The sequence below is a fragment of the Scomber japonicus genome, chromosome 16 (genome assembly GCF_027409825.1).
Source record: "Scomber japonicus isolate fScoJap1 chromosome 16, fScoJap1.pri, whole genome shotgun sequence".
Classification (NCBI taxonomy): Eukaryota; Metazoa; Chordata; class Actinopteri; order Scombriformes; family Scombridae; genus Scomber; species Scomber japonicus.
In genome coordinates, this window is record NC_070593.1 from 13,132,734 (window position 1) to 13,276,912 (window position 144,179).

Genomic DNA, 144,179 nt, shown 5'->3' on the forward strand with positions numbered 1-144,179 from the left:
TCTTGGCCCAATCTCTTCCAGATCCTGCTGTTTTATGCCTCTTCAGCCAAGCTGCTAGATAGACCACTGAGACGCAGAGAATGAGAGAGAAGGGCAGAACCAGAGAAAGACTGAAGGGTAGGTTCTATCCCTCCAGCAGACCACCAAACAGACTTCCTCCACGCTTCTGTGTTATTTATGTGGAGAGAGCTCTGGCCTGTTTCTGCCCCAGGCAGCATAGTGCTTTTAGTAGGGGATCCTCTCAGCCTCAGGAAGACATCACAGGGTGGAAATAAATAAAAAGTTCCCCTGGAAGAGTCAGAGGAGCCAGTTTAAAAATGTTTTAAAAAAAATGATTTTTAGAGGGCCTGAATGGCAGTCCTGGAGGTGGGGGGCAGCCTCTCTACACAGAGCCGTAGCAGATATGAAGAGATTTCATTTATATTTTTAGGAAGCCGTGCCCACTAATCAGACGTTGTTATTTAAAAACAACAATGGATCATGAGAAAAATGGTCAGGGTGGATTTTAAATGGCAAAGCAGCGTATGCTTGATTGACAGCATGGAGGGCAGATGGTATGTTTGAGGGAAACTGAACAACTATGACACATTAATCCACTCAGAGGGGTGGGGGCAGATGTGGGTTCTAGTTTAGTTTAGTGGCGTGTGAGTCACTCGTAGTGCAGGACAAGCAGAGACACGGCCAAGAGCTTTGAAAAACAAAAAAATTCAGAGCTATGAACACCCTGCAAAAATCACTCTTGGCACTGATATGACATCAGATCACATGCACCCAGGGCCTGACCATTGAAATATCCCCATTTTTGACAGCCCTAAATGAGCAATGTGAGTGCCTTTCTGTTTAAAAGAACATCTTGGCAATGGAACCTCTATATCTTAGATGGTATACTGTGTTAAAGTGAAAGGTGTTGACTGGGCTTCTTGCTAATTGAGGTATTCCATTTAGAGCCAAGTTCACATTTGTAAAAACAGAGGCACTAGCTGTGTAACCCACACCTTCAAATGAATCCAGGAAGCATATTTCAAGTTCCTTCCAGTGAGACCTGATACACCATGCGTCTGTCACCGTCACTGAGGCCTGTGATGGTCCTGAGTTTAGTCGTGATGTCTTACATCAGCCATATTTTACAGCAGCTATTTTTGCTTGTCGCCTTTGATTTGCACACATTGTTTTAACATGTATTGTCATGGATAAAAAAGGAGGAGGGGAATACCACAGAGGAGCATGGTGAGTTTGGAGGGGAAAAAAGGTTTGTCAGTGAAATGGAGGGAGCGTGCATTTGTGGTTGGAACCACAGGGGTGACAGCCTGCATGGGGGCTGCCCGCTCTAGCATCGGCCACTGGAAAGGTCAGCCCCCCTGAGTGGCATTTGGACTGTGACAGAAGTGACCCAGAAAGTGTGTCATCTCCTGCTCACAGTGAGGGTCCAAAGGAGGCCTGCTTACATCCACAGGTACAGGTACAGGCCAGCATGGGGATGGGTGGGGTGAGGAGAACAGCAGGGGTAGAGGAGAAGAAGAGGAGGGAGAGACAACAGAAAGGCAGCAGTAGACGTCAGTGAGAACCAATGACATTCTTAAAGATTAGAGTTGTGTGGCAGGAAAATATGAGTGTGGAGGTAGTCAGGGGGAACGGTTAGTTGCAAGAGGCTGGAGACAGAATTTGATTTAGTCAAAACAAACCCCGGCTCACCATATCCACTGTCTTCTATTTGTGAGCACGATGGCCTGATGAGAGCTGTCGCTAGCTTGTTATTATGAAATAAGTGCACTTAGGAGGAGGTGGAGCTACTTTACATGGGTGGCAGTGGCCATGGAGACGACTGTAGCTATTATGGGATGCATTGACCACAGCACTTTGATTGGTGCTGAGAGCAGTGCTTGAATCCAGGGCGTAATCAGAGCCACTAATCCAATTGATAACAGTGGGTCTGGCCCTGCGCACTGTGCCAGCCCAGCGTTCATTCAGAAGTAGCCTTGCATTTGTCAAAACAAGCCTTATGATCATTTATCACAGCACAATAAATCCTGGCCTGAAATTGCACAGATGAGACGAATCCTCCATTATGTAAAGACTCTGCTTAATTTTGGAAATATTTGAAAGAGCAGATGTGATTGTTTTTTTTATTTTTTGAGCTGTTGCCACTAGCAACATAATATTTTTGTGCTGGGAAATTATGAAGGGCAGAGATGGAAGCAGCCATTTAGCCGGAGGAGTCGAGAAAAGAAAAGCAGAGAGGGAGAAAAGAGGAAGAGGTTGACTGGACTCAACCTTGTGTGTGTGTGTGTGCGTGTGTGTGTGTGCGTGTGTGTGTGCATGTGTGTATGTGTGATGCTTTACGAGTATTTTGTTGGGCCTTCACTGTGCTGAGCAATTAACTGTTTGGCTGAAAGCACGGTGCCAGCTCCAGTGCTCCTCAGCTCAGAGAAATGTGGGCCATTTATCACTTTTACAACTCATTTTCACCCCAAAACACTCCACTATGGGACTGGATACAACATCACTGCTGCCATGCCCTTGAGTTCCTGGTGACAGGTAAATATACACTTCCATCCAAACACATGTCCCACATCATCTAGCCTATATTTGACTTATGGGAGGTCAGCCTGCAAGGGATCGATGTTGCAGTTCATTTTTAGAGACCTGATGATGTCATATCGCAGTGCACTGTGGGTTATTGGCCCAGAAACCTGTTGCAGAAAGCAAGAAAGCAACAGCCACTACAACAGTCTTGACTCAGAGTCACTGACAAGTAGATGAGGCAACACGTGTGTTGCAGTGATTTTTCACGCACACCTGAATGAAAAACTTGAAGGGACTAAGTCTTGCTCTCTCCCTACAGTAACTCCAGCTCCGTCACTCCACTGACAACATCCCAGTCCCACAGGGAACCTCCTCAGGTCACACAAGGGGGGAAGAATGAATGGAGTGATGTGATGTTGTCATTCAAATGCAATGGATCACTTGAACTCCATTGCCCTGTTGTAATGACCCTGTGTAAGGAGCTGTAATGTGGTTTTCCCATTGGGTTTGAGAGAAACCCTACGCCCAGCCATTCAGGTGCGCAATAAAGTGCTTTTCACTTTCTGAGGACTTCCTGTCTCCAGTGGCGTTCTCCATTAACTCCTCACAGACAGACAAGAGCCTTTCTGTTGGCCCAGACACTCTTTATCGCAGCAGTTATTCCCCCCAGGTACGGCGCTACCTGGCCTGCAGATAAGATAGGAAGCCGGCTGCCTGTCATTATTGGCAGATGAAGGCTATCTGAATATTGACAACAGTTTACACTCCTTGTTGAGAAACAAAGTTGGACTTGTGAGACAGTTGTGCACAGGGCCTCTATTGTGTAGAGAAGATATGAAAACCCAGGTTCCCTGTGGTCACATACCCAAACAGCCTTATGTCCCAGCTTTCACCCTCCTCCCCAACCCCCAACCCCTCCCCTCCTCTCTCTCCTCTCCCTCCTCCTCCTCCTCTTCAGTTGGCTACTATTTATTCCCACCAGCTGTAGTGATGTGCTAAAAAAGTTCTTGACACCAGCTATTCCTTTTCATCACTTGCAGCTTCCGACTGCTAACAGGGACCTTGCTAGCTTTTTCTTGCATCTCTAATGTGCTGTTCACTGGTCCAAACACTCACATAGCTATAAAATAGAAACATCGACATCAAAGTGATCTCAGGGATGTTATAAAATATGTCAGATATACTGTAGGATGCGTTTTTCTTTGCAGTCCTCATATTATCAGTCATTGGATCATCTGGCATTAAACACCAGAAATGACAAACTTAAATGGACAGACTAACCAAAAAAAAAAAAAGAGACTCTGATGCTGCAGTTGATGCTGTGGGAACATATTTCCTTAAATAGCAGCGTGGATGCTTTTACATTCTTTGATATAGGCCTAATATATTTTGTAACGTAATCTGAGGAGGAAGTCGGTTTCACAGTTTGCAGATGTTACGCAGCTGGAACGTTTCATCTATTTATTTTGCCTTTATGATAGCCTAACATTATTATGTCTACAAAATGACACGATACCGGTCTCTGGCACAAAAAAAGAGAGGAGAGAAAAGAAAAACAGACTTACAGAAAGAAAAAGAACAACACGAATTCGTTTTAAAGACAGTAGATACAAATGGATAATTCTCCTCCATTGCTTTTCTCTGGAATTGCCCCAAATCATTTGTCACCCTGACTGAAACTTTGCCCGAAAATATTAAAATATTAACAAAGCCGTGTCCTTTTTTTTTAAACACAAAACAAGAAACATCGCATTTTTTTTACTTCTAATTTTAAAACGCATTTAATTTATTTTGAAAACGAAATTGTTGTATTTCGTTATTTTGTATTATTGCTATAATCATCATAATAAAATCATAATAAATGCGTTCTTATTAGGCCTATTATTTTATTATTGTTGTTCAATTTATTCTCATTATCATTACTACTATTTAAATCAATTGCAGTGTATTGCTATGTTTGATTGCAGATGGAATCATTAGTCTGTTATTATTATTATAATAAACGTGATTAAACCAGCGTTGGCCACATAATGAAGTGGGCCACCTCTGTGTCTCCTTCATATTTCCTCCAGAGGAAACGTTAGTCGGTAACTCCATCCCAGTGATACCAGTCTACCACTCCACTCTATCCCGTTTCTTTTTCTTTTTTTCTTTTTTCTTTTTTTCTTGTATAGACCTCTATTACACTGTTTTGAAAAATAAGGAGAGGTTTTAACTGCCATTCGAGACGATAATGGTTACCGATTCTATACTTTCAGTCATAATCTTCAAGTGGGCCGTGATTAATGATGTCAGTGTTAGCCGGGTCCTTCAGGCCCCTGGCTGGATGACTTCAGCCCTGCTGCCCTGCTCTTCAAGTCTCTCTCCTTTTAAACACACACGCATATACATACAGACACACAGCTCCTGCAGAGATGTTGCGGTCGCATTATGAATTGCTCTTCTCTCTCTCTCTCTCTCTCTCTCTCTCTCTCTCTCTCTCTCTCTCTCTCTCTCTCAGGCAACAAGTCCCCATGCAAAGCGTAATATTGACCCAACAATCCATCTTTATTGATTTTACCATCAACGTGGCCGCCTAATACATGCATAAGAAGCTATATACCTGTGAGTAAATATGAGATGAGAGTCTTTGGAGGTCACATTCACTGTAGCATGTCAGGCTCTTATCATCTTAGAGGGTGGAACATGATAGAAATGGTGGGATCTCTTTTGCATGAATTTTTAAGGTAGTGAGAAAAAAAAATCCAAAGTGAATGAAGGCTTCACACGAGCTGATGTCACACCAGACAGATAGACAGGCCTCTTCTTCTCCTTCTTCTTCTTCCTCCTCTTCTTCTCCTTCTTCTTCTCTCTATAAACACATTTACGTTGGCCTCCAGAAGGGGTCGCCATCATGTAATAACAGTGCGCCCAAGGGTGTGGTGGGGAGGGGGTCTTTCTCTGTTTCTTTATCTCTCCCGGCAAAAAAGCATCTATGTCATATGGAGATGATCAATTATTTGATTTGAACCGTACCAATAGGATAACGCTTATTATTCAATAACCATGAGCAATATAATATTTTACAAAATGTTTTCTCTCTGTGTGTGTCTCTCTCTACCTCCCCTCCTCTCTCAGCCCCCTGTTATTTACACTTCTTGTGAAATGTCTCACTTTGCTGCCCTCGGCTACCCGCAAGATATTTCTAACCTTTTTTTTAAGCTCTCAAAATAACTGAAGGAAATTTGGGATAAAAAACAATCAACTTACGACAACAGCAACAACAAGTCATAAATTAAGACAATCGATATTTTCGCCGCTCACTGTTAGGACTTCCTTCTCATAATGGAATAATGTCAGATTTATTTGTGAATCGTATGACTTCTCAAGCCATAAACCGTGATTATTACACTGGAAAAACCGGTCAAATGTTGACAACCTTGGGGCCATTGTAACACAGCGCTGGAGAAGACGACATAATGAGAGAAAAAAAGGAGACACTCGGGCCTGGGGCTTGCCTAATTAAATCTTAACTGATTGAAATAAAGGTTTGAGTACCTCAAGGCTTGACTAAACTCCGGCTATTTCCCTTTTTATTGCGCTTTATTTATTCTGCACTCACACGCCCTCTTTTCTGCTTCCCAACTGGCCACTGCAATTTCCACTTACTGATCATCCACAACCCCTGTAGCTATGTTACTTGACTAATTATAATTTTTTACATCATTAAGATTTATTTTAGTGGTGTATGTGTGTCGGGGAAGGAGGGGGGGGCTGTGGGGGGGTGTGACTGTCACTCATTTTTAGGAAGACAGGCGGCCAAGCGCGCAAAAAGTCCTGAATATCAACCATGAGCCAACACAGAGGAGGCACTTCTTCATTTTCAGCATTTCTCCTAAAAGCAGAGTTTTATGTTCTCCACTCTGTGTGAAATGTAGTCTAACGCACATATTTGTATCTGTTGAATTAATATTCAACGGATAAAAGAACACTGGATTTTATTGTTTGTTTTTTGTTGTGTTTTTGTTTTGTGTGTTTTTTTTTTCAACAAAAAAAAAAAAAAAAGAACAAAACAAATTCTCATCAGGTCTTAATTGCATGTAATTCCAATATGTCAGGGTTTTGTTTTCCAGATAAAATCATAATTTTCTCTTTATCAAAATGCCATCAAATAAATAGCCTTTAAGCGACTCCGCGTTATTTGTAAAAGGGCAGCGAAGAGCCATCAATGGGACTATCTGTGTAGGCACGTTTCCTCCTCTATTGTGTGAGGAAATACTATCATAAATGATAACTAGATAATGGAGCTGTCTCCTGCAGACACGTTCATCAGTGGTAAATGGGAGCTGGCACGGCGCACCACGGAGAATTAAGGCGAAAGAGTTTGCAACATTCCTGCAGGGGATAAGTTGTTGACAATTAAAGAGCACACGCACACGGAGGAGGAGGGGGGGGGGAGACTGAGAGGGAGAAAGGGGTCAGGAAATAATTTACTCGTCGTCTTTATGGAGTATTTTGTTTATGTCGGTGTAGTATTTCTGCTACTTGACCAGCCAAACAAGACGACTTTTTTTGTTTACTTTTAAAGGTTTTCCACACGAAGGCCGATTTGATCCGAGCTATTGCCCACTGCGTCAGCCGTCACTGCCATCAAGATGCACAGAAGACAAATAATAACGAGGATATGTTCATGGTGCCTTCAGGTTCCATGTTACCTCCAGTATTTTGGGGGATTTTTTTTTTTTTTTTGGTCATCAGGTATGATCACACATCACACAAAACATGAATGTATGTTGCATTAGTCAATCAGAGTTTGCCAGCTGGTTGTAAAACTGTATGATTTCCACACCAAGAAGGTCAAGTGTTTTCCTCGTGTCATAAGGATGAATATTGTAGTGTATTTTGAATTCCAGAGCATGATGAAAAAAAATAAACTAGTTTCCCTTCAGGCAGTAAACATCAAAAAAAGGAAGAAAAGATGAGAATACAACAGAATCGTGGGAGGGGGAAAACTAAAGGTTGCACTGAAATCACAACAGAAACTACGTCAAGATGAAGTTTTGCCTCTCACTCGATTATCTTTCCGGAGTTTGGATTGCGCAGATGAACCCTGCCTTTTTTTTTCTTTTCTTTTTTTTTTTTTAAAGCAGCCAGTCTCCCTCTTCCAGAAAGCCTTTTTGGTGGTGCTATAATAAACCATTTTCCCTGGGCTTTATTGATCAGTCACTCTGAGCTAATGTAATTATCCTCATCAATAGGGGGACTGCAGGGAGAATCATTATGCGGTTGACATTGATAAATGATCAGCCAAATGCGGCCCTTTTCTCCCAGGGACCCCCGCCTCTGACCCGCTCACACAGGCCTACATAACGTAGTCATAGAAACACCTTATGGCAAGAGGAACGAAAACTGCTGAAATGTTAAAAAAAAAAAAAAAAAAAAGGAGGGTAGCACGCACACATTCACAAAAAAACTAAAAACTGTCCCCCAGAGCAAGACATTTTGGGGAGAGCCAGCTGCAAAGCGAAAGACACTCAGCCCCCGCGTGTGCGTCCTTTTTTATGACCACTATCCAAATCAGCATTTTAAAAGAAAAACAGACCAAAACTTTTTTTTTTTTTAAACGTGTCTCTCCCTCTCAGCCAGCAGATGCACGCGTGTATCAAAATATACATATTTGCAGCCCTCTCCCAGATCACAAACCCCACTTCACCAGACGCTGTGCAGAGAAAAGAGAGACAATAACATAAGCATTATTAACACGTTGCCTCTGTAGCGCACGCACACGCACGCACACACACACATAAGCACGTGTTTCTAGCGGGTAAACTGTGTGGACTTTTAATATTGTTGCACGGGCAAAGTGAGTGTCTTCCAGAGGACCGGGCTGCATTGTGCAGCAGTGCAGAGGGAATATATTCCTTATTTTATTCCTGCAGCAGCAGCCCGGACTGGCTTTGACAGGGAGGAGATGAAGGGGAGGAGTTGTTTAGCTCGGCTGGATCATCCATCATCCCTGTCACACCGAATCGGCAAAAGGAAAGCAGCAGAGGCAATCTACCTTCTGTCTCATCGGGAAAGGGGGTAGGAGGGGGTAGGAGGAGGTGGAGGAGGGAGGGAGGCAGGGAGGGAGACAGGGAGAGAGGGAGGGGGAAATAGAAGAAAAAAAGAAAACTATTAATATTAAAATCCTCTCCATCCACAGTAATCCTCACGTTTTCTCTCTTTTTCATCTGATAATCTCCGCACAAAACGGAGGGCTTCTTCCTTCCGTTTTATCCGCAGAATAATAGAGCACAAGGAAAACAAAAAAGGACTTTTAGGTTTTAAATACTTGAGAGAGTAAGATGCACCATTAACTAGACTCTAGTGTAAAACCAATAAATATCTACATTTACTTTTTCGACCTGGTTAAGACTTAACTCCCCTCTGTGCGCGTGGAAAAATGTTACATAAAGACGATTTGTTCAGTTATTACGTCCCAAATTTCACAGACTACATGCACTACATTAAAAGCAAATACTAGACCAACATTAAAGGAGGTCGTGCTGTTGAGTGACCATCACTGGGTTAAAAGGAACTTTTTTCCACTGTACAGAAAATAAACTGTTGATATTGTTAAAAAAAAAAAATCAAAGCTTTGCCTGCAGAAAAATATACTGGAAATATTTAGTCTCCAAAGGTGATTTTTAAATCACAAAAAGACGTCATTAAAATTAACATCACATTTTTCTTTTCTTTCTAAACAGAAAAAAACGTTGAATAAATAAATAAATAAACTATTTAAACTGCTGTTTAAACAAATGCGTGTTTGAAAAAATACATTTTGAGAGTTGATGATTTATAATAGCCTAGTTTTGAATAACTTCTAATTAATTAATAGCAAAATAAGAATCAGGTCATTTTTGGGCCAATGCAAATGATTTTAAAAAATCCAGAATAATACAAGTGAAGAGCTGCTTGTTGAAAGAAAAAAAGAATAAAACCTTTCAGCAGGCCACATGAGCTGAGTTTATAAAGACGAGTTTATATAAACGAAAATCCAGGTTAGTTTGTTTTCATGCACTAAATAGAAAAAAATCTCTTACAATATAATAATAATAATAATAATCATAATAATAATAAAAATAAAATAATAATAAAATAATAATTATTATTATAATTGTTATTATTGTTATCATCATTAGTTCGTTGTTGTTGTTTCTTACTTTTTCTGATTTGTTGATTCTGAGAATTATTGAAGTGCTAAACAGTGTTTGCAGTGAAAATTAAAAGACCAACACTTAAGAAGAAAAAAAATAATAAAGCCTTGATCCAACATTGCAAAAGTTTGAAGAATCTATTCGAGGGACAGGAAATATTTTAGCCGAAGTGATGTAGTCATTTGTGGTCCAGGGCTATGAGTTGGATGGCCGCGGGCAAACACAGGCGAGCAGAGAGAGAAGAGATAACCTTTTAAAGCCCATCTGTGGACTTCTGCATGGACGACGGTGCCATGTTAGGCCGACAGGCGGCGCTGCAAAACGGCAGAAACGAGCAGAGCGCTCAGTGCAGGAGAGCCAGCCATGGTTCTCAGTTGGAGCAATTACACTGGGAACAAATGCTTGCTCTATTGTGTGAAAGCCGGGGACAGAGTGAGGGGTGAATGCATCTAAAATAAGTGAACTTTTCCCCTCTTCCAGATTATGGATACTCTGCCTTGTTTAAACTGCCAGAAATATTTAAAATAGGTATTAGTCCGTTTTAAAACATGTTATAAATTCATATTTACCTCTGCATATAACACATTGATTTTGTTGTTGAGAGTTTTAGATTCAGTGTGAAATCAATACTCTTCTGACAATCTAATGTATTTTTGTCTATTCTGCGATTTGTGAACTAAGACCATGTCAACCTCCTTTTTAGTGAGCCTTTATCTTTTGGTCGGGTTGATGGTGAATTCGCTGTGTAATTTATGCCCTTCATTTGCATTTGACAGTTATTAATCATTTGGTGGACATATTTGTGCGCCTAAATAAATTGCCATGGCAAGATACATTTCAATCGTAATTTGTAATTGTCGTTTAAAGACGGTGTTTGATACCACTGGGAACGGACTGCTGGGAAAGTGGGAATTTAACTTTTTTTTTTAAATTTAATAATATATAATTAAAACTTGAGATCATATTGACAAGCGATTACGCAATAAAATGGCAATAATAATAATAATGAACAATTAATCGTATTACTGTTAAAATGGCAACATAGATAAAGACTCTCAGTTCATCACACAAAAATCTAACAAAATCAAAAATGAAATATTTATTACAGCATTTGTGACTGAACACCTTTTAAACATTACGTCACAGTCCTCATACAAGTATTTAATGTATTTTTGACAAAGCTTAAGGGAGACGGCATCTTATCATCTAGTGAGGAACACGTGCTGAAAAAGGAAGGAATTCATGGACATACAATATCAATGCCACAGCAGATCTGAAACTAGCAAAAACATTCTTTTTCAATTGAGGTAAACACATAGAATATCTAACATGAAACAATTAATAGACTGAACTCTGTACGAAGTTTGTTACAATATTCTCTCAGCTTTTTCCCCCCCAAAAGCATTGAGTTCATAATTTAAGATTTTTTTTCTTTCTTTTTTTTTTTTTTTTTTTTTTCTTAGTTTTAGGTTTTTTGGTGCATCAACCATCAAATGCTTCTCCAGTGCCACAGAATCAACGTTTGTGTCAGTATTGTCCTTATGGCAAGAATGTTGATCCGCAGATAAAGAAGCTGTGTAGGATGTTGCTTTTCCACTATTAAGCTTCCTTCAATAGGCTCTTACCAATGAGAGTCCAGGGTACAAAAAAATAAAATAATATTAAAATAAAAATGTATAAAACCAACACAATCCAGTGTTTGGGCAATTCAAACAAAGATTTTTTTTTCCTTTAAAATCTACAGGGCAACATTCATTCATGAGCCAAAAAAGAGAGGGGCATGACAAATGTTCAAACTGAATCTTCTGGAGAGATCCGGTGTCATTTAGCAGCCTTTTCCCATCATGCCCTGTTCTTATGGGGGACAGGACCTGATTGCCCTCTGTGGTTTGGAGCCTTTTTGAGATGTTCCATCTTCTTATTGTTTTTTTTTTTTTTTCCTTTTTTCTTTTATAGTGCTGTGCTGCGAGACAGTTTCTCCTCCAGGAAGGAGCACACACAGTGTGAGAGAGAAAAGGTTAACCTTTAATTCTAAAACTAGCTCAGAAAACATAAACCATGTGATCAACGAAAAATGCACAAGTTTTAACTTATTTATCTATACTTTTTATACTACAGTAGTTATAACTCTTGGAGTCTTTCTGTTGTTTCTTTTTTTAAATCTTCCAGAGTGATTTTTATTTTAGATGCGTGACATGGAAGTGTACTGAACGTGTTTATGAAGGTGTGTGCGAAAAAGTGTGTTTTGGAGTGTGTGCATCTGTCCGTTCTTCACACACATGTATGTCAAAACATCCTCTGTTGATCTTTAACAAAAGCCCAAGACTTTACAAAGTGTTCTTGTCAGCTTGGTCCTCTGTTTGGATGAAAGTAACAAAATTGACAAGTTAAAAAAAAAAAAAAAAGAATTATCACAGTTCATCTGGAATTCTGTTTCTTTAGTGTCAAATTCTGGTCAAAAGGGTTCACTTTTTATTCTTAAAAATAGTCTCAAAATAGGATTTATTGTGGGCTGCTGCTTTCTTTTTTAACTGTTTTCTTGTAGTAGCTGCTGTTGTCGTGGTAGCAAAGTTCCCTTATACTATTGGGCATGGATGTCCAGGCCTTGTCCTCCAGTACTGGGGTCAATAGGAGTGAGCAAGGGGGTTCTCTGTGCAGACATGGTCATTCCTGGGTGCGACGAGGGTCCTCCGTGCATCAGCATGGCGTGGTGAGGGTGGTGAGGATGGCGGGAGTGGTGGTGATCGGGAAGGTACGCGTGGAGAGGGGGTCCGTGTCGGAGATGGGAAGGGTGAGAGGTCATCTGATGAGGGTTGGAGTAAGTGGTTGGGGCCATGCTCATGCCCATAGGACCGCTCTGAGGTACATATTCCCCTGGCATGCCTGGCAGACCTGAGAGGAGGACAGAAAGAGAAAAATGTATTTACACAGTCAATAAAACAAATTTCTCACTGCACTGCTTCTCCATTAACAGGCCTTAATTCAATTTACACATGACTTCAACAACAAAGAGCTTAGCAAAATTTTTACGACACTGCGTCTGCGAATGCTTTTAGCTCCTAAAGTAAAGAGAGACATTATTACGCTGGGCTATTTTAGTCTATGGTGAGGGGTTTACAATGCCCAATAGCGTTGTGGTCAGGTCTCAGGTTGGAAAGTGATCCTCGGTCACCCACAGACACTACAGTCCTGGAGGACGTGAGGAAAACCAACTAGCTGTATTGATGTGGAGTAGTGCTAATACTTGAGAGGAAAAGTCAATTCCCCAGCTGAGTTTAGTGACAAACCGAACAGGCATTCTCTCATGGGAACATGCCTCTGTGAACATATTTGATTTAAAATCCCTTAAAGAAGTTATTCAATAATTTAGGACTCAGTTAGCAGTATCACCAAAACAGTGAACATTAAAGACTTGGTTCCACCCATGAATGAGAGCATTTTAAGCAAAACAAAATAGTGCTCTCACATGTGTAGTGTGTGTGGGTTTTGGAAGTGAAAAAAAAGAGAGAGGAAGGCAGCACCAAGACAGAGCAACAAAGATAAAAGGAAGTAGAAAGAGAAAGGAAAGGAAAGGAATAAGGAGGTGGAGTATAATGCTGTCACTTAAGATGGACACTACTTCATATGTGTAGAGACCTCAGCATGCTGGCATCCCTCATACTGTGACAGGAACCAGAACACAGAGCGCACTCTGCAGTGCCACTGTTTGGCTTTTCAAACGGCTGTTTGTTGTAATGAGAAAGAAAAGAGGAAGATGTGGGGGGGGGTTGTTCCTGGAGCCTGGGACTGGAGTATGGGAACATGGCTGATCTAGAAGCCTGGACCTTGGGGAGAGACAAGTGAGAGCAGGGGGTCCCGCTGGAGCCAGGGGGCCTGGGTTTGGGCCGGCCTGCTTTGTAATGTGAACCCCTGGGGGATTAGGAGCTGTAATAGGAGGGGAGAGGTCACTGCAAGGTCACTAGGCATGCTCACTCTCTGCATTCCTCCACCTTAGTACACTGCAATTAAGAAATTACACTGGAGGGCCCTGGTGAGGGGAAGAGGAGGACGACAGAAAGGAGAGAGGGAAAAAGGGACAGCAAAGGCCAAGATTAATGACCAGTCTCATTGGTTGAAAGCTGTGCCATTTTCCAACACTCCCTTTCCATGTCAGTTCATTTGAAATGCACATGTTTGTCAGAGCAGGTCTCTTAAAACCTCACTACTGGGGTCATAAAATAAATAAATCATTCAGGGTGTTGGGGTATGATGGGTGCCCTCACCTCCATATAACCTAGAGCAGCCCCTGTTAAAAGGCCCAGCAGATGTTTTTGACACTGTAAGCTGGTAATCTCCAGTCTTGTAAGCTGCAGTCATTCCGTTAAGTAGATCTGAGACCCCCCTCCTTTATTAACAAGAGTGGTAAAACCATCTGAAGACAATAACTGAGGACAGACCGGGCCTCTCTCTCCCTCTCTCCATCCCTGCATGCCTGTCTCCCTGGCTGACTGGCTGTGCACTTCTGTTATGGCACAGTAGTCCTGCTCAATGGCTGGCCATAATTAAGTACCAAATATACCATATTGTGTGGCTGTGTAATCAAATCAAGAGAGGATAATATTCCTCTGTATTAAGCTATTAATGTAATTGGTCATGAAGCATAAAGTATGTTACGTAATTAAATAGTCTCAAAATTATATAGCCCTATATTAAGAATTAGCCAACCTGAGCAAATGTTGTCTCTGTGTGGCTGTTTTAGGGAACATTGCTTCCTGATTTTCCTTTTTTTTTCTCCTGCTGCCATTAGCAAAGACAGGAGGGGATGAGAGAAAGCGGGTGAGAGACAGGGAGATACAGAGAGAGAGAGAAAGAGAGAGAGAGAGGAAGCAAGGACCAGAGGGGTGAAATGATCTCTGTCGGCAGAATCGTTGCTGTGACCCTTTGGAAAATCCAGTCTCCATTTACATATAAAGGGTTCTTTTAATCAAGGTAAGTGTTATTATATTTTGCCTCATTGGGCAAGGGAGTTTAGGTGCAAGATCCCTTCTGCCCTGCCGCCTTTAGGATGTGATATGTCTTGATTTTTCAAATGTCAGCACTGTGGCACTAGCGGGAGGCAGAATGGCCAGCTTAATCAGGCTGCCGCCATTTAGCTGTATAAGGATTGTGTGTGTATGGGTGTGTGTGTGTGTGTGTGTGTGTGTGTGTGTGTGTGTTAGAGAGAGATTCAGAAAGACAGTGACACAGAGACACTGTATCTGTATGCATGAAAGAGATTCCCTCCTTTTAGATGCAGCCATGCTTGTTTCTACAACCTTATAAATTTATCTCAATGTCTCCCTGCTCTTGTCTGTGAGTCTCAGGTCAGGCTAGTCAGTGGCCCCCGCCCCCCCTTAAATCGTCTCCCTCCAGTAAAAAATAATCAAAACACACAGCCCCCCCCTCACACTCATTCTTCCCTTTACACAGCTCAAACCAAACCCCCAGTGAAGGATCGGCCATGTCACCCACGGCCCGTATATCTCGCTCAGGGACCGTAATGTACTGCAGTGTTCCCGTCTTTGCATATAAGATAATTTGGGCATCAATCCTTCCCCAGACAGATTTATGTCACTCGGAGGACAGTTTCACTTCTCCTTCTTTATCGCTTCACTGGAGCCTGCTTAATTTCTCCCCGTCAGCCCATTCCCCAGGAGATGTTATTTTTTCCCTAAATGTCCAACATTTGCATTGCTGTCCGGGATGGGGAGAGCGATGGTGCTGTTGTGATAAATAAATTTGTGCATGCCATGCCAGGTTGTTTCTTCCCCTCCTCTTCTTCTGTTGTCGTTCTTGTTGTCTGGCGCCACAAGTCGGGTCCTCTATGTCCCAGGATGGCTCCCCCTTTTTTCCCTGGTCTTCAATTTATCCTTGGCTACTGCCCCCCTTCTACTGCTTGCTAAAAAATCCCTGTGTGCTTGCTGATAATTGTTTATTCTGGGGAGTAGGGGGTTGGAGCTTGCTGCACAATGATGGTCAAGGGTAAGAAAGGGTAGTGCTTGTGAAATGAAAGGGAATTGTGGGTGAAAAAAAACAAAAAGAACCCCACAGCCCCAAGGTGTAAAAAAAAAAGAAAAAGGAAAAGAACCCAGTACTTACTTCCCCCTTTTTCTTTGCGTTTTGCTTTACAAGTTGGAGGTTACATGTAGTGCCATTGCCCATCCATGCCCATATTCATCCCCATTCCACTCATAGGCCCTAGAAAGAAGAGATAAACGCCAGAAAAGGGTCAGCAGGAGTTTGAATCACAGAGAGGCTAGAGGAGACCCACTGATAGAACGGATGAGGTTGGGTAGCATCAGATGGAAAAATGGAAAATGATAAAGGTGTGGGAACAGTAAGTAGGAGAAGAAGAGCTTTTATTTTGCATGGCATTCTGCAAATCCCTTTTTTATGATAATTTGAGAGAGATTTTCCCAGATGTGTTAGATTAGAGAAAAACAAACAAGCAAGACAGGCAGCAGTCTGGGGAATGGTGAAAATACTTTTAAGGAAAAGTGTTATTGTGACTGTACAGCAATTGTTAGTATTGTGTTTGCTGACTTGGGGATATGCTTCGTGCTGAGGTGACTAAATGTCATGCTACACACAAGAGGATTGGTGTTGAACAGCTCTGTGATAACTGAGGGTAACACTAGAGACTGGAATAGCAGGCATGATGGGGGGGAAGAGGGACGAATGAGCGAGATGGGTGGACTTACCAGCTGGTCGGATCCCCATGTGTTGCTGACCATCCAGCACAAAGCTGCCCATTGGCTGGCCCTCTGGACTGTACGCTGCTCCTTGGCTCACTGAAGGATCAAGAAGAAAACCTGATTGTAGTCAAAACGTGGACATGAAAAAGGGAGGGGGAAGAAGAAGAGAAAACACACCAGACAATCAGCAATTGTCCCAGCTCCAGCCCAAACATACTGTAAGACATTGTGCTCATGTTTGTGGACCGCACTAACTGACGCGTGGCATGCAAACACGCATACAGTTGGTCCTCGTGCATGCAAGCTCGCAAACACTCACACGTGCGCACACATACACACAGCCAGTGTCATTCAAAACCACACTCACAGGAGATACATTGTTCTCTTAACTAAGAGAAGAAAGCATGTAGTTTGACAGGATGAGAGGAATTTCTACCATAGCAGGCAATTCACCCACTCATTGCTCAAATCAGTACATATGAGTCTATTCTTAAGCATAACATAACATAGCATATCTGAATATAATCACAAAGATATGTTTCAATATTATGGTTTACCTGATTATCTGTCATGATACAGATAATACAGTAGCAATCAATTTGCTCAGTTATATTTTGTTTTGTCTATTAGAAGCCCTAATGAACTAATGCTCTTTGGAATCTGTAGAAAACAGAGTATTCTAGGACTGTAACAGTATTATCTTGGATAATCTGTAATTCACGAAGATTAGGGGGAGCTGTTAGTCATGCTGTTTTTAGAGAGATTGTTGATTGGCACACATTGGTTGCATGCTGTCAAATATTCCACACAACAGTGCTGTAATTGTAGAAAGAGTCGCCCACATTTGTAAGTGCGTCTCATTTTAATCATGGCTCATGTTCATTTGAACAATCTCCACCCCGGTGTGTAGGGACCTTTTTAAGACGGGGAGCTTGCTAATCAACAAAAACAGCTTTTCCCTCCCTGAGACAAATTACTTGGCTTCTTTTTGGTAATGCCACAGTCAATGAAGCTTAGGGTGACAGAATCATTCCACAGGATCAAGAGAGGCGTGTTTACTATTCATATTTTCTGTGCTCTTTGTAATCTGACCATAGTGTATATAGAAAATAACCGTGTTATCAATTAACAATATCATTTCCATGATCTGTCATCGGTTATAATTCCTCCTTGCATAGTTCTTAAATCAGTACATCAGATCTGATTGATTCAAAGCATCATATATAGACTTAAAATAAATTACTGCATCCTGTTAAAATGAAAATTTGAAGTAGTAGCAATTTAAAATGTGCTGAATAACTCCTGAAGTTTAAAGGACCAGTCTGTAAGATTTAGTGGCATCTAGCGGTGAGGTTTCAAATTCCCCCCGCCCCCCCTTCCAAACGTGTAGGAGAACCTACAGTGGTTGTAAAACATGCAAAACACACAATATGCCCTCTCTAGAGCCAGTCTTTGGTTTGTCCAATCTAGATTACTGTAGGAATATGGCAGTGCAAAATGGCACCCTCCATGGAAGAAAAACCACTCCCTATGTATAAAGGGGTAATTCTAAGGTAACAAAAACACAATGATTGTTATTTTTCACGGGATTATACACTAATTAAAACATACAGTACTTAAAGATGTTATATTCCATTTCTGCCAAGTCTGTTCTGCTAGATGCCGTTAAATTCTACACACATGGTCTTTTAACATTCAGAGCAGCAGTTCTTGTGGGAGTAAAATGAAAAGCAGCAGAAAAAGGGAGAGGAATCCCCCTCACCCTGGATTGGATAAAAATTAAGAATAAAACAGTCTAGAAAAGGAGATAACTCATAAATTGCTGCTAGCCTTTCTGGCACTCTTGTGTCCAATTAGTAATTCACAGAAAGAGTGCTAATATACCTCTCTCTCCACTTAGACTGGGAAATCTCCAATTAGAGTCAATCAACAAACAGCCTGCACCACCGCTGAACACATCACATTGAGAAAATGGAAAAGGGGATGAAGAGGAAGGAGCAGAAGGGGTTTTTCGAGGGGGAGTCGGAGTAGGGCACCCCTTTAAAAATCTGGGCTCCAGGCATGTTGTGCATGGCAGTAAAGGATTTGGAAAGGGTGTCTTCATGCCGGGGAAAAAGAGAGAGAGAGGAGTATTTCTCCACTGTACGTCAGCTGTTCTTTTTTGTTTTTTTTACCTGCTCGATTTGACTGGTCAATCATGGGCTGTACTATTCTTCTCCTGGCGTTAATGAACCTGGTGGAGACAGAGAGGAAAAACAAACATTAAATCACCCTGCATTCACACACAAAAAGATTCATCACAAGCCACCACAAGACAAAACAGTTTTGCATGACTTAATGGCAACATTAGCCACTGAGTCCTTGAAAGAGGAGCTCACAACAAAACAGCAACAAACAAAAGAGCAATTGTGTGCTGACTTGGGAACTCAGTGAGGGATACTTTTAATGTTCCTTATGATCTATTCCCCCCTCTTTTAATAAAGCTTTTGATTACGTTTGGTTGCTATGGGCACCAGGGAGACATTCCTCAAGTATTAAGTGCAGCTTGGGCACAGAAGAACCTTCATCGTGGCACATCCCTTTCTCTCTCTTTCTGTCTTTCTTAGTCACATTTGCAGCCAGTTTCATGCAACAACTTTATATATGTACGGAATATGTTCTGAAGTTCCTTCTCCAAAACTATGTTAGTTCTACAGGGTTATCACCCATTGGAAGTTTAAAACAAGCTTTAAGTTAGCAAAGTGCAGGATACAAATGGTTCCTTTCATTACTCCCCACCACTCCACCCCCAATTCCACCCTTCCCCTCAGTGGGACCCCACTCTGACTGCATTGTAGGGGGTTCTGCTCCCCTTCCAGCTGTCTAGAAATGAGGACCAGGCATGGACCACTCCGTGCTTTCACAAGGTATTGTTATGTCAGCGAGCCCATCAATTAGGCTGTCTGAAGTTTTATCACCACCACAGCAGCGAATAAGCGCAGCTCCACAAAGCCTCCCCAGCCAGCCTTGCTCCTGTGGCTTTTCCAGTATAGAGCCGGAGGTCATCTGGAGGTGACTGCCAGCCAGGGGCAACCTTTTTAACTTCGAATGGGGTGCCTTGGGCTGTGTCAAATACAAGCTGGCCACTCGGGCCAAGCAAGCCCTCCACCTTTCTCCCTTTCTTCTTCCTTTACGCCCTTCCTTCTCTCTGCCTTTATCTCATTCACTTTTGCCTACAAAAAACGAAGGATGGACTTACAGGTACCACCATGTGGTTGATATTAAATAGGGGTTTCAAATCACATTGGAGCTGTCCAGCATGGAGTCCTCTGCTGGTTCCAAAAAAGCAGAGAAGAGGGAAAAAAAGGCTTCACCACCCTCTTCTAACGTACAGGCCATGGCACCATCAGTACTGCTAAAGAACTGGTCATTAGAAGGAAGGGAGAGCTGGAACCAATTTGGGCTCCTAATCCCCCATGAAGCCCTGATACCTGCCCTTACCTTCTCCAATGAACTTAAACGCCTGTAATATGCCTGGCTCAAAGTGACATGGTTAAACGTACAAAATGCACGGTTGGGAAAAGAGAGACGCTGTGCTCATTTGCCAGGGGGCATCCAGAGTGCAGGTACGCAGGGGTGCAGCGGGCCCCCAAGAGAAAAAGATGAAACCCATTCATATGAGAATGAGAGAGGACGACAGAGGAGGAAAGGAGGTGGGGTGCACAAATAAGAGAGTTGGATTGGAAATTATAAGATTGTAATGCACGATTTGTGATTTAAGAGAGGACTGAGGATTAAGTTTTAATAACTGTGGAAGCATTTTTCAATAGAACAAAGGAGACAAAACATTCTTGGATAGCAATGCTGTCAGAAATGCCTGAGGTGCTTAAGAGAGCAAGGCGCTTCCAGCATCAAAACCAGCTGAGCAAGTAAACAGTGAGACATTCCTGGTATCTAACTCCCTCTTTAAACTTACAGTGAAACACAAAATATATGTCCTGCTCTCTCCCTTTCTAGACGCACCAAGGGGCTCGAAATCACAACCATGTGCATTCTTACCTATTCTGGGACATAACCATAAACACATAATATTAGGAATGTTCTTCCCAGGTGCTAAATTTGCCCATACGGTTTCCAGTGACTGTAAAGGGAAATACGTGCTGTACCAGAGAGTATGCTGTATGATCAAAGAGAACATTTTTCCTAAATGTTCCTTTCAAGGCAGTGTTCTTCTTCTTGTGTTTTTCCTTGTTCTTACAGGAAATGTATGACATTAAGTAAACAGGAAAATGTTTAGCTACCAGGGTGTTTGTTCTCTATAAATGATAATTTTTGAGTATGAAAACAGCTCATTGTTTTGTAGATGAACATATGGATATTCAAATAATTTCCCAGCAAGCCGCTTCTGAGATGGACCTGCTTCTTGTCAACATTCCCTATTGGCTAACCACCACCATATCATACACACACATACACATACACACACACACACACACACACACACACACACACACACACACACACACACACACACACAAAGTCTCTGTTTTTGTACGCTAAACAAGTTGCCACAGTAACCGGGAGGCGATGTGGTGCACTGGAAGGAGTGGGGGGTGACCAAGGGCGCCTCTCGTGGCCTTAGAGCACCTTTTATCAGTCTGAGTAAAGCCAATTGAGATTATCTGAGCCAGGCCTGATAACACTGTTTTCCCTCGACCCGTGAGCTGCTAATGGTGTGTGCTTAGAACAACACAACCAGGAATCCTCCAGAGATGAGGGCCAGTCAACTGGGATGGATGGATAGATGGATGGATCTGAGGACCTACGGCCCTGGGAGAGACACAGAGGCTGACCACAGGGGACCCAGAATTCCCAGCCACTCGCTAAAATATATGTGTGTGCTGTAAATCCACACATCAACACCATGGACATGACCACAACCACCGCCAGTGTGTCCGTAGACTAACCAGAACACAGGAGGCTCACAGGGAACACTAGCTGCAAACCTCCAACCAAAAGCCCATGTTTTATTATCTACATCTGGTGGTCTAGCTTATTATGGCCTGCCTCTGCTCAATGTTATAGCACAGAAACATCAACACACACACACATGCACACACCATACACAGAGTACCTCTCAGCATGGGAACTCCATGCTGTCTTCAAACAAATAATTAAAGGCAAGGTTAGGGGGTCGTGTGGAGGTCATTCCTTGGGATACAGCTCAGAATGTGTACATTACTCAAGGAGAGAGCGGGCCAGTGGGGGCAGTGGTCCATTGCTGTTTAATGTGGGCAACTGGCTTCTTCTAGCCATTAAGCCTTAAACACATTTTCAAGTTGCACATCAAAAACTGCAGTTGCAGTGCTAAGTATGCTTTAGAGCGTGCATGTGAATATGTATGCACGTGTCCGTCAATAAGTGTGTATGTGCATGTCAGTGCATTCTTCAAACACTACTGCCAATTGGCCTACAGTAGCACTTCTCACTGACATGCTCTAAAATGGCGTGACCAGCACATGTGTACAAATACATGTGTACGTGCGGATACAGTATGCATCACTGCTGAGACGGGGAACCCTGCTCCATGACGAGATTGTATGAGTGGTAAATTTACTCCTGCTCTGAGTGTTTTGACTGCGCAGGTCACAGAGGAAAATAACAGGCAGACATGAATGATGGAGCCAGGGCAGCAGGAGTCCACTTGACACTGGGTCTCAGCCAGGCTGGATCAACACCGCATCCCTGGCTACTAATATCTGCTCACACACACACAGGAGGGGGGGTGGGGGGAGGCTTCAGAGAGTGCCTGCTTAGGTGTTAAATACCCTGGCTAACATTCAATGTTATGCTATACCCAGTGTGTCTGTGAGTGTGGAGGGATTGAGGCTATGTGGTGGTTAGAGACAGAAGAAGAGACTTAAGTCTAATAGGGAACTTGCATAATCCTATGTACCATATCATGTGCTGTTGTTTTATTTAGCTGAGCCCTTCAAATACATGAGATTTTCCTTATCCTTAAATGCAACATAATGCAATGTATGTTGACAAAATAGCTACTGCAGAGAGGGACTGACAGTCTGAGGATGAAATCACAGCAAACCAGTCTTGTCTGACCGAGTGCTTGTATTTACTCCTTTTTTTCTTGCTTTCTCATCTCAATCTGTCAGAAAGGACTTGTTTCTGGTTAACTGACTTGCAGCCACACCTGGTAACTCGCTCCTGTTGTCAGCATTCCTTCCCTGAGAAATCGTCATGCCAAACCACCCTACCCTGGAGCACAGCCAAGAGAACGAGAGGGAGGGAGATGAGAGAGAAAGACAGACAGAGAGAGAGAGAGTAGGGGAGGGAGAGGGAGAGAGAGGGAGAGAGAAAGAGAGAGACAGAGAGAGACAGAGAGAGAGAGAGAGAGAGAGAGAGAGAGAGAGAGACTCATTGCTTGGCTGGCCAATTGCTGTGGAGATCAGAGGGAACCTAGCCAATCAGGAGTGGGGTCACTCGTTTGACGAGTTTGTGATGAAAGAAAGAAAGTGAGCCAGAGCCAGAGTGAGACAGGAGAGAGGAACAGAGAAATACTAAACATGTCCTCTTTGAGAAATGAGCGCCAGACCGCTTAAAATGTAGCCTTGTAGATTGTGCAAAAAATGGAGCCCATTTTAAAATTGTGATATGGAAATTGTTGACAGTTTATTGCCTTCATGGCTGACCTGCACATGCCCATTTATCGAGCTCATTTGCCAGGGACAGGGGGCAAGTTTATGTTTGTCAGAAAGATTCCCAGGCCCCTGTCTGTCTTGGCAGGAAGATTAGATGCAACACAATCTGAACAAGAACGCACCAAACTCAATCCCCGATCACTGCTTGCAAACATGACTGTCCTCTGGTTCCTATTAAAGCTCATTGCTTCCATACTTCCGCTTCAGAAAGAAATAAAGATTCCAAACCCCCAGCGATTGAGTCACAACTCGCAGGAATCAAAGGAGGAAAGCTTCAGTTTGATCCTCTCCCCTCAGAAAGTAAAAGGAGTAAAAACACTCAATGTCCTTTGACCAGGAAGTGCATGCAAATTAACCCCATGAGGAGGGTGTGTTTAGTATAAGCAAACACTAATTATGGTCCGGTCAGGAAGTGGGGCAGTCTGAGGCTACTGAACCTCCAACACTGATCTACTGTAGTGTCAACAACACTGATTGAATCAGCTCACATGCTCCTAACAGGCCCCCTGTAACAGTTTATACATAGCTTGCCACCAGACTGAACCTACAGTATCTGTGGATTTATCATAAACTATCACAAAGGAGCTTTTCATAGGTCCCACTCCTCCAGGATGAAGATAAAGGACAAAGAGATAGGGTTGGAACGAGGAAGCTTCCTCCTGCTCATCCTATCAGAGACAGAGTTTCTCTTTTTCTATCCCGTCTTCCCTTCCTTAAGTTAAAACAGGAGTCAAGAGACATAAGCCGGGCGAACATTACCTCACCCCAGTGTTTGATTTAGTGCAGATGTGAAGCGGAGCAAGGCAGGATCGTTTTTTAGGAACGTCGGAGAGGGCCCACGTTTAGGGCAGCCACTGTGTTTACATAGTTTATACCTCTGTCTCCCACTCTCCCTCTTTCTCTCATCCACAGTGCCTCTATACCCCCCTCCACACTCTTTTGTCTGCCTCTCAAAGAGGGACTGTTTCACCTCTCCTCCATGGACTTTCACTGACCTGTTTTTCTTTCCCTTTTTATTACTCCACTCATTGCCCTTTTGTGGCATCCCCCCTCAGCCCTATATGAGTAACATTTGCATTGCTCTGTCAGTCTAGCTGTAGAAATCATTCCTCTCTGAAACCCGGGGAGCACAAGTCATTAAGACTAGAGTGGAAAATCAGACAAAGAATTATATATTTGTGTTGCAAACTGACACGATTTAACGAGCAGCTAATTAAAATAAATCAATAGCACTGCAGCATGCTTGCTCTCTGTCTGTCTCTCTTTTCTCACTCTGATTTTCTGTCAGCACCAAAGAGGTACTGCAGTGTGGAGTGCAATACTGTTCTATTGATGGTTTAACCCTTAAAATGTTCAGGTTTCAGCTATTGTCTATGCATTATGATAAATACATGTGGATTCACTGGCTCATCACAGAAGAGTAAACATCTTAAAGTCCTATTCAATCTGGATGAAATATACAGCAATAATCCCAGAAGTAAACTCTCTAAACTACAACAACAAGAAAAACAACAGAAGAAACAAACATAGACATCTCTCCCTCTATTTACCCTCCCATCTAACACCTTCTCCCCTCTTCCCCCTGTCCAGTGAGGGCATGTCACCCCTGGGCCTTGCAGTCCAGCAGCCTGACCCCTACATGGCGGGCTGTGCGGCCCCAGCTGCTGACTGTCTGTCAAACACCTCCAGAGCAGCGTTGGGCCAGGAAGACCACGCTTGTTGCCCCTTTGATCCAGCAAGCAACAGCTGCTGCTCCACACAGCAGCACTTTGTTCCTCTGTCTCCTCACCACACTCTGTCCTACGGCACAAAAACACAGAATCCAGTGCAGAAGTGGAGGGAGAGAAAGGATAGGAGGAAAAAATGTGGGGTTATGGAGGGAGGGGGTTAAAAAAAAAAAAGCTTGCCCGTTTTTTCCTCCGTACAACATCAACAAGCTCTGACAACAGCAGCGGGGGTTTTTCTTGGCCCTGACACAGCTTTCAGGCATCTCCTTTTTGACGCTTCACCCTCCCTTCTCTTTTAAGAGATATGATAGTTATTGTTCAAATCAGCCAGGGTGAATGGAATGGACCGAGACCAAGCCTGCCCCAGGCGTCAACACACCTGTATGAAAGAGACCTTATTGTAGCAACCCAGCATGGCTAACCTGCCTAGCTCTACCAGTTTTTCAGAAGTTCAGTAGGGGGGGGGGGGGGGGGGGGGGGGGGGATAATCTCTTCTTTCTCTTTCTTGCAGACAGTCCCCTAATAATTCCCTTCATTAACCACCCTTTCCTCAGAGGCTGGCACCTCTGCCCTGGAATGTTTTTACTAACAGTGTTATTTTTGAATATCACCACCAGACGGGGGATTAAGGAAAGAGTTGATCCACATCCCCCTTGTTAGCGCGGCCCCTCTTCTCTTACTCTTGCACTCCCCTCCCTTAAGACAACACCTTATTAACGTGCATAGGTGCACAAAAGGTATTCTCTGCCTGCTTAGGAGCTGAGAGACCAACAGCTGTGTTTCCCCTTGTTTGAAGAGTGTCTGAAAACATCCAGCATATGTCAATATTAGCCCCCGTCAAAGGTTCCAGCACATAGCGCATGACAGAGGCCGTCAGTGCTGGAAGGTAACGTTCATTCCTCATAAGCCAGTTTCTCACCTTTTTGGGTGGGTGAGGGCTTCCTGCTTTCATGCAGGGCCAGCAAGAAATAGACCAGAGACATGCTGGCAGGGTGGCACACACACACACACACACACACACACACACACACACACACAGAAGAGAGAGGGGGAGAATAAAAAGACTGAATGAATTCAGCACTATCATTACCCCAGCCTATCCATCAGTCCTCATGAAATGAGTGGGTGTGTTTACAAGATCGCCCCATTTTCTCAGTTGTGAAGAGTGCCACCCCTATCACCCAGATTTCCCATTTTTCCACAATGCCCAGCCCATTGGGACCCTTTGTATGTCTCTGCATCCACTTCTCACTACTATCATACAAATGTGTGACTTATTTTAGCCTCTCTGTCTCTCTCCTGCACTATATCTTTCCATCTCTATTTCGTTCACCCTGTCTTTGTCTCTTGCTCTGTCTTCTTCTGCTCCCTTTCATTCTCAACCCTTTTTTCCCTCTCTGCCTGGTAATCGAGTGAGAGATTCCGCGACTCTGTGACTCCCCCTTATTGTCAGATATCAAACAGGGCGGCTTTGTGGATTACCAGGGGAAGCTGATAATGACATGATAGAGGCGTGATATTTCAAACAAAATTGAGTGTCAATTGCCTGCATCGTCTAGGCAACACAAGTGTCTGCGTTGCAGCAGCCAGGCAGGAAATAAGGCCAATCTATTTCCTTTGCTTCATATCAAACGTCTCTCTTCTCCCTCCTTTATAAGACTATAATGGGTTCAGCTCAAAGAGAAGAAGAGGGGGCCTGCCAAGAGGGGCTTCAGCAGCTCTGTCCTTACACAACACACAGACAGGCTTGGGCACACTTGTGAGCATACATGTGCCATACATGTATACACACTTGCAGACATGAACTTAGACTAAATCTCAAATGCATTAGCAGAAGTCAGAAAGCAGAGCTAGTGGGAGGGTGCACATGGAAGGGTGCCCCCATTTTACTACCCCACCCCCAAACGTATATACACAAGCTATATCTCCTGTTGCCACTTACTCTTTCCCCTTACTATTAGCCATGAATTCAGGGCAGTGAAAATGCACAGCAGTTTGAGCAATTAAAAAGTGACACCTGAACCTGGCAGATAGACTGTCAAGATACTTTAATGCTCAGGATTAGGTGCCACTGCACTTGGAGTATTTAAGAGCCAGACTTACAGGGGAGTACAGGATTCAGTGTGTGTGTTTGTGTGTGTGTATGTGGAAAGGGATTCTCCCTCCTACTGGGATGTCATCATCTTCTCATCTTTGTGTCTGTGGCGTGAGTGTTTCCACCAAGCACATTTTCATGATGTGCCTGAGTGAATGTGTTTGTGTCTAGCACATATTAGTGACCACGAGAGTCATCGGTCAAATGTTGTCAGCTTGCCTCTGACTTCCCTACTGAATAATTAATTAGAGTTTCAATTGCACATAATCGCTTTGACATACATAAGCATGAACACACCGGCACACAAACACACATGTGCAGGCACGGTCAGAGGCAGAGTTTAGGGCTAAAAAGCCCAGCAGCAGGCCAGTGATATAAATAGCTGTTGTTTGTGGAGGAGACTGCTGGCAGAAGCACCACTGACACTGTGAAGCAGACCACAGGGACTCTGATGTGCATGGTGGCCTGAAGCGAGCCCTCTGCCTCTCAGATCAACTCAACCACTGACTGTGTACAGCTTTGACTGGCCTCCTTCATAAGTGACAGCTTGAAACAAATAGTGTCTCACAAAAGCCACATTCAATTCAGCCTATACTGCAGAATATTGTCTTTAAATTTAAGTCTGTGAACTGTCATGACTGATTCTTACTATAAAGGGTCTAGAAATGTAAATCCAAATGACCCCGATACCAAAAAAGCTCTATTTTGTGGGTGAAGATGAAAAAATATCTAAGTTTTACTCTGATATCTGCCATTATTTCAGAAAAATAGTGTAACTTTTTATCAAATGGCAGGTATATCATTTTGGAGACTTGCTATTTCTTCACCTCATACCTTTGAAGAAGGTATAAGGTGAGACCGAAGATAGTCTCCCATACAGTATAACAAGAAGATGATAAAGCAGATATGTCTTGGGGGGCTACAGGCAGACGCCCCCCTACCCCCACTTAGGGAAAAAGCATTCCTGCCACCCTCCCTTCCCCCTGCACATGCTCACAGAAAGTCCCAATTGAAACATCATCGTCGGTAATGGAAGGAATAAATATTCATAAGCCTGGGAAGAGAGAAACTCTAGATTAGGGTAATATAGTACCCTTCATTGTTCCCCCCCTTCCTTTCTCCAGCTATTCCTCTGTATCTCTGCATCTAGTTATGCATGTAATAGTGTGGGCTAATAGTGGCTAATTCCTCCAGCTACCTCTGATAACTTCATCAAAGTGCATGCCAGTGTGTGTTTGTGTGTGCATGGAGAAAAGGTGGCAGCAAGCTACACCGTTTAAGTCTCACCTCTCCCAAATTGCAAATTACCAGGTTTGATAACGGCAAGATTTTAGGCCATGTTCCAATTAAGACTGGATTTGTTTTTCTGGAAAGGCTCTATAACCCCCCCCCCCCCCCCCCCCCTCCCTCTTTCCTTGCTTGGCACAGACTCTACTGATATATCATCCATAACAGGCCTGAACTGGGACAGAGCATGGTTTAAAAAAACAAAGGGTTATATTGATTTATAGGGTCTTCCATGATGGGCTCATTGGCCTGCACCTCAAAGCCACAGAGGGCACAAGGCCATGAATCATGGCTTTAAACAATATGCACAAGCACACATTGGCCACTAGGATCCTAAATGAGGTCACTGCCTAAGACTGCCCCTCCTTCATATACAAATAATTACAATTTTTTTTAATTAATACTAATCATTACCTATTGAGTCTATTTATATTGCAAAGTTTAGAGGAACTGATTGGATAGCATTGCACTGTAGTTGTGCCTGACTGACTGCATGCGACAAATTCAAACTTGACTGATTGGCTGATTGACAAAAAGGTAATAATAGATGAAGTGTTGTCAGGGATATGATTACAACTTTCTCTTCCTTTCATATCCAAAAGCATTCACTGTTGTTGTGTCTTAAAGGAAGGGAGGGAGGTAAATGGATATTATTTTGAATGTGACACCACGCAAACAGCACAAAGATAGAGGAGCATGCTTATTTACATGTGGTTACTGTGTATCCAAACAGAGGGAGAGGAAAGAGGGATAGTGAGAATGCAAAGCGTGAAAGAGCAAGGTAAAGAAAAAACAGAGAGAAAGAGAAAGAGTGAGAGAATGAGCATGCCTGGACAAAGAGAAATACCTAGTAGAGGTTCACAGAGTTTAAAGAGCTCAGCCTAAGAAGGAGCTCCTGTCCTCTGGCTCCAACACACACATACATACACACACAAACACCCTCAAGGCCATTCTGTTACACCTGGTCACCTTTATCCCTTTTAGTCCCCCCCCCATCCCCCCAAAACCCATACCCCTCCTTCCAAACACAAACACACCATGCACAAAAAATCCAATCCACAACATTCAGCCTTCTGCAACACATCACCAACAAGACATACACAGCAGCACCCTGTGGCTACTACACAGCTCCCCTGGCTATCTCCCTCAGCCGATAAAACTAATTATTCCAAATCTACTTTGTCAGATTGTCTGATCCTCTGGGGCCTGAGTTTAAATCTCTCTCCGTCTCACTGTTTCTCTCTCAGTCAAAAGCCACAGACAGACCAAGAATCTGTGCCAACTGACCTCCAGAGTAAAAACATAAACAGAGTGACTAGCCATAAAGACACATATAGCACCATAGCAGCGGAACCACATGAAAATAGACCTTACCAAACATCTACTAGAGTTGAAGTTAGATTTCCCTTTAAATACATGGCTGTAGCACTAAGTAAATGCACCAAATAAGCAGTGATCAAGCCTTGTACTACTTTTTTTTTAAATAAAAAAAATGCATGACATCATCTAGCAAACAGTCCAAAGGACTTATGCACCTATTCAGACACCTACTCCCTCTGTTGGCACTTGCCGTTGGCACCCATGTTAGGCATTAGAGCTAAATAACAGGCCAATATCCCAGGCTTTCCAGCTGCACACCCTGAAAGCCCACGGAGAAACCATTCGTCCCAATGAGCTCTAAAGGCAAATGGAAGCTCATAAACAGAGACTTGACTGTATAGACTTTGCATTTTATCTTTCAGCAGTTTCCCTTTATGAGCCAAGGACCGCTATAACAAGGGGAGGGAGGGGTGAGTAGGATGGGAGGATGGCAGGGTGAAAGTAAGGATGACAGTAAGGATGTTAAGAAAGAAGACGCCGGCAGAAAGAGCAGAAGAATAAGAATGAGGTACAGGTTGGGAGAAGACAGAGGAGACCTAGGGTCACAAATCTTGCTGCTATTCTAGTGCGTGACATCTTCGCTCGTTTGCGGCTGCTCATTAACAAACAATACTGCTGTGAAATTGGTTTAATGACAAAGTAATAAAATTGCTATTCTGCTCACAGATGGCCTCAGGCACAGGGAGATTCTGGCAGGCTTACTGTGGCTGCCCGTGTGCATTAAGCTGCTTGTTCATGAAAACAGCATCTTACACTTTCTTTCTCACTATCACCAACCCTATTTTTTTTCTTTTTAAGTTCTCTCTCTTCCTGCAAATGAAATAAATTAACCTACTTTCCTCCCTTGCATTCTCCTTGAATTCTCCCTCTCCCACACTCTCACCCTCTTGCTCTCCCTCCTCTCTCTCTGGTGTATTCTCTTTCTCGATCTCTCTCTCAATCTCTCTCCAGTTCTCACCCCTAGTACAGAAATTACCATCTTAAAATAAAAAAAAGGAGGCTCGCCCACGCAAACGCAGCTCGACTTCATTTCAAACGCAGAGCCCTTGTTATTAAACGACCCACCAATAAAACCAAGCCGTTGAGGAATAAAAGAGCCAAAAGGAGCAGAGAAGTACAAAGACCTCCCTCCTCCCATCTCTCTCCATCTCTCTCTAATGCTTTCTCTGTAATACCTCTTTCAGCTCTTTGCCTCTCTATCTTGCCTCGTCTGGCTTCGCTCTCCTTGCATGCCGTCTTTGCTGGGAGAATTCCACAGCCTTGGAGAGTCTTGAGCTTGTAATGGGAAAACAAGTAAAAAACCTTCATTTTTTTGCGTGTGATTGCCCGACAGTGCCAGTTATATTAAAGCAACACCTGTTTTTCATAATAGAGGCTGGCACTGGCCTGCTCCGTGGCCATGCTGGGTGTCCATGCCATTCTATGACCCAATATGCCCCCAGTGCCTGATAAAGTGGGAGTGGGCCCTGTTAATCACACTGAACATTTCGACAGACTGAGCGGCATGTGCTCATGTACTCACACACATCACATATACTCTGAGTGCACACATAAACACAGCAGCACACATTAGCATCAGCTGTTTAAGACTCCCATGGCTTACACTGTGAGTACAGCATGTGTCTAGATTGCACCGTGAACAGATATTTGGATCTGTAACAACTGCTGAACAAAATGAAAAACAAAATGAGACCTACTACAACTGGGAGTCTGTTCTATTTTACTCTGCCAATAATGAAAATATGTTTTTTTTTTCCAAATGTGTTTCTCCCTCCAAAACAGATAAAATGGGATTATTATTACAGCATCAAGAAAGCAGCCAGATCAAATGAACTTAGCGGGTAGGGGGTGTTGGTAGGGGGGCTGGCACTTGGGATCTGACAACAGAGTCAATTCTGCTAATTAACTGCCAATTAGCGGTCCCTAAATGAGAGGGATCATGATGCTTGTGTTGGCAGCGCCCTGATAGTCTCTCTCTCTCTCTCTCAGTCAGACGCATATATACACTCATGCTAGAGACACACAAAAACACACACAGCCGCAACCTCTCCACACTCCAGCTGTATATTTAGAAAGCCAGGGGCATAAGATGGCCACTGCCGGGAGTCCCTGGTTGCAGCCAAAAAAAGGCCTGACATTTCCATCTGGGTCAAAGTTAGACAGATAACCACCAACTTGAGTCAACTAGCCCACCAATGTGGCAGAAAGGAAGAGATAGAAAAGTAAGTAATAGGCAGTAATATAGAGGAGAGTAAAGAGAGGGGAAAGAAGGAACTCAAAGGCATGTGTGACATTCATAAGACTTAAATACTTATAATAAAAAAAAGTTGGAAATAACAGAGCCTGAAAGTGGGCCAGTTTCATAGCTTTATATTACATTTGGAAAATATTAGTTATTATTTTGCATTTCATAATGGGCAAGCCCGCCAAACCAGAGGATCATAAAAAATCATAAAAGCCAGTGTTCCTAAGTGTATCATTGGATAGAGAAGGGGGTTGGAAAATGCTTTGCTAAGTGGAGGAACAAATTTGGCTTTGGTTTTTCTCTTTCTTGTTCTCAGATAGTACAAACAAATGTGATTTAGTGTAATAACATTTTGCATGTAAACCTGCAGTACAGCTTATACAGTATGTACCTAATTTGGGTGATTTGAATGCTGAAAAGTCTGAGGGGATCCATGAAAGAGAGGGAGAGAGGGAAAAAAACAAGATTCAAATGAAAATGGGAATCATACTGTGAAGAGAGCTGCAGTGCAGTCGGTTTAGACTATAACCTAGTTCAAGTCAGTTTATCTCCATGCTGCGATACAACAGGATGGGAGGAGAATCTGGATTCTGCTGTATGTAGAGAGGCAAAAGTTGTAAAGACGTGTTAAAAAAAAAAAAAAAGGTTCTCCATCATTGTATCTTTTTGGCCTCTCTTTTTTAATTCTACCTGTGCACCTGCCTTACACAGCCATTGATTGGACAATGGAAATCCTTTTGGGAAACTGTTGCTCTAACACATACAGTTGGTAGCATATACTGTAATGTTGATGGTGTCGTCTTATGAGCTTTTTGTGCTGTTGCTAAAATTCAATTTTAAAAATCAAAATTTCATGTAAGGTGATATGGTAACTGTCTATTATAAGTATTTGTCTTTCTGGTGAAAGGGGATTCTTTAAAAAAGCTAATAATCAGCCAACCAATCCCCTGCCTTGCATGGCTGGAGAGATTGAGCCTATTTCATCTCCTCAGTGGGCACAGGCTGCTTGGCGCCGTCGTCTGGCAGATATACTTCCCTTATCATGTGACCTGTGCTCCAACACGGGGCAAAGGTTGGCTGAGATCCGCCCCTGTGTCTTAATAACTCACTCATTGTATTCCTTTCTGCTGCTAATTAGAGCCTCTCCCCTGTGTGTGTGTGTGTGTGTGTGTGTGTGTGTGTGTGTTTGTGTGTGTGTGTTCATGTGTATGTGTCTATGCATGTATTCCCCTCTGGGCAGTAGAGAGCAGGCAGAGAAGTAAAAATAGAGTGTGGCTTAGTGCCCTCTTTATTGTTATTAGTGCTCCAGTGGCACAGCAGTCAGTCATCATAGATGCCAAGAACTGACATATTCGCTCTCTGACTCGCTCTGCCTCTCTCTGCCTCTCTACTCTCTCTGCCATGGAAATGACCAACTGGCTGCCTGTGAGATGAGGGAATAATGAGGGGACGATTTCCTTCCTTTTTTTAGATGCTGTTTCTCTCAGTCATCTGTCATCAGCGTCATCTCTCAGGCCCATGTAATAGCCTGTGTGCGTGTGTGTGTGTGTGTGTGTGTGTGTACTGCTGCAGTGGTAAATAACAGCAGCATAGCTGGTATGTGTGTGTTTACGGCAGTGAGTGAGGGCACATCGTGCTGGGTCTGACGCTGAGACATGAAAGGATTCGGTCAGGCCCCATTTAGCCCAGACTGATAGCAGGACACCAGGAGCTGCTGAGGCAGGCAAATATACCACTAGATACTGTAAACTGTAAAACGCTTCTCCAGTGTACAGACACCTGAGTCTGCCGTTTCACCTACTTCACTTTCCCACAATTCCATGTGTGACATGGCCCTCACCTTTTCCTGCAATCTTAAACAAATGCAATTACATGTCAGACCACTCCCCGATTCTGTTAGAATGACGCCAGTTGTCTCAAATGTAAGCAAAGTAAACACATGGTCAACTAATGGCCAACTAATGGTGTCCCAACACTGTATGCTCATAACATCTCGGTGCATACAGAGACAGCATAGCGTCCAATCAGAAATAATGTGCGCACACTTGTGCACACAGACGATACCACTAACATGAATATCAAGTCCTCTTCCTAGTCTGCTCAACACCAGTGCAGTGAGATTGTGGACTTTCACCTTTCCTTTGTTCCTTATTAACATCAGAATAATGCTGTGGGCTACAAACAGGTGAGGCTGCTAGCTAATGATATAGCCTAGACGTAGAACCAAGTGTTTCATTTAGTACCAAGACTTTCAGACCAACTGCAAAAGGTCTACTACAGGTTTTGTTTTCTGTCCGTACAGGTGAGCTGCAGGTAAATTTAAAGGGAGGTTGGAGGGTATAGTTTGGGGAGGTTTGGTGGGGCAGGAGGGGAGAGAGCGAGATGCACTGTCTATTGACTATCACACAGAGCACCCTTGTGCCCTCGCTGGGCTGCGATTGTGCCGGCGGACAAAGCCCTGATTCAGCACATCCTTTCCCCGAGGGAGAGCTCTGGAAACCGAAGACGGCGGCCATCCCCTCCCTTTCCCCCACACTCATCCTCTGCCTCTGTCTCTCCCTCGCTCTGTCTCTATCTCTCGCTCCCTCTCTTTAGCCGGTAACGTGGCGGCGGCCAGGCATCAAAGGCAACTACAGAACAATGCAAGGGCCCAGCCAGGAATTTGAAGAGCTTTTAATTTTTAACAGGAATTTCATATGGCAGAGTTCTGTCACATTCTGGATAGAACGTCTCAGCAGCCACTAGAATCAGAAACCACAGGGGGGGAAAGGGGCACGACCCAAACAAAGACAGACATTTAACTCACTCTCTTGCCTGGTTACAGAAGGAAAGAAAACTTCAGCATCTTCTCTCTTTCTCATCTTTCCCTGACTGTAAAATAGCCAATAATATGGAATCCAACAGACAAGTTGTCAATTCCCACAGAATGCATCATAGATAGACTAGCAGAATCTGAGCCTCTCTAATGACTTTATTTGTGAAAATTGATTCCTGGTGTGTTTTTGTTAACACGGCTGGTGTAACATTAATACATAGCTCTATAACCACATACGTGTCAGTATTTATACATGTGCGTGTATGTGTGTGTGAAAACAGGGTTCATGAGGATGTTACCCAGCACAAGATTCTTTCAGACCTCTTTATAAATGGATCTTAGGCATTACAGTGCCAGGCTTGGATTTCATGGCCTCTGAGAAGGCAGGGATTCTTCCTATATCTATCTCTGTCAATGTCTATGTCTCTGTCTATTCCTCTCTCTCACTCCTTCCAGGTTAGCAGACTATTTCTGCATTAATCACCATGACACAAGCAAGGCAACTCAATTTTCTGCTCCTGTAGGTAAGGTGCGTGGCGTCCTGAAATGGTGGCACGAGGCATGAAACAGGCAAGCGGGGGCTAATCTTTGGTTACTGGTGTAATTGAAATGCTATCCACACTGTAGGGTGCATTAAAGTCTGATAACAGCGGTTCCTGTGGCCAATTTAAGTAGCTAGACTTCCCTTGGCTAGAAGGGAATAAAGCAAAGGGTGACAGAGAGAGAGAGATAGAGAAAGAGAGAGAGAGAGAGAGAGTATGTTAGGATGGAGGGGGGAGGACAAGGGAAGGGGGCTGATAGATAAGGCCAACAAACCAGGCTAATTCTCCAGGCATGTTTCTCATTGTGATCCAGGAAAAATGAGGGAAAAATGAATCACAGAACCAAAAAATCAATTGACCCTCGGGTGGCTTGTCAGGCTGCGAGTCTGATAAACCTAAAAGCTTCATTAATGTCGGCCTGCCTGTACCCAACAGATAGAGCACTTTGTAAATGAACTCGCTTTGATAAATATATTAAGGAAAGCTGTGAATAAAAGGCACAGACTTGTCATTTGTAAATAGAACCCCCGCTACATGGAATTAGAATGATAAAATGGGGTTCCATATAATTAAGTTTGTGTAAGACCTGAAATCCGTGCAAATACCTTCCCTGAATTTTGAAAGGAAGCTGTCAGTTCAATTAATCTGAACATCACCCTGAGAATGTACTGAACAAAATTAAGCTGCAGATAAAACCTGGGCTAGTATTTTGATAAGTAATTCCTGTATCATTTCTTTGCTTCTGTGATCATTTTATTTAATCCACCACCCCCAGTTATGTGCTAAGCCATCTACAAAGGCCCTGCTGGCCAGGCCACCAAAACCTTAATCCACCATATAGCTTCTGTAAAACGGGGAGGGGGTGGAAGGCAGTTTTGCCTTTTTGTGGGGGCACCAGTGGTTGAGCTAGGTATGGTTTTGGATGAAGGGGTGGGGTGGGTGTGGGGGCTGTAGGGATAGCTTATGATCTTTGCCTTTCTCCCTTAAATATATCCCACTGAATACATGTGCATCAAACCACAAAGACCACTGACTTAGCCGCGGAACACTTTGCCGATAACACCGGAACATCCTGGTAGCTTACATATAATATTGTTACAAAGGTTGTGTGTGTGTATGTCTACGTGTACACCTCTGTGTGTGTCTATATGCAACGGGGAGGGCTGTACATAAACGGTTTTCACACTTTAGGAGTATTAGCTGTCTTGGCTGGTGGGGAGAGGGAGGCGAAGGCTTTTGAAAATGAAAGGCAGAGCGATGCTGGTGGTTGAGATAGGACGAGCGGAAATCTTGACTCACCAGTTGTTTACTTGTAAGATGGTTAGGCCTGTATCTTGGGCTAGCTGCTTCTTCTGCTCTTCAGAAGGGTATGGGTGCTGCAGGAGCAAACAGACAGAAAAACACACACATGAGCCTCTTTGACATACAGATTAGCATAAATATTCACGCATGTAAGCACTCATAAAGAGAAGCGCTGGAAAGGGAACACATGCTCCGAGTCAAGTTTCTGGCTGTTGCCTATTACTATATGTATTCAATATGTTCCCGTGTTTGTTGTATTGTGTAACCCAAGACTGCACCTTCTCATGACCTCCACCCAACCCTGCCCTTCCCTTGCACAGTATAGACATTCACAGCATACATACGTCCACCCACCCATCAACACACACAGACACACATAAGCACAATTCAGTGCTAAACCTGTCAGAGCTGGCCAAACAACTTTGTCACAACTGTCAACTGTGATAACCCCCTTTCCTATCCCTATTCCCACCCACCCACACACAAACAACATATAGTGTACACACTGAAAACACATACACACATGCATGCATGCACATAAACACACACACTGACAAGACTTTCAAGCAGTCTGAGAATCCTTTTATAATACCAGGCAACAGAATGAGTGGGTGCAGATTTGCAGTGAATACATTTATCTTTTCTTGAATGTCTGACATGTATCCTGGTGGTGGCTCTTTCATAGAGAGCAGCTGAATACAGACCAATGCTAAAAGAACAGAATGCTGTGAAATCTCCTCCATTGCCTGGCCAAGATTTTTACCTGAAAATGTAATTCTGTGACCAGGGCTGCAATGATACTATTTGTGTCAGGTCCAATCTAGAGAACATGGGCTGATATAAATGGCAGACCTTGGGCTGCCTTGCTCCCTCTGGGCCTGCTATGAAGCATGACAAAACAACAGTGATCGCTGGTGACAGATGTCTTTAAGGGCCAGATTAGGAGTCGAGGCGCACGCAAACGAAACAAATGAGACACTATGTGTTTCATTCAGGCGCTGTAGACAGAGAGCATGCATGCACACAGTTACACACACACACGCACACAAGCATGCACAAACTGAAATGCACACAGACACATACAAATATTCATTGACATGACACCTGCAGATCACAACACACAAAAATTCCTTTTAAAAGGTGACACTTAAATCCTCCTCTATTTGCGGGTGGTTTCAAGCTCCATTAACATTCTTCCCCTTCAAGGAAAACACCTTTAGCCCTCACAACTTAGTCTTATAGCCTTTTTCAGTGCTTTTCGCTCCTCTGCACTCACTGAGAGAGTACATTTTATACAGCTAGTAATGTCTGCCTGGCTTGTCTTAATTGAATTCAATTTTAACTTGAAATGATAACAGTTGCTTAAGAACAATTTTCTCATTTACTGCTGAAATAATTGATGTAAGTGCATCAGCAGAGAGGAGAATTTCTCCTCTCTGGTAGTCCTGCCTGTCTAAATGTAGTCTATTTTAATTAAAGGAGAGATGAAAAAATGGTTTGAGGAATGTGCTCAATTAATAACAAACAAGACTGAGATTGGACAAATAATGAATCCCGGCTGTACAGAGGGATTAATCTGATTTGTACTTGTGTACGTAGTCCTTTTTAATATGCTAAAATCATTAACAAAGGAAAGATGATAATGCTTGCATGGAAATACATTTTTTGATTGCCAGGTGTTGACATTTCCTTGGCTTGGGAAGACAGAGCAATTTCTATGAGTTACTGTGTGCGTGTGTGTATGTGTGTGTAAACATACAAGAACATACACAGTATGCACATAGTATGCCCAAAAAACAGATACACATTTCTGCATCCCTGTGTGTGTGTGTGTGTGTATGTGTGTGTTCGTGTTTGACTGTTTTGAACAACATATAATAAGAGTGCAGCCTCTTTCCCTCCCCCTTTCCACTCCTGGGCTTCCTTAGCGATTTCACATTAGCTATGACCTCGGTCACGATCAAAACATGCTGGCAAATATAACAATAGGCTACACATACTTCCTCCCACTTCTTTATATATATACACACACAACACAAACATATACACACATGCAGAGACAAACACACAAATAGAGATGTGCCTAAAGATGATGTGGTGTGGAGTTGTGGGGAGAGGAGCAGCCTAGATTGGAAATGGGAGTGGGTCATTTACATTGTATTAAGGCTTCCTCAGCCTCTCAGGCCTAGACCCGGTCATCAATTGCCTACTGTCAGCCAGAGCGCGCTCTAGCTCGGTGATAAATACACCGGCCAGGGGCACAGCTCGTCCAGCAGCCACCACGTAATGAATGGTTTGAACAAACAAGAAAGATGTCTCATCAAGGAGAGTGGGGACGTTAAAGCCCCCCTCGCACACAAAACCCCTGAGTAAGGAGATTTAGGCTACTCTGACCACATAGACACGACACAAAAAAAAAATCCTATTTCGTTCGGCTCATGCCCCTCCTAGCCCTCGCTCAGTCACCCACTCCTTCCTTCCCTGTGTCAGACTAGCTCTTCCCCCTACAACCCCAAGACTTGCATGCACTTGTACACATGCACAGTGAGTCACGTACACAAGAGAAGCACAAACACACACACATATAAACATATAAAGAATGAATATAACTTTCCTTAATTCTTCTTCATCTGTCCTCAACTCTCTTTCTCGCCTTTCTGCTAACCACCCCCCCGACACACACACACACACACACACACACACACACACACACACACTTTTTATGGCTGTGACTGCAGGCCACCCACACTTTACGTTGCAGCAGCTTTCCTTAAAGCATGAAGCTCTGAAATCTCAGCACCAGAAAATAGTGTGTAGTGGCACACACATGCACACACAGGCGGCCATGAGGAGTACGCCGGCATGGTGGGCCTAGCGGTTACAAGGCTGCAGCAGCCGTGAAATTGGAGAACGACTATTTAGACCTCTGAGTAACCTCTTAACGTTAATTGCCTCAGTAAAAAAAAAAAAAAAAGAAGTCAGTAAATCACCCAATGAGCACAAACAAACTCTGATATGAAAAGCATACACATGACATGAGTGGGTGGATAAATGTTAAGCAAAATATACAAAGTCAGAGTCCTAAATCTGTTCTAATGTGTTTCTTCCTGGTGATGTCCTTCTTTACCCTCAGGAGACAGTATGACATGGTTATTTAATGGATGAAACACAAACACACAGAAAGATCAAAGCTGGTATTGATAATCTCCCCACTAGGTTTGCAGCGGCTCAATATATTCAGTTACAAACACCAAGGCCAATATCCTTAAAAGAGGATTGACCGCAAAACGTAAAATAGCCAGTCTATAAATAATTAGAGCCAGAAATGAGCAGCTTCAATTTGTTGTCTGGGTAGCGCTGCTTTTCGATCGAAACAGTTCTGTTAATTATGCTTAAGCCTGTTAATGGCGCAAGAGTGCACTATCCTGATGCACATGTCTCATTTCCACAATCTGACCTGAAAATGCACAGACAAACATCAACACAAACACATAAACACAGGTGCAGGTGGATCGCATTCTGCCAGTCACTGAGAATCGAGCTATGGGTGTGTGTGTGTGTATGTGTGTGTGTGTGTGTGTGAGTGTGACAGACTGCTGGCTAAATTACAGGGTGTGATGTGCTCTGTGCTCTCTGATAGTGCTGGATGTAATAGCTCCTGTGGTTGCTGAACATTACAAGCCGAGGTAGCTCCATCATCCACTGTGTTCGGTCCTTAAGCCCCCCCTGAGCCCAGCTTGGCATTTCACCATAACCACATCTACTGTACTGTCGGACCATTCTTACATCACACCACACCTTTTGCTCGCAGTGACTTCTATCTACTTATTCAACATCTCGCTTTCTATATATCAAATTCATACTCTCCTGACACATATTTGCTGCCTTTGTCAAATCCCACAGTGTGATCATTATGCCGGCCGTCCTATTCAACCCCCACCACTTTTTATGGCTCTGCCTCTTCCTCTTCATCCACTGAACCTGTAGCCCCTTGCCCGAGCCGCTGGTGGACCCCATTGATGAATGACATCATCAGTGTGTGACATGAGTTATAGAGCTAGGTCACAAGGTTGCAGTGGCTTGCAAGCCTATTCCATGCTAATGACTCCCAGGAAATCGCAAGCCATTGGCTGTTAACCCCACCACCATGGCAACACAAAGGATCTGCTGATGATTGGTATGATTTAACCCAACTTATTTTGTCTCTTGGATATGGTTATCTGCAAAAGTTTTATACATTTAAAGTACAAAGATCAAATGCTAAACAGCTATAATTCTATATGATGATTTTTTTTCATTATAATTTTTTTATTGTAATGCCTTTATGTGTTGTCGGCATTTGATGGGCTTTATTTTGAGTTTGTTTCTAGTTTTACAGCATTATTGTATCCCTGTATTTCCTTTCATATATGCCTTCCTCACATTGATTGGAATCTTATTTGTTTTTAATCAAAGTGACTGGAGGATGATGATAATATTCACTGTCAGAAATAAATGCAATCAAATATAGGAATGACATTTTAATATGGATTCTGCATTGAGCCAGGGGTAAGATTGGCACATTTTAAATATCAAGTTGCCATTGTTAATAATATTACAATTGGCTTCAGTGACAAATGACAATGAGATTGAATGCATATCAGCGTTACTGTGAGATCAAACAGATATGACAAATGAATGCAGTTGGAATTTTTGAATCCATCATGATTGTTTACTATGCACAGTGCAATATCTGGCTTTTTAGCAGCAGTTTTCTGACAGATTTTTCGGTTTAAACCGAAGAGTACAGTTAATTAATTCTGTCTATAAACATCAGATAGACTGGCAATTGTCAATTAAAAAAAAGTAGAGCCCCAGATTTCCATGACAATGAATACAATTTCCCAAAATGTATGAAAATAAACTGCAAAAATATTTGCACCAAGTTAGAAATAATCATGAATTAAAATACAAGTAATACAAGTAAACCAGCTTATGATTTCAAAGATCAGTTTGATTCATCCCATCAGTTATCTGAGCCCAAACTAAGGATTGCAAATATAGTAAACTGGAGTTCTTTTGTGTATGTGTGTGGTAACTACTGTTGCGTAAAGTACATGTTGTTCTTTTTCCATTACCATCTTCATATACATCCCTTTTTTTTCTTTAGACTCAACTTTACATCCATCTCTTTCTCTCACTGCCTCTCTTTGTGTGTTTTGGGTGAGTGGAAGTGGGAGGGAGTAGAAGGTTTTTGGGTGTTTGTTTTATTTTACTGGGAACTACACTGCTTCCTGACAACAGTCTGAAAACAGGCAAGAATGCCACATGACTCAATGACTTAACCCTGCTGCTCTCCCTCCCTCTCTTTCTCCCTCTCTCACTCACACACACACACACACACACACACACACACAGATACAGTATGCCAACTTATAAACAGAACTCACATGATGCCAGCCTACAAACTGCACGCACTGCATGCTAACCTTTGATAACAGCAATTGAAAGTACGCTCATATCTACACCTCACACGATCACGATGCATTCAGAACATACACTTTTGTCTTTCTCACTCCAGACTCCAGAGCTTCCACAATGAGTATAAGCGCTCTCAACAGACTGCCCTCTGACAGTAAAACAGTGATGATTGCAAATACAAGGCGGACTGGCGAGGCCTGGGGCATCTATTATAGAGCAAAAGGACCCCCAGTCTGTCTGTCTGCCTCTCTGACTGGCTGGCTGGCTGGCTGGTTGGTTGGCAGTGCATCAGTACTACTACTGCTGTTGCTGCCACGGCCCCCCACAACAATCGCTGGCTGGGCTCCTGAAGCCAACTCCTGGACCTCAGCCAGCAGCCTGTTTGCTCTACACCATTAATTTATGTTCACTGGAGATGGTGCAAGGTTGTAGAGAAGCTCTACGGCATAACTGCTCTGCTTGCCTGCCAAGCTACAGTAACAGTAAAGTGGGTATGGGGAGTCAGAAGGAGGGAGGAATGAATAGAGGGAGAGGGTGAGGAAGGAGCCCTGGAGGATATGTAAGATATAGGCATCTGATTGTACCAAGCTCCGTGAGGCTAAATAGCAATCACTCCCACACAATCCCAATGCACCTCCAGACTTAACAGATCGACCAAGGGAAAGAAAGAGTTGTTTTGGGTAACATTTTCAAATTCTATCATGCATAATGAAATTATAAGATATCACTTCTATATCAATAAAGAAACTGGAAAAACTGTATTCATTATGTAGAAATACGCATAACACTCCCAAACAAGGAACAACTGAGCTCAACCCATAGATCTGTTGGAGTTTGCCAACAGTTGTTCACAAACTGTGTGTGTGCCATATTGTGGATGTGGACCTGGTCTTGTTTTGTGGCCTGCAGCTATAGAGATGCGCCTATTTAATCATCAGATCGAGTTCATGGCTTCTTTTTCCACCACATTGCTGCCCCTTTGCTTTCAGTGGGAGGTATATGATCCTTCCATCCTTACAGAGGGGGCCTGGTCTCCTCTCACAGCCTCTACTCATTTCTGTCGATCTCTCCTTCTCCTGCCATACTCCACAGGCCCCAGCAGCTATCCCTTTCTTGCTACGCGCTAACCCGTCTGGCCTCGTCTTGTATCCTCTTCACTCCACCTCTTCTCTTCTACTCTCCTCTCCTCTCATCTCGTCCCCCTCTTTCAAAGTTTCCGCTCAAGCTTTAAGCCAGGTCCTAGAGGGTAGGAATTTGGCCTGGTTTTTCAGACCAGTCTGTTGGCTTTGTTGTGGTAACTGCCTGCTCAGGGGCACCCAGCTCTGTTCTGCTCTGCTCTCCAGCTCGCCTGATGTCAACACACAGCCACGCTCTCTACTTGGTCTCAAGAACTCTTTAAAATATCTTATTGCAGGGCCAAAGAATCATCCTCCAATAAAGAGTTTTGTTCCTATTAAATTTCATTTAGTTCTCATTTTAAGCCTCTGCTAGATTTTTAAAAATAATAAATAAATAATAAAAATGAACCTCGATTTTTTTCTAATTCACTATACTCCTATGATGTTGCTTGTTGGCTTGCCTTTGCGCGGAACTTTTAGGACCTATAATCAGATCATTAGAGGCCTGTTGGGCCTGTCAAAGCAGAGGACCCACCCACTTTGCCTGCACGGGACAACCTCATATCCACACCACTTGTCACTGTTGCCAGTCATAAAGTCATTGGGAGCACATGCTATAGCTACACCCTAGTGAACGAACTAAGCCTCTGAATAAACATCAGCACTGTTTAATGACGTATGTACACATTGTAAAAAAGCAATGATTTTCTAAACAGGCCAACAGGGTACGAGGAAGGCTTGGCCTAAGGAAACCTCTTGGGTTCTGAAGAAGAAATACAAAAAAGCTACTTTTTACACAGACATGGTTTTCATAACCGTTCTTAGTTCTTTGAAATGTAATTTGCAATGGATACAAAACGTTTATGTCTGTGTTTGCATTTCTCATGACACATGTGGCATCCTTGCTAAATAGATACTTTTTAATTAGATACTATGTACTGTATGAAACAGTTCTGTATTATAAAACAATATCCAGGCACAGTGACGCTTATCCACTAAGGAAATGCTAGGAAAACACAGGAGACCACTGCCAAGCACTTACAACCTAGAGCCTGTTGATAAAGTCTGTTGGGAAAAGGACTTAATATTAACATACAGGGTCTCTTTAAGTTTATCCTCTTTCTCTATTGTGTTCTTTAGACTTTGTTTAACTTCCTAAGTCAAAGTAAAGTGGGGCTGATCTTCAATTGAAATAGAAACAGATTAATGTGTGGAGAGATAGACAGACAGAGCAAGAGAAAAAGGGGGTTTGTTCACTCTTCAAATAGAAGCTTCTGAGAGTTTCCACTTGACGGGTCTCCCTTTCATTGTGCATTAACTTAATGAGCATAAATTCAAATACACAACCAGGACCTCTTTTAGCTCTCTCCCTCTCTCTCCTTCTGTCTCTTTAAGAGTCCACATTCTCAAGAGAAAGGCCAGTACATTCTAATAGCGAGCCTCGGGACACAACAACAAGAGCACAACCACTTACAGAGGACAAACAAGAAACCCCTGGGGCCAGCTATGGAATGTCAAGCCAATTTGGAAGATATCATAGGACATTTGTAATGTCAATTTTTGTTTTCAGGTCAAAAATCAAAGGAAAACATGGTGGGTAACATTTGTCCATTACAGTGCAGGCAGGAACACCCCCGCCCCCGCCAAAAAACAGCTGCAGGGGACACTTCCTGTTTGCTAATGATGCTAAATGTGTTCAAGTCAACCATGTCAAATTTTCTCTCCCTCTGAATGGACAGCTGGAGTGGAAAGAAAGATTTTTTTCTCCTCTTTTCTCCACTGTTCTTTTTTCTATCCTGTGCTCATGAGAGAAGCTCTTAGCCCCATGACAGACAGACATTTCAGATCATGTCCCGGTCAGCAAGACGGAGGAGCATAGCTGATGGTAACCATAGGTGCATTCATCTGAGATCACAAGTACTTCCATGGAACAAAGCCAGCCAAGCCCTGATCAGTCACCACCCCGTCCCTACCTGTTGTGTCTGTTCTCTTTTACTGAATACCATTTTTGCCTTTCAGAAATGCACGTCTTCCAAGCCCTCCTTTCATCTTGGGGTATATGAGTCAACGAGATATCTCCTGCCATTGCTCAACACCCAGGGGCGGCTGTCTGCATGAGGCTGTGCGGACTGACAAATGCCCTCAGGATCTTTCACTTTCTTAATGTTCCTCAAAGGAGAGTCGACATATGAGTGGAGTTAAAATGCCTTCATGACGTGCTGCCAAGAGAAGAGAAGAGCAGAAGAAGAGAAGAGAAGAGAAGAGAAGAGAAGAGAAGAGAAGAGAAAGCGAAAGAGAAGAGAAATAAATATAGCTTTTAGGCCTGGTTAATAGCAGCCAATCTTTAAGTGCATTCTTCCATCCTCTCCCTCTCTCTCCTTGTAGTGCTCTTAGGCTCAATCCTGCCCGGGGGCCGAGGTGACCTTTGACCTGGCTGGCCTGCCTAGCTACAGCCCTCTCGTTTGTTAGGGGCTTTATCCACTGACAAAGCAGGCAGGAAGTTGGCAGCCACCCAGCAGCCCCATGGGAGGATGACCATCAGCTAGCTCAGCTTACCGCTTATTACAGGATGGTGGGGAGCATGTGTGTTTGTGTGTGTGTGTGTCTGTCTGTGCACTGGCGTGTGTGTGTCCTTGTGCTTGCATGTGTGCTAGCTTGCATCTTTGTACATGCATATACTGTATGTCTCCATGCATGCGTGCTTATAAAAATGTTTGTGCATGTGCAACTCCTGGCATATTCGACTATGTTTGCATGCATGCAGAAATGAGGCTGACCATTTTTTTTCGGGCTGGCAATTTTTACTATGTTATTTAATGACACGCAAAGAATAAGCCTGGAAGCTACAAACATCCCTGTCTCCAAGCTAACCCGATCAGCTACGCATGTTAGTGACAATCAGGCAACCTTCCAGCCGCTGGACTCAGGGGACCCCAGCACACTTCAGTCTCTCTCTCTCTCCACTCTTTCCCTCCCTCCTCTCCGCAGCCTGCTCATCAGAGCGCTCAGAACAGCTCACTAAAACATTATATCATAAGACACTCCAGTTTCACTCTCGCTACTCCATAAAAGTCAGGTAATTCATACTTCATTTATATACCTTCCCATTAATAAAGCTGATGAACTTTTACTCCTTAAATCTAATGGGCCATTTTGCCATGACTGCCAGCGCTTGCCGTTTTCCCAGTCTGCCTTTCCTCTACCTTCTACCCCACTTATGCTTTGGAGGAAGCTAATCCACAGTCACTCAGCCACTGCTCACATACAGTGTTTTATGGGTGACGAGAGAAAGAGGAGGATTTGGAGGTTTTTAGGCTTTTGACTGACCTCTGCTACAGACAAGCAGTGACACGTACCATATGGTGGATTTGTTGTAGCTTTTGGTGTTGTTCTCTCTTTCTCTTTCTGTTTAACGCTACCTTTCTCTATCTGGATGCAACAGAGGGTCATTGACCTCCGGGCCTAAAGCAAGGCAAGATGGCTCCCTGGCTCGGAGACTGTTGACAAGCGTCTGTGTTCTTTTCAACAACTCGTTGAACTACCCCCCTACCCCTTCCCTTCTCAGGAATGTAACACAACCACTCACTGAGGTAACCCAAGCCCCTCCCCTCCCATCCGTCATTTACAGAAAGAGAAAGAGGCGGAGAGAAAAAGAGAGTTAGAGCAAGACCAACTGGGGGTGTTACACAGCTGTCCCCCATCTCCCCATCTAACTCTTGCTCCCTCTCCATTTCTCTTCCTCTCTTTAGATTTGCTCCTAGCCCACTGAATGTGGAATAATTAATGATGCAATTGAGCTGAGGAGAGGACTCTGACCAGCAGGGGCCGTTCCTGAATGCCTGGGTAGCTGTTTTATGGTGGACCGGAAAATAGAAAGAGAGAAAGACACGGAGAGACAGACAGGCAGAGGAAGAGAAAGACATAAAACAGTCAGACAGTGAGCGAAAGAGATTGTTAATAGTCTGTTTCCCAACAAACCTTAACCAAACTTTCCCTTCTGTTTTGTCCCCTCAAGTCTAATCCTCAATCCCCATCCCCCTCTCTTCTCCTCTCCATCCTGATGGAGGGATTGGGGGGCCTGACCTGTCTGGTGATTGATGGTAATGTCTCAGGAAGTCATTTTCTCCGACAGCACCCCGCCGCCTTTCACCAGGCCTGGTGCAGAGGTGAGCCAATCACATGGATCCTTTTAACTCTTTGCTCGCTCGCCGCCCAGGTCTGTCTGACTCATCTATCTCACACACTCTCATCCACACATCACCTTGTCCCTTTACACTGCACCTTATGCCAACCACAATACCTGAATCCCCTACTTTCAACACTAAGGCAAGGTTGAGATTCTACACTCTGACAAACAAAGAAAATGTTTAAAAGTTTGCAGAACAGTGAAAACAAGGGTATCTTGACAAAATAACACTGGCCATCTTGAAGTAGATCTACCAAGTGGCCCCTAATTCAGGTTGCTGGGGATGGATCCCCACGACTCCATTACTGTCAGCGCTTACCACCTCCATTATGGCAATTAGGACGTGGTTCCAACACAAGGAATGCTTTGCTATGCTCATGAATTGCTAACATCTGCCGTGTCTCTGCTCCATGTGTCAGGGTAGAGTTGTCTTTTCTTAAACACACACCTTTTTAAAGTCGCGCTCTCTCTCCTCTTTTTTCCTCCTGTTTCTTCAACACTTCACTCCACATTTATTTTCTTAATTCGACTCAAACTGTGCCTTAAAGAGATCCCTCTCTGTTTGAGTCCAAATAACCTAAAATGATCCGTGAAGAGCCTTGCGGTTCCCGTTTTCAATAGGCTTCATTAGTTTTTAATATCTAGCCAAGGAAAGAGGGAAAATGGCATGAAGATAATCAATGGAAAGGGGCTGGTAGGCTATTAATAACCCCCAAAGGATTGTGGGTTAATACACGCTCTTGCATAGGCAAACATGGCTGTGTGTGGTGAACACATCTGTCTGCCTGGATGGGCAACTTAATGAAACAACCAGCGTTTGGCTGCTGAGATGGATGTCGTTCCCTCAGTGAAAAATGAGTTCTCTCTCCCACTCTGCTGAGGCAGAGTCACACATGATAGGGCTCCCTTCAATTCACTGGAGACCTGACTGTGTCCCCTTGTGAGAGCAGATTAAACAATGAGGGTGCAGGGCAGGACAGGCAACGCATGGCCACTAGAGCAAGCCTTCATGGAGATCATATCAGGGAATCCTAATGTGAACAAGAGTCTGACTGATCTGGGAATGAGAGAAGACAGAGAAAGACTAGATGAGAAGTAGTACAGTAGACAGATAAAGACGAACAAGGGAGGAGAGAGATGAAGGCTGAGCCACCTGGGATAGATAAGCAGGCTCAATGTGTTTGAGTGACAGTGTTTGTTAGAGTGTTTGTGTGTGAAAACTAGGTTGTATACTAGGTTGTGTATATATGATTGTGTATATGCTTGCATATCTGCCAAGATATGTGTGCATATGTCCGTGTGTTTTTGTGTGTGTGTGTGTGTGTGTGTGTATTCTGACAGTTTCTGAGGTGACCCCTGGTCAGGCAGTCCTGTAACAGGAGCTCACCTCCGGTTCTGCAAGCTCTCCTCTCACTGTGCTAAACATCCACCTGAAGACAGGATTAGCTATTGTGACCCGGCCCCAGAGGTAACCGAGATACACCACCGGGGACAAACGTGAAACACACACTGTCACATGTTGCAGAGACACAGCCAGGTGGGAAGAGATAGACACAGAGGAAGATAGAGGTTTTAAAAAAAGCTGTAAAATGAAGACAGGATGGGACAGGTGGCGGAGAGGATTGTAAGTGCAAACAGGACACCTATAAGAGGATGAATGCAAGCAGGATACTGTATAATGTCAAGGAAGCTAAGGTGAAGGTGTCACTGGTGTTTGTCGTTGTCTAGTGAAAAACAAAGCATCAGAGCATAAGAGGATTGGGGACCTAACCCAGTGCCTTGGGGTAGCTGAGATTTGTGCCTGTATGGAAATTGATGCCTGTCAGCCTGTTTATGACTCGACCCTGACAGTATGCACGTATGTGTGCTTCTGTGTGTACACACAAGTGTGCGTGCTGTGCTGTGACAAATGAGCAGTGCTTAATTTGTGGCTGATTATGCGGGCTGCGGGTGCCCTAAACCCCTTTGAACTTGTAATTGCCCCCGGTTTCAGTAATGAACATTAAGGAGGATTCAGAAATGTGTGGCTAATTACACATTTTCCCCCATTTTTCATTTCTTCATCTTCATGCTAGATGAGAAAGAGGAAAAGGAGGAGCAGGAGTAGTAGTAGGAGGATGTGAGCCAAAGAGGAGGTTCTGGGTTTGGAGGCATACACTGCTGTTGTTGCCCTCTTTATCTAAATAATTGTACAAGCTGGTTTATGGGCTTTAGAGAGGTGCTTTGTGTGCGAGTCACTGCAGCCCTGGGGATATGGGGGACTAGCTTTCCCCATGATCAATATTCAGAGAGATTCACATCTGGAGCCAAGGCCTGTTCTGCTTAGATTTGGATTTATATATTTATTTTTTATTTGATTTTTTTTCTTTCTTTGGTTCTCTTCCTCCTCTATCCATCTGCTTTTTTTCTTATCAGCGTGTGGTACAGCTACTCTTTGATACAGAGGTTGCTGTCTATCATACACACTCATCTGTATGGCCTTACATGTTAGGGTAGTGTGAGAAATTCAGAGCTCTGAAGTGAATTAGGTCCACTATATGTGGAGAGCAGACACAGACACTAATAACACATGGCTCGATATAGTGTATATGCTAGGCAGAACTGCTTGAGCAATAGAGCATTCTGGGTAAATGGTTGTGGTGCAGGGAGGGTCCACTGAGGTTAGTGGAGGGGGAAGAGTTGGGGAAAGGAGTAACAAATTGACCCGCTCAGCCTCAGTCTTTGATGTGGACTGGGATCTCTCTTAAAAACCAGTCCATATGTTCAGAGAGGGAAAGAGAGTGGATATCAGTTGAGGGGAAAAAATGAAGAGGTGAGGAAGTGGGGGGAAGAGGTGAGAACAAGAGACATGGCTCCCAGTTATAAGGACCCCACTGTGCAGGAATCCCATTGCTTGCCCCTGGACTGAGCACTGGGCAAAACAAAAGTGTGCATTTGGGAGGAGTACGCAGGGAGGGGAGAAAAATCACACAAAATGGCAGGAGTGGGATTTGGTGCAGCCAGGGTCCCATGACAAACCAAACAGTGAAACACAAGGTCTGTTTTTGATTTCTACTCAATGCCTCCATCCCTCAACCCTTTCCTCTTTCCTTGCCTCCCTCACTTCTTTAGCCTGGTGTGCTGTTTCTACGATGGTGCTGCTCCTTTCCCCCTTTTGCATTTTCCTCACTTGGTGTGAGATGAATATCAAAGTGATACTGGGGCAGCATAGAGGCCTGCAGCAAAATCTCATTGGCCTCCATGGTCCCCAGCATGCAGCAGCCACTGTATAGCAGCTCTTGCCATAACCCTGCAATCAGCCATAGGGGGATGAGGCTAGCCTGCAGGGCGGTACCCCTGGAAGGGTAAGGGGTAATTTAAGGAAACTCGCTCTAAGATGTGAAACCAAAATCCTCTTATACATTTTGTTATGAGTAAGATAACCCCAAAAGTGTAGAAAAGGGAAACCGACACAGAATCAGTTACCACCATCTTAATAACCCTGGCTTTCCACCAGGGGCATGTATGCTATCACAGACTACCTCGCAGGGTCCGTTAGTGTAGATGACGTCATTTGATTCCTATTTCCCATAGAGTCAGCTCAGCCAGGTCTTAGCCAATGGATCAGTGTTATGACTACAGCAGCAGTGGATTGCACCGCTGTGCTAAAGGCAGGGAAATGTTCCCTGGCTGGGCCCTATTCTCAGTGGAGCGTAGGGCCTTAAAGAACTCTCTTCAGCTGTGTGCATGTGTGTTCTTGGAGGAGTCTCTCACTGTTCAGAGCTGTGAGTTTATAAATCTGACTGCCCTCCACAGACCTAGCTCTGTTTGTATTCTGCTGCGGTCAGGGCATGTGCAGTCACCTCTGCAGGGGCCGGTCAAACTCACGCTGTGCTCCTGGTATTCCATGAGGACACTCCGGCTGTAAAACCTAATTTAAAGAAATGCATATTGCACCACAGTTCAGGGAACACCATCCTCCTCAGTTTTTTCCTTTATTGTAGTCTCACTAGAGGATATATCATATATCTTTTTTTTCCCTTTTTTTCAAACACTGGAGCATAATCACTTTCATGCACTGGGAAAGTGTCGTAAACAGTCCTTTCACGAAAGCATTCATTTCTGCTACTTCATTAAACAACCTGCATTAAGATGCAAACAGAAAGAATGAAAATTAACAGGGAAGAGAGAAAATAGAGGAAATGTGAGGTAGAGGGGTTATGAGTGGTGCTGGTAACACATGCATTTCCACATCTACAATAACATGGTGCTCATCTTAAAGATAAGCAAGCTTATGGGAATGAAACGTTTTTTAAACACAGCAAACATTCTCGCTATTTTCACAAGCACATGCACCCCATAGTGTATGTAAGGTTAATATGCCATGCTCTATATGTCAGTGGATTCCACGTGGACTTAGTTGGCTTTGAAGTGGAACTATGACAGATCTGGATTAGGGGGCAAAGTGTAAAGGTCTGGTGTCAGAGCATGAAACGAATTCAAGCTTATTATATTCTAATGCACAGCTAAACCTCTGGAACAGCAACCGACTATGCAAATCATCCTGTAAACAAGGCTTTTGTCAGTCACAGAGCTGTGACACACTAAACTTGCAAATTGTTGCAAAGCCTCTCTGAGATAAGATAGTAAACTTAATGTGACCTGTTATATAATTATACAGCCTGTGAAAATGGGAAGTCACTGGATCCCCCTTCTAAACTTTCATCCTGGTTTCGGCCCTCTCCTTCTATTAAAAGCATCTTGTTAGACATGTAATGGTAAATTTTTTAATGAGCTCTGACAAGGAAGGTGAGATTCTTGTGTGAAATGTGTGAATTTCTTGAGTGTCTGTGTGTCAGTGTCATTCTCCGCAAGGTCTGTCCATGGTGTGGTTGCCCCTCTGTGATAACCAAGCTGGGGTAGAACAGATGGCAGACTGAGGTGGCTTATGTCTCTGTTTTCCAGGGTCGCTGAGCAGCCAACATTAGAACACAGTGACTAGACAATAGCTAGGCATCAAACCTCAACCCCCCCCTTCCCTCCCAAAAAAGGGATCTCCTCCTCAGTCATTATCAAAGACTTTCAATGACTCCTATGCTAAACATCACCAAACTCTCCTGTCATGTTGTCACTAATGTCTGTTTTGTAAACACACACACAAAAGCAATGTGATGACTCATTTTCCTACATCTCCCACCAATAGTCACACATTTGGGTGGCGGCAGTGAACCAAACTGTCGCCTGGGTTGCTATGGGTGACTGGAGAGCTGACTTTTGGGCTCTGAGGCAAACAAGCACATGACAGATTAGTGTGTGGGCCTCCTCCAGGCTTCCACCTCTTTGACCCTTAGGAGCCCCCTCTTTACCCCCTCCTCACCCCTAAACCTACTCCCTACTTCTCCTTTGTCTGCAGCCTCTCTACATCCAAACTCACACAACAACCTACAGAGGTGAAAAGTAAACAGATTTCCAAATGCATTACTGAAAAGAAGCCAAAAGTTATTACTTTATAAACATTTCTGGCTTTTAAAAGTTGTTTTGTTTTTATTTGTTTTTTTGGTTACACAAGTGCAACTAAAATCCAAACAAATTAATTATGTAATTAGAGAAGTTTGAATCAAATAAAAACGTATTGTGTCGTGTACAGTATGTTGGAAAGATAAAGTAGGCAGCAGGAAATATGGAATGGACAGCTTTTAGCAGTTGAATGTAAAAGGAGGAAGGGCTTGGGTATTTCAAACTGTTTGCAGATGTGTGTCTCCACCAGTTAAATGCTGCTTGTACTGGAACAACACACACGGATTAGAAGGACTAGAGGAGCTTAAACAAAACTGGGGAATACAACAGGGCTGACTGTTTAGTCTACTCAAACAACATGCCCTCTCTTTTCGAGGGATGGACTTGTACACTTGTTTATCGTATGGGACAAACATCCGTTGCCAGGGTTTGGCCTTGCCTGCGCCCATGTCTTGTGAATGACCCTAGCTGGCTCTTTTATGTGCGTCTATAAAGGGTGGTCGAGAGAGCAGCTCCCATAGGAGGGCTCGACCTGACGATGACACCCTGTTGTCATGGAGACTAATGCTATGTTGGGCTGGGATTGGGAGTGAAGCGGGGGTGGGGGGTAGCCACTGTCACTAGTGTATCTAATGATGTTTGCAGCACAATGCACTCATCTCCTCACATAGTGTGACGTGTCCTCACTTTGGTTAAAGTGGCCCTGTTGGCATCTTTTTGAGCTCTGCTTTTAGTGTTCTTCCCAGTATATAAGAAAACACTTTTTATTTTATAAATATAGTCACAGAACAGTTAATGAGTCAGTAGACACTGGTTTAACATGTGGGTAGATAACAGAAGATTATGTGCTGTACTAGTAACAACACAATATTCAAATACCATACAAAAGCAATTCAAATTTGGACACACTGTTCAAATGCTCACAGTTCCAAGGACTTTCCAAATGACCAGGGGATGTATCATTTCCCTTTCAGGGAGCCCAGGGGACCAATACACCTGGCTTAGCAGCTTAACAGCATTTCCCCAAACACCCAGGCCAAAGGGTGGCCTAGCACAAAACCTGAGACGCTTGATGCTTGAGAGGGCTACCTACTCATCTGACTGACCAATCTCCCTCTCTCACTTATTCCCTCCCTCCTCCTAGCTCACACATGCACACGTGCACGTACTATCAACTGGCCTGGTTTGCTCCTGAGGTCCCCTATTTATTTTCATAGGTGTTTGAGGGTTTACACTAGTCAAAAGACAAGGCCAGGGCCTAGAGTAGTATCTTTGTATCTGAGTGCTTCCTGTTTTCATTGCAAGGCCGACCCTTGTCTTTACAGGGGTGAGTAAGGGCTAGCAGGGGGCTAACAGAGAGTGAGAGGGAAGGAAGGCCAGGGGCGCCGAGGGGCTAATTGTAGATTTTAGAGTTTTCTTTTGCCAAACAAAAGGGCATCACCTTTTGCAACAATAAGAAAAAACATCCATTAATGCCTCTTCATGTCTCTCTCTGCCCCCCCTCTCATCATTTTTCCTCTTCTATCTTACATTCCCTGTATATACCTAACCTTCTACATAACTCTCTCTTACTCTCCTGAATTCTGTAGTCCAGGCTTTTGAAGTTCAGTAGAACATTTTACCCCTAACAGTGAAGTTTACCTTTCTGATAACATAATCTCCCTGTAGTATTGAAAAGCTTACACCAACAGTCTGGGATTTCCCTTCCCCTAATGTGGCTGGAAGACATCCAGAAACTCATGGGGAGGGAGGAGGGGGGGTATTAGAGAGAGAAAGAGTGGGAGGGAGGATAGAAGGAGGGAGTGGAGAGACGGTCTGACCCTCTTCTGCCAGCTAACACCAGCTGATCTGTCCAGCCGTTTGCCAATTAAATATGGGGCATTTAAGGTTGCCAGCGCACGTGCTCTCTACTGCATGTGCATATGGGCTCAACATAAGAGGTCAGAGTTATCACAGCTTCTTCACAGAATCTTTGCATATTTTGTGAAATCTAATTTTCCCCTCAGCTGGAATATTGGCTGCAGTTTCAGACTTTTGCATGGTAGAATCAATGGTAAATATGAGACTACTTTTTATATGTCAATGTCATGAAGAAAACAATCTTATGATTTCTCCCAAGAGAGTGTGAGGTCAGAGTAAAGCGAGGGAGAGAGGGAGGGGAGAGGGCAATTTTGTTATACTGAATCCAAAAGCCAACAGTTGTTACTATTGGCCTGTGTTGTTTTTCTGTGTGTGAAGGGGGTCCTGTCCTTTTGAGCTTTTCAGAAGATATGACAATGGCTGGATGTTGAGAACATATGTAGAGAGACCCCTGTGGCTCATGGAAGAGGAGATTCATGCTGGCCCTGCCGTTTGAGAAAATACAAGGCCGCTCCTTTCACTCCTCACCCCTCAGTTAATGAATGCGTGAATGACAGAATGCTGCTATAGGCCATTCAGGGGCCAAAGTCCCCAAGAATTCACCCTTGCACAAACGCATCCAGCAATGGCAAATACATTTGTTTAACAAATTAAAAGGAAGGAGAAAGGCTAATGGTAGCGTGTGTGTGTGTGTGTGTGTGTGTATGAGAGAGAGAGGGAGAGAGAGAGATTGAGAGAGTTTATGGGTGGGAGAATTGGATGGTGAGAAGAGAAGGGGGATAATTCAATTAGTCCTCTTCCTTAGTAGAGAAATGAAGGCAGGTTAAAAGGGAGGGATTATTATTTGTACAAGACTGGCCAGGGCTTTACACAAAAGAAACAAATAAAGATTGGAGAGAACATCTACAAGCAGGGGATGTGATAAAGGAGAGAGGGACAGAGAAAAAGAGGGCATTGAAAGCTCTGCTCTGTCTGAATTGACCAGCTCTCTGAAAACTGTGCCTGTGACTAACATCGGGCTTTCCCCCCTCCTCTTCTTTCCACTCTTTCAATTGAATTTTAAAACAATTCTAAAGAAAATTGTCAGATACTCTTCCAAAAGCTCTGTATATGTCAAGCTATGTGAGGCTTTCACCAGGAAAGATGCCAAATAAAGTCTAAACTGACGAGGTGTGTTTATGTGTTTTGTGCATGCATATATGAACATACAATAAATTACACTTCAATAAAAGTTTTTTGTTTGTCCCCGTTATGCACAAACAACAATAAGAAATATCTTTAAAAAATAAGTTTTGCCTTCCTTCTGTCCTCAATCTCTGAGTGAAGCCTAGTCTGCTGTTTGGTGAGAGGTCTCCAGTCAGGGAGCGATGGAGCTGTGAACAGCTGTGAAGTCATTTTGATAATGATGAGAATAATAAGCATGCAGACTGGCGTGGTGGAGCCGCTAAGGCCTGTGAGGCTCAGGGCTTTGCTGTTGCAGCTTCACTGCTCCTGAATAGATAAAAGTGATTAAAGCACTCCTGATTATCCCTGACCAATATGTAATGGATTTACAGCCCTTTCAATTAGTCCGTATTTGCTGGCCACTCATTATTTGGGCTTTTGGTTAGGTAATCAGGGTCTGAGGGCTTTGGGTAGGGAGTGGGCATTGGTGGGGGAGGGTGGGCCGGGGGGCTCGGGGTGCAGGGTGCACAGGGGGCACCCAACCCTCTTAAATGTGTGGATGAGCCATTAGACTGAAGCTCTAAACTTAGTCTCCTCTACTTTTTCTCTTTCTCTTTTCACTACTCTGTTCCCACTACATTGTCTCTCCATCTCTGGGACAGAGAGCCACATGCTCAGAGAGCAGCTTATGTGTCCTGGTGTGGCCACCTCCTCCTGAAATCTGACCTGTGTAGCAAAATCAATACAGCCTGATGTTCTGATAATGTCCTGACATTAGCGAGGGTGGGGGGACATGTGGTCGATCACTTTATACTTGATAAACACAAAGACAGACAGAAAGACTGACACATAAAAAAACTGTTGACTAATGAATAATATAATGTTCCATTATTTTGAATTACTGTGGCATTTGAATATTTACTCAAAATCATGTGGCATCTTAGTGAAGTGAATGAAAAAATAAGATATTATCATTCACCATCTCAAACATGTCTAAATATCACACATGAAAATGTGATTTCAAAAATGCACACTGTCCAAAACTTTACACCTTTACACACACAATCATTCTGTAGTAACTAGCACTCCTCTTATTCTGCCCCAGAAAAACATTCTTCTCCAGGCCAAACAAACAGCACATCTCATATTGGAGTAAATGTCATAGATTGTTTGGCCATCTCTCTATTACTCAGAGTGTGCTGAGCAGGGTAAACAGTCCAAACTGATTAGATTGACCTGGTCACTTTGTCCCTCTGACAGGTGGCTGACAGGTGAGCATCACAGCGCTGCCGTCACTCATCTCCCTCAGTGACGACTATGTGACAGGTGTGTGTGTGTGTGTGTTTGTGTGTGCCTCTGCATGTTTTTTGGATTTTTTTTGTCACTGATGTGTGTGTGTGTGTGTGTGTGTGTGTGTGTGTTTCCACCTGTGTTGTTTTCAAACATTCATATCATTCAGGTGTATTTCCAAAACGTTACGGCTGTGCTTACCGTGAGATGCTGGAACAGCCACGCCCTCATGATGTTAGTGGCCACCTTGGGGAAAATGCCACGCTTTTTCTGCCTCTTCTTATCCTTGTCTGGATCATCATCATCCCCTGTGCCAGGCGATGCAACGCTGTTGTCTAAGCCATCTCCTGGACGGAAACCAAACCCAGGGTTAAATAACATCCCAGACCACACCACTGACTCAGAGTACAATATAAAAAATTCCTACTCAAAGCAGAAACAGACTGTATAGACTGTCAAAGCTGAATTTAAGGCTTATGAAAGATGGATAATCTGACAAATACTACAGATACCTAAGACAGAATTCAAAAGCACTGCACTGAGGCATAATAAATTGCCAGAGCAAAGTCTTTGTTGTGTAGTGAAGATATGGAGGTAAGGGGATTTAGATGGCCTTAGACGAAGGCCTGTACAGAGAGTGAGGGGTTTACACAGAGGCCTAGCAGAGTTGTTCAATACCCCAGAGCACAGGAGAGGGGAATGGGGGTTAATGACTCTAATGTTATGGTTGGACACTGAAACACAAGGTTCCTCATTCCAGTTCTACAGTAGGAAGTGAAGGAGAGAAAAAATGGAGCGAGATGACAATGAAGTACAAGGAGTCTTTAAGTACAGTAGAGGCTTGGACTCATGTCATTAACTCAATTAGATTTGCATGCTTGACATATGTAGAGCATTTTTTTTTCATCTTTTGAAGAGAGCCAAAGGGGACAAGAAAGAGTTATGCAGACTTGTACAGTACACACATACATACACACACACACACACACACACACACACACAGACACACACACACACACACAACCACGCACAACCACGCACACAGACACACACACACACACACACACACATACACACACATACACACACACACACACACACACACACAAACTCACTCACTCACTCACATACACACAAAACTCACATGATAATTCAGGGCATCTAGTTGAAAAGCATGCGTATTGTAGTAAGGATGTGATTTGGGGTGGTTCATTGTTGCACTTCGATGCACATAATGGACTCGTATGCCTCCCCCACCTCAACCCCTGACTCTCCTAGTCCTCCTCTCACACTCCCTTCCCTCACAGCAACCCCTCCCCATTCTGCCACAAGATTAGCATGACAGGCCAGTGGCAGCTTCGCCTGCATTAATGTCCGTCAGTGTTTGATTTCAAGGGGAAAACATGCACATACCCAGGCACGATTTCTCCTTTAAATTGAAGTTTCCAGCTTTGTCCCTTGCCCTTTTCTTGTTCCTCCTTCCCGGCATTAATTGTGCATTAGCAAAAATGATTTACTTTTAACAGTCATAGTTATTTTTTCTTGCCCCCGGGCACAAATGCCTTGAAAGCCTTCCTTGAGGGCATCTAAATTATGTATCTGAAAAACTCCTCCACTAAGGCAGAGAAGGACCCTGACATTCTCAAAATCCAGACTCACATGTCCTCCTGTTTTTGGGGAGGCATCAATCACAACCACCTATACAAGCCCTAATCTCGCATAAATATTTGAACTAATAACATTAAAAAGGGGGAAAGAAAAAGGATCCGACTGGTAGCGTAATCAAATGCAAAATAAATGAAGAATACAAGGACAGCAGGGGCCCTCACTTCTAACTACTTTCCTCATTTTCTTTTTCTTTTTTCTTTCCCTTGTTTTCCCTCTCTTTTTTCTTCTCTCTGTCTATCTTTTCTGTCTGTGCACAGTGTTTTCCTTCCACATCATTAGTGTAGAGCCACACGAAAGGAGAAAACAGAGTGCCGACTTTACGCTCCCTGTGTGAAGTTAAAGAAGCAACAGCCCCTCTGAAGGACATATGGGAATGGGGACACAGACTAGGGGTGTTGTAATTGTAGAATAGGCATTCATTAGTGGCAAATGCCATAAATCCCAGGCTAAGTACGAATCCTTGTTCAGGAAAGCCTAAAACAATAAACGTTGGTCTGGCCATAGCCCTACCCTGGCTGCGAGGGGCTTCCTGAGAAATGTGACCCAGACGGAAGTCAAGTCTAACTCCCCCAGTTTGCTTCTTAACTTCAATAACAACAAAACTAGTGAGCTGTGAATTTTAACCACCCTCCTCTTGTTTCTCTGCTTTTGAGCTTTGCTGAATAATGTTGATACACAGCTTGTTTGTTTGTGTGCCGCTAGGTTTTGTGTTGATTTTCGAGCAAGTCTCCAAATCCCTCTCCTGCTGTGAGCAGTCAGGCTCATCCAATGGAACCACACAGTGGCCAAAAGGTTGGCAGATTAATTTTATTGACGTTTCCATTTTCACTGCAATGCGATAGCCTCCCCCCTGGCCAGGGCCAGAGCGACCCGTGCGTATTTACAGACTGACCTGTCACTTCATTACCCAGCATGCTTGCTGCCTCCTGCCCTAGCCCGCAAGGGTGAAACCAGACTCCAAGGCTCTCAGCTCCTCTGTCCCTCTGTCTTTCTCTCACATGTACATGGATACTGTCATGTGTGCATAGACAAGGCTAGTGGCATTCAAGCATGAATTTTGAGTACACTAATAGTTGCTATTGACTTTACATATACTACATAGACATACGCACACAGTATATAACAAAGAAATAACAAAGAAAGAAATTAGAGGAAGATGAAGCAAGAGGAGGAGTTGAAAAAGAATAAAGAAGGCCCAACTTGCACAACCTCATTACATCTAAAGGAGAGCTGGTGCTTTGCATCCACCCCCACTCCTTTCTTATGAGCAAGAGAAGGAACGCTGCAGGGCAAATTGTCCCAAACGCTAATGGCTTCTGACTGTTCCCTGGCAACTCTGCCATTCTAACCTGTGTGGATGTGCACTCTAAAAAAAATGGGGAAAGGAAAAAAAGCACAGGGCAGAGCAGGGGGAAGCGTCCCATCATCTGGCCATGTGACACAGATGGGGGTTGGCTATTAGGAGGCAGCCGAAAGGCCTAGGGGAGCCGAGGTGCTGGAGTGTAGCCCCAGGCACTTTTGGAAAAGCAGCGCCCTTGGAGACAGAAAAAAGACAGCCCCCCCTTACTCTCCCCACTCTCTCTCTGTCTTTCCTCACTCTTTCCTTCTCTCTCCATCTCCCTTGAATACTATCAATATTTTGACTTAAAGTGCTTGCAATGAAAGTTCTGTGCATACTTCTGTATGCAGAAACTGAGGAGGTGTAATCAGGCAAGATGGAAGACAATGACCAAACGCAATAAGGGTGAGAGACGGAATGAACAAACAAACAAACAAGTCCAAGAGCACATTAAGCTCACATACATTCCCTCTCTCATCACCAGTTGGTGGTTATTAAAAATGCATTCAGATATATCTCCCCGTGAGTAAATTGGTCTCAGGGCTGAGCTCATTAACGGGTTGGGAAAGGACTGTAAACACACTGCAACTCTGCTTATCTAATGTTGGCACATTCAGGGTCGCTTCAGGATTTCTTGCACAAAGAATTGGTTTAGCACAAAGTGTCCTACAGTCTCTGCTGAGATTAAGTGGGATTCAGGGGAGTTCTAATGACTCCAGAGATCATGCCTCATGTCTAGGAGGCACCCTGTCCCCCTAGGGAACCACTAAGGTCTAGTCAGCCCTAGAAGCATCATGTATCTGACTGTAAGTAACACATATCGCGACTCTTTCACTACACCAAGAATGTCCTCCTTCTGGGGTGCCACCATTGTGATATACCCATGCATGAATGCATAATGACTTCTGAATAGTTGGAAAACACATTCAAACCCAGTCATGGTTAGTTATCACATAACACGTCAGATTTATAGGTCCCTATACTATTTATATACCTACTGAAGAGCTTCTGTACAAGCTGTAGCTGTTGTGTGTGTATTATTCTAAAGGCTGTGCAATGATTTTGCACTGGGAGGCCCCAGCGTTTGTTTCAGGGTAATGAACCAAGAGTGTTGAGGCAGTGGCTTATGGAAGCTGTGGTTAAAGTGACTAATTACAACAGAGCCCCCACACAACCACCATCACCCCCCACGCCCCCTGTCAGCCCAAACTAGTCAGGCATGTTCACCCAAGCTCACCCAAATGAGGAGAAGAGAAAAACTCATGAGTAGAGTTAGATGGAAAGAGAAGAAGGTGGAGGACAGAGGCTAAGAGTTTTGTTACAGCAAGAGCTCCTTTGGCCTTCTTTACCTTAGCACACCATAGTGACCAGGCCCTCCGACCCTCCCTCCAGCACCCTCCTAATACACCACATCTAGCCCTGCAGGCTTGGCCGAAGAGAATGAAGAGAAAAGAAGAGGGGGATTTAGAGCCTCCCTTTTCCCTCTTTTTCTCCTCAACTTTTCAGCCAACATAAGCAGCGTTTAGCACATTCAGTCCCCCAAATGGCAGCGAATGAGAGAAGCAGTGGGGGCTCCTCTTTTGTCCGTCTGGTTACCCCTTTTATTTACTCTGGATTTACGAAGGGGTCTTTGCTGGCTCTGGGACCACATGCTCTTGACGCACACACAATCTCTCTCTCTCACACACACACACACATACAAAAACATGTAGAGACTCTATTCACACTAGGGGAATGGCGGGCCCTCTGTTGCTCTGTGCCGACTGGGGATTACAGGTCTTCTGACTATAACCGCATGCTAGCAATATGCTTTGCACTGACGTAACATACAGTGCAGACAAGTGCTAATGAGTAGAACATAATCCCTTTAATAATAAAAAACACACACTAGAGCAAAAGTAAGTAACCCATCATTGTATTTGTGTGTCTTTGTATGACCACACACCATATGGTTTACTGCGTTCATTCAGATCCATACAGTAGATGAGGGCGTTTAAATGGAACTGTTTTAGTGTGGCTGCACCACTGCAGCCAGTGTTTTACGCTGATTATTTCCTGATCTGTGCTTAAACAAGCAGCAGCCCCTTGCACTGGACCATAAAACAACAGCTTAGTAAACAGCAAGCATGCTGACAAATTGGTAGCGCTCAGGCCGGAGTCATTAACAGCCCTAAAACCTGTCAGAGCAATTACAACAAACTCTCTCCTTCAGCAAGTCTCCCTGCCAAACTCCGATGTCACTACCCGCCTCCTCTTTACCGCCCCCTCTTACCACCATGACACTGGTTAAAGGTGAAAGAGAGAAGACTACCAGTTTTTCCTCTCTTCTCCAATAGCCATGACACCCCAGAGATATGGGAACAAACCCTCATTTCAAACACAGCTGTATCTGCATCCTGGGTGCTATACGACTGAGTGGTTCCTTTTGCATGAGAAGTAATGTGTAGTTGTCTACCCCCAAAAACACATCATTAAGTGTTCCCTTAAATGAAGTGGAATAAGAGCTTCTAATTAGATGGGTTTTTTCTATGTGTGGGGAAGCGAGGCAGTCAGGCAGTAAGAAAGGCAGGGAGGGAAGGAAGGAGGGAGGTGGGGGGTAGTTGCTCAACAACTCCTGTACCTCCTCTCCTCCCTCCCTTCTCCGCCCCTTCTCTAAGCCCCCTAACCCTGCCATCAGGCAGATATCTCTCTGTCATCTCTGGAATGCTGGAGATAACTATCGCCTCCACACCGATACAAGGCCTCTCTCCTCTCACAAGCCCAGTGTTGACCCCACTGTGCACATCCCTACCAAAGAGGGTGAGGTTGAAGTGGAGGGAGCAGAGAGAAAGAGAGGGGAGGGGTGAGGGTTGGAGGTAAAACATGTTTTTAACAGCCAGTTAGGCTATTTTACCTTTTAACCCAAAATATGGGCTGGAGCAAAGCCACCCTCCCATTTCAGCTTCACCCCTGGAGCCAAAGACAAGTGGTTCGTCCAGAAGGGAGCAGGATGAAGGGGGGCAGGCTGTCTAGTTACTCCTTTCACTGCCTAGAATTCTTTGGATCTTCTTATAACATTATCATATGCCAAGAACCTAACATTTTCAACTGGGCGCACCAAGATTTTCAAAGGATTTGGCCTGATCTAATCAACAACAATTAACTTATTACATCATAAATTGGCCACATGATGACTGTTCATGCTTCCTGGGATGATTTTTCGAAATACTTTCTTCCAATTCTATACCTATAAATATGTATTTAGACACACAGAAAAGTGTATGCATAAAAGAATGTATGTCAGCTGAGATAAGAGTCTGTCATTTAAATGGGGCATTATTTGTAGAGGAAAAAAGATTGAAAGAAAAGAGATGGAATAAAGATGTATAAAAGAAAGGAGGCAGGCTGTTGCAGATGTCAGGACCCAATTTGCATGAATGGCAAAGGGCTAAATTGCAGGGGATGGGGGAGCAACCCTCCACCCCCTCACCCCACTCTTTTTGGGGAACTAAAAGGGAGCTGTGATGCCCATGACTGCCCCTCACTCAGCAGACAGGGATCAGTGGCTAATGAAGGGCTTTGGGTCTCCACCAGACATTTCACACTCTCTGCCTCCCTGACAACTCCACCCCACTCCCCCTACACTCCAGTACTGCAGAAGAAACTGCCACTGCTCCTCCCTTACTCTCCAAATCAAACAGGACTAATTGGTCTCACAGGTAATATCAGTTCATCCCTTGTTTCTTAATAAACAAATTTACGAACCGGCTGATGACCTGTCCAAACCTTGCTAACTTCTTTCTTTCATTACCAAAAATAGCACAATGGAATAATTCTTTATGTTGGCATTTAAAATTGCATGTATTGATAATAATAGCTCTATAATTCATAAATGTTTTGATATAAAAACAGGGCTTGGTGCCCACAGTGAAGCATTCTTAAAACCCAAGGTTTGAAGTGGCATTAAATATTAAAGAATAGGTAATTCCCAAAAGCAAGTGGGGCTATGTTGAATTGAAACAAGCATGATCATTAGTAAAACAAGCTGCTTCCATACTTTTAACTTCCTAAAACTGACTAAGTTGCTGTACTTTGGAATACACTTTAGAATGATAATAAATAAAAAATTACAGCGATGATACAGAGCAAACCAAAACAAAGAGATGGAGAGCACACAAATGCATCATATGGATCCATCTGCTAGTGAAGAAATAGCTTCATAATCCCCAGTAGGAACTATTGTATATCAAAGTCCTCTACCTAAACCACAAGAAAGAGCGAGTTGCCAGTTTTAACAAAGTGTGGTTTCGTAATTCGGAACAACGTACACTGTTTAAGTTGTATGAATGATAACATCAGCAGTGATTCTCTACCCCCAATTACAATTTAAAACCAAACAAACAGAGAGAGAAGGACGACTTGGATCTATTACAGATATTGTTGCCACACCTGATGGACAGTGGCATGAAAGCAGAGTTGGAGTTTTTACATAGAGCTGGGGGGTTGGTAGAGTAAATGGATTAAAAGGTTTATAAATCAACAAGTCAACCATCAGATTGTAGCCTCTGCTCAGCAGCCCTCTCATCAACCAAATGCCATGAAGTTTTTTTTCTCCTCGCTCTCTTTTTTTCACATGAATGTCCTGGAGGCAGGGAACAAAGCGAGCAGAACTGATTACTGCGCTGTTGCCCCGCTCCGCCAGTCTAAACTCTGTTTGGCTTCCTAATGAGCTCACTAAAAACCCAATTCATCACCCATAACCCCTTCTCAACCTGCCTTGAAATCCCCCATTATGGCAAGTCAAGGACAGTCCGTTTACAGGCTTTGGGCTCGGGTCAAGGGCTGTGAGGGGTGGAGGGCAGTGGTCATAGTAACAGTGCAGTCAAGGGTTTTTTTTGGACAGGGGATAATATCCATGTGGTTTGTCTGTCCCCCAGAATCTAAATTTGTTCACAAACTCCATTGATTTTATATATGAAAAATATTTCGTTTTTTACTATTTCACAAGGATGTGTTGTCCTTCACTGCCTAAACCAGCCTCCCCCAATCCCTTATACCCCCCTTCTTTCGCAACACCGGTGGTGTCCCAGCCTAAGCGGAGGAATGTCCGGCTTGATGGCTGCAGCAGCGGGAATGTCCCGTTCTAGTCAGCCTTCGCACCAGAGATTTCAGTTTTAATACCCCTTCGTCCCATCCCCGCAAAGACAGGAATTTGGTCGGAAGGGAATGTGGAGGGATGGGGGGCTGAGAGGGTCAAATACAGTTGGTCTATTAAGGATTAGGCAGGGAGAAACCAAAAAATTTAAAAAGAAAAGAGAGAGAAAATATGAGAATATTGCAGGTAGATGACAAACAGTCAGGAAGGTAGGCAATGGGAGGAAATAGAAAAATAAGGGAAGGAAAATATCTTGAGGGGGTGTAGGATAAGAGCTGGGTGTTGGTTGGGAAGGGGGGTCAGAAATTGAGAGGTGGAGGAGGAGGACAGCAGAGGGTTGGGGTAAACTCCCACAGTTCCTCATTACATGGAGTTGAAATGATCCTCCTGACACCTGAGCTGTAACCAAGAGATTACAGAATTGATGAATCCTTGGTTTAAAATGCAGCTGTTTTATTCTGCTTTAGTAATTAATTCTTTTTCCGATAGTGTATTGATTAAGCGTAGCCCCTGATAAAGTTCAAACTCAGAGAGATCCCTCCGGGGCTTTGGCTTGGCCTGCTCTGGAGAGTCAATGAAAACTTCCTCCCTCCACCTGCATCTCTCTCTCTGTCAGCACAGTTTACCCTCATAAATTAGTCAGATCTGTGAGGAGTGAGGATCTTGCTTAGTTGATACTTGCTTTGTCTGCCCTCTTGCTGATACACTTCCGTTATTTTTATGCCATTACACCTACACACATTCAGATGTCCATATTGATAAGTTCATATTACACAGCTCACCAAAACATTAATGTTAGAAGGATTTTTCTGGCATACTACATGTACTCATAGATACAGGTCGTTCACCTAGCAGCTGATTCATTTGCTCTCTTCTCCCACCTCCCTTCCTCTCATTCTCACCCTAACAGGGAATCATGGCATATAGAATGAGAGTGTCCTCTTTCACAAAACTACTCTTTCATTCTTTTTATTGCCACGTTTTTCCATACGGCTGTGAGTGAGAGTCTGATCAACAGAGTGTAGAGCGGGTCCCTCTGGGGAGCCAACTAGCAGAGAAATCAGATACAGCTTTACAAGAGAGTCAGCCGCTCATGTCTTGTCAAGACCCCTCACCTACCAGCTCCTTTACAAGTCAATAACCCAGGCCCAGTGTCCTCCACTGGGCCTTGGCACACATTCAACACTTTCTATAGGTAGTAGTGGTAGGCAGGTGGGGTGGAGCCTACAGTTCCATGGTGTAATGCTCCATTATTCTGTATCATTTTACGGAAATAACATATGTTTATTTCCAAAATACTCCTTACACAGAATGAAATATATAACCACAGTCCTAGCTGTGGTGTGACACTATATTCAATTCCAAAATACAAACAGACTCCTCTGACATTCCTGTTATACATAGTGATAAAAAATTGGTGACCCCATGAAGACAGAAGAGCCTGTTAAAAGCCGTTTTCAATATTAAGAACTAATGAAAGAGTGAATGAATTATGAAGGGAGAAGGGAAAATATAATTAGAGGGTGGAAGCAGTGCTTAATACATTTACTTGAGACTATTTCCTTTCATTAATGGGACTGCAGCATGAAGAGAGAGGGTTTTGACGAGGCTAGTATTGACCGTCCGCCTTGCTCCTTAAGGTAAATCCAGCAGGTCATTTCATTAAGGCCCAATTCCATGGCACTAATTTTGATTTTAGGGGCTTGACAGCTGTTGGCAGTGGAAATTGCTGTGGCAGGAACAGTGAGAGAGAAGCCTATTACTGATGTGAAAAAAATACAAATTGCAAAGCTTTGGTTCAAATTACTGCCACTCTGCCTCATTGACCCACCGAAGTTCGTATTTCGCTACGTTCCTGGAACTTACCTTTTGATTAGTAGCATGAAAAAGGGGAGTGAAAGCACACAATAAAGGTAGAAGTTAACATCTCAAATTTGAGATGAAGAGAAACAAATGCATGTGAATATACACACATGCTGTTAACAATGTAATTCTACACTGAGCGATCAAAAAAGGAACACTTGTATCATGTAGTGAAATGTTATACAATAGCCTTACAATAAATTCTACATTCCTTAAAAAGTTCAGTTGACTGCCAGTTTAGTTATTGTGGGTTATATCATATTAAGAATATTAACAAAAACTAGAATAATGCAAACTACAGCCTCAACTGACCACATCATTGAATCAACACCACTCTGACATATATATATATATATATATATATATATATATATATATATATATATATATATATATATATATATATCGGGTTGTTTGTTTTTCATGTTCTAAATAAGACATTACTGATCTGTTCTCATACAACATGATTACTGCAGGTTGGTCTGGCGGTGTGATGGACCTGACTCTCAATGTGAGCTCTTAATCGCCTTGCCTTGCAAGTTAATATGCAGCAATAAAGTTCCAAAAGGGAGAAAAAAAGCTCCTCCTCTGATGCTATTAATTAGCAGTGTACTAAGCTTTTTGAAGCTCTCCATCTCCTTTTGTTTCATCCTCTCTTTTCTTTTCTTACTTTCTTTCTTTTTTTCCCTTTTTTTATTGCACGGCCTTCGTTATTGACTTTTCAATTTTTCCCCCCTCCATCCACCCCCTATACTAGCAGTAGCGCCAGTGCTTCTGCAGCAGGGCCCAGCCCAACAATACCCCCAAGCCCGCTCTCTGAGACACTGGCTGGGGAGCCCTGAAAGCTGGGCCAGCCCTACAGCTCCCACCAGCCCAACACCAACTCCCCACGAGACCAAAATCAAAGAGAGAGGCCCTTAAAATATAACCATGGGTATAATGAGGGTGCTCCAAAGAACAATAAGCATATACACCAAAGGAGAAACAAGAGTAGGAGTACAAAAGAAAGAGGGAGAAAACTACAGGACTGTTGGCCTGAAAGTGTTCTTGAGAAGTGAACAACTGTGAGTATATGAGAAAAAGCTGAACGATACTGTGCTGAGAGAGGGCAAAGGGCCACAGCCAGTGGTGATGGTAGCCTGGGCCACGCATATATCCAACCACGTATCTAAACCAAAACAACAAGGGTGTCTGCCGCATGCCTCTGGAGCCGAAGGGAGCCAAAGGGAGCACGACTAATTTCTGCACAACAATAGGCCTGGATGAGCGCCCACACAATGGCAGGTGCTTTGAATAGCAGCAGGGCCCTTGCAGCGGGGCTCTTCTCCTCTCTCACTCTAAGGTCTTGGGCTCTGGCTTGTGTAACCTTTCATTTTCAACCGGGCTTCCTTTTGACTCATAAAGGATGAAAATGATCTCATGGGGGGCCAAAGGAGTAAGAGACAGCCAAGCCTGTGAGGCACAATTCAGACCAATCATCTTTTCATACTTCTGTACTATCTGCCTCCCACATGTTTCTTTCTCTCTGTTTCTATTGCTTTTTATTCATGTGTTTTCTCTCTTTTAAATTATTTCTGTCTTTACATTTGCAGAATATCTTCCTCTCTTTAATTCTTCTTCTTCTTCAATTTTGTTTCTTCTTTTCTTTTGTTTTACCCCATTCTCATTTTTTTTCATTGACGGTTGTGTTATTATTTTCTGTAGCAGTTGTGTTTGTTGTGCTGCTGTTGGGCTGTCCTGTAGGCCATGATGCAGTGGTAAAGGCAGTTTTCCCCCCACCTTAAGAGCATTCTTTCCGGGGTCACAAGGTCGGGCTTCACAGATGTCTCCTGCAGACACTCAGTTGTCTAAACACTGCATCCCTGGGAGTAAGCATTCGTACTAAACAATGCAGCTTTTCCCCCTGACTCTGGAAAATGTTAAATGTTTTTTTCTTTTTTTTTTTGTTTCTCCTTTTCTTCCTCTCTGTTTCATTGTTTTATTTTTTGAATGAAGCTATACAGTGAGTGAAATTTTTCCAAGGTGGAGGTTTTTGTGTTTAGATAATGAAAGAAAGCACTGGTTATCACAAGATAGCGGTGTTTTCTGGCTGCTTTCATTCTTTTGAACACTCCCCGTCTCCCTAAGTTTCCTCCAATTGTTCTAATGGGGCCTTAGTCATCCTTGCCTGGTGGCAGAGGGAAAGATGCTTTTAAAGGTCTTTTTCTTCTCTCTGTATGTGTTGCCAGGAGAGAAAAATGAAAACATGTAGTAACTGTCCTGAAATCCACACTGAGAGACAGATACAAGAAACCCTTGAGTAAGCAGGGCAGAAGCCAAACAAAGAGCGACCCTGGATGAACAGAAAGACAATATTTGAAGTAGAACATCTCTGTGTAGCCTCAATCTCAACAAAAATGGTAGAGAAGAGAATTCCTGAGCCAAACGGCTTTCATTAAAGGGAAATCAGCTCCTGCTTTTTTAGGGGGCGGAGCGTGACACTGGTAAAAGAGACGAGATTGCAGCATTTAACATGCAAGTTCTGCCTCAGAACATGGAAAAGTGTGTAATTGGAACAACATTTTAAAAATCCAGGCACTGAGCTATCCTTGAATATCTTACTCCTTTTCATCTTGCCTTCCCTTGTTCCTTTTTCTCTTCCTTCGTTTGATATGGTGTTCTTGCTTCCCCCTCCAAACATCTTCTCTGTATTCTGCAAATTGATAACCCCTCTAAATGAATTATGGTAAATGCATAATGAAGGTTTTCTCAGCTTCCGCCCTGCAGCCAGCCAGGATGGAGCATCTCGTTTGGCATGTTTGATTTGTTTTGTTGCGCATTTAGCCCCAGTGTTCCTTCAGAGTGTTCACTGCTTGGGGCATGTAAATAAGAAATTATCCTTGCTGACTAACATGGCTAATACCTCCTCTGGGGTAATCAAAAATTATTAGACGCTTGCTTCCAATAAACATTAGGGCTCATGGCACTAACCACTGTCAAATTGCTCACCTCCGCCTGCTCCCCAATAGCCATAAAATGGGTGAACAAAAGTGATCAGGTGTGGAAAAAGCACTCTGGCTTCGTGGAAACTGAGAGATCACGGGACTGCTATTATGCCTAAAAAAGCAGCCCTTGGCTTTAAGAGTCATTAAAGCATGTACTAGAGTGGGAATCAGACTAGAAAATGAGCTTATCTTGCATAATGCCCTCAAAAGCTTTGCATAAACGTGAAAGATGTGTGCGTGAAAATCAGCAGCAGAGGGGAAGAACTCGAATTGTAACACACTTCCTTTATCATCCTCCCACTCTCTTGGACGGTGGCAGCATGGTTAAAGCACTACCTGTAGGGTACAGCTGCTCTGCTAGGTTCCAAACATGCTTCATGTGTGTGTAAACCCTCATTTACACAAGAGCAAACCACACAGCAAGTGAACGAGCTATAGCCGGCCTTATTAAGCCACTCTACTCAACTGTGTGCTGTCTTTTGCGAGAGACCTTCGCTGAGATGTGGGGTTTGGACATTAGTGGGAGGAGAATAGGAAGGGTGGGGGTGGTGGAAGAGATTAAAGAGCCAAGGGAGGCAGAAGAAAGGAAAGAAAGTAAAAGAGCACAAGGCCCATTGGTCAAACACAAAGGGGGAGAGAGGGAAAGGACATCTGAAGTCAGGGTTAAACTCCAAATAAGCACACCTTAAACGGGCCCGTGTAAGCTGGCAGTCAGGCTTTTTGGAGTTTCCCTGCAGGTGTGCCTTTGACAGACTTGGCCTCCGTAACCTCTCTCTGATCTAGAATGGGGCCCAGAGTTGGACACAGAAGAAACCGGTGGCATCTTGCTGCCTCTGCCTCTCATTTTCTGTCTTTTGCATTCACACATGCATGCTTACATTCTCTGTAAACACACACACAGGCATACACACAAGCACACACACACACGCACAGGCACACAGGCACACGCACAGGCACACAGGCACGCACGCACACATACACACACACACACACACACACTGCCAGACAAGGGGAAAACAAATCTGGTGAGGACTAGAGCAATTGGATTATCACCTCTTAAGGGTGACTTCTTGGCTGACCCCCTTCAGGCAAGCCTGCTGAAACAAGACAGAAAATTTCCTGGGAAAACACTCTCCCTTTAAAGAACCGAAGCACTGTCATCCCTGTGAAAACACAGAGGCAGCAGCATTAATGGCCATGGAAATGCCCTTTGGGGCACGTGCTCAAATCCCTTTTAGCCATATTACATCACACCCCTTGCGCACACCTCATCATCACTACCACCACATGCACTGTAGTAATCAGCAGTGGAACATGGGTGTGTAAACCCACTGTATAATGAACTGATACTACAGCACTGCACTGTCTTTGTTTTTGGCCCAAGCCTTGAGGTATGAAAGAAAAAGTCACTCCCCTCCTTTTACTGTGGTTCAATCATGATTACGTCCCTGCAACACTGTTTCCTTTCTGCTTTTTAATTATGCTCAACTCACCCCCAGATAAGCTGTTCTTCATCTAAGTCTCAGAGAAAGACAGAAAGAGAAGAAAAGAAAGAAAGAAAAAAAAACATCTCCCCCAAGCTTTCCCTTAATGGCGCAAAACAGACATTCTCCTCAGCTGCTGTCAGAATAATCTGGGTAATTTTTTCCCTATGTTCTCCAAACATTAGTTTGCACATTAGGCTGACCCAGTTAATGCGCCTTTCCTGCTGTGGAGGACCCAGTTCCTGGCCAAGCTAGGCCAGGCTGGGTTGGGCCCGGGTCGCACTGGGGGCCTGTTCATGATTATGGACCAGAGGGACCAGGCCCCAGCCAGAGCTGAGGCAGAGGGAAGGAAGAGAAAGATTGAAGAAGAGGAGAGAGGGAGAGAGAGAGGGATGATAAGAGGGAGAGTGGGATGAAAGCTTTAGCTGTAGTGTGGATGGAAGGGCATAGATTGGTGGTGATGTTGTGGGTAGAGTACAGTGTTACTGGAAGTGAAGCTGATTCTACTTGCAGTCTTCAACCTTTTAACAGTTCCCTCTCTTTCACTGTTTTCGTGTATTTTTTTTTTCTCTCATGATCTATAGACTCTCGGAACATAAGACAGGGTCAGGAGAAAGACAGAAAGATAGAAAAAAGAGAGAGAGAGCGGAAGGGAGGAAGGAAGGAGGGAGCTGAGGGAGCTGATCATTCTCTTTAATCACATTTTGGATGAGGGCCAGGTAGTCTGCGGTACTGAGAGCGAGACAGAGAGGGGTGAGTGAGGAGAGGAGTGTGAGGGAGACAGTAAGAGAAGGAGGGGGTGAGAGAAAGAGAGGTAAAGAGAGATGAGAAAGGGACTTATGGAGAGAGGGAGAGAGGGAATGAGCCTGAGAGCAGAGCCCCTTGAAAAAGCTTGAAGTGCCGCAGCGCTTAAGCAACTGTGCACATATGCCCACACGTACTATGTCTATGTGTATGCAAGGGAGAGTGACAGCCGTTCCCGTAAATGCCCGCGTATGCTGAATCCAGCAAGAATCTGGTGTTAGAGCAGAGGCAGAGAGAGATCCATTTTAAAACTATGTGCATTAACTATACTTTTCCCCATAGATTAAGCACTCCACATGAATAATTTAGCCTCTCTTATGCTAATGGGATCATGAAAGTATCCCCTCCGTACCGTGTTTTCTCCCCCTCCACAGAAACTCTTCTCAGCTTTCAACAATAGCCCTGCCCCTTCCCAACAAACCATCAGACAGACATACTGTGCTGTTTTCACAACAGATACCTGACTAACATGGGGCTGACATGTAGTGACAAGGCTAAAATTGCACACAGTAGCTTATTGAGAAATGCCGTAGCATTGTTATCCTCATTAAACAGGTATATCTTTAGCTTGTTTTCCATTTAGGTGCAGTTCACTTCCACTGGCTGTCACTGACTGTGAGATATTGCGAGTTATTGGTTGAATGCACATCATGGCTACACTTGGTTTAATGTTCATGTGTATTGAGCTGGTTTTGTAAGTGACTACTGAGGCAGACTACTCCTCTTACACTTTCTGATTGCTTCATAGTGACTCGTTGTGCTTTCTTTTTAGAGGGGAAGTGCACATATCCTGTGTGTTTATGTGTTTTTTTGGCCTTTTTTGTTCAGTCTCTGCCATCATGCACTAAAATATACCCATGCACACATTTACAACTCACACACACCCTTCTTGCTCCAGCATTGTGTTGTGGTGAGGTAGTGGCACTGTGTAAAAATTATCAGTGCTCCAACAGCTTGGAGTGAGAGCCATGAAACAGCAGGGCTTGGGTCTGCTTTATTGTTTATCTGTTGTTTATAGGCCAGTGTTCAGCTTTAATTACTACACTAAATTAAACTCTAACAGGCACTTAGAGGGAAACAGCTAACACACACATGCACATGCATGCCCACAGACACACACACACTGTATATTTTATGTACACAGACACACCTCGCTGATCACTCCAGAGCTAGAGTATTGGCCACTAAAACGCAACAAGACTTCCATCTTGCGTTTAGCAGAGACTCTGGTGTTCCTTCCATTGTGATTAATTTTTTCATTATTTTTTGGTCTTGCTTTCTCTCTCTTTCCTTATTTTCTGGGTCTTCTTGAGCACTAAGAGTTGCTATAAAAAAGCAAAGCCAAAGGTCCGGAAAATTCAACAGGCCTTGTTCATGCCGGGACTCTGTGTAGACACAGGGAGTTGTGTCCCCACTAGGAATGACCCCCCTCTAGTGATCTCAACCACAAAGACCTTGCTGAGTGGGGCCCCTAGCCAAGGCCAAATGTACCACAACACCATCAAGCGCAGCATGCTCCCTTGGAGCCAAACACTCAATCTCTCCCTCTCTTGCTCCCCTTCTCTCCATCTCTGCCTCTCTCAGTCTCTCTGGGGAGCCTGTCTATCCACAGAGCGTGGGGATTGTTCAATTGCTGAGAAAATGTACAAAATGCTTTCTCCTCTGTTCTGTTGAGCCTTTTCCATCTACAGTAGAATCGGGGAACTGTACAGAAAACCCCTTTGCTCACCACTCAAGATGTCAACGTGGATTTGGTCTTCATGCATAGCTAATAATTACAAGAGTGGACTGGAGCTGAGGCATGCATACACACACACACACACACACACACACACACACACATACAGACACAGACACACAGATACAGCAAGAGGGGAAACTGTTACCTACCGTTCAGAATCAGTGTTGGGGATTTACTGTTCATGACTGAGTGCATTTGACTCTACTGTGTTTGGTGTGGGCAAATGTGCAGAGTATTTCATCACACTGCTCCATCACACTTTGGATGTTTAACATATTATGGACACCTGCTTGGAAACAAGTGCTGTCTTAAGGCATGCACATTCATCAAGTTTAACTCCCTGCAACTGATGTCTCTGATGTTCCTAGATAAGCTTGGGAGAGCTCCAAAGGACTGTTAATCAAAATGATGTGCAAGCAGAGTCAATGAAGTTATTATCTGTTACCTTCTGAACCATCTCCCCTTAACTGCTCATATTTGTTTATCTAGCTAGAACATAGGGAGTCACTCTCTTACAGTCAGTAAGTGAGAGTGCAGAATTTGCCCTGAGGATGATAATACATATTTTCGGATGGAAATTCTAAGAAAAAGGAAAAACATGTCTGTTAAGAACAGGTTGGGGAGAGGATGCAGATCTGAGCACTGTACTGAAACACTTTGTGTCAGAATCTTAACTAGCAATCTTTACTGACAGCTATGAGCATGCTTCACCTTGGTTTACTGCTTGACAATAAATTATTCCACAAGAGGGGCAATACATATTTGCGCACTTGTTAAATTGTTTTTTGGCACTGGTTCAGAACAACGTTCAATGCTGAGATACAAGACTGTGGAAGTGAATTCTGCTCAGAGCGACCATCCTGAGACCTGTATACACAGTACATACAGTGTACTTTTTTAAGAAGAGCTATGTGAGTAAAACTGAACTTTATTCGTCTGCACATCGCCTAACATCAGCCAAAGAGAAAGGGAAAGGAAGAAAGAAGTAAAAAGTTTTTAGTCTTTAAGACATTAAGTGTCAGAAATGTTTCACCATATTTAGGAGAATTTTTGGAAGATTCAACATATTGATTGTTCCATTTTGGGGGCAAATGTTTTTCAAGCCACATGTACACATAAAATGCACCTTTCAAGATGGAAGCTGGCAGAAGAAATGATTGATGTTTTTCTTGGCAGTTGAAACCAAAAAGCACCATGGGTCTCACGCACTCTTTCTCTTTCCTCTTCTCTCTCACTCTCTCCCATCTATTCTGTCTTCCTCAACTGATCCACATCGTCACCCCTTTTAACAGGGGCCAAGCTGTTAAAGACCCCATTACCGAAGTGAAGCACACATTTCACATTTTCTCTGTGGACTTGAGAGTGTGGACTACAAATTTTATGTGGAAATGTATTGAGATAGGAGGCGAGTTCATGTGTGGAGTGGAGTGGAGAGAAAGGTGGTGAGGTTGGGGAGGGAAGGCTCTGTCAGAATGGAAGGGCCAAAGTCGGGAGTCAGCGAGCGCTTCAAGCGTTAACGTAATTGCAAGAATGTGAAAAATGAGGCGGCGGGGCTCCCGAGCGGAGCGAAAGGTCAGAGCATGCCTCACACAAAACAACTGGCTGGAGGACGGCCTCATTAGACCATTAAATCAGCTGCCCTCTCTCTTTCTCTTTTGTTTTTTCTCTTTCTCGTTTTTCTCACTCTCCTTACTTTTTCACCTTTTCTACTTTCACCAGCATACTTCGATGGCTCTTCATGATTTCTTTTTAATCTGTTTCTTTTCTCTATGCTACTTTTTTTTAAAGCATGAAAGGCTTTGAGCTGATGGATCTAGTATTTATCACTTTTCAGTGTAAGCCAGGCTCTGGCCCTGGTCTAAACCAGGTCTATCTTGGCCCAGTGCACGGTGCTGTACCGTAACTGTCTTTGGGCCGTATTGATCTGCTGTTACTGGATATGGTGGGGAGAGGAGTCGATAAGTGCTCTGTGGATTACAGGTCACTTGTACTTATGTGTGTAAGGTAATCAATAGGCAGTGCATTTCTTTCTCTCATCCCCCCTCCTCTCTCTTGTTCCTGCAGTCCTCATCTCCCATGCTACTTGTAGTTGCAAAGATGAGTGCAAAAACACTACTGATCTCTGTCTTCTGACCTGCCATCATAAAGTGCTTTTAATCAAAATTATTACTTCTGTACCAGAGAATCAAACATCTCATTAACTGCAAATTTAATGCAGTTTCTCACATTTTTTTAGAAAGTATAAAATGCTTGTTCACACTAAATACAAAAATGTATTATCAAAAATGCACTAGAGCAAGCATAGTGTCAGTGAATATCTTCCCCACTAACATTACCTTGAGCAAGCGACTGTTCTGTAGCTGTTTCTGAGCTCTACGCAGCCTGGAAGGGGCAAGCAAAATTAGAATTTTCTCGATCGGGATCAATTAAGTGTCACATTATTCTTAGCCATTCCTTCATTATACCCCTACTGTCAGACAGGCACATCCTGTTGCTAGCCAAGGTCTAGCTATCATCGTCTTTCCCTCTCCAACAAGCCTGACAGGAGCCTGTGATCCAACAAGTCTTGACACAGCCAACCACAGAGGTCTGTTACGGCCCTCAGTCTGTGGTCAGTAATGTTTCAAAAGCAGCAACTGCTGCCTCTGTCAGAAGAGGAGAAGATGACTTAAACAGCCCCACCACAAAGCACACAGCCCATCGATACATTTGATCACCTATTGGCAAAACGATCCCCTTGAACAGACTGAACAAGCGGCTCCATTCAGTCAGCTGGTATAAGTATGTATCTAAGTGTTTGAGTGTGTTTGTGTGTGTAGATGGTGTGATGAAATTTCATGCAAAACCCTGGACACTGCCAGAGGGCACACGCTGATACAGAAAGAGACCCACAAATACACACACACACACACACACACACACACACACACACACACACACACACACACACACACACACACACACACACAAACACACACACAGATACAAACTCTCTGCCGCCAGTGAAAAGAGATCATGGTGCATTCAAAACAACGGGGAGACAAGAAAGGAAAGGCCAGGAGCTCATCATCTGTTCTCTTAGTTTAGGCAGCAGTTGCATTTAATAAACAATTTGAACCTTGCAATGTGTTGACGCTTGGCCTCACCTGTAAATTCAACTAATCGCATATGCTTTTCATAATTTACATGTCAAAATTGATACAGACCGTGACAAAAATACAAGGCAGATAGCTGTGACTTGCACACACTATCTGTAATAAATTCAAATACGTTTGTTTTGAAATGCATTATTGCAGTTTGGCAGGTTGCGTACCGGATAACACAAGGCTCACTGAGACATAATTAGGGGCTGTTGTGCCTGCAAAGTTAATATGGTTTAAATGCATGCAAGAACTGGCAGAAATATAGTATTAATCACCAGCTTTTGTTCAGCTCTCTAAATAGCAACATTTTGGAAAGCCCTTTACTAGGTTGGTGTATTACAGTGGCTGTTGCTTGTCTCTGCGCCCGAGTGTAATAGTGGATAAGCGTGTTCATTTTTAGGTGTGACTATGTGTTTACATGGACGGCAGTCAAAAAACCGGATGATCCAGTGTGCAAAAGGAAAGACTGGGACGTATGTATATGAAGAGATGTGCCATCTATTCACTGTAGATTTCACATTAGACAGGGTTAAAGTGAAGTGCTGGCAACTCTACCCATGCATGATGATTAATATGTTCTGTATGGATCTTTGCCTGTGTGTTTATGTGTGAGTGCATGAGTGCACATGTGCGTGCTTGTATATATACAGTACATATATTTAAATATGTGTGTGCCTGTGTGAGCCTGTGTACACATGCATGCCCATTTCTGTGCTGGCTCACCTTGTTCACTGCTGTTGTCACCGCTTTGTGAAGCGTGTCCCCCGCTGGAGGGCCCCGGTGTGCCGGCTGAGTGTGTGGAAGTGGCGTCATCATGGTCTCTCCAGGAAGCTGGGTTCTGAGATTTGAAAAGAGAGAAAGCGAGCGTGGGATCCATTCATCCATCCGTGCATCCATCCACATTCCCCCGTCCAAACCGCAAACCAGGAGCAGAGAGAGCAGGAAGGGGGAGAAAGGGGAGGAGGGGAAGGTGGAGAGGGAGAGACACAGAAAGAGAGGAAGACCATATGACCATGCTGGAAACGTGAGAGTGACATCTGTAAGAGTCTACAGGCACTGTGAGGGTCCTTGGCCTGCTTATATTCTCCTGGCAAGGCCAAGAGCCCCACTGCCTATTTCAACAGTTAGCAGACAATCAATGATGCCTCTATAATCACAGATGAATAAAAATAAACAAATACACTAAAGCTGCTGGCATTAGGTCAGATCACTCTAATAAAAGAGTTTCATAAATACATAAGAAAAAAAAACGAAGCTGTTAATGTGGCATTTGATTTTGAACATTGCAAGAAGAGCACTTGTGAGTAATTGTCTAAACACATATGGCAGAGCCCAGTGGAGTTCGTTTATACCATAACCAATTGAGACTTCCGTGTCAAGTGAGAAATATAGAGGTAAAAAGTCCAAACACACCACAGCCGCCATTAATCATTACCACTGTCAGAAATGAAAATCAGATATGACAGTGATTCTCCTGCTAATCTGCCAAAAATGTGTACACGCCCACACTGACATACACACACGCCCACAGAGGCCTGCAGAAATACACTTACACACACATGCTAATGACATAATAGAGCAAGAAGTATAAACACACATGCACACACACTCACTTTTATATATACAAACACACGCTGAAAAAAAAAAGTGTTAAATCTCCACTGCCTAACTTCAAAGAAAATGCCCATAAACACATTTTTTAAGGTGACTTCAATGTTCTTTCTCTTCTCCGACCCCTTCTTTCGCTCCTTCTCCTCCACTCTTTCCTGGTCATTCACACTGCCCTGCTGGTGCACACAGGGAAACAGGATTTTCTACTGTACAGGAAAGGCTTTATCAGTGCCACATGAAGGCAGACTAGAGGTGGAATTTCCTCTGCCATTCAGGCAATAGAGGGACAGACTGATCACGTCATTTACTACACTTTACGCCCACAAACACACAGGCTCAATCAAATACTCACTCTAAACAGCCTCTCTCACAGAGTTGATACTGCTTCATAGCTCACACAACCCCTAGCTAGTCTTTCCCAATTTAACATGTCACCTGAGCACGATGACAAAATGTTGGCGAACCTAAGCCCAACGTTGTTTGGGGCCCGAGAGAAGCAGCCCCTTGAGCAGAGCCCAAGCCAAACAAACACAGGCCTGCACCAAGGCTTCCCACAAACCTCAACCCACTTCTCAGTTCCCGCTATGGGTTTTTTTTTCTCTTCCTCAGACACACACACAGAAACACACATACATTACATACACATGAAAACAGAAGGAAAATGTACATGCCACAGAATATTCCAAGAAAGAGACCGTTTTTACCATTTTGTCTAAGTGAAGCAGCGATCTTGATGAACTTCTTTTCCCTCTGCTCCCACCAGAGTGGGGCTTGCCTGCCTGCATTGGTACCCCAGTCAGAGTAAGCTGTACTGGAGGAGGACAGACAGGATAGTGCCTGGAGACTAGTGGAAGTTTGCAGGGAAACAGAGGCTATAAGACAAGCGGCTGCCGAGCTCCCATGGGTATGCAGTCCTGATGTGCTGCTGCTTGTTCTGCTGCGGAGGCGAGGCTGCTGCTATGCCTGTGAGCAAGGCCCTTTTATCTGCTAAGTTTTTTGGGGAAGGAGGGCTGTTTTCTCAAACAGCTCAGAGCTGAAAACAGCAGACAGAAACACACAAGGCCCCTCAGACCCTCCGCTCCACTCAAGGCCCTCTCAGCGTCAGCTGTTCACCGGATGGCAATCAGATAAAGAGCTCGGAGAATTACTCAGAAGAGGGGTAAGAAGACAGAGTGAACAATAGCCCATGCCTGGGTTTTGGCCCTCCAGAATGAGTGGAAGGAAAAGTGTCCCTGCCCTGAGAGGGATGGGTGATTGTGATGTGTTCACTCTCTGGGACACTGATCAACAAATGGTATACTTCACAGAAGGAAGGTCTGTTGTTATTGTAATGTTCTTTTCTCAGCAGACTGAGTAAAGCCACTAATGTGGGAAAAGCCCATCAGCCCTCTCCAAACCATCTAATTCTGTCTTTTTCATATGAACATGGAGGGAAGTAAGAAAGAGAAGTTGAAATCCCAGAACTCCCAGAGTGCATAATGTACAGTATTTAAGCAGAGCTGTTCTCAGTGTACGGCACGCTGAACAGGCTGATGTTGTTCCAAGAGAAGAAAATGACTGGGTTCTACTTCCTCACGATGAGACACCCACTGCCGACGAGACGAGAGACAGACCTGAAAAACTATGCTCGCAGCTCTCACACACTCTTGCTCTCTTGTTCTTTCCCTCTCTCCCTCTATAACACTTGGCAGCTATGGCCACAGCATGGTTTTAATGCAACAGCTGAATCGATAGGACTTAATTTAGCTATCATTGGAGACTAATGTGTCATTTTTAATGGTGCTGGTACTGAATTAAATTCAAAGACACCTCTGTTAATGGTGTTAAAGGGAATGATATTTTGCTGTGATTTGCTACCCCATGGGTTTAATGGGACTGTATGCAGGGATATAGATAAAGCTTTGTTACTTTGGTTCCTATAGGGCAAAAAGCAGACTGCAGCACTTTATTAATATATAATACAGTAGTTACTAGATCCAGTGCATGTACAGTGGATATACTGTATCTGATTAAGCACACACTCCCCTTTTTAATACCTGTAAGTCACCTGTAATTCATAACACGGTCTGCAAAACAAGGCAACAAATAGCACAAAAACAGCATTAACTTTCCATGCTCAACAAGGCGACAAAAGCAACAGCCTTGCCTCACCATGAATAATTTAGTGGGTCTCTCTGAGCTATGGAGGGTGCATCATCAGACACCATACTGCGCAACACAAACACACAAAAACCATTTTGTTACAACCCCTGTGGGTCTGATAAAGTTCAAACAAATTGTAAAAAAAAAATCATGTCACCCAAACAGTCTCCTTCAACCTACACAAGAAGACCTGGAGAAATAAAAATCAAGGAAGAAGAAGCAATAGAGGGAAAAAAAGGCCTACAGCCCATGTGACTATTCCCTAAAGCTGGGCATAATTAGGAGTCAAACATGGTTCACTCCATGCTCTTCACTAATTGTGTTAAAGAGCAGTGTTACCAGGAGGAGGAGGAGGAGGAGGAGAATGCCAGCAAGCAAACACACATACATGTGCAGGCAGGAACACACACACACTAACACAATAGGACAAGATGGAGAATAGGATACAAAAGAAGCATGGTCTCTAGGGGCAGCCTTTTCTATTTGCTAGGGTTAGCAACTGGTGACTGATAATACAAGTTGTAATTAATATAAAAGCAGGAGACAATATGGGGAGGACGGCTTGCAGTACAGCCATGCCACAGGAGAGCAGGAGAATGCTGCCGTCTCCTCCGCTCCTGTCCCCTGTTTCTCATTTACAAACACCTGCCTGGTGCAATCTCACTTCCCTCACTGCACTCTGCCTACATCCCTAGGAATTTCAAATAAAATTGATTTAGTGGCATCATTGAATTTCCCTCAAATTCCCCTGGAATCTGGAGGGATGGGAAGAAATCTGTTGGTATAGTAGCAGAGTAAGGTAGGCTGAGAGAGACTAGATGTGTATGTGTGTGTGTGTGTGTGTGTGTGTGTGTGCGTGTGTGTGTGTGTGTGTGTGTGTGTGTGTGTGTGTGTGTGTGTGTGTGTTGGACATACAGCAAAGAAAAGCTACAGGGATCCTGTGCTGAACATGTACAGAATCGCTGACACACCAGAAAGACACAGGACCCATAAATCATGAAGCAAGCTGACACTTCAAGACACATCTTGCCACATGGCATAAACAGAGAAAAAGTCCTCACATATTTTTTGTTGGGTTGAGCACATAATTATATACAGCCCATTTAGAAAAGTTTAGGTGCACCTCTATTGAACAGCTGAGCATTTACAACACCCTCAATTATCTAGAATATAAAGAGACCTTAATTTAGCAGCTAATAATTCATCACAGCATGTTTTAACAGACACAAGGGATTGACTGATTGTATTTATGCTTCAAAATTTTCTCTGAGGCAAAACCAACCTTTTTTCACTGTAGTCAGTGGTACATTACATGCACAAATATGTCTTCTGAGAGAAGAGATTCAATTTTTAAAAAATGTGATTGCTATTGTGACTCATGGTTTTGGCACACATGAAAATGACAGTGCTATTCCAAAATATGAATTAAAACAGACAAGTCATTATAGATAATTCTACTTCCAGTTAGTCTGTAACAAGTAACTCTAAAATACGGGCTTGTACATGAGTATGTAAATATATGCCTGTGTTATCAAGAACTATGTGTTGTATTTAAGTACAAGTCAACATACATGTATCTCATGATCCTAAAATGACTGCTCTTACAAAGTGTTTTTCATTGCAGGAGCATTTTTACATGTAGTTAAAGGAAGGGGAGTGTGGGATATGCAACAAGTGAGCCTAGCCTCTCTCCAGCCACCGTAGCGATGATTAGATATGCTTGCCAACAGGGCCCTTCCTCTGAACACTAATCAAATAGGAAATGTAAGGCCAGACATCCCACCATCACAAAACAATTGTGTAGAACAGACAGAGCAGTCCAAGTCAACGATGCACTGTTTTCACGAGAGGGGTGGGGGGGATCCAAACGCGGTCGGTCCCCGAGGAGAACAAAGCTAGTTGAATTAGAGCACCTCCAAAACGGAGAAATTCCACGGTTCAGCAGGCTGGCTCGGCCCGAGGGCTCACTGTCCACAGGCAGTGAGCGGAGGCGGAGGGCTGCTCTGCACCACGCATAGTGACATACAGAAACAGGACATTACTGAGCAGCCATCACCACTGATACACATAGTAAATCACTACATGGGCACAAGATGAACTACTGCATTACTTGACTGAACCTGTGACACCACCATATCTGACCAATGGTCTACTGCGCCCACAGTCTGCACCAGAGAATCAAATGTAAACAGACGGGCTTTTTCTTCTCCCTTTTCCCTTTCCAGCCATGCAGAGTCAAGATAAGCTTCAACATAACCTCTATGGGAACGACTATCACTCCCTGAGGAAAGCTCACCAAAACAAAGCAGTGTGTCTGTATAAGTCTGCAAGTATGCAGAAATGCAAAAGAGTTTCCAAAGCATAATGCATATGCATAGAGGAAATGAAAAGCCTTCTGCTAATATGTAACTAACTGAAGAAGCGGCACAATAGCACAGACGACACAAAGGCTAATTCATTAGAACAGATAATATTCAGACATTGTTAATTCTATTTGCCTCCCTAATTGGATGTAGCAGAGAAGAGACCAAAATTGTATTATTCATTAATTAAAAGACAAGAGCAAACCATTGACAAGCACACACGCTATATCAACCTTTTACACTGCTCTGTGTTTTTCCCCTCCCTATAACCCTTCATGTGTATTACAACGTCTTTTTTTCTTTCTTTTAAATGGGATGAGGTTGATCTGAGGAGGAGCGATGAGTAAGGAAGCCTTGGGTGGCCTACATGGTTGAGATAGTCACCGCAAGCGAATCAGGGAAATCAACAGTGTAAGCAAGGCCTCATCCCGCTCTCACTATACCATAATCCAATCATCTCAAAGACAATGCTGCATTCAAGTGTAAATAAAACTGTACCTATTATACTCCACTGTCAGGTACGGAGAGGGGAGAGGAGGCAAAGAAAAGAGGGAGAAAAAGACGGAGACACATACAAGCATAAAAACAAGCTCAACGGGCCGCCTCCTTCACAGTGAAGAGCCTCATCATCTCCAGAAAAAACAACTTTCACCAAATGAGATATAGCCCAGGGCTATATATTAAAAATGCATATCAAAGCAAAGAAAAATGGACGTGAGAGATTCTAACTAAATAAATTAGCATATCTAACTATCAAATCGCCTTCCTTTCTTCAATGGGAGGAGAGGACAGAAATGAATAATAAAACAGAGCCAAATACAAATGAATAAATAAAATAAATAAATCAAGACAAGTAGGACAGAAATTGCTTTCCTTCCAGCGGCGCAGTTTTGCAGCCAAATGCATTTTGTATATTGTTCCCATATTCAAAACACATTTAGGCATGTAAAGCTGGACTCCTTTCAATAAGACATGACTGGCTTTTAGATCATGACAGCACTGTGCACACAAATGCAGCAAGTGTGCCATTTTTACCTCAGTAGTTTAACTTTCTGCAATTATTTTGTTTCCACTAGAGCATCATGAGGCGCACACATGCTCTCACACACTAAAGCTTTGTATTCAAAAGCAACAATATGCTGGAGCTGTATTGCTCAATAACTTAAACTGCTCAGCTATTATTAAAATCACTTCTCTGCTCTGATGCAGCTCTAAAGGCAAACAAGAGGGAGAAAAACTCTCATCTGCTTTTGTCAAATTCAACCCAGCAGTTGTGTATAATAAAAAGTTCATTGGTGTCACAAAAGTGAAATAAATCCCTCAAAACTTAAATACCTAATGAGGTGGTCACTCCAAATGACTCCATGCTGTTGTGCACCTTCTTTGTTTATTGCTGCTCCTGATTTTCTTTATTGGCATATCTAATTTTATAATTATCAAAATATTTCTCACAAGTGGACTGATGAAAAAGCTGGTGTCTGAGCACTAGAGGCACCATTGGAAATTGGCTTGAGTATCAACCATCTGCCATGAAACTAAACAGGCTAGTTTATCTAATCTCTACAATATAAACAACAGCATGCCTCATTTCTACACTTGTGTTGGAGGACCACAATATTGCAGCTCTGACCGTTTCTCAAAGCAACATCGGCATCTTAGGTCTAATTACGTTTTAATTCACCTTGTGCAGCGCGCTGCTTCTCCCTGTAAACGCGACGGGCTTTCAAAGGGAATCCACTGCTATTAGGCCTATAGCCAGACCCAACAGATGTAGCGCAGTGACTTTGCATAACACTTAAATCTGCTTTAATTCCTAATAGGCTTGGCCTTGTGCTGAACAGATATTAACTAGTTACTTTGTTGCAATAACTGCTCACACCCCCACCCCTCCACCCCCCACCAAAACATTAGCTTTATCACAGGCATGCAAGACGCAATAATTCACAGATATCAACTCAATAATACACTGTCAACTCAATCCATATGGCGGGGAGAGCCTGTGTTTATTACACCGAAAATGCACGATTTAAACCAGGGAATCGATCCTCAGATTTAAAGCTGTACTTCAGGTGCATATAATTGAATTCAGCATTATGGAGCCTCCAGCCATAAAATGGGGAGCGGAGTAGAAAGCCACTGCAGAGCAAACCACACGGCAATCAATACGAAACAATTAAACACATTAACATCAACAGCAATGGAAGGCCTCCAGACGAACCATCATATGCCTTGTGAACTTGACATTGATGGTAAGCCTTTAGCTCTGAGATCTATTTCAATAGGCTACCACTTTCTCCACCTCTGCAGCAAAATCCACAGCTTTACGCACAGGCCATATCCAGCTCCCACAGCCCCATATATAAAGCCCTTTTCTTTTTAAATATTGGCCTAAAGCTAAAGCTTACCGCTGATACCCTGCTTTAACGTTAAACCTGCGTAACAGATAATTGCCTCACGTTTTTTTTTCAGCGTGCAACTCTCCAATAATGCGCGGCAGCGATTTACACACACACACTAGCACAGACACATAGGCACACACACACACACACACACACACACACACACACACACACACACACATACACACACACACACAAGCAAGCATGGCATTATGCACACATGACTGGTCCTAATCAAAGGACTAAAACAATAACTAAGTCTATTGTATCACATCTAGCTTTTGACCTTAGAACATCGATCGGCAGATTTTCCTTGCAGAGCAGAGTATGCTCTATTTACTGATGGCACAGCAGGGTCACACACTGAGCAGGGGCTAAGTAGCCCAAAAGTTGGCATATTGAGAAATGCCTTAAATAAGATTTAAAAAAATATTTTTAAATACTCTATTATTCTCATGCATTGTCTTTTTTTTAAAGTTATTTCTCAGATAAACTTCCAGCAGCAGCAGAAACGCGTGCGCAAAAACTGCACATCACACATTATAAATAAAATAAATGATATGTTACTTACATGATCTGCAAGGTTAGTCGACGATCCCGAGAGTTCTTCGTGGTCTGATTTTGAGCTGCCATCCCGTTCGTCAATAACTAGATCTATTGGCATTTTTCCTTTCAAACAACTGATGTACCGGTGGCAAAAATTGTCGCAGAGCTCATGCACCTATAGAAAAAGAAAAGGAAGAAAATACCTTTTTCAGGATGGGGAAACGCTTTAACCAGTCCAAGAATAACTCCAATTAAGGGGGCATTATCGGCGGCAAGGAAACAATAGTGAAATTGTTGCAGTGCTTATTATTCTCCTGAGACTGGAGCAACAAGTTGAACGACAAAAAATAAACAGCACGCCGTAAGCTGGCAAAATAATGAGCAGTTGAAACAATATCTGTAGATCAATAACAATGTGCAACATGAGCATAAAGTCTCCAGCATGTTTTATCAATAATCACTTCAACTGCATAAATAGTTGACTAAATAAAATTGCATATTTTATGAAAATGAAAAACCTGAAACTTTCCGGTTTATTTTTAATTATCTGGTCATAACTACAGCACTGCACTGGATATTGAATATTGAAGCAGGTTTAATATCAGTTAACATACATGTTGTCTGTGCAGGTAGCATCATGCAGGTCATACAGGTCTAAAAATATCAAGATTTATGATACTTACCTTTTCTAATTCCAAGAGGTGAAATCGTAATACTTGTATGGCTTGTATCATCTGAAAGAAATGAAAAGAAGCATGATTTATATCACAGAATGTATAGAAATAATACTTGTTACATTTGTGCAAAGTTATTATATTATACTCTTCCCGTCATAATATAGTACATACTACAGACAGAAAGAGCAAAAATATGTTTTAACTTTAAAAAGAATGTGATTCTCACAGTCTAACAGGTCATTACACACTGGTCAGCTGGGTCAGTAAGGTGGGAAGTTTGGACAATGACAGCTTCACTTGAAAAACTGATATGACATCTGTGCGGAAGTTTAAATTATATGTTCACATATTTACTGTGTGATGCTGCGGACACAGTTTCCCAAAACAAGACAGAGTACAACCACACTAAAGCGGGAGTTATTGTGAGACAAAGAGGTCAAAGTGTGCGCTTACCAAATTATCCAACTCTGGATTTGATGAAAATAAAGGTTTTTCTGCTCGGACCTAAAATAATACACCAAATGTCAAAGTTAGTTTGGCATGAAATGTGCGGAATGTCCGTCTATTTTTTTTTTTTTTTTTTTTTTTTTGTAATCTGACACAACACAAAACTCATACATGGGACAACTTTTGTGTTAAAAATATGCAGAGAATACACGCTATTCTTTAATCACACGTAGAGAATGTTTCATTGAAAAAAACAATTGCAGGCATAAAATTATGAGCCATGACGCAGCCACAACAGCCACAATACATATTTTTAATATTTTGGAAATTGACCTGTTTGGCAAACACTGCAATGTCCTCATTGAAGGAGTCTGAGGAACAGACATCGCCGCCTGCTACGCCGGGCTCCCTCGGAGTACACGTCGCCAACTCGCACTTCTCAAAAACCAGTGCGAGCAGTGGGAATAAAGGGTGACTGCAAGAGGGGAAACACAGCCTGAATACATGCAGCACACCGGCTCCACAATGCCCACTGCAAAAAGTGTCCGATCAACCTGCATTTCTGCTCGCTCTCTCTCTCTCTGGCCAAAAATCTTCCTTTTTCCTCAAGAAACTGAAAAACATCACACTGTTTGATGAGGCTATTTTACTTTTCTCCCACTGCTTAATTTTACACAGTTCTCTTAAAACAAGTGACAACAGCTTAAAATAAAGAATAAAACTACTAAAACAATATCTCTGGATACCAGATGTTATTTTTAGAAGCTGTTCTGTGTTGGGAGCAAGCATAATTGCGCATCTGGCATCTTTTTTTTTTAACTACTCGTTCGGGGGAAAAGTAAGGATTTTAGACTCAATATGATATTAATCGACTAGTTAAGACTGACATTTCTTTTAGTAGCTTACATACTGAAAAGGCTGAGAAGTAATCAAAACTTTGCAAAAACAAAACTGACACGCGACAGATGCCACTAAGATTTTGGAGAAATGATCAGCCATAAGCACAACAACATGTAATAAAATAATTTTGCAGAGTTACTTTTTTCACACACTGAGACACCGAAGACTTGAAAATATTCTTCTTTAACAGGCCTATAGCTTGAATTAATTTGAAAAATTGTAAACTTTAACTTCCAGTCATGAGACAAACATTCACTAAAAACATTTTTTTTTAATCTGAACTATAATTCCAGGTAAAGGGAATATTTCTGGAACATGCGTTAACGTAATAAAACTGGCTTCAGATTTTTTTGTCATGTCATTTATATTAATGTCAGTCTAAAAAAATGAAGCTAAACTCTAAAACGTGAGTAGAGAAGAACAAGCCTGACTATATCCCTCATTGTACGTGTGTGAGTCAGAAATCTCTATAAACACGCTTTCCAACCATCACTAACAACATCTAAAAACGTTCTCTTCTATTATTTGAGAATAATCTGCTAATAACACATTTATAAAGACACACGGTGCGTTGTAACACGTCCTGCGTCAGTGTGTTTATTTGAAAACATTTTAGAAGTTTTTGCAGACAGTAACGAGGACGTTTAAAATATTCTAATTTTAAGGATAGATAAGTAATAGTGTTCAGTAATATTAAAGCTAACTTAATAAAATAGGAGCAATTGTTGTGATGTTGAAAATTGTTTTTATTATATATTTCCATGCAGTCTGTGACTTTCGAGCTTGGACTACTGTAAAGGGAGAGAGCTTCCTTTTTTATTTCATAGCTTGTATTTCAAGCTCTAGGCTTACTTACTGGAGGCTTGACGATGCCCTCTACAAAGCGTATAAAATTACACATTAACAAAACTCCCCTCACCAACAATGGGGCTGCAAAATTGCGGTCAGTCCTGTACTGAACACTGTTTAAATTTAGTGGTGGGAGAGAAACTTCAACAATAGTAACTTATAGAAAAGCTGAAAAATGAAAAGGGAAAAAAACATATTTGGTCCATGCAAACCTTACCCATAAATTTGATCTTTATCCCTCTTTAAAACGTCGTTGACAGCAGAGCCCATACTAGTGGGCATAACGTTTGGGTGAGGAGCGTGTGCTCCGTAGTGCTGGCTGGCGTGCAGCGGCGGTCCGTGGTTCAGGTGGTGGACCTGGGGAAGCGGCCGGGGACCATGCGGGTCCCCGTACATCGACGCCGGGACTCCGTCCATCCCACCGTAATGGGCCAGCTCATCGTACTGGGAACAAAATCAGAGCAAAAGTCAGCGGGCTGCCCAGTTACTTTTTAAACAAATGTGAAAAGTACAGAAGCATGCCGTCTCATTTTGAATATACGCAAAGCAGAAACCAATAAGCTGTTGCGTTGAAAATGCGCTCCAGCCAGGACAGAAAGTGTCATATATTATATCTACTAAACGGTTTGTTATTACCAAAAACATTATAACTTTGGTGCTCCCGGTATGTGAGTTTGGTGGGTGAAAAAGAGCGAATTAGTTTGGAGTCTCCTGTGAAACTGCTTCACGACTGTCGCGGAGGCTGTCGGTAAAAGCAGAGGCTGTCACTTTGCTTGAAGAGTAAGGACGCCGCAAAAATGTCAAATATAGCGGCTTTGATAGGAATACTTTGTAAATTTGCCACCACCCGACAAGAGGTTAGCGATACGAGGGCCTCCCTACAGTGGATTTGAACAGGTAAGTGTAGGAGATTTAAAACCTACCCTTTGCGCCATCAGGCTGCGCTCCAATAAACTCCTGAATCTGTCGTATATTTAATATCCCAGTCCCGGTTAGAAAGTGATTTAGTGGCAAGATTCCCTTTTCAACCAACTTTGCGAATTCTCCTATTCGCCAGTGTGGTTAAGTTGAAATCGTAGCATCAGGGAGTTTTGCAATTTTTCTTGTTTTCCCTCTTTCCTCGGAAAAAAAAATAAAAAAATGCGCCAAAGTGAAGGTTACAATCGGCCCATCAACAACCTGCATGTAACTAAACTGTCGTGTCTCATGGCTTTTTGCCACTCCAGCTGTCAATCAAAGCCAGAGGTTGTCAAGGTAATGAATGAATGACGGTTGGTGATGATGTTCAAGAGAAGGACGAATCTTTTAGTCCGTTTTCATCCCGCAAGTCCGCGTCTCCTTTAATGCCTCCAGATCGCTATCTTGTTTTATTATCACTGTAAAAAAAGGAAAAAAGGGGGAAAAAGCAGTAGAAATTAAGAGATTGCGATTCAGATCTTTCCTTTCTTTCCCCCGTAGGTATTTCGTCTATCTGGCGAGACTGAGATGAGTGAGTGTCAGCGAGTGTTGGCAGGTTGGCTGCTAGCTTGCTTATAGAAACAGAGTCAGTTCGCAGCGCTGAGCGGTGGGCGAATGAAATGACGGATCCCGGAAGTAGTGGTGGCCATAGCCAGTCCTACAGCAGCTCCAGAAAAGAGAGAGGAGAGACCAAATCTTGTGATATGCAGAGTATATGCGAGGCACAGGGACGGCTTCAACTCCACACTGGTGGTAAAAGCCAAACACAGTTCCAACTCCCACCCAATTCCTTTACGCCGAGAGGAGTCCTAAAGAAAAAGCAGAAAAGGCAGCATGAGGAAGGTTTAGCAGCGCGGACACTTAGGCTGCAACTGCTTTGAGTTGAATTAAACAAAACACTGACTCACTTCAAACGATTTAGAGCAACAACAACAAAAAGTTAATTTTAAAGCTGAATTACGCATTCAAACTTTTACGCACGGTGTAACATACATATTTAAAACTATATAAAGTTTTATCCATTCTCAGTTACTGATAGAAGGTAAACGAAACAAGGCATCTTCAGTTAAGATTACCAGGACATCTTATGAAAGCTGAGTTTAATATATATGAGCATGAACGCTTACTTGTTATCTGTTTGGTGTTTATAAGCAGCTGTGCCTACGTAATATCTCAGTAATACCTCCTAATATCACAACTAATTATGGTGCTGGTCGTTTTGCAAATTAAACGACACGCAGCACCCCTCTAAGCCTAGAATGAACTTTTCCAAGAGGTAAAAAAAAAAAAAAGGAGAAAAAAAAGCTTTGGAGAAAGTAATTTTGTATGTTTCTTTCGTCCAATCCCCTCTCTTGATAGAAATCTGTGCCTTACCTCAGAGTAGTCAATTATCAAAGCTCCCCAAGATCATCAATCATGTGAGGAGATTGAAGTTTAGAGGAGGAGCAACGCTCCGGCCATCGATTGCTGTGAAGCCCTTTTTGGAGACTGAGCTCTTTACGCACAAAACAGAAGCAGGCCATCTATCCCCTTTAATATTTAGCTCCATCAATGCTAATATGGCATCATGGCTGTATTGATAGGTTCTCACATAAAGGCTCCATTTATGGCTCCGTGACATTTTTGATGGTGGAAATTAATTATTCACAGGTTAGGATTAAAGTAGACACACGCTTAAGGAGATGGGCTGTGGCTACCGTTGGAGGGTCAATAAACTCTCCCAACAAACAAAATACCAAGCAGAGTTGTTCGGGGTCGATTGCAGAAATAGCCGTTTAAAAAGAAAAAGAAAAGAAAAATATTTAATAATTGAAACCGTGACAACAGTTATGTTTGTTGGCATAAAGGGGGGTGGGAAGTGTAGGACTGCAGGGTTTGACAAACGGCTGTGTGGACACTTCAACGTGCAATACCCCGGGAAGGAGCTGCAGAGCGGTGCGCAGAGAGCCAAGGCATTCACCATCTCCAAGTCGCTCTTACATTCTGTAAACACAACCAGCCCGGCAGACTCTACTATTGAAGACTGATATTTTCATAAGCTAAATACTATCGTTCACGTTGATTTGCGCACTAACGCTTGACTTTTTTTTCCATCCTCCTTCTTTGGACAACCATGGTAAGTAAACCTTATACTGTATCTACCGCTTTTGTTGTGAGCGCAAGTCCTTCCAGACTCAGTGAAGGGAAGAGAAGTTTTGAGACTGGGGTATCAAAAAACTGCATATAAAGTGAATATATTTCCATATTTACGATTCATCTGCCGCTAATTCAGAGCACCCTAAAAACATTTTGAATATCTCGAACGAATTTTTAAATCCACTGAACTAGGATCTTGAGCTTTTTACCGTCATTTTTACGCATTTCTCGTGGAAATATGTGATTTGCCCCCGAGGAGAGTGATGTAAACACCCGAAGAGCGTGTGAAAATAGCAGAGGCTAATTATGCGTGTCCAATGTACGGCTCCACAGAAACCCTTCCCTAAAAAACTTCCAGCAACGACTCCTAACGGCGTGAAATTTTAAAACTCCTTCTTTTGTGAACGTAAATTAATGAGTATAATGGATGCTATTAACAAAACACCTCATAATTAACAATATTTAGTTCATTTCGTCCAATAATATCCTTTTACGAGACATAAATAGCGCGTTACACAAGTCAGTGTTTAATTTACTAATTTAATTTTAATCATCGTTCACTCAATAGTTAATTAAAATTAATTTTCCCTCATAAACAAGGCCTGTGCCAACTTAACTCCCCTGCTTATAACATGAGCGCGTTTACAATCCTGATAATCCTACAAGGACACCTCTCATAGACAATTACACTTTTTAAGTAGTTTTCTTACAAGTGGCATTCACGCCGCGGCCCTTTTCAGGTGCACACACAACGTTTGAAAGAAAAAAAAATCAGTGGATGGCATTAACAGGCGGTAAAATTTCATCTGGTGGTGTCAAATTGAGGTCAGTTTAGGGTTAAAGCTCTCGGTGTCCGTGTGGGACATGGCCAGCTGCGTTTGGATTCATTAGGGGGGAGAGGATCCATTTCAAGGAAAACACTACTGGGACAATCACCAGGCTAAAGATCCACTGCATGTCACATCCTAAAAGGTGCACCATGGACCGCCTGCATGCGACCAGAGCGCCAGCACTGAACTTCCACTCCTCTGTTTACTCTTTGCAGGACTTACAATCCCTCTTAACCTGCAGGGCTTGGTTGTTCTCTCTCTCACACACACACACACACACACACACACACACACACACACACACACACACACACACACTGACACACGTACAAACACTCACACACACACAGTGGCCTGTTGCTAAATATGGAGAGAGAAATGCATTGTTGATTTAATTCCTTCAAAAAGATCACTGATATGAAACGAGCTTCAAATCCTCTTAGTGACCTTAAACACTCCTGGAGAAACAATCGGCGCTCAACCGCAGGGACAAATAAATTCGCCCTAATCTTGTTTGTAACTTTGTTCTTCTTTGGCCCTCTTCAGTATTTGAGATTATGTAAATTAGCAAAGCTAATGTATAGAGAGACTGAGATAAGAATGGATCATAGACTGACTGCTGGAGAGGATCGGAAAGCAGAAACCTTTTAGGCCATTTCTTTTACTTGCGCAAATTACTAAATAAAATTTTAAAAAATTAAAAAAATACAATTTTATGATGCATAATTAAAATGAAAGATTAAAAAATTGAGCCCAATAAAAGGAAGGCACATTTGCGTTGCCATAGCTGTTAAATCTTATTCATCTCCACAAACTGCATTTGAATTTCCACATTTGTTAACGTGTTTCCAGATGATCTTATCACTGATATATTAATAATAATTTGACTTCTCGGTGTTTTCCTTTTTTGCAGAAAGCATTACCTCAGTCCCCTGCATCTGAACTCTTTTTGACCCCGGAGTGAAATGTGACTATAGGGTTTCAGAAAGTGGAGTGAGCAACTCAAATACTTGTAAAAGTTTCGCGACTAACTGTAAATTCTTCAGCTCCAAAGCCTCATTTTCCCCTCCACCGATTCTCAGAGTCTGGTGTCAGATGGTTAGTAAAGGGAGGAGGGAAAGAGAGAGAGAGAGAGAGAGAGAGAGAGAGAGAGAGAGAGAGAGAGAGAGAGAGAGAGAGAGAAGGCCAACGTGAAATGTAACTGTGGCTTTTCATTTCAAAGAAGCAGAGGAGTATATGAGAAATATGCGGCCCTCTAGCGACACCTGGCGCCCGCTGTGGAGGCCGATCTGATGAGAGCCTTGCAACAAATGAGGAAAGGCCCACGAAAGACAACTAAATGTACACAAAGTCTATCGATAAAATACAATAAAATTGAGTTTTAAAATTTAAATCAAAAGGCTGGCAATCAAATCGTATTTTTTTTCGCACCACAGAAATGTGAATAAAAAATATTACAATATGAAGATTTGAATTTGTGCTTGTTGTTATTGTAATATTTGTTTCTTCTAATTTTTAATCGACGATGTTATAAGACGTAATTGTCAGTGTCATACCAACAAGAAAAATGCAGCTATTATTAGTCGAAGTTTGCCTTTAATTATGTCCCCAATAATTATCTTAAATTCATTTGACTGTATAATTTATTTTCATATAAATCAAAATCAACTAGATTATTTTTAAAAATGATTCGCATGTTTATATCTAACTATAAATATGACGCTTATGTGATTTTTTTTATTATTCATTAATTTGTACGAGTTTTAAAATATGTTATTGCACGTCTTATTATACGTTAAAATATAAAAAAATGAGATAATTGAACTTGAAGCAAAGTCTATAAATTGGATTCATGTTTTTATAAAATGGGAAACAGCGCGGTAAAAATAACAAAGATTATATAAATCAAATATTACCGTTATTAAATCATCTTTTTTTTAAATACTTCTCGAAAAAGCTCGATCAAATTCTTTATTTTCAGATATCACACTACAAAGCAATATTTTCCAAACGAATTTCAAAGTGAAGCGCGTTTTTCCTCACATGTGATATAAATGAATATTCTTTCCAGCCATCGTTGGTCACATAAACTGCTCTCCTGGTCTGAAGCCTCTCTGCTCTGCTCGCCTGTGACACAGTTGGAGCAGGTCACCGACAAGATTAGAGCCCGTCGTAAACGCCTGTACGGATACACCAAATGCTGATTTAATGAGCTTGCATTGGGTGTTTGTCCCAGAATACCTGGTGTGCATGTGTTAGTAATCCCTATGTTTTCCCCCCTGACACCCTAACACTCCCCAGGCGCTGTGGATATTTGCCTATGATTTCTTCTTCTTTTTTTTATACATATATCTTTCAGTTAGATTGAACAAATCAAAGCATATAAGGCCCGTATCCAGCCACATTACCACATGTAATTGAGAGAAGTTTAAGTGGAGGCCGGGAAACTGAGGAGTTAATAGCGGTGACCCTCTTGCTGTGCCTCTGTCGCTCATCATTTATCAGGCTTAAGGGGCTTAAACAGGCAGCACAGACCCACCTTTTATTACATATCAAACCCTCTCTCCCTTATCTACATTATAGGAAATACATGCATCGCTGCCTGTTACGCGGATTTGGAAATAGAAACATGTCCAATAAAGTCGCCCTCCTCCGCTGATCAGAGGAAATATGGCTTTAGGCACTGGAGAGACAACCCGAGCGGTTTAAGCCTTTATTAAACTGTCTTAATTCTCCTCTGCACTTTGAAATGAATGTAAATTCCGCTCTTGTGTTGTTTGTCCAGTGCGGAAGCGAATGAAGGAAGGGAGGGAGGGTGTGAAAGTGTGGAGGTTTTTCTTTTTCATGGTTCCAATATGATTAGGATAGGAAGGGGGATAAAAAACGCACAAGAGTTAAAGCATGCAGCCTCCGAGTGCCTGCAAACTTATCCACAAGCCGAAATAATGCATTCAGCGTTAAGTATGTGAGTGACATTAAACGTGGCAAGACAAGAAAAAAGAAAAAAGAAAAGAAAAAAATATCTCATCCAAAGTCACGCGAAAAATATCAGAGAAGCTATCTGGACGAATTGATAGTTTATTCATAGCTACAATTAATTAAAGGTGAGAAGAGGAGAAAAAAAAGGAGTGAGGAAAAGTGAATCTAAAAGTGTATTTCTATATATAAATAAAACAGGTAATGTTTTAGTCTTGGACTTTATTTCATATTTTTGATTCATTTTTATATATTTTTTAGTTGATAGAAATACTCTTACAGTCTTTTAGTTCAACTTCAGGGCCAAACCCAAGTTGTCTGCTGCTGGTTTTCTCCAAGGAGAGCTCAGTCAGTCAGCCTGAACGCAGCTGCATTCACATGGAGTGACGGGTTTTGATATTCTAGTCACACAACAGAGTAAACACTGCTCTCCTCTTCAATAAACATCATTGACAAGGTTCCATATCCAACCATTTCAAACACTGAGCTTAACCCCATTGAGTATCAGCGTTATTTTTTCCCCTCGTTGAACAAAATCAAAATCATAGTTTGTCTTTTTGAATGTTGTTATTAAGATGTATGAAGTTTTGAATAGTTTTTTAGTCCACATTATGTACATACTGTAACACATTTCGGTCTCCTGTAAATTCTCTGTTGTGATTTTCCTGCTTAATTAAAACATTTGAAACTGTCTCCGAGTTTGAGCTTCTCTCTCATTTTGTTGTTGTTTTTTTCTGCCTCAGCACATGATGACATACATGCCAGCTCATCACTAAAAAGGTTTCATTGAATAATCCCTCCCTCTCTCACTCACTCACACTCTCACTCACACACACCACAGTGACCAGTCTAATTTAATCATTAAACCCAAGAGACACACACACACTGTTCGTTTGAGTTATAATAAACTTATTGTGTATTTTCTTTTTCTGGGTGATGCATTTCTGTGACCTCATGCCTTCACACTGCGGGACAGTCCCACTACAAAAACCACCACAGCTGAATGTTTAAAAAACACACTTGCTTAACATAACACAGTGCATGTCTTCTTCATGACTCCATCTGTTTGAAATACTCACAGAAAACAATACAGGTAAACAAATGCAGATGGTTTGTTTGTATTTGTGTGTTTTCTTTTCCTGTTTATGCGTTCCCATTTCCATCACCTCTCTTATACCCACAACTCCCCCCCACCCCCCACCCCCCCTCCCTTACTCCACTCCCTCCTTCCCTCTGTATCTCTCTCCCTCCCTCCAATCTGCTTTCTGCAGGAGTTCACATGATCAAGCAAGGTACCCAGGTAATTACCTGGCATTGTAAAATAAAGCAACCACTGATTCAAATGAGGAGTGAAATATCAAAGACCAGCATTGCCTTTGCAGCCACTACTTATCCACACAGGAGACAGAGAGGAGATCTGAGAGCTCGGGGACCTGCAGAGAGGCAACAACAACACTCAGCCTTCCCTTCCTAGATAAATATCACCAATGGGAGCAACAGAGCCAAACATGCCCAGGTTCACCAGTAACAGCGTATTTATTTGTATAACACATCCTACTTGTCCATTATTAGCTCGTGCTATGCTTTATAGTGGCCGCAGTGCAACTTTAACAAGGAGTATTTTGCTATATCCCCGGACCTTCCTGATTTGCACCCTGCTGAGTCTCTCTCTGAGGTCAAAGGTGGGACATTTATGAATCTGATTGTGCTCCACTGCGGGTTGCTGTGCTGCAGCAGTTGTATGCTGAGAGCGGTCATATAATGTTTATAATCTCTGCTATAAAGATACTGTATATTTTTTAACCAATATTTCTAGCAAACCATCCTTATTAGCTATTTATAATTTGTTTTATTTCACCGCTATAAAGTTTCAGAGTCTCAAATAAACTTTTTTTAATCAGCATGCACTCGAATAAATACTAATATTTCAATACACTATAAACTATCTTCAGTGTGTAAAGAAGATGCCTTTTTTCTTTTCTTTTTCGACAACAAGACCTTTGACACTTTGATATGGAAGGTGATCTGAACAATGTTGTTGTTCTGGAAACAATACCTGAGAAAGCTCATTCCTGCTCCCCTCACGTTCCTAGTCGACAAGCGTCGTCCTGGGATTTCAGTTCGGCACAGAAAGAGCACCTGTAATTTGACTTGCCACGTCTAAATGGAAGTTGAATAGGTTACATTGTGCAACAACAAATAAAATGCTCGCAATGCTTTAGTGAGTGTTTTTCATGGTTGGAGGCGAAATGGGGTTTCAGTGACGATGTTTGAGTGTTTAATGCCATAAACACACAGACTTCTCTCCCTCTGGCGCACGGAAGGCTCCCAGGGACACTTTGCATGTAAATATTCATAGGGAGATGGGATGGGCTATTAATTATTAAGCACAGTAAAGAAGTGTAATACTTCAGCATTTAACACATGAATCTTATCTTTTATTTGCTGCACCTGAGGATGAACACGTGAAACAAGACATGGCTCTCATAGTGAGGCTGGAAATAAAGCGCATTTGCTCAATAAAAATGTCTTTTGAGAAATGGAGAACAATAACTCTCAAATAGAGCACTGCCTAAGAATATACATAATTAAGATCTGAGGTAAAAGGCAGTCTAAGATAAAACAGATCACAGCAGAGCACAAATATGCTCTTTGTTTTCAGATATCAAAAGCAGTGCCCTGACCACTGAAAAACTCCAAAAATTTTCTTTTAGTTTGACATATTTGTTTAAAGGAAAGTGGAACTTAGTGCACTTCCTGTTAGTGTGACTTTCCAGGTGAGCTACATCAGCACACATTCCTGCAGCTCTTTCCCTCTGCACAGCTTTGCGGCCTGTGGCTCCTGACAGAATGTCACACACTGTGATGGAGCTCAAGTGGGGCCACCAGCGAGTGGTGGTTAGAGGTGCGTACCTGAGTTTCACAGTCCACACCTTTGACAAGTGAGGATAGAGCTGGCCCTATATGACTGTGAGGTTGGATAAGCAGCAGAACAGTAAATACTGACAGAAAGTGTAATTCTATACTAAGACCCAGATTGCTTTCATATTCACTGTGTCTCTCCCCTCAAAGCTGCATGAGAGTTTTGTATTTGCTTTTCTGAAAGCTGGAGATATGAAACAGAAACTGCTTTTCAATTACAAACGGAAGAGAAATGACCTAGATACAATCAGGTCTCTGAGAGTTCACATCCTATTGTGTCATTGACAGAAATGAATGCGTGATCTACATCATTTATGTGGACGTGAGTCAAAATAATAAAAAAGGACAGTGCCGTTCTGTAAGTTCCCTGCATCCCTGCAGTTCAATTCAATTCATTTGTGCCCTGAAAAACTCAGTATCATCTGAGTGGAATTGAATTAACAATTTCCCCAGCTGATTTGGTCTTTTAAAACCCTCATTACACAGAAGCATTGTATATATTATCAATCCCTTGGAGAAATATGGAACGAGGAGTCTATGTTCATCCTATCATTGCCAAGTTGTAATATTATAATCAATTAGCATGGATGAGCTAATTGTCCAATCTCTCACTTGCTAATTAAGCCTGGAAATATAAATGGGACCAACTAATGCGCCTTTTTTTTTAAAGGAATTGAGCTCATGCTTTAGTTAACATGGTTGGTTTCTTCGGTGTGTCGTCAATATGTATGAGCTACATCAAAGAGTAGAGATAGAAACAGGGCCTGCACAAAAAAGCGAAACACATTTCAGATCCAGAATATGCAAATACTTCGGTTCTTGTTGAACTCTGGTGTTTGTATAACATCAGTTGACACAGACTATGAGAGTTTTTTTGTGCCACTTGTGTACAGACTACAAAACACTGTCCTTTGGGATTTTATTTTATTTTAAAAGGCACACTAGGAACTCTTCATAAATACACTGGATTTCAATGCATTTGGTAACAAATTGCTGCAGCCTAAATGTGTCTGAAATCACATAATTGTATGCAGAGTATGTCGTGTGTGTTTAATGCAAGTCGATGATTATCACACAGTCACATGAATGTCATAGTGTGTTTCTTCCTGTGACGTGTGTCACATTGCAGTATTACATTTTGGTCAGACAAAAAGGATGTCAGCATCAGACCAATTCTGGTGTTGTTATGCTGATGAGTGGAGCACGGCAAAAGTTCACAATGAGTCCAGACAACAATAAAATACTGAAAGAGAAACTGCTAGAAAATCAGTGAGATGTTTGCTCCTGTGACTGCACACTAAAGTTTCCAGGGAGTTGCCCCTGACTGACTTATGGTATGATTCACCAAGAAACAATGAGCGTTCTGTACATGTACAGGCAACCAGTGATTGAACGTCCTTTAACTACAATGTAAGTGTAATAAACACAAATATTTTTTCACCAAGCGACATTCAGATAATTTTCTTTCACTTTCATGTGTTAAAAATAAACGCTCACACCTTTTGTTTACAGCATGAGCTCAAGATAAAAAACTGGCCAAAAATGGCTGCCAACTTTTTGTTTTTTGCTCTTCAGTCCTTTGTTCTGTGCTGTTGTCAAATTTGAAATGTAATACTATTTTTCACCTGACTCTATCTGTAGGAAAGATATCCTGCATTCTCCTTTAATATTCACTGGTTGTTAATTATTAAAGGTATGTATTTGAATTATAAATATACTAGTTATACAGAAGTAGGCAAAGCAGGCACATAGCCTGAGGCTAAATTCCTCCATTACCCATTATTTTCCAGTCTGCTGTCTCCATATGCCTGCCTACTATTCCTATGTCATCTCCAAAAACACTGAGGCATTCCTTTGTACTTACCTACCCCTCCCCACTTTGGCCACCCGAACCCCCCCCCCCCCCCTCCCCATACATATGTGTGCTGCCTCCTTGAAGTAGGATGTCACACTTGTCTTAAATATAATGAATCACCATCTTCAAGGCATCCCTGGATCCCAAACACTCCCCACAGAAACCTGCCCCGTCCTCCTCCGTTTCGAGCCTTCCTACATGTCACAAATCATCCGTTGTGGAGGGCTCTCCACTAAATCATTAACATTGTCAGAAATGACTGGGCCAAGAATGGGAAGAGCCCAGAGATGCAGCAGAGGCGTACATATGTGAGATGGGAATATAGTATGGTAAACAAAGAGACGCAGCCTCTTCCCTCATCCTTGCCATTCCTCTTTGCCTCCCCTTTAGTTTTTTTCTCATTTCTCTCCTCTTCCATGGGATTTTCTGAACAACAAGAAAGAAGTATAGTGCGAGGAAAAGTAAAGAAGCTGTCAAAGAAGTCTAACAACTTATGTGAAATTCTTAACCTCTCTTCTCTAAACTGCAGTGGAGTTTTTTTCCTTTTTCCTTAGAGTTTTTTCCTAAATGCCCTTTGTACTGTAAAGCACTATGCACTGCAATATATGGGATTATGTCTCTGGGCCATTTCGATAACAGGTATTTAGGGGTCCACTGTGGAGAGGATAATCAAAAATATGACTTATTTTCCTCACTCGGGTTGGCTAAAACTGTGGTGGCTTTGTTGTCATAAAAGGATAACGCTCCTGTCATACAGCATTACAGTAGTTTGCTCCATATATGTGGCATGTCCTGAAATGCACGCTCCTCATGTGATGCTACTTATCTCGTCATTTCCATTAATGCTATAGCCACACTTATATCTTGCGCATACACTCCTACCTATGCTATCATCCATCAAAAGGATTACTAATTTTCCTTCAATTTCCGTAGCTCTCTTAAGAATCTAAAGGATGATTGATAATAGATGAAGGAAAAGCACAGTGGTACTGTTTTTAACCTTGCTCAAGTCATTAATCCGCTTTATACCCATGAAGGTAGTAAAGGAGACAATGAATTAGTCATTAAAGCACAGGTCAGTTTATTAGAATTCCTGATTGAACTGTAAAACGACTTCTCCCGGGCTGCTGGGGCGGACGAAGGAATCTGCGAAACCAGAGAAGAAAAAAAAGAAGCTGAGGGAAGCAGACGGAGGAATTCCTGCACGAGTGCATTTCTTCTCGAGGAAAATGACAGAGGGGTGTATCGGTAGCCATCGCTCACCTGACAAAAAAAACACCTAATTAGTGCAGGCTGTGTATCTGTGCACCCAGTCAGAGAATAATCACACGCCAAAGATCATTTGAATGTGATCAAAGTATAGCTATGATGCCAGCCTGACAGATAAAGTGCACGTTATACACACATAGCCTTACATACAAACACACAAAACCTGTAGTGACCATTAATATGGTTCAACTTGCCTGGTAATGCTGATGCGAGTGCTGGCTTATGTTTGTCCCCATCAATTACATCATGTGGTTGTTGGCTCCACTCCATAGGAAAGGTTCAGATTGCCTTGAATGTTTGCTGCTCCCTAAAACGGAGTAATGATCCAATGACTGGCAAAGGGGTCAGAGAGGGACCTGACTGAGAGGATTTAATAGAAGGGATCAAACCAAAATGAGATGCAAAGTTGGCATTGGATTCAGTCTGTTAAGTTTGTATTGCTGCAGTCACAGTTTTACTTTCAGGTCAAAGAAATCTATAAATAAATTGAAATATCATATAAAATAATGATGTTTTTAAAATCTATATCTATTAATGCTGGAGGATCATCACAGGAGCACTGTTCACATTAATATTCTGAAGTCACTTGGTATACAAAAGTATTACATTTAAGAGTCGTAGCTTGTAAACACCATCTTCCACTCACAATAGCCCAAATAAACACATATCCCAGTTATGAGAAACCAGAATATGACAGCTGAGCTATGCCATTATTAGCCAGCATTTTCAGGCATGTAAACATCTTACTCCATTAAATGGTGATTCTGTGGCCTGTGTCAACTCTGTTTCCATGGCAGCAAACAGAATATTGTTTATTTATGTAAACAAGGGTGCAAATGGGATGTGAAGATCAATATAAACAGCCTAATCCTAAATATGACGTAAACATGGACGGGCTGTGAATATTCTGTTATCAGCATGCATCACTTGCAGGAAATGAAGATGGGTTTTAATTCTGTAAGAGAGGTGTTTTTAACCCTGTTTGAATTGTGAGCAAGAATATTTTGAAACCAATCACACCCTGCAGGCTTTCAAGAGCTGATTACAGCATGTCATGTTAACTAGGAAGGCCACTTATCACAGTGGTGGACTTCAGAGGGACTGGCTTTTCTTAATGTTGCATCTATGCCACAAGAATTGTATGCAGTGAGTTAAAGAAAAGCTTGAAACAACCACACCAGGTGCTTTGTTCATGTGGGCTCATGGCCTTGACTTACACTGTGGTGATTTCTTGTTTACAGTCATGTCTACAGACTGTCATCCTAGTCTGTCTTACTCCCTAACTAAATGGAACTTTCATTTCCTGGTTTGTAAACGAGTCTCTTCCTTCAGCTTTTGTTTGATATTTATTTATTCAGTTTATGTGACAGGAACAATGCACATTAATCAACATCTCAGCTTTCACATCACTGTAAATGTGTCAGACCCTCTCTCCCCCTCTCCTCCATCCATCCGTCCCTCCCTCCCTCCCTCCCTGCCTCCCTCCCTCCCTTCTCTCACTCCTGCTCTCTTCTCCTTCCCTTGCAGTGTAGTAGCCTCAGTATAACTCTAATCAGCAAATCAGCACTGTAACCCTAATGAGTGAAATTGCTTATGAGGGGAGTCTGTTTCCGATGGTGGGCCTGATGATTAATGCACACTGACAACATGTCTTTCCTCGAGGAGCTTTGCTGGGCTATGGCAGCTGTGTGACGCCACCTCCTCAAAGATGGCTCCCTCATTCTCTCAGAGGCTGACATCCCACAGGGAGAAGGATAAACTGGAGTTGCTTCTGAGGATCTGCTGAGGAAATCATTGAAACTCGCAATTTCAACACAACCCAACACATAATACTTATCATAATGGTAAAATGTTAAAGTGGGATGTCAGCTGTTGTGACAGGGTAAAAGTACATGCAACTTAACTGTGATGGAGACTTGCATGTTGCATGGAGTTCATGCAGTATCACTGTTTCAAAACATTTAAAGACAACACATCTGGTTTTGTTTTAGATTTTTTTGTATCATTCTGTTGTATCCCAGTAGTGTTGCAAATGCAAAAATTCTAATTTTGGTCAAAGTATGTATGTTTGACCATTGCTACATAAACCGATGTAAATCCCATATCCCATCTAGCCAGTAGCCATAGAGATGCTGCTGCTCTGCTAAACGTGCTAACGGACATGCAGATGGAGCCCTCACTATTCCTGCTGCTCAGCTAAATATGCTAACCGACACATGAATACACATAGACGGAGCACTCACTCTTGCTGTTGCACAAAGTTTAAAAAATAAACTCTGAGCTGCCCTTCCGCCAGTAAATGGCTCTGAATCAGAGCAGAACCTGGTGTGACTCATACTGTAGCAGTTATTTGTCCCGAAGCTCTGGCTCCGCTCCCAGCACTCTCCTACAGACCTCCCGGCACTCAGCTGCCTGTCCCAAAACTCTATTCAGTGCATTTATGAACATTTCACACACTCAGACTCAACACTGTGATATCACTAGCAGTATATCTGGACGATTTTTCATGCTCTAACATACAGCAAACACGTCAGGAAGACTATCAGCAAACTGCCTGGAAAAAAACACTGACGGTATTGTCCTCTAATGGTTAAAGTGGACTTGTTATTCTTTTTGTTATTTTTGTGATTTTGTTATTTTTATACTGTTCAAAATTCCAAAACTTGAGATGAATGTATGTCAAAATTCTCTTAGGTTTCAGCCTGCTGTAAATTATATTGACTTCACTATCAAACTGAAATCAGATCATTTGCATATGCTCATGAATGGCTATTGATTCCATAGCATTTGTTGCTAACGTTATTCTACAGATTGTTTATGTTGTCAAATTGCATATTTCAGACTGAATTTGGGCTCGAGCCTACTGATATATTTATGATATTGTTTATATTCTGAGTAAATAACAAGAAAAAGTAAAGTAAAATCCTGTGTAGCATCCAGGGCCTCCGAAAGTCTTCCGAAGGGAGGCTTCTGGGGGCTAAACAATCAAGACAGAGAGGGCTCATCAGGAGGGGGGCCTTAAAGACAGGATCTAGACGGCCGTTTCAGATGAAGCTCAACTGAGGGGCTGCATAATCAGAATATGATGAAGACTTTTAAAATCATTTATAATTATTAATTATAATTATTTAAGACTGATTTACAGTTCAACTTAGCATGAAAACTTTTGATGCTGATCACACGGGGTCAGCTCTATGTTCCCATATTACTTAGACTTTTTTTTTTTTTAAATTAAGCCCTATGTTCCCACAGCTCGAAGTTCCCACAGCCCTATGTTCCCATGTTTCTAAGAAATTATTGAAATTTAGGCTCTATGTTCCCACAGCTCTATGTCTAGCTCTTCAATAATTTCTTAGAAACGTGGAAACATAGGTGCTGTGGGAACATAGGTGCTGTGGGAACATAGGGCTGTGGGAACATAGAGCTGTGGGAACATAGAGCTGTGAGAACATAGGTGCTGTGGGAACATAGGGCTGTGGGAACATAGACACGCTCCCGATCTCACAGAGAGCCAAAGAAAAAGTGCCACACCACTTCCATACGAGAGGAATCTGGTGGCTGCAGTTTACCTCTGGTCTCAGCTGTTCAGCTGTTTCCATTTCATCATGGTTCTACATTTCATCAGGCTCCTGTTAACGCTGAGAGATTGCTCACAACTAGTGGCCATTTATGAATGTCTTATTAATGCTACATGAAATTAGCCATTGGCAATTGTTTTGAACAAGTAAGATGATAGCACTAACAATCACACCCCTCTACTAACTGCAGTGAGTCTAAAGTTTGAAAAGATACTTTTAGCCATATATCATCTGCAATAAAAGTGTCTTGGATATGTAAGAATCTGTTCATGTTCTAACTAGTGTCTCTTGCCTGTATAGCATTTGATGACTGTAGAATAGATTAATAAGGAACTATTCATCTTCATACTTCACACCTCAACAGAATTTCTTATCTACCATAACCATTCTGTAAATTACATTACACAGACTCTGAAACACTTATCCTTGGTTTGTAAGGCTCTAATGTAACATGCACCATTATAAAAGAATTTCTACCTAACGACCCAACTAACCCGAACACTCCTTTCCTCATTCCATGCTTGCCGATGAGAGGGGACCCCACTGAGCCAATGAGCTTCAACGAAACTGACTTGATTGCCAGGGCTTTAGCGTCAATGATCCTAGAATAACAAGGAGCATATTGTACCATCAGCACAGGGCTGCACAGTCAGGCCTGCTTTAGGTTAACAGGCTCTCAGATGCCTAGGCTCAATGACAGAGGTAATGACATTCTCATGATCCAGCAGTACAGGTGAATAGGTAACCATGGATAGAAGGAGAATACAGAGAGGGAGGCAGAAAACTGCAGAGTAGAACAACTGGATGTCTTATACATTTAAATAATGTGTAAAATTACATTGTGTTTAGAAATAATGGAGGCATTATAACTATCAATCACAATAAATGATATAAGTTTGGCTGATAAAAGATTTGAATGTTATGTTATCTCCCTTTTGTAAGGGACACAGGGTGTATGTACTATAAAAATAAGACCGCAGACAGAGTTAAACAAAAACTAAATACGACGTCATGTTTCGATCATGAGTGGCTAAGACTGAAAAACTAACAACTATAAATGTGCTTTGTGTCTATGAGCTACATGTACAGTATCAGCTTGCAAGTAAGCCATCATCACAGTAAGACCACTGACATTGCCATGCATCGCTGTCAATATTTTGAGTGGAGCTGCAATACTTTGTACAACTCCATATGAAGTGGTTTGACACTCCCACTACGACTTTTATCAAACATGAAAAATCCATTTCTTGTCATATCCCCTGTAAAGACACCTCATCTGGCAGTCCCTGCCACATGCAACAATGGAGAGAGTGAGCGATCGAAAAAACAGAAAAACAAGCTCATTTGATTAAGATATGATTGACACCAAAACAAAGTGCAGTCATTGTGCATTGTGCATTTGTTTTTAATTCTCCATACGTTTTTACCCACAACATGTGACATCTGTCACAGGGAGGCCGTCATGATCTGCGTGAGACACATGTGTTGTGTTGAATGCATAACAGTGTGTTTATATATGGCTTCATACATGTGTACATGACTGTTTGCACATGTGTATGTGTAAATACATGTTTGCATGCATCCACTATATGTTGTGTCTGCAGTATGTACATGTAAAGGAACACACATCATGTACCTGGGCTGACACTGATTGCAATAGTACAAAAGAAAGGTAGCATTATCATTGCTTTACATATCGGCCTGTCTGCTACCACCATTCATAAGCTTAGTCCCTGTCGCCAGCCGCCTTGGGAGTTCAGATAATGTTCCTTCGCTGGCAGAAGACAGGTTGATAGCTGTCAGGGACAGAAACAGAATAAATGACAGGGTTTCATGGGGCGCCTCTAAGGCGCATTAGGGACCTCAGGATCCCAATCCCCAAACACGGGATGAAGAATCATTTTGTCACAAAGGCACAGGGTCGCCCATCACTGTCTAATGCATGCCTTGATTAATCGTAGGGATGGATCAACATTATGTCCTAGTCAGGGTGATGCTTAATTGCCTCCGCCATCAAACTTATCCATTGCCCTAATGATGGTGCGTCTGCTTCCTTGGACACATGGTTAGTCTGGTGGGCTGTAGCTTAGCAGGACAGGACCCCCTTAAACATCATCACCAGCTGAGAGCTCACCCTCTCCAGACACCTTTACCTCCCCCTTACCGTGAGTATGTGGATAAATGGAGCAGGCTTCATCGCCCGTAGCCCTGTGTTTATATTCACAGCAGAATGTCTGCGAGTGTTAATGTATGTAGATTTCATTTCCGATGAGTGATTATTTGACTGCTCATTTTGCCTGAGATTTATGGCACTCTCTCTATCTCCTGACTGCAGTGCCACTCTTATCTTTAATAAAAGAGATGAGGACATTAATCAGGTTTTGTTGGCGGCCCTTACTAAGACATTAAATGTATTGTATGGGGTAAGTAAACACGCTTCACATCCTTCTCTCTCACAGTTGAGAGAGAGAGAGGGAAGGAGGGTGAGGGACAGAAAGAGGCAAGAGGGGAGGGAAAAAAAACCCTCATTATATTTATCATAATTTCACATATGCTGTTTTTGAAGCAATGTACCATGAGCCCATAAAGTGTATTACAACTGTGCATAAATTCAACTGATTTGTGGCTGGAGTAGCTAATTCCTTGAGTACATTTTAGAAAAACAAGCACTGAGCCCTGAAATTGCAATTCCATAAAGGCTTTAAATTACTGAGTACAGAATCAAGAACTTGCCTGATGTGTCGCACACGGTGACCGTGTTATAGGGGAACGCAGCACTCCCAGAGATAGAGACAATAAAACCTGAAATGAGTGAGTCACATACTCAAACAAAATAAAGCAAGAGAAGACAGACTGGCTACACGATGAGGGGGAGTGACTATTTTATACTTTTTAACCACGGGGATGCATTTCAGAGGACACGTTTAGTTTTTTGGGTTTTTTTCCCTTCGTCTCTGAGTATCTATCTCTCTACTTCAACACAGCGGAAGAGTTAGTGGATGGATGCCAAGCCTCCTCGTTCAGAAGCAGTTAAAATGAAATGAATCTCATCATTAGCACAAAGGGGAGGATGTGTACAGTGGAAAACTCCTCGGCATAGTCAAGAATACACTCGTCATTGCACAGCAGCATCACTAACACACAAACACATTCAAACCTATGAGAAATGTATGATCTCCACTTCAACTGACTTGCAAGTGCTGGCAATATATTCTCCACAACTCAATAAAAATCTTTCACATTAGATTCAAAGCCTTATTTTGTTATCATACAAACTTTAGGTGTCACATTGGCTCAGACTGTATTAATATTTCATGTCATTCTTTCCAGCCACTCTCCCTTCCCATCACCCTCCTCTATCCTCATTTTCTGCCTCCTCTCACCTCCCTGCTTTCTTCCTCTATTATCTGGAGTCATTTGGGATCAGCATGAACAAGATTTTCATATCAGGTAAATGAATATCTTTATCACAGAGGCAGGAGCCAGGATGCTCGGGGAGCTGGAGAGAATAATCTCACAGAGCAAACAGTCTTGGGGAAACAGAGAGCCACTCAGTAATAAAAAAAAAACCTCTCTCACTCTCCCACACTGCTCTCTGTGTCCATCTAAATAGCCTGCTTACTGCAGTGGATGCTGAAGAATCAATGGCCTTGCTGTGGCTTAGCACTGACCTTTGACCTTTGAGGGGAGAAGAAAAAGAATATGATAGAGAAACGACTTGTGCCGTGACACTGTTTTGTTAATCAAACATAAATAAATGTTTTTGTTAGAATTAAGATGTGATGAATGCTTTGCAATTAAAAGAAAATGTAGACATTAAACACTCTTTTGTCCAGTCTGTGCCATGTTCCACATAAAAAATAAAGCTGTATCCTTCTGGATAGTCAGATTTAAAACAAGGATATTATTTATAATATTAAAGTGTGTATATCCATAAAGACAACCTTTTAGGCCACCTTACTTGTTACCCAAGCATTTTGCTGGTTTGTTGACATTTGGTTTACCTGCAAGTAGAAATGGAATGCAACTAATTCTTCTCTCAAGTGGTGTGCAGAACAAAAAGCAGACATGTCTCTTTATTACAATGCCTAATAATAGTTGATTTAATGGCTATAAAATGTTTTCATTAGAAAGTTATAGTTAAGAAATATTCAAAGTATACCTAAAAGTGTCACTTTTATTGTGAATGAACAGGATAATATAATCTAAAAAGGGTGTGATTATATGCAAGTCTTGTCCTCCAGCATTATCTCGGAGATCATAAAGAGATTAAATTTAATATGATGCTTTCAGTCAGTTTAATTGAATTTTAATTGCCACTTTGGACAGAAGGTTTAGATCCAATCAATAAAATATTAAACTTTTGGGGCTTTGACGAAGAATGGTCTCCTTCTTGCCCCCCCTCACTCCAGTGCATCCTGGGACCGGTGGATGTAAAATGTCTGTTTATGAGCTGAGGTAACAGAGCCAATACCTTGCTGTTTTTCATAGTGTTTCAGCAGAATGCAGTGGATAAATAACACAAGGTGAACAAGCTGAGATTCCATTAATTACACTGGTGTGGAAGAGCGGTCGGTCACCTTCAAAGGAAGGCCTTTAATGTGCTAGAGCTATAAATATTTTGAAATGTCACACCTTGGGAAGACAGCATCAGGCCAGAGCCGGGGCGATAAATCAGAGCCTGAGAAGAACCAGGAAAGAAAAGATGGCTCTTTGGTATTTTAGAAATAATTACTAATACAAAAGGGGTAATGAATGAAGCTATAAATTATATTAAAACAGACCATTAGGAGAGAATTAGTTTATAAAACTCGTTGCTGGTCCTTAAAATTACCCTCTCAGAATATTGCCTATTTTACTCCATCCATAACTCATGGAAATAAAAAACATGTATGCGTAATATCACCAACTCTGTTGATTAATGCTAAATTAATTGATTTTGTTTTGCTGCTTTCAAATGAGAATATTGTTTTTCTGAGGACACCAGGTATGACATCATCATTACAGTTTTTTCTAATTGATATAATGCGTCCATACTGAACTTTTATAGCAACTACAAAAACCGCTATGAATCTATCTTTTTGCAGACTTTTGTCCAACTTAGATAAGGTATGACCTGAAAAGAGACCCGTGTGCTACGTGCTGGATGTGGTCCAGTCATTATCTGCTACCAGCATCACCACTATCACATACAGTTATAAATCTGAAGAACCCTTGGTTAGGCTGCTGCATGGATGGAAGGAATTTATCCTCCATCCCTATAGAGAGAGCCTGGGAGAGAAAAATGACATGGCCCATCCTCTAAGGCTCATAAAAGTCTAAATTAAATATCAAATGGAACCACCGATGGATAGCGTCCCTTCCATGGATCCCCAGTGCCGCCTCAGCCTCCACTCCCTGACACGACAGGTGCTGCTCACATGAATGGAGAGCCAGACAACTTTGTTAGCAGGATTGTTCTCACTTCAGAGTAAAGCTACATGTGTACAAAATCAGGGAGTTAAATAAATGTACATAACAAGGTGCCATTATTCCTTGATGGTTACTGCTATAGCTGGATCCTGCCATAGCTGGATCCTCCCTTCTTTTTAAAGGATTATTTAACATTACACTGTACATGCATGACTGAATGAAGATGGTTCTTCATACGACTTTAAAGTGCAATTTGTCACATATCTGAATTACAGAGTATATGATTTTCTATATCCATATTTATAAACTCATGATTCTCCCATCCTCAGCAGAACACTTCCAAAGATTGCTGTCAGGCGGGAACACCTCATTGGGAGATACTGTAATACTAATGCCAACTCCACCACAATAGCTGGAGCTATCGCCAGGCTAAAACTGTACATTATGAATCATCAATTGTCGCCCTGCTTTGTATTATCCCTAGAGAAAATCCCAATCTGGGCTTGAGCCCACGGCTGATGGACACCCCATTATTCACTCGCGCTTCTTCAGCTCTGAGACAGGAGTGGGGATAGGCAGTAAAACGACGGCCTTAAGATTAATCCTCCGCTCTCTCTGCTGCTTCCCGAATCAGAATGAAATAGAACATTCCCTTCCCTTAATCAAAAAGTTTTTATCACCCCCCCCCCCACCCCCTCCAACTCAGGAAGTGGGGATAATGCTCGTTCCATTGCTCGTCCTGTGAATTGACATTGGGGAGGGTGATGAGAGGGATCTGCTCTTGCTGCCTTTTGTACTGTAACAAGTGAGCACAATTTAGATGAGCTGATGGTCGTCGATCAATACGTGTATTATCTCCCATACGATGTACCACGCAAGCCTTAATAATGGGGTTAGCAAGCCCTACAAAGCTCCTATAGCACCCACATCATTGAATGGCCTTCACAATTAAGATAATAACATGGTGAAAGTCAAGCGGAGCAGAAGTTCATGGTGCTGTTGTGCACTGAGGGAAAAAGCAATGACAACACATAGAAAATAAAGCCTAAAGTTTAGTTCTGAATTACATAAAAAGTATGCCTACAGCCAATTATATTAACTAAATAAGAACTTCACACTCTCTTTTTTTCTCTTGTTCATAAGGCAGAGGATGTGTTGCACAAAGTGAGATGTGATTTGTTTCGCAGCAAGGTCACAAGCATCAGGTGAGCTGTGAAGTTGTGGTTAGAAGTCACCTGAGTCCAACCTCACACAGCCAGCAATCGCACCTTGGCCCGCATCACTTAGCACAGGAGTGTGAATTTGTTTTCACCCAGGCGTTAATGAACTGTGGGTTTGTGGGCTTAATGAGAGTATGCTTCTATGGAGCAAAGGTACCTGGGAGGATATTATAAGTTAACAATTTAAAAAATTCTCCCTTTCCACAGTTTAGGAGGTGTTTCAACAAAAAAGCTGTTGACGGCTGTTACCGCAGTTCATCTCTGACCCGCCAAATCAGCTGCATGAGGAAGCAAGTATTCGTCATCCATCAAGAACATGCAGTTTTGTGCCACAGCTCCTGGCTTCCAGCCAAGTCCAAAGCGACTCATTGTACAGCAGCCAAAAGACAAAGGCAGCTCCCCCCCTGCTCTGTGAAAGCAGTGCGTGGAGGTGTGGGTGGCTATGCAGATCACTAATTGTACAGGCCACCGGGGGAAGAGAGAACGGAATGGCAGCCTCTCTGCAAGACATGCCGAGGGAGGGGAGGGACGAACTGGTGTGAGCCTCCCTCCCTTCGCTCTCTCCCTCTCTTTCTCCTTCTTTTTCACTCTCTGTACCCTAAATTGGCAGCTGGCAGGCAAATGAATGCGGTGTGAAGTGAGCCCACTGAAGTGCAGGGTCCTGCTGTTCAGGCAACAAAGGAGCTCCATGCGAGACATCTGCTGTTCAGTTATCAGAATACATTTAGTCACGTGCCTCCCTTCCCTCTCTCTTTCTCCATTCCTCTTCCACCACGGCCCGCACACAACATCCATTCTGTCAACTGAGAGCTGAGCCTTTCTTTCTCCCTACTTCTCTTCAACGGCATTCTTCTTCAGATCACTCCTTCGCTGACACCCCTCCCCATCCTATTCTCATTCTCTCATTTGCCACCGTAATCCCTCTCTCCACCTCTTCTTTTTTCTGCCTTTATTTAAACAGTTTGGGTCTAGTAGATAACCTCGGAGTGGCTTCCTATCTGGTCCAAAATGCGTGAACCCTGTGTGAATGATCACAAGACGGCCTGAGGAAACGGCAGACTGAATCTTAATGAGCCACACTCGCACAAGCAAAAGTAAATTGAGCTTACCACCATGATAAATTAACCTAATGAATGCAATTGTTTTGTGGCACGCTAGCTTGGGCTGGAGCCAGATGGTCAATACTTAGCACTGAGTTTTGTGGGGTGTTCCTTTCCTCTTTTCCTTTTTGCTTTGAGACTCAAGAATATATGAAGACATGAAAAATATAAAAAATAATCAACAACAATTCAATTTGATTTTTTTACACATTTTTATCTTTTCTGTTGTTTTTAATCTGATTATTCTCTCAATTTAATGCCTCTCATTGGGTTTGCTATGGATATAGCTCTTGTCAGTAAGCATCCACAAGGCACCTTGGACCAGGGCCTGAGTAAAACAAGCAACTGTGGTGACATGATAGGGGTCCACAGAGGAGACGGCGGTGTGTATTTCTCCCCATTTCCTGTCCTAACTCACGATATCCGTGTTTACTTTAACACTTAATCCCTGTAAAGTGTGTCATTTGGTTTGCACGCTCTTCACTCTCCACTTCGTCCTCCATCCTCTCCCAGTGGTGCAGGCTAGCATGAAGGTTGCACATCCAGGAAGGGACAAACCCCCTCCTGTACAGCGTGTAAACTAGATGACTTCCTCGAGGCAGGTGGCACATATCCAGATGTTCTCTCAATTTCCTCTGTGTGTGTGCGTGTACTTATGTGTATGCGTGCATGTATTGCTTGACACACCCCAAGCTGGTGACCTCTCTGCTCTCCCCACAACATCACCACTGGAGCAGTTTACACCATAATGACTTGTATTGCCCGAGGCCCTGCCACATCTGTGGCTCCCTTCCTCCATCTCTGTCTCTCACTCTTTCCCTTTTTCTGTCTCTCTTTTTCTGTCTCTTTGTCTCTCTACCTACCTAACACAAAACCTGTCCATATTTCTCTGGAGTTTTTTCACCTTGTTTAATTCGTTGTTAACTTCCCCCATCGCTTTGTCCTCAAGTGAGTGCTTTCTGCTTTGGTCCACAGCACTATTACAAGAGAAAGAAATTGCATGGCTCACTTTGCAATGACTTAATGCATGTCTAACATGACACCTATCAGCTATGATAAACAAACACATCATTCAATGTCAGCAGGCTAAAGCAGCCCCTCATTGGAAGGGCCTACTGTCCAAGATAAAGTGTGCGGTATGCTCTGGCAGCATTCAGTGTCACACGGAGTGACGTGTGTTCCACCAACAACAACTCAGCTCATTACCCACCCAGGAGGGGAGGGAAGGAAAAAATGGTGCGTCCAAAATGTGACCATGTGCTGACCAGGCATTCTGTCCCGTTAGCCCCCCCGGCTGTATATGGAGAGCAATGACCTCTCACTTAGACAGCGTGGCATTCGATCGATCATACGTGACATTTGTGACATTGCGTGCATCCTAGATATGCATCTCCATGGTGTCAACTTATCAGTCAAGCCATCTCGCAGTCAGGACATTCATATCACATTACATGTTCGGCACCTCTTGTGTTCCAGTGGGAAAGACCTGTTCGGTTTGACTCCAATTCTTGCACTTTCACACAAAGTAAACAGCTTCACTGTGAATGTAGCGAGGTGCCGACGCCTGTTTCACCTTTACAGCTGACGTGAAAATCCAAAACACACAGAGAAATGATTGAGTTTATCATCATACAGTAGCAGTGTAAGAATGTCTATCTCTCAACAGAGACTGTACTTTTTAAAATATACCACTGCCAGCTCTAAGGTATTGTACAGTACGCATCTGGATTTATGCGCACACACACACACACACACACACACACACACACACACACACACACACACTCCCCCCTCACCACACACAGTGTCTTGTTTTCAGGTTCATTAAGCCCCAGTGTTACCTAGAGTGGCTGACAGGATGAGGAACAGTGCAGAAATCTCCCCCTGCAGGTATCCATTCACATTATCATTGGGAAAAAGCCTCTCTCGTCAGTGCCCTTGTTACGGCTCGAGGGGGGACCACTAATTAGAGAGACAAGAACTGCTTGAGAATAAGTCCATTACACCCATGTGGACCCAAAATCTTAAAATACCTGGAATATCAGCAAACTCCCAGCATCCCCTCCAATCAGTCCCCTTCTGCCGAAGGCATCTTTTATAACATGGAAAAATATGGTGAAAGAGTTGTAGAGGTAGACAGAAATGGAGGACAGAACCTGTCAGCAATTTGAAGGGCTTTATGAAAATTATCTTCCAATTAGAAGCGATGATCAAATCAGGCATGACCCCCACTCTTGAGTTCTCAATGATTTCTGTTTCTCTCTCTCAATTCCTCTCTCTATCTTGTCTCTTGCTCTCTGTGTGTGTGTGTGTGTGTGTGTGTGTATAGCTGCAGCTTAGATGAACTCATGAAAGGAAATTTGGTTAGTTTTCTCATCACTGGTAATTATACTAATACATCGGAAATGCCTCCTTCAAAGTGCATGAGCCATGTGGGGCACCTCATTATAGTAATATAATTTTGGTTGAAATATATATCAAACTGATCATCATCACTCATTTTGTATTCTTAAAGCCACCTCCATAGAAATAGCAGGATGGATACAACAATGAAAAAGCCCCAGAATAAATCCATTTAATTTCTGATTGGGTCGTTAACTTACAGTACTTAACCTGCCATACAGGTGAGTCTTCTCCATAGTAATAATAAATGTTTATAGGAAGGTTAAAGCTACAAATTATTTGAAAATGCTGATTGATTTTTTCATGTATAAACATAATACAAATTGTTTTTAATGGAAAAGGAAAATCATTAAAATGACTCCACTGATTCTTCAGAATAAAAAATATTCTATTAAAAAGTTTAGTTTCCACACTCTTGAATAAGTTGTATATCAGGATTGGATTCCAAGAGCTGTGTAGTCACAAAATCCTACTGATATGTAGATGCTTATACTTAGATTCTTAATGTGCTTACATTGTAAGTTATGGGGGACAATCCACATACCTCATTTGGAACATAAAATTAATTAATGCAGGATACTGCTCCGCCTGGCTAAACCTTTGCTGAGGTGCTGGAAACATCAATGCGTCCAAATGCTCAATTAAGTGAAATACTGCAGAAATGTCTTCTATCAGTTTGAGCAAAAATGTATTGACAAGTTAATCTGAAGATAAAAAAGAGGCCTTGGCCATCTGAGTTAGTCAAATAAAATGGATATCTTCCCTAGTTAAAGTCTTTTTAGTGAAGAATGTCCTCTTTCTATCTCAACAGTTTTCCTGTTCCACTGCAATGGAAGCAAAATACAAAATAAGACCAAATTTGCTATTAAAAGGCATTAAGATATTGTTTTGATTTGGCTGATTTGGATGACTAAAAGCTCATATTAGCTTAAAAAAACTTGAATGCATTTTGCACAAAAGGAGGGTTGTGGATTTTTATCCCCCATCACTTGCATTATCAAAGCACATTGTAGAGGGATCTCTTAACAGTCAGTATAAATAGGAATAATTATCATAGCAATAACAGTCAGGTGTCAACAACTGACTTGTTGTTATTTTAGACACACTTGAAAAAATGTGAACCCATCCTTTAGATAAGTGAAGAAGCTTTAAACATGTGAAAACAGCCTTCTAGTGGAAAACCTAGCACATACATCTGTCTGTACAGTGAAGCTCAAACATCAAAGTGACATTTTTGAGTGGAAGGGGACTAAGTAATAACTGCCAAAATATTGTAACACTCTTTATAGTTTTTTTGCCTTGTGATTCCATTATGATCCAACAAGATCCAGTTTGGATGAAAGCTCTATGCAGGCAGGTGAATACAGCCTGCAGTTGGCAGTATTTATGAGAGTTGATTTAACTGCTAGGGTCCTCTTGTGAAACATGAGTCAGTTCCAGCATTTAACCTCACCATACTAATTTATGCACCATGGCATAGGGTACTTTATCATCTGCTCTTTGGGGAGAGACAGTCATCTCATTAGGCAGGATTTAATGAAATGCTAGGATACACTTCTTAATTCCATAGATGGCTGAAACAAAAATCCCGTGTAAATCCTGCGCTTTGCTGTGGCTGTATGAATTGTAGCAGCAAGAGAGGGAAAAGGTGCGAGGGGGGGTTGGTTGGGGTGGATGCCAGTGGAGATGTGAGGGAAAAAGGAGACACAGGCTGAGTTGAGTTTAAGTGTACCTGTGTCTGTGAGTCCATAAAAATGTTTTCTAATTGTTACATTTCTGTCTTGAAAGTCACTTTAAACAATGTCTTGGAGACATTTGAAATTAAGATATATTACCTTACATTATAATGTATTATATTTCATATTTATTACCCCATAATATCCACAATATAATGGATGTATGCCTCAAAAAAATCCTAAATATTGATATATCTGTACTGACATCAATAGCCCTGTGCATCTTAACCACCATCTACTGATATTAAGTCCCACTACTGTTCTAGCCTCAAGCCAACTAAAGATATGTTAAATCCTTTTGAATGTACAGACACTAGAGAGAACAAAATTAGGGCAGACTGTCGACTGTTCTTGGCAAACGTACATGTTCATTTCCAACCGGTGATTGCCGGGCACACAGACAAGAGCCACCAGAGGAGGAACACAAACCAGCCCATCATCAACAGCACGACGCAGAACATTAACACCATTATTTACATAAAATTACTTACATACTGGTGTAGTAATTTAATTAGTTTGACCAGTGCAGCGCAAGTGCGAGGAATAGATTCTTACAGGCACCACGAGGGAGCTCTGCTTACTCTTCCACATGGCTAAACCTTTCACACACTATTAAAAAAAATAGACACACTACAGAAACCTTGATTTCATTTAAAAGTCCTGTTGTCACATGTCCTCGCCTTAATACACACTAACACAAGAATGCACACGCAAACACACACAGATAACACTGTGTGTTTGTCATGCTAATAAGACAATGTACACAGTACACTACTTCAGTATATAATAGAGAATTACAATATATCAGGAACAGGTTTTCCCTTTGTTTGGCTTTCATATTTTAGAAGTTCTTCATTGTTTGAATAATGTCACATTTTATAAGAGCTTTCTGCTCCTCATGAAACAAGGTGGTGGATAAAATAATGTAATCATGACATGAATAAAGGCTTCTTAAAAAGTACAGTGGCTTGTCAAGCGTGAATCCTTTATCAGTTTATTCATGTTTCTGACAATTAGATGCTTGTGTGTATGAGTGTAGGCCTGAAGCCCCCCAAAGACATAAGGTTATAGTGACATGTAGGCCATGAATAGAGCTGCAACTAACAATGATTTTTTTATTACTGATTTTTGTTACCGAAAAGCAATGTGGTTTGATGTTGACAATCCTTCAGGCTCGACCCACATTATTTGTTGTCATCTGTTAAACAAGATGTAGGATTGGTATGGTATGGTCTTCCAGCTTTTAGGAGTCATTACGACCAGTGATCACTCTGCAGGGCACCATGAGTACACCATAAGCAGGAATTTGAGGCCATTTCACAGGACTGGAGAGACCACTGGGTACCAACACTGTTCCCTCATTATGTCGATAAAGTCCAAATTCATAAGGCCATCATACACACTTCTACATAGATTCAGAATTGGTTTCATGAACACCAAGATGAAAATCATACTTTCATCTTAATGGAAAATTCTGGAGCCAGGAATTATGTTTTGTGAAGAGAAATTATGGGTTACTGCAACTTGAATCTTGCTTTTGTAGTTTTTGTCGTACTTTTTTATTCATATCAACACTAATAACAGCATGTTGCAAGTCTAACAGGGGAGAGTACAGATGTACAGTCAAACAAAAATACAGGTTTTAAACAAAATCTCAGATTAGCCAAATTAATGAGGAGAGAAAACAAAGATGAAACTGTGACAGTTTACAGACCGAACTATGACCTGTTGTAGTTGTACATGCTCACAGTTTTCTGTTGCACAAAGTAAATTTTTCACCTGCCAACCAACATTCAATCAGATACAGAGTATGCATCTGTCATCTCAACTTTCCTACACTTTGAAAGTACAAAAATCTGAAGACAGAATTAAACACATTACTGTGAAAAGAGGAAAAGTATGAGAGAACATATGAGCAAATGGATCCTTTGCCTGTTTTCTGAATGGATTCTTTGAACTTGAGGAACAATTAGAACAGCTCTTATACAGCGTTGGCCATGGCTGACCTGACAGAAAAGCTGTCACCTTCTTGTCTGCCCAACCACTGTTAGCTTAAACGTACAACCCTGTCAGCATGACAGGAAAGAAAACACTGCCACTACTAGAGAAAAGAACTTAATGTCCTATTCACCCCTCCACCCTGCACCATTTCGAAAATTGCTCAGTCTTTTTTTTCCTCCCCTTTCCCAGTGACGTATTATTATATATTGTTTCTAAGGAAAAGCGTTTTTTATTATTGCCATTAGAAAAATATGAAAGTTTATGAAAAAAAAGAACAGAGCATGTAGGATGTAGGAGAACATTTGCGGGAGAGAGGTGAGGGTAAAAAGCGATTGAAAGGCTGTAATTATTTGAAATAGTCTGCTAATGTGTATTATCATGTCATTAAATGTAAATGAGATGGAGCTAAAAGACCCAACGCAGAGGACTTGTGACTTGCTGCAGAGAAAGAAAAGGGGAAGGGGGAAAAAAAGAATATCTGAGATTTAAAAATAAAGAAAGAAATGTCAAGGTTATGTTCATTTGTAGGAACATAAACATTTAATAAGCTGACCAACCTATGACAATGATCTGAAACATCATCACATGACGGTGTTATAAACGTACAAACAGCTACAGCAACCTACCAAACCTTTGGCTGCCACTGACACATAGATAAAGAGAGGGCGGATGGTGGGAGCGATTTAGTGGGAAGATCCTGATACTGTCTGAAGTCCCAACGACAATTGTCTTGACTGTGAGTGGGTGTGCATGTGTGTGTGTGTGTGTGTGTGTGTATGTGTGCGGATGCATGCATTCATATGTGTTTACTCTTGCATTTGATCCCCGACGTGAGCAAGCATCATTCCACTCCAGCTGCTTAATAAGGCTGTCTGGGCCAGTGGCTCCTCATGGCCCCCAGCCCTGTTATCAGAAACATTAAGCTGAATATTAATGGCTTGGCCCGAGACGCATGCCATTAAGCTTGGTTGGCCATTTTTTATCTGTCCTTTCCTACCACTGTACAGGAATTAATGAATCGTGGGGTAAAACAGGGAACACAAAAGAACCAGAGAGAGAGGTAGAAAAAGTGAGAGAGAAATGGTTGGTTTGGTCGGTAGCTATTTCTCAAAAACGAAAGATAAATACGAGCAGAAATGTAGCATGTCATGTGTGGACAAAGGAGAAAGAGGAGAAAAAAAAGAGTAAGGTGGTAACATATCTAAAAATAAACTCTTGGTTGTATTTCTTTTTCTCTCACCACATTAATAATACCCCCATGATGGACCTTGTGTCTTACTCAAAGAAAGAAACAAGGAAAAATGATTTGGTAATGATTTGTTCGTCTTTATTTCCTCTGGCTGAGCAGGCGCAGAGGTTTACATCTGAAATGGAACAGAGAGAAGGGAAAGCACTTATTACTCCCTAAGTGCTGTGCTGTTGCAGCCTAAGCAAAGTGAGCTGTTAACGGATATAATTTGCGCAGAATAGCCAGAGGAGAGCTTTTGATATGCAGAAGAGCTGACCTCTGGACTGCCACTTTAATTGGGTTTTTAATTTTCCAGGCCATCTGACAGTATCAAACATGATCCCTGAGCTTTGCCCCGTTGATTGGAACCACTGTGACAAGAGGAGCCTGACGTTCTCTCCGCGTTTCACGGGAAGGAGGACAGCAGAAAGAAAAAGCGAAAAGAGGCAAGAAGAGGGAAATAAAAGCACCCAGGCCAAAGGAGATTGGAGGGCTTGGGATGGAAATTTGTCTTAATAGTGAGGATCTGAGTGTAGCATTGTATGGGGCTGAGGCGGAGGCTGCACTGTTGATGGGATACCACCCTCAGAGACAGGGAGGTAAAGTGCAGGCTGCTGAAATATACTGTAGGCTGTCACTTCTGACTAGCAACAGCACACAAAAGACCAAACCAGACTTCACCACTTGAAGTGCAGCAGTTGTATACAGTACACTAAAGAGACCAGGCCAGTTAATAGTGACAGACTGTGGCCCTGTGAGAACTCAAAAGAGATTTGACTAATTTAACTATACAATAATTTCCTCTGTGTTACTAAAAAAAAATCATCGTCAATGGGTGTAATTCATGAGCAGAGTTATCCAAATGTTCTTCATTGCTCTGCAGGAAAACTTCATATCTGGAAACTTAATAGCATGGAGCGAAATGGCTTTCAAATGAGGTTATGTCGACAAATCGTAACATGGACTCATCAACACGCCAACCACCACAATTATCACCTGCGCCAGTCCATCTGGCTTGCTATCGTCACACAGACAAGAGTCTGTCTTGTGGTTTTTGGACAGGGGTTCCTACTGGTGCCTGTTTGTTCAATCTGCAAGACCACACAAAGAGTTTCAGCCCTCTAATCTCCTAACCAAACAAGACAGCAATTACACAGGCAGATAACTAAGGGACATTTTCATCCACAGTGACAGTACTGGCACAGAAGTGTGTCTGTTGTACACAGAAGAAGAGGGAGAGACAGACAAGAGAGAGAGAGAGAGAAGGGGACTGTCCTGTTTGAAGAAAAGAGAGGTTCACCTGCTAGGAGGTTCACCTGCCAGTCAGAATATAAACAGACAACTGTGACACACACTTTCGTCATTACACATGGACAGGGTTATCTCAAGGACCACTGCAAGGGCTCAAGCATGTCCCAAACCTGCCAGTAGTATTTGACAGTTATTGACTAACTGACATATTTAGCTATGTTATTAATGTATTGGAATTTATTAGTTGCAGACGTGAAACTAGCAGAGCGTATCTGAACTGAATGTTCCTAACAGAGCCTACACAGCAGTGTTACACTCTTTGTACAAGTACTCACGGATATAAAATTCTAACTATTAAAGTTGAAAGAAAATGACTCATGTCCTTGGTGAACGTGAGAATGTGAATGAAATCGGTAGACAGGATCATCATTCAGAATTAAGTTGGTACCATGACATGCATTAGACAAATGTAGCTATTTTTCACAAGTAGTGGAATACATTACAGTTGAGATTGAGAGTAATGTACCTTTCTTGGCACCACAGAGATTCTTCAACCTTTAGTCATTAAAAAGTGGGAACTTTTCCACCTTTTCCTTAAAGTTCATGCTCTCATTCAAGCTAAATTACTCCGTCCTAAGATACTCGTAAAAAACCTGCAATGACAAAACCCTTTTAAGGTGTCATGAAATGCAAAGCTGTTATATATTTGTAAGGTTGGTGCTGGCTACTCCGTGCAGTCAAATATACAGTCAAATCTACATGCATAAGCACTCCCACACGCGCACACTCAAACAAGGCCCAATAAAGTCACGCTCACGTACACACACATACATGTGCAGAAATCTCATTAGAGTCTTTGTTAATTGCAGCAGACAAATGCTAATGGTTCAGGCAACAAAGCAGCTGCGCGTATGAAAAATGAGAATCCACAAAGTAATTATTACATCCAATATTAATTTAATTATACCGTTTTGTGTGATACAGTAATTTAGGAGGGTTTTTCTAATCACACACACTCTTGAAATAAATTAGGAGTTACAGAGGCACAGGGGAGCTAAGGATTTCTCGAAAGACTCACTAGGGGGGAAATAGCATCATTCTCCTACAGAGAACTGGGATTTTCACATTTAAATTAAAACGCCACTGTTGCTCTCTCATCAAATGTGAGAGCAGAAGAAAGGAGTGGGACGCTTATGTGTTTTTTGAGATTCTGCACCACAAAAACACAGACTTCTTTTTTTTTTTACCAGACTGATGAAGGAACCAGTGAGACGGTGGGGCTGTCAGAGCATTGGCTACGTCTGAATAAAAATAAGAATATTAATCATCTCTCCTGGGCCTGGTTTTGCCTCTTCGCCTTCTCTCTTGTGAGCCCAGAAATGTAATTGCGGTTGTTTTCTATATAATCAGTAGCCAGAGAGCTGGTGCTATTACAGACACTCGACAAGGGAGCTTTTGTTTTAATCTTTTGATTCCAAAGTCAGGTTCTTTTTTATCTGCTGTGGTGTACACAAAAGCAAGTTTGATTGGCGGGGAGTTTGCATCTTTTTTTTCTCTCTCGCTCTGTCATGTAAATTGTTATTGTCTTTTACCTCAAATTGCCTGAGAAGTTTGTCAGATGAATGGATCTGCAACAGCGCCCTTTCTTCTATGGATTTGTACACTACAGAACATGCATGCTGGCCAGTTATAATTCAAACAAACACACCTCGGCCCCAGCTAGCACAAGGCTGCATCTCTGCATGTACAAATTGGACAAATGTATGTGAATAGTCTTGCCATTGTACATCTTTTTTTTTTGTGTGCGTGCATGTCTCACTCTCTCTTCCTCTCTCCTTTTTTTTATATTCACACTTTTTAATAAAGCAGAACATCTCGCCTCTGGACGTCACATGGATGGACAGCTGTGCCGGTGGTCGAGGTGAAAATCAACCCCAGGACATGTCAAAGAGTGAGATTTCCAGCCCTAAAATTAGATGAGAAACCTGGGTGTCTGTGAAGGGTGGGAAGGAGAAAGAGAGAGAGGAGGGAAGGAGTGCAGAGGGGTGAAATAAAGTGTTAGAGAAGCACGTCCACCCCTGGCCAGTTACTGTAAATCAGGTCCCTGAATGACTAAGGGTTACACCTCAGGAAGTAGCTTCCTGGAGTCAAAAGTGCAATGGTATTTATATAATAACACAGTTTCATTCCAACATCCCCCAGTAACAGAGTAATGGGGCCCCTGCCAGCGGCGCCTTTAATGCTCTAATGGCGGAATTAAAACCAGGGAATGGCAATGAACGGATGTGAATTAACAATCACCTCCCTATCACAAACTACGCGTGCACATAATCTCTCTCACACACACACACACAGGAAGTCAACACACCAACTTGCTCCCTCCGTCAAGTCAATTGGGAATAAGAAGAGCATCTGACAAAAGTGGGCCATTGTTTTCTTAACAGCATGGTAGATGTTTTAAGTTAGCGCCACTCAGGAAGAGCTAACTGTTCAACATAATGTGCAGCCAGCGGTGGGAGAAGTATTCACATCTTTTACTTAAAAGGTACCCAGGGAAATTGGCTTTCCTTGTTTGTCCGTATACAAACAAAAGTTGTTTTCAGTCAGTGTTCAGCTAAATGTATTGTGCACATTGTTTGGGTCTAACAAGCCTGTTGAGAGCATTTGCTTCCTCATAAAACATTTGTGAGGTCAATTTTTTAAAAATGTTGTAAATCCCAATTTGTTCATTTGTTCAACTTCCACGTCTTCTTCCTTGTCTTTGTTCGAGCATTGCTACAATTTTTTGTGCATTACCACCACCACCATCAACTGTCATACAGAATACAATGGCCCTGAGGTTCAAAACACAGCAACATCATGAAATTTCAGAAAAGACAACAACATTTCTCAAAATACAACAACAATAGTAGGGACAACACTTCTTGGTTGTTTTTGGACAGAAACCAAGTCAATCCAGAGTTCAGTCAGTGATTCTATATGGGTGTGCTGATGAGTCATGAATGTGTCGTGGGACACTTCAAGAGTGTTTCTAGAGGAGAATCTATCATACACCTGTTCACTGATCATATAAGTTTTGCTTCAGCAAGATCTGTCTTCATCTTGCCAACCTGGGCCAAAATGCCTTGATGCAGTATAGCCTGGCTAACATCAGACCACATCTCAATCTCATGTGAGATTGAGGTAGGGTCTGGCGAGGAGCCGTTCATTTCCTCGTATTTTAGGCGGAATCAACGAATGTCGATCAAATGTGTATCTGTATACTACTGGACAAGCTTATAGCTAACCATATCAACGATATGACCCCATATGGACCCGATAGACGATGACGTATTCAGAGCCTTTAGGGAGCAGCGCGAACACATCCTTTTTATGAAGGATCTGTGATTCGTTCCCTATCTCAGGCAAAAATTTTGTCTTGGTGGCCATGCTAACTTTCTGAGCAAAGTAGAATCTCGCTGGAATGAGAGCATGGGTATACCCAGGCTATTGATGCAGAGAGAGAGAGAGAGAGAGAGAGAGAGAGAGAGAGAGAGAGAGAGCGAGAGAGAGAGAGAGCGAGAGAGCGAGAGAGCGAGAGAGCGAGAGAGCGAGAGAGCGAGAGAGCGAGAGAGAGAGCGAGAGAGAGAGAGAGAGAGAGAGAGAGAGATTGGCTGGCATTACAGGGAGTGATGACGAAAGTGCAGCGCAGACTGCACGAAGTTCAACATATTTCCCCTCAAAATAGCCTGTAATAGCCTACAAAGTTAGATAATTATTATTCAGCTTTTTTACCTAATCATATGGTTCTCTTGTGATCCAACACTAAATGTTCTGGTCCGTGAACCCTGTTTAAATAATCTTGTCTGCAGCTAAGTTCTCATAATAGCTTGTTAGCTTAGAAGACAGAAGCCCCTTAGCACCCAACTGTACATTCATGGCTTGTCAGTGCATCTGTGGGAGTTTACAGTATCACCAACCAATCTCCATTTACTTGAGTTCCCTGCCTTTTCCATTTTGTGAAATGTTGTGTTTTGCACCTCAGGGCCACCCTAGACATAGAGTGAGACTGGCATAGAAATGTGTATCATGTCATCCTCATGCATGCATACGATGCTAAATATAGGGAGCCACTCATAAAATCATCCACAGCATTGTGAAGTGTCAAAAACTCCACAGCAAACCTACCTAAAATGTATGGTATCACAAGGTAAATATATTCTATAACCAGTGAAAGTCCTGTATTCAAAATCTTAAGTGCATACACTATATTATCAGCAAAATGTTATAACAAGAGCATAGGAAAAAATATATACTGTACATATTATTATTTGATGGATAAGAGAGAAAAAAGTAGAAATGTTTTCTCTGAAATATAGTGAAGTTAAAATATACAGTATCACAACATGAACATGCTCAACTGAAGTATTAGGACCTCAAATTATACAGAACCAAAAGTGATCAGTCTTCAAGTTTAAGTCTTTAAATGGAAGTTTGTTTTATTTATTTAATTAAAACCTGGTGTAATAGTAAGAACTATGGATCATTTCTTATTCAGTATTGATTTAAATAACATGTTATCTGTGTTTTCATTTAAAGTATTTTAATTCATTCAGTTCTATTTTTTCATTGTGAATTCTATCTTTTTGCTTGTCCTTAAATAATTTATGACATAGAAGGTCAGGCAACCTGTGCTGTTAAAATACTTTGTGTATAATTAACTGCAAATGTTATTGTAATTAAAGGAAATCCACACACGGGGATTTTACCCTCCTTTCACCACAGAGGCTTATGTTCTCTTCTGGGACAGGAAATGTTCGAGGGATCAAACTTAGTTCACATGTTACAGGTGGTTAAGATATAGCTACAATTCAAATGATAGTCCACTGGGGAAACAGTAGCCCTTGAGTATTTACAGTAACAATGGGTCTGGCATACTGCCCATGTTACTGCCACATAGCCATGTGTGAGTGTTTAGCAGGGGCAACAAGAACATCAAGAAGCAGCTGGGTGCAGAAGTAGCTGGCAGAAAGTATTTAGGATCCTTTTTGTGAAGGTTTAAAAAAGAAAATCCAGATCTCTACTGAAATAAATGATGTCAATTTTTCATGAACTTATCTGTACTCCCCAATGCTCCTTCCACGACTGATATTGCACCATTATTCACCAACCTAAGTAGAAATAAATTGATGGATTATCATTTGAGTTTATTCAATGGCTCAAACCTTATGGAAGGAGAAAAGAACAGTCCTTGCCATTTAAGATAATGGTTAAAAATGTGTATGAGTGTTTAATGTCCCTGCAGTGTTTGCTCTGTAGGGGTCTCACAGGGAGAGGAAGATGGCTGTTCTGGGTCACTGGGGTGGGGACGGCGAGAGCTTAGTCGATTAGCCAAACTCTTTTTAACCACATCAGGCCTGACTGGCAGGCTGGTAGGTTTGGGCACACTCAGGCTTTTTGTTGTCCTATTATTCCGCTCGATGATTGAGATAATAAGCAAGGCTTTCTCTCTTACCCTTTATCCCCCCCTTCCCCTTAAATGTCCCGTTGTTCCACTCTGTCATTTCCCATTGCTATTTGCATTTTTTTCCTTCTCTCCTTTCACAGACAAGGTCATTTATGGATTTGGAGCTGCTGTTTTAAGTCTTTTGTAACAATCCTTATCCGTCTACTTGTATACTTTTTGCTATATATCTAAGTCTATGTCTAAGTCTAATGTCTAAATCTTAAATTACATTTCTTAAATTCATTATTTTTCAATTACAGATTATCTTATAACCCCTTGGTCAGGCTATGACTAATATTACCTGGAACATCTAGGAACAGGAAGGGTAAGTCAGTTCACTGTGGTACCCTGTTCCCTATTTGAAACAAACAACAGTCAAACATGCCAATACATGTCCGCAGAGAGACACATGCACACACTACCTCCATTAGTTAATCAAAGAGTGCTTTCCTGATATTGTACTGACAGATGCACAGTGAAACGTATACTGTAATTAAAATGTGTTTCTGTTAAAGTGTTTATCCCGTGTTACTCTAAATTGGTCAATCTTTTAATGCCTTGGTAAAGTCATTTGACCTCTAGAGGCTTCATGTGGATCTGGACAGCGTACACTGTACCACACAGCACACCAGGGTGCAAAAACCCCCTTTAGTGTAACAGCCAACATGGTAATGCTATAAGCTAATAACATTACAAAAGAGCTATTAAGTTAACTAAACAACAGTCAAACATGCCAGGACATTTAAACAAACTGTGACATAGATCTTAAGTCCAGACTACATATGTTGAGGGATTTAAATGCAAGGTACTTTAAGGTTAAGTGGTGCTGGACATGACCCACATGACTCCCTGCAATGCCTGATTCTCAGGTTGCTTTTGTATAAGCCAAATAAGGAGATTTAGAGAGATAAAAGATAAAAGGACACTTAAATCTGCTAACACACTTATGGAATTGTGAAGTCTGGTACAGTCCAGTGTGTCAAGAGCTTCAACTTGCTCAGATACTCATTATTCATTGCTCAAAGGTTAAAAGGGAGAATGTTTCTTGATGCTCTACTTACAGTAGTATAGTAGCACAGTTTGAAGGTACTTTGTGTCAAACACGTTAGCTTATATAGGTAGCATATAGGTAGCAGGTCATAAAATATACTTTCTCACCAATACCAAAAGCTAATTATTTTGAACTCATGCTTAGTGCTAAAAGTAGTAATACTGTAGTTACATTATACTCAGATATTATTCTTCCTGATGTGCATATCATCATATCCAATGTGGTTGTGTTTGCATGTAAAAAGAAGGTGGAGCAGAGGATGGATACAATTTCACTTCTTTAACTGTGAAGTTATTACTATGTAGTTTTGTTGGACTAGACATCCAACTTTTTTAGCTTTTTCTGTGTCCTTTATTTTGAGAGTAGACATTAATTGGTTATTTGCTTTTATTGCTATTGCACATGAGCCACTATTTATAATTTAGTTTAGTTTAGTTTAGTTATTTAAAAAGGGACAGTGTACATTCATGAACATTTCGAATTAAAATGTAAATGCACCGGAATTAGTTAAAATAGCTAGTTTTCATCCATTGTCCCTTGGCAGGTCAGGACAGAAAGAAAGGAAAAATAATAAATTAAAATAAAACAAATAAAAAATGAACAACAGAGTGACATATCAGCAACATGTTTAAAACAGACAGACATACAAGGCGTTAGACATACAGAGAAATTAAAGTGCAGGTTATATAGTAGTCTAGTTACGATTACAGTTTTGGTTATTTTTAATCCATCTCTTAAGTTTGTTTTTGCTGGTGCACTCTCCTACATCAGTAGGAAGAGTATTCCAGAAGTTTGAGGAGCGCACTGAGAAGACTGTTTGTCCAAACATACTGCGCCCATACTGTATAACCCAGTCTCCCCTGGTGACTGCCCTGGTTGCCCTGCCTAAAGATAACCACTTAAATTATACTCGATTAACTTGAAGAGAAGCACAAATGTTGATAAAACAGTCAGAGTTTGTATTTACAGTCATTATCACAAAAAGCAAAAATGAATACAATCCTGCAGCTCCCAATGAGGACTGGACACTGTGGTATTCTGGTAAATACACATTTATCATGGCAGAAGCAAGCAGAAGGAATATGATGAACATTATGATATGATATAATATTAATAAATGTGTACATGTTTTAAACTAAAAGTTGTTGAATAACAGTTATTTTGCTCAGCAAATGTTTTTTTATGGCCATGACGTCATTGCTGTAGGTAACTACTTTATCTTACATCAAAACTTCCTCCACAAATTCAGCAAATTAATTTTTACTTTACTTTTGGTTTGTTGTCTCTATATCTACATATTGTATTTAATAATAGCTGATCATGCAGATTGATCAAGATAACACAGTAGGGGTGAGTTAGGGTTGAAAGGTCAGTCGAGGACAGGTGTTGTAGAAAGAGTAAATCCAGGCCTACTAGATACAGATATCATCATGGTTGGAGGGGACCTTCACGTGACCCCAGTCTGCCATTAGGGACTACACAGATAGATGTCCTTATCTTTCCCTGCAGCTCCCCCGCAGCTAACTGACAGAACTGGGAACTGTCAATCACTGCTGACATGTGATGTCTTACTCAGCCAGGAGATGGGACAGCACCAGACAAATCACTTCTAAATGACAAATCACTGTTGCGGTGGTGGTTTATCACTGTTTTGTCTTGGTACTGACATTCATCTACCACTGAGGATAAATATATGTTTGGTTAGGAGTGATATTTGTGATTTTTGTTTGAGTTTAAAATGTATCCACAAAAATGAACTTTAAAGGAAGAATTACCTGACAGAAAACAATGGAGAAAGATTGGGCTACTGTGTCATGCGCTACAGGTTTTAAAAAAAGCTGATTTCACAATCAGGTGTCAGGAATAAGATGGAAGATTCACTTCAGTTAAGTGGTGATAATTAAGTGCAGATCTTTGGTCTTCTTTTCCCTCTGAAACTGACAGCCTCTGTGACCTCCTCTTTCTTTCCCTTTCTCATCCAAGCCGCTTCCTTATATGGTGAGCTATAATGATACACGTTGTAAAGTCTGTGTAAGCACTACCTTCAGACACTAAAAGTGACCCTCAAGAGTGTAATGGGGCTATATTCCTCCTGGCATTGTGAAAAGGTGAAAAAAAAACAATTTATAACTCTTTGTACTGCCACTTAAAGACTCCCATCACCAGTTTATTTGCGGTGAATGAAGAAGCTTGTAATTTTCAGTGTTTCTCAAGGAAAATAGTTATGTTTAAGAAGGTGAATAGCAGGTTCAGCTGCAGGTTCCAGGTTAGATTTTTACGGCTCTTGACGACATGTTGGTGTGTTTATTTAGGGCAGGGATTAAAGCTGAGCCAAAAGAAAATGTTTAATGACAAAATGGATACACATGAAAGGTCAACATAGTTGCAGTGTGAATTGCAGAAGGATAAGTCTGGCGATACACTATACTTTTCTTATTGTTGACAAATCCCATGAAAAACCAACAATGAATTGATCCAACTAACAAGTGTTGTCTGTGTAGACAAAGCCTGATATAGCTTATTCCTCTGTGCCATAGAGCTCCATTGTTGTCCAAAAACTATTAAAAACACATCAATGAGCCACATTGTTGCTCTGGTTGACATGTTCTTTTATCACAATAAATACTGTCACTGTAGTTTATTTTGAGTCAATCCCACAAACACCATCCTGCTGCCTTAAATACTTACTGGAACACCAAATCCGGGGCTGAAAATAGCCCCCAATAAATATACTGTCTACCCTTGTTGTGTGCTGAAAACAACAGTTCCGAGCTGTTTTGAGAAATTACTGAGCCTTTTTTAATACTAAAAAAAGGATACATTTGTGAAAGAAATTGGCTTGGGACTGAATGCCAAAGACACAGTACAAGAGAGAGTTTTGGTGGTTTTGGTCTGGTTTGGTGGAATAACAATACAGTACCAGTCAAAAATTTGGACACACACTCCCATTCATTTGGATGAGAAAGTGTGTCCATACTTTTCACTTGTACTGTAAAACTAGCCTTATTATTTCAGGAAACGTATTTATTTGTTTTTGTTGTTTCATCATACTGTGAAATATGCTCATTATCTTCACAATTCACATCTTTGGAAAATACTTTAAAAGTTCATATAACAAAGTCCGAAATTGTAGTTTTGACTAACAAGTAAGTTTTGGGAGGAAAAAATGGATCAATGGATTCAGCTTAATCACTCTTTTGCCTCTGCTTAGTTTCTGTACTGTGCTTGACTCACGAATGAGTCAACCCCAGTAAGCTTTTAGTTTGCCTGTTAACTCTTAAAACTGCTAGTGGTAGTGTTTTATACATGGCCATTTTTACACTCAAAGGCTTCCTCATCTCCAAAGCAGGTTTAATTCTTGATAAAGCCATCATTCACTCCTGTGCTCATAAAGATTACATTGGAAGTAAGAAACCCAGGAGCTATTGGTATTAGCGGGCCTGGGAAATTACATCTTCTCTGTTCAATAAGTGCTTGGACTGTTAATCGGCCCCAGTATAAGACTATGGACCACAAGTGAAGTAAAAGCCTCTGAAAGCCTAGTCCACATGTTTGTCTGCAAGAGAGAAAAGAGCTAAGAATAAGAGCAACTCGGAAACGGAAAAGCTCCTTGCTTTCAGCCGAGGTTCCCATGTATTTATATGAAAGATATTTATTCAATTTCTGAACTCGGGGGACGGCGGATGATAATCCGTTAAATGTCTGCACACACCTTCCCTGCTACTGGCACCTTATTAAAATATGTAGATTAATTTGCGACTGGTTCTGCATGTGATTAGAGCGGGTGGATTGGGTGCTCGAGATTCTGCTCATATTTGTAATCTTCTAAATTTAACAGCGAGTGAGAGCTTGTCAATTAAATGGGATGAAATGATGGGGAAGAGTAAAATTCATCTTCATCTCCTTGTTTTATGCTTGAGTGGCCACAGAGTTATCATTTACGGGGCTTTGGATAATTGGCAGCAGTTTTGTTGAGCACCTCAGATTCGGGATGAATTTGTATTCTTCAACCAGACAGCAGCTCAATACACTTTGCCAAAGTGCAGCCAGGCTTTGTCAATTATACAGCATGTCACTGGGAAAAAATATCATGTCACTCCAGATGAGAGAAAGGCATTAAGAGCAGACTGAGGTAAAATAAGATCTTATGAAATTTAATGGTATTTATGTCATTTTGTTTGAAGGTGATTGATTTGCACTTTTCATTCTTTACGTGTCGGGCTTTCTTTCTATTAATTTGACTCTCTTGATTTCAAATATAAGATGCTTATGTGACAGGCCAGCAAGACCAGTTAAAACACCCTAAATGCTATACTGTATAGATTGTTCCGCTCGTTAGCACTGGGTCATTAGTGAGACTGAAGTCAAGATACTGACAAAGTAAAACATGGCATCTATTTGTTCTTTATACTATATTTCCATATTGACATGATCACAATGACCATTTCCCTTACCTGTCACCATCAATTTCTATTTCTATTTAAAGGTGCAGTGTGTTGATTTTAGCAGAATCTAGTGGAACAGTCTTGGCAGAAACTGAATATTCATAAGTTTGTTTTAATTAGAAATAAATCTTGTGAAAGTAAGTGTTGTTGTGTTTTTGTCAGAATTAGCCGTTTATATCTACATAGGGTGTGGATCTTGTTCCATGGAGGCCACCATGTTGCACCGCCCTGTTTCTACAGTAGCCCAGAACAGACAAACCAAACACTTGAAGCCTCGCCTTTTGCGTTATTCGCGAGTTTCGCAGTCACGGCACATGCTTGAAAGGGAATGGTGAGGGGAGAGCAATTCATGTGGTTGCAATCATAAACCTCACCACTAGATACCACTAAATCTTACACATTAGTCCTTTAAGAAGCTCGTTTTTATTGAAAGAACACACCAAAGTACGATTAAGCTTGCCTGAATAACAGCTATGTATCTGTCCAGGTATCTAGTACCTGCCCTCCATTAACAATAATGTAAGACCTTTGTTTCCCTCTATAGTCCACATTGGCAGCTGGTCTTTCTTTGTCAACCTCTGACTGAACTGAATGAGACAACAGAACAATGATCTGACAATGAGGTTCCCACACAGAAACCTCTTTGTCATCAAACACAATAACACGATTTGGGCTAATTAAATCTAAGCTAATCGGCAGTGATTGAGCCCTACATTTGACTCAAATCAAATTAGCTGTGCCTTCAGACAATGTCGGCGCTCCATGCCTGTGGTATGGAGAGGTCACATAGGTCCCTGGAACAGGTTTGGATTGATCTGTCCAGAGGAAATCATCTCCTGCTCAAGCCACAATCAATATGGCACACAGTACATCACAAAAGCAACCTACATGACATTATACTAGTTGTATTCCTGCTGAATTGTATTGATCCTTTGTCTTTCTTTTCTAAATTATTACATGTCATATTTCTAACTTTATCCAGGTAACACCAAACTATTAAACTCAGTTGGACTGTGCAAAGTTTTCAGGGAAAGTTAAAGTCAACCTGTTGTGCCCTGTGACAGATATAGCCATGGGGCTCTCCTTCTCTTTGACCAGACCCTAGGGCTCAGGAAAGTGAGAGGTGAAACACACACACACACACACACACACACACACACACACACACACACACACACACACACGGAGCTGTCTTGACACTGTCTACTTTCACCTCCCCTCAGCACTTTTCCACCCCTCCGGCAGGATTTTGCAATTCCACTTTTCAGCCACTTTGACGGTCAAAAGTTTTATCTCAAAACTAAAACTCTTCTGCTGCATCATTTTGTTGGAAGCGATTTAAAAAATGCATTCAGTTCAAGTAGATGGATGCTTCTCTCTCTACAGGAGAGCCTGCAGCAGAGTTGAGCTGCACTTGGTATGTAGGCAGATCGGTCTGGACAGAAAAGGTAGTCTGGTGCTGAGTGGCCAACCAGACAGCGAGACAGGATTAGAGGCCGCTCCTGACATTTGGCACAACACCCAACTGGGGGCAGAGTTAATTTAACGGTGAGGGGTCATGGGGTCATGGGCCTGACTCAACCGCTGCAAGCAAGCTAAGAGGGACGTAAGACATGCTTCTGCACTACCACTCTGTAGTATAAGAAATGTACTCTCATGTAACTCACAAATAAATAATATATCTTGCCTAAATAACTATATCTTGCCTTCAAGACGGACAAGAAAATATCTGAAAATGCAACTTTCAGATATGCAGCGGACGAGTCAAGCTTATAATTTCTGCATGTGTATGAAAATGGTGCATATTCTAGTGCGGAGTTTGCATGTGTGCTTTTACACATGTGTGTCTGTGTATAAGTGTGTCTCACAGTTGGGTGTGTGATGGGTTCAGAGCGGGAGCGGCAGGGTCTCCTTGGTCCTTCAGTCCTTCAGTCAGTCACTTCCTCTTGCTTGACTGCTTTGCTCAGCCAGCCTGAAACCTCCTCCGTTGTCAGGTTGGAGTGTGCTAATTAGGCCCCAGTTTAATTTTCCAGGATGCTCTACTGCCCTTTAAATGGCCATTTCAAATTCAAAGTGATGGTAATTGTACCATGGCATGCTGATCTTGTAATCACCCTGGGATTTTTTTGCTTGGAATTTTTTTTTCTATTTTCTCATCCTCTCTCTATTTGTTTCAGCGTGTTTTTTTTCCTGGACCTTTGTTGCTTTCTATAGAGATCTTAACTGGGATGCACAAACAGCGCTCCCTTTGCTTGCATGCTTTGCAGACTTTAGGTCAGAATGACTAGGGCTAAACAGCGGGTCTAAATTAAATGTCAATTAAATGTCTTCCATTGAAAAGCAGGGAATTTGATTAAAACCAAGCTGGTCACATCCCAAGATAGAAATAAAGATCAATATGCACTATGTTATTGGCACAGTGAATGTAACTTCCACTGGGTCACATGTCAACCTGCTACAAAGAAAGCAATAACAGACTTTTAATGACAGATTCAGCAGGGTGGGAATGTGCAAAAAACTAAGAGAAAAGGCAGAATATGGACAAATTACATTACTTAGTAAATGTATTCAGGGTGATTAACCTCATGTTACATTTTTTCATTTGGCTTACATCCCAGTCCAAGTCTCCCAGATTAAACTGCTTGATGAGGAGACCAGCTGGAGTTATGAGAACACTGGGGGAAAAAGAGCAATTTTGATAGCCTCCTGGAAGAGTAATTGGGGTTAATGAGTAGTACTGTATTAGAGGAAATTATTACATTTGGTCAAGCTATGAAAAATCGCAGTGGCAGACATCATACGAGAAAAATCCAAGGCGACTGCCTAATGTTGCTGGATTTGAAAAATGCACTCATATGCATTAGCCGCAATCGAACATTTATTATATTTTGCTAATGAGACTGTGTTTGCCATTGAATTCACCTCAGCTTTACATTGAGGACCTTTTAGAGCCAAGCAGAATTCCTGTTGTCTCTTTTTGTTTAGGACAAATCTCATGCACATGCAACTTCATCTCAATTTCCATTGGCAAAATACAACTTTTAAGAACATAAGCAATTTCAAATCAATTTTAATTGATTCCAGCGGGTGCATTTCCTTTTGTTAAAAGTGGAAATACCCTTGCTGTTTGATGCTATTTACTCTTGTCCTGGGCTAGCTTTGCTTTGTCAGGTGAGGTTTTATTTCTTCTTGAAAGGGATTCCTTGAAGTGACTCGGGTGTCAGATTTGTGACGCTTCCTCTTTTCAATTGTCTTTGCACTCTGAGGAGATGTGAGGACAGGCGGCTCCTCAGCCGTCACAATATTGATACTGTACGATAGCTGTCGAGGCACAAGCCCCAGCTTCTAATCTGCCCTGACAGACCGTGCAGCACATGAATGATAGCAGGTGTGACATCACAAATAAGAGAGAAATCAAATGAAGTGAATAAAGAGAAAACAGAATAAAAAAGGGGGGAAAGTTTTTGGCAAGTTTTTTTTTCAGTTTAATTTATTCTTTCATAGCAATGATGGGTAGATGGGAAAGAGATAGAAGTCTGATTCTGTATACACTCTTGTTTTTTTTATTTCTTTTCTCTGATCCAACATCCATTATCCTTTTCTCCTTCTGTTCTGAGTTGGAAGAGATGGTTAATGGGACGGTGGCCCAGGCTATTCATTGTAGCTGTGTCAGCAGTGGATTTATTTTCTCTTTAGTGTGCAGAGGGAGATGCAGGACAGGATGCTTAAGACTGTAGAACAAAGGCATACAATAGACTTCTTCAAAGACACCTTGAAGATACTGATTCATCAGTCAGACAAGGAGCCTGTGGGCAGGTGTCTGGCCACAATGGGTCACTCACAGATATAGACACACGCGCAGCCACATACACACACAAGCACACAACAACAAAAGGCACAGTGAGAAAACACACATGCCAGCTAAATCAACTCCTTGCTTTCATTGTGATCCCGTGAGATAGATGGGTCCGGGATGGCACCTTTGTCCCAGATGCAATGGGCCTAGCAGCATGAGGCTCTTTGTTAAGTTGTGGATCCAAGTTACAACACATCCGATACCTTCACCGTCTTCAGTTGGCCACAGATTAAACATAGTCAATGCCAGTTGGATGCATGTTGACAAATTTAGAGCTGCGACAATTAATCAACAGAAAATTATTAATCACAACTATTTTCATATTTTCATATTTTTGAAAAATGTCCAAATTATCTCATTGCAGCTTCTAAAATGTAACCAAAACAAAACATTTTAAGTTGCACCTTGGGCTTTGGGATCCTTTGGGATCCAAAGATGCAGGCCTACAATTTATAATGATATAAAAGACAGAAAAACAGCAAATCCTGACATTTTGGAAGCTGGAACCAGACAATGTTTGACATTTTTGCTTGAGTACTAGTATGATTGAATTTCCTTTTCAATTGTTTCATGTTATGTTTACAGAAAAATAGATTAATATCATGAAATGTGATTTTAATTTGCTGTAAGAGCCCAGACCTGTATGGAGAAAAACAATCAAACTTCTGCAATAAATGAAATGAAATTTCTCTCTGCTGTTTGAAATTGTGAAGGATAAAAATGATATGTGTTTGTATGTCTGAGCAGGTGGGTAAATACAGAGCAGGGTCTGTACCCAAGTGCTGTCAAGAGTTTGATATGACAATAAGAGGTTTGCTTGGTCATATTGTGTGTGTCCAAGGCCATTATGGGGCTATGTAGAACCGGCTGTGAGTGACAAGGTGAGAATGGGGAGTGAACGTCTGATCGGGCACCGTTTCAATTTCAAGCCACTATCAACAGGATGCTGGTTCCATTTCTAAAAGAGTTTTACTGGACAGCTATAGGCCACTTTTGTATTTTTCTTCTTTTTTTTTGAAGACTCATTTTCAATAAATCTCCAAAAACGCATGTATTCATAGTTTTCACAAAAAGTCAGGAATGGTGAAAATGTGTACGTCATGTTATTTTATTTTTCCTTGTTTTTAAATTAAAATTTTAAAGTTGCATGCTAATTATTTACATTTGCAGCTGCAATAAAGACATACAGTATGACTTACAGAGATTCAGTAAGAGTACTGAACCCTCTCCTGAGAAAATTCTGTTGTTTTTCTCTAACTTTTTTTTTGTCTCATTGCCAATGTAAGTCTTCCCCCACCCTCCCCCGTCCCACAGGAAAGACTCTTGAAATTGTTCATTTACCGAGAGGAAGAAGTTGAAGGCCAGGACATTCTTTTTTTCTGTCAGATTTGTAAAGATTATTCCCATCATGATCCTATTAGCCACAGGGAGAATGTGACTGCTTAAGATGGATTTATGGAAAAATTGTTATCCCCAAAAAAACATTGGTCGGTGGATGAATCCAAACCTCCACCCCCTCCCCACAGAATTTATTCCCTCTGCAAATTCAATTCAAGAGGCTACATTTGTGTTCTCAAGGCCAACAAGTCTGAAAGTCATAATCCCAGACCACAAGTACCACTTCACGTTCCCAGCAGGCTTCTTTCCAGGAACTTTGAGATTGCTGAGGCGGAGCTGATTTGGCAAGGGATTAATCTGCCCGAGCACCTGCAGTCTCTGTAACCAGCCATCGCCTGGCCTATACAGGCCAGCAGCAGTGAAACTACAGAAATCTAGAAAAATATATTTAATAGTCTTTTTTTTCATTGATTTTTATAATGTAGTTTTATGGATATTTTGTAAACTTTTGGGTTACTACACATCAAAGTCTAATCCACAATTCCTTGAACTACAAATTAATTTGTGGTTTGTTAATGAATAGATTCATTCTCGTGCACTCATCCTAATGAATGAGGCTTACATTCCCCTGCCCTTCCATAGTTTATTTTCTTCAGGTCAGAACCCCAGCTCAGAGACCCCATGGCTGGCGCCATATGTGAGTGAAGCAGGGGGTGGTGCAGTGGAAGCCTGCTGGTCATGCCACTGAGCTCAGGTAGGTTCCCCGATCCGGATCCCCCCCACCCAGGCACCCAGGGGAGAGGAGGTGTTAAAATCTGAAGGGCCTTGCCTGGTCCCCCTGAGCATGCAACCATCTGCTCCCCGCCCCCGCCCAGCTGGCCACCTTTGATCCCACCGAATTTGAGCTAAAATGAGGATGATGACTGAGGTCTTCCAGTTTGTTCTGGAGAGACATGAGGGAGGAGGGAAGCGAGAGGAAGAGCAGAGGTTCACGGACTTGCTGATATGTGGATATCTGGATTAAAAAGATGGAGAGAAACTTGGTGATGAAATGGCTATGAATCCCATTTCAGAGAAAATACATCCTCTTACATGGATGTATTTCCACCTTTAAATTACATATTGTGTATATGTATGCGGATGTGCCTGGCAGAACACAAGCAATTTGCCCTCAGCTTGTCTGTGAAGGAGCATAAAGATTTTACAGCATGGAGTCACACTGCATTAGAGAGAACTACAAAAAGTCATACATCAGACTATCATTAACATAACATAGCTTGCTGTACAATGAGAAAATTACAGGTAGATTGTCCATTAATATATGAAAATATATGGAATCCTACCATTTATCTTCCCTAATGGCCAGGAGCACACTGCGACCATGGCAATGTAATTGCAACATCTCATATCTCTAATTAAAACATGTCTCTCAAACAGATGTAAAATGTGACCCAGGGTCAATTAAAATTGATATCAAAATGATCAAAATTACTCTCTCTCACCAAAACATATGGATCTGAGCCAAATGGCTTATATTCCCAGTGATTAAAAGAGGATTTTGAACTGAATGACCAATTCTGTGATGAATCAGTGAGGGAGCACACAATCAGCATTTTGCTCCTGCGACCCAGAACCAAATTGATTCCACAGAAAATATCATGTGAATAATTAAACGCATTGATTAAACAGTGAGATAATATTTAATTAAGGTGGCTCATTAGAATTCCTTGTGCACAACCATTAATGGGTCATTAGCACAATTAATTAATTACACACCCTCTAACTATCAAAAGGAATTCAATCTATAATTAGTACATGTTTTTGAAGAAGTTAATTAGGTAATCTTCACTCCCAGAAAGTCGTGTGTACAGGATCTAATGTAAACTACAATTACTGCTAAAACTTGCAGAAGTTCTTGTCAAGGATGTAGCTTGAATAGTGTGACTTTCTAATCTGTGTAGAGATTGTGCATGTAATGTACATGTACCGTAAAGAGCTTAAAAAAGTTTGGAGAGGACTTCCATGAACCAAGACGTTTCATGGTAATGTGAACATTTTAACTTTTTATGTGTGGCTTATGTGTTTTTTAGACAACAAGTTCATATGAAAACTCAACTGTTAACTCTCCAACTGATGATACATGGTGGTAAAAATGTCCTTCAGTGGTCTTCCTTAGTAGCAAAATCTTGTAAAATGGAAATCTGTGGCACAACACAATTCTGTTTGGAAATCCTTGACATGAATAATTTTGGGAATGCTTGATCTATACTCTACTGAAGGAAGACAGCAAGGTGGAAAAGTGACAGCCAAAGCAGCCCTGTGTGTGATCAGGGGTGAGCTCCCCTGGTGCGATCCCTCACCCCTGTAGCGTGAACAATCCTCAGACGTGATCTGCCCAGCTAACCGGCTTGCATAAATAAAATCGGTTATCTCCCCATCCCTTTTGCCTCCCTGTCCACACTCAGGCTGTATTTAATCACGCGGGGACCGATGGGATAGGGCCGTTTTTCTGCCAGAATAATCAAAGGGCCTCCATGTGTCCTGGTCATATGTATTAATCCTGCCTTCCTATGGCTGGCCTTATCAGCTCCCAAAGCTCACCTCTCATGGGATCTGGGCTGCTGTCTCAGCGCCCTCTAATCTGCCATGAGAAATTGTTAACAGGATGTAAATGCGTCCATGGATGATATATGGCTTCTTGTATAACATACATGTTATTGTTAAGCGTTTTGCATGCAGGCTCTGAGATTATGCACACAGAGAATGGAAAAGATGGTATTGATTGATGGAATAACAAATGTCGAATATCGTTTTAGATGCAAATGATCACACAGGGTTATAGGACAAATCTTTTTTGCTGCTTATGGATATGGACAAGGATGAAATAGTGGAGGGATTGGAGGACTTATCTCAGGCAGCTATTTTAGTATAATGGAATGTACACGGTGAGGAAGCTAGGTGGATTCTGCCATCAAGATTATTTTAGTATACAAATGTGTATATCAGTCTTGCCTGATGAAAAATTGGATTTCCTTGAACTGACTGGGTTTAAAAACCTCACAGGAATGATACCAGTCATGTTTCATTTTTAAAACATCTTAAGGTGTCATTTGCAATTAGTGTTTGAGACAGTGAAGAAGTACAGGATGTGTGCTTTGTATTTGTGCCATCAATCCTTCTATTCACTGCTTCTTTCCTGTGTTTGAGTGTTTTTTGACAAGAATCCTGTTCTGTCAATTTCAGTCAGAGTCTGGTTTGAGTCAAAGTCAACTTCAGCCCACATTCTGATGAATTTCTATTTTGATGTATGCTGCTTCATCTTAATTCTGTCACTGAGATGAGGCGTATCACTGATATGAATTGGAAATGTTCACACAAAGCTGTCAAGAATTGCATTTTTAAAACTTCAATATAGTGTATGGTATATGCTGTCAGCTGTAACCGATGAATTTTATCAGCATGCATTGTTATCTACAATATATTCTAAAAGCTCAGACGAGAAATAGAAGGGAATTCATTAATCTAAATCCTCCAATCATAAATGTCTTTCAGTTTTGTTGTCTTTTACTTTTTCTTTGTTTTGCCATGTTGTTACGATTTCAGAACAGAGACAGTCTTTGTTGTCACTTCCTGTCAAGGTTGGTTAGAACTCTGCATCAGTTCCGACGGACAGGAAGCTGTGTGATTTTTCTGTAGTACAGTAATTAGAGCCCCATCCCCCCTTTTCTCTTCCCTGCAAATACGATGCAAAGCATCTCAAAGTACTGTCTCCCATGATTAAAGACGGCTCATTATCTGTGGCTAGTCTCTGTCTGATTCAAGCCCCCACAGAGGAATGTGTGCAACCCAAAGAGAAGACGTAATTGTCCTTGTCACCCAAAAGAGAATCTACCTTTCTCATATTTCAGGGCCGATCCACTCGAGAATTGAATGTTGATTTTCATTTCTAGCTAATCATTTCTAGCTCATTTTTAGCTAAAATATCACCTTTTATTTAAATCATCTTCAACCTAAACCATCTTAATTTTATTTACTGTGAATAATGGAAGAGCACAAAAAAATCTATCTTTCAAATCATTAATTCAGTGTTAACATCTTAATAACATCATGCCTAATATAACACCCTTACAAATGCCAAAGGGGTTGACTTTCCCAGCATTCCACTCCACTGGGAGACCATGACAGCCTCCTAAAACTGTGTACTGGAGGGAACTGACGGACATAGGCAGGAAAAAGGACTCTTAACAAGATGCCACACCTACAGTGAAACAGGAGCAAAGAAAAGACTGACCAGTAACTATAATTATCAAAAATCAAATGTTAAGCCTGTCTGCATGGTGGCAACTTTTAATGGAAATGTTACAAATGAGGCCCTTATAAAATGAATAATTTCTGACCACACTCAGCAGTGTCTCCCAGCAAGAGGGTGCCAAAACATAGACATTTTTCAAGCTGGGGACTGATTAGGCTGAGGATGGGACTCGGCTGGAGGACGGACATCGCAGCGTTTCTCCAGAGAATAAATTTGCACCTGCCCCATCTGGAACAATGGCCCTCTGCCTTCGCACTGTGCACTGGGCTTAATTAAAAAACATGGCTAATTTGCACACTCTACTTTGCTTCAAAATTGGAATCTAGTTCACCACTGAGTCTGTTAATTTACACAGGAAACTACCGGCTGAGAGGGGATGGAACTGTGATGGGTTTGACAGGGGACTGGACAAAGAGCGGACACACTGAAAACATCCACACTGCGGGGCCAGGCGCCTCGCTCACGCTCCCTATCTCTGTTACATGCAGTGTTCAGGGAGGGAAAAACTAACTTTGATTCAACATACCAGAGGAATAATCCTAACTGCTTCATAGTGCGGGATAATCTTCATAAAGTGAAATCACAGAAGGGCGGATGGCGGAATGGGAATCCTGACACGTCTTTTCTGACAGGTGACTGGATTGATGATTCCACGAGAAAATGTATATTGCTGAAAAGGCGGATGAATTATGACAGTTTTCATATTAAGCAGACTTATCTGCCGCAAAGAGCATTAAGAGTGCCAAGTACATCGACCGATACTATCACAAATTGACCTGCCAATCACCTCGCCCTGGCTTCAAAGGTGCAGATAAGGTATTTAAGGTCATTGAAAGCAGATTCTACTGTCTGTTGGTCTTCCTCTTTATGATTATCAAAACCATGTTTTGCTCCCAACGAGAAAAGTGCCTTGTTCTCTTGCAACATGAAAAATATCTTGGATAATTCACCCAAGCTCAAAAAATGGAGGTTATTTCACAGCTGGGATATTACACGCTAACTGAAATAGCCCTTTAATACTTCCTCCATGTCTGAGAAGACATGGCAGGGTCGCAGGGGGAAACTTCCAAAGGCTTATGAGGTAATCTCATTGATATTTATTCATCTAATGATGACTAAGAATGTAAACTGATGGCTACATTCATTTCAGGATGACCCCAATGAGTCTTCCATATTAAAGTAATGAATTGTACATAAAAGGAACTCCAAATCTTCAAGTCAGACATAGAATAAGCCCTAATGCAGAGTGATCCCAGCAAGGTATTAAAGTTAGCAAATGGTAGATAATACCACTAGATTCACAGATGTATGTCCAACAATGATCATGTAAGGGTGAATTAAAGCTTCTGGAAAATTGGATGTAACTAAGACTTAAATAAAGACTCTGATATTGTAGACTGAAATTTATCCTGCTATCCCCCATATTCCTTATTTGAAAACTCTTACATGGAATTTGGATCAAGACTAAAAACAAATTCCATCCTCAAATAGCTTAGTGTACATGTGATAATTACATATTTTCACAGCTCAACTGTGATTTAGAGAGAGGAAAAAGACATCAAGAGTGAGGCTTGAGTTATTTATCAGAGATAGAAAGGGACAGAGGAAGGAGAGACAGAGCATTGGAGACAGAAAGTCGAGGACA

The 144,179-nt window shown here is 42.1% G+C and overlaps 1 protein-coding gene across 3 annotated transcripts; it reads right to left on the reverse strand.

The window, feature by feature from the left end:
• Nucleotides 1-12,137: 12,137 nt before the first annotated feature.
• meis2a (Meis homeobox 2a) lies at nt 12,138-90,684 on the reverse strand. 3 transcript variants are annotated; one of them, XM_053335249.1, is made up of 13 exons: nt 90,097-90,684; nt 89,391-89,617; nt 87,758-87,899; nt 87,431-87,481; nt 86,984-87,034; nt 86,326-86,475; nt 77,963-78,077; nt 57,281-57,423; nt 36,503-36,579; nt 18,592-18,650; nt 16,424-16,513; nt 15,822-15,920; nt 12,460-12,596 (listed from the first exon to the last, which is right to left on the reverse strand). In XM_053335249.1, exons 1-12 carry the CDS (start codon nt 90,106-90,108, stop codon nt 15,862-15,864), a joined length of 1,176 nt encoding a protein of 391 aa, XP_053191224.1. In that variant the 5' UTR covers nt 90,109-90,684; the 3' UTR covers nt 12,460-12,596; nt 15,822-15,861. The 3 variants fall into 3 exon arrangements, with proteins under 3 accessions (XP_053191225.1, XP_053191224.1, XP_053191223.1); XM_053335248.1 differs by having other exon boundaries at nt 16,424-16,534; XM_053335250.1 differs by lacking the exon at nt 15,822-15,920 and having other exon boundaries at nt 12,138-12,596; nt 16,424-16,534.
• Nucleotides 90,685-144,179: the final 53,495 nt, after the last annotated feature.

Excerpts from the sequence above, each read along its gene's own strand:
- meis2a (XM_053335250.1), bottom strand. Across the intron at positions 87,482-87,757 it reads TTGCAGTGTTTGCCAAACAG|GTCCGAGCAGAAAAACCTTT; the intron begins GTCAATTTCCAA and ends GTATTATTTTAG. Across the intron at positions 12,597-16,423 it reads CATGGGGATCCGACCAGCTG|GTCTGCCAGGCATGCCAGGG; the intron begins GTAAGTCCACCC and ends TCCTCCTCTCAG.